Here is a 127,311-nt window from a genome sequence, read left to right as displayed (position 1 = left end):
TGTTAGTAGTATCTTCAGTTTACAATGAGGAAATTGAGGCACAGAGAGGTTAAATACTTTCTCCAAGATCATAAATCCAACAAGTGCTGGAGCTGGAATTTGATCCCAGACAGTCTTTCACCAGAGACTGTATCCTTCATTCCCATATTATACTCACAATTATTAAGGAAAATAGTTACAAACTCATAGAAACAATATCAATTTAAAAATTATTTAGTGAAAAAATGCATATGATACCATGCTAAAACATGGATGACTTAAAATTATTCTTTATACGTTATTTATTGTGAAAGCCACCTGCCAATATCAGATAATGTTCAAATAAAAAATTATTTCTGTGCTTCATTCAGGCCAATGCCAATACACTACCTTAATCATGTATTATTAGGCTAAGAGTGAAACCCTTATACTAAGGGTTTTTAATTTTGGAAGATATTGTAAATGGTATTTCATATATATTTTTTCATTTTTAGTTTTCTTTTGTTTTTTTTTCCCCAAATCCATGTTGAAATGTAAATGGTATTTTAAAAATATTTTGGTTTCTAATTATTCATTGTTGGTATATAGAAATATGATTAATTTGTACGCATCCATGTATCTATAACTACTAAACCCACCTATTATGTTAGTTCTAGGAATTTAAAAAATAGATTTCTTAGGCTTTACTATGTCAACGATCATGTTGCCTGAAAACAGGACAGTTTTATTTCTTCATTTCCAATCTGTATGCCTCTTATTTATTTTTATTGCCTTACCGCACAGGCTGGTATACTTCCAAGAATGATGTTGAGCAAGAGTGATGAGAACAGGTATGCTTTTTAAAATAAAGGTGTCCTCTATTAGGCTGAGGAGGTTTCTTTCTATTTCAAGTTTCCTCACAATTTTAGTTGTGAATGGAATTTTATTAAATGATTTTTTTCTTCCATCAATTGCACCCCTAGAATAAAGCCTACTTGTTTATGGTGTATTATTCTTTATGTCTGTTGCTGGACTTATTTTCTAATATTTTGTTGAAGATTTTTGCAGTCATGTTCATGAGGTATATTGGTCTGTAGTTTTTTTTTTCTTGTACTGTCTTTGTCTGGATTTGGTATCACAGTAATGCTGGCCTCATAGAATGAATTGGGAACTGTTTATCTCCTCTTCTATTTTCTGGACGAGATTGTGTAGAATTGGTGCTGTTTAAAAAAAATATTTGATTGAATTCACTAGTGAAACTACCTGGACTTGAAGATTACTTTTTGGGAAATATTTTAACTATAAATTCAATTTTCTTAATAGCTAGGACTATTAGATTATCATTTAATCTTTGATGAGTTTTGGTAGTTTTGTGGTTTTTGAGGAATTGGTCCATTTAATTTACTTCATCAAATTTATGTACATAGCGTAGTTTGCAGTAGTTCCTTATTATCCTTTTAATGTCTGCATACTCTATAGTGTTATCCTCTCTTTATTTCATGATATTGGTAATTTGTATATTCTCTCTTTCCTCTTTGTCAGTCTTTCTAGAGGTTTATCAAATCTACTGAGCTTTTCAAAGAACCAGGTTTTTGGCTTCATTGATTTGCTCTATTGTTTTTCTGTTTTTAATTTTATTAATTTCTGCTCTTTATTATCTCTTTCCCTCTGCTTGCTTTTGGTTTATTTTACTCTTCTTTTTTTCTAGGTGATAGGTTATATTATTTATTGGAAAACTTTCTTCTTTTGCAATATGCACATTTAATGCTGTGAATGTTCCTTTAAAGAAGTACTTTAGCTGCACTCTCCAAATTTTGATATCTTGTATTTTGTTCATTTCAAAATATTCTCTAATTTCCCTTGAGACTTTCTCTTTGACATATGGTTTATTTAGCCATGTGTTGTTTAACTTCCACCTGTTTGGAGATTTCCTTGTTATTATTCTGTCATTGCTTTTTGGTCTAATTCCATTATGGTTATAGGACATTCTTAGTATCATTTCAATTTTTAAAAATTTGTTCAGGTTTGGTTTATAACACAGGATATTGTCTGCCTTGGTAAGTGTTCCATGTGCACTTAAAATGAATGTTTATTCTCCTGTTTTGGGGTGAAGTATTCTATGAATGTAAATTAGATCCAGTTAGTTGATGATGTTGTTCTGTTCTTCTATAGGAGTGGTTCTTAACTGGTGGTGGTTTTGTCCCCTTCCCTCAGGGGACATTTGTCAATGTCTGGAGACATTTTTGATTGTCAGAAGTTGGGGGAGGATGTTGCTGGCATCTGGTAGGTTAGAGGCCAGGGATACTGCTAAACATTTTACAATGCACAGGCCAGCTTCTTATCCAGTCCAAAATGTTAATAGTTCTGAAACTGAAAAGCCCTGTTCTATATTCTTGCTGATTTTCTGGTTTTTCCATCAATCAATTAATGAGAAAGATATATTGAAATCTCCAACTCTAATTGTGGTTTTGCCTATTTCTCTTCTGGTTATGTCAACTTTTGCTTCATATACTTTAAAGCTTTGTTATTAGGTTCATACACATTTAGGATTTTTACATCTTCTTAGTGGATTGACTCTTTTATCATATGTAATGTTCCTCTTTATTGTTGGTAATTCTCTTTGCTCTGGAGTCTACTTTGCCTGGTATGAATATAGCTACTCCAGCTTTCTTTTGGTCAGTGATATCATGATGTATCTTTTTTTATCCCTTTGCTGTTTTTTTCTTTTTTTTTTAGTTGCCAGATGATCCTTTATTGAAAAGAATGGTCCATTTCACTGTAATCCTTAGGGCTTTCCAGTCACCATTTTTCTTGGCAATATCATCACCAGCAGTTTTTGGAGACAGATCCTGGCAGCTGATCTTAGAAGCCAGGGCAGACATGACACTGACTTCCCCACCAGTGCACCTCAGGTGCACAACTTTGATCGTGTTGTGGTTGAATTCGGACAGCATGGACAAGGTGGCTGGTGTTGGATAAAACCCAATGTAGGATGACAGAAGACAGTTGCACCTTGGCTTCCTCTGAGCTGAAACCTGAGAGCTCATCCCCTTACTTTGAACCTATATATATTTTTATATTTGAAGTGAGTTTTTTGTTGACAGCATATATTTGGTTCATATTTTTCCTCCATTTTGACAAACTTTGTTTTTAATTGGTTTGTTTAGACCATTTATATTTAATGTGATTACTGATATGTTTACATTTGAGTTTACTATCTCATGATTTGTTTTCTTCTGTGTCTTCAATTGTTTTTTTCCTCTGTTTTCTTTTTTCTGCCTTCTTTTGGTGATTTGAACGTTTTCTGTATCCTATTTAAATTATCTATTGCATTTTGACTATTGCATTTGACCATACTTTGTATATTTTTGGTGCCCTGGAGATTACAATAGCCATACTTACCCTTACAGTTTAGTTGTAATCAATACTTTTACTACTTCAAGTGGAATGTGGAAACATTGCCACCATACTGGTCCCTTTGGCCTGCACTCTGTGTTACAGTTGTCTTATATTTACATACACCTGCATCAAAAACCTCATCAGAAGATACCATAATTTTTTTTAACTATCAAAACTATAGTTTACAATAATCTGTTATATGTTTCAAAATAGCTAGACACTAGAAAAGAAAAAAAAAGAACCTCTTTATCAAGGAAGAAATCTCCCACATCAATGTAGCCCTGTTTTCTCCTGCACGTTCTCTCCTGGTTTCACGTATCAGGAAACCCGGATTTCCTATTGCCGTGAGACAGCCCTTCTCGTGGACCTTACTAATCTCTCAGGACCTCTGGATTTCAGTCTTTTTTATGGTTCAATAGTATTCCATTGTGTATATATGCCGCATTTTATTTATCCATTTATTTGCTGATGAACACAGGTTGATTCCATATCTTGGCTATTGCAGATAGTACTGCCATAAACATGAGAGTACAGATATCTCTTTGACATATTGATTTTGTTTCCTTTGGATATATGCCTGCATCAAAAATCTCATCAGAAGATGTTATAATTTTTTTCAACTATCAAAACTATAGTTTACAATAATCTGTTGTATATTTCAAAATAGCTAGAAGCTAGAAAAGAAAAATAGAACCTCTTTATCAAGGAAGAAATCTCCCACATCACTCCAGCCCCGTTTTTTCCTGCAGGTTTTCTGTCCTGCCTTCACATATCAGGAAACCTGCATTTCCTATTGCCATGAGACAGCCCTTCTCTTGGTAGTGGGATTGCTATATCACATGGTAATTCCATTTTGGATTTTTTGAGGACTCTCCACACTGTTTTCCATAATGGCTACCTTCATGTACATTTCTACCAACAGTATATAATAAGAGTTCCCCTTTCTCCACATCCATGCCAGCATTTGTTATTGTTTGGTCTTTTTTTTATAATAGCCATTCTAATAAGGGTGAGCTGATATTTCATTGTGATTTTGATTTGAATTTCTCTGATGATTAATGATGTCGAGCACTTTTTCATATAAATGTTAGCCAGTTGTATGTCTTCTTTAGAGAAATGTCTGTTCAGGTATTTTGTCCATTTTTAAATTGTATTATTTGGGTTTTTTTTTTTTTTTTTTTTAGCTATTGAGTTGTTTACATTCCTTACATATTCTGGTATTAACCTCTTGTCAAATGCATAGTTTGCAAGTATTTTATCCCATTCTGTAGGTTATCTCTTCATTCTCTTGATTGCTTCCTTTCCTGTGCAGAAGCTCAGCTTGGAATTACTAAAGGTGTGATTTCTGGGTGTGAATCAATCATGAGACACATCAAAGGAAATTTTCTTTTGGAAGCAGCAATAACAGGATGGAACACAAATGTTCACAATTTCATCACAATGTGGTTGTCTACGTTGTGCTGTCCTTAGACAATGCCTACATCTGAAAATCATCCAGGTCTTTGGAAAGGAAGGAGCAGGGGACTAGCATTTATTGGAACACCTCCTTCTCATATATATGCATACTTCTATTAACATTGCCCTGTGCAGCTCTGGTGTGTTATAGCTTTTATTATCTCAGAAATCTCTCTCTCGTTTGCACATGCTCTCTCTCTCTCTCTCTCTCATACACACACACAAACACGCACACACAATTTCCTTGCTGAATAATACAGATACTATGTAAGTTTTCTTCTGGCCTTTTAGCTAATAGAGCGTATGCTCAGGACATGAGCACTAAGGGGAAGAAACAATTTATCATGCAAACCAGATACTTTTGAAAGTGAAAGGGAATGCTATTAATACAAATGCTAAGACAACTGGCCCCATGAAGTGCATCATAAACAGCACTACAGTTGGGGATAAACACTCAACAGTGATTTGAACCATAGCTAGGAGAAACTTGTGGCAACAGTCCTGACCTCAGTGGGTTTGAAGAGAGTGTAAGAGTAAACTCCAGGGATGAAATAATTCAACCATTCGGAACCTTGTCTCCGAGTTAAAAGGGGTTTCCTTGAGCACAATCTCTTCTCATATTCACAATCACTTTGGAACAGATGTGTTATTATTCTCACATCAGAGATAAGGAAATAGAAGCTTAGAGAGTGAATACAAAATGTCCAAAATCCATATGGCCAGAATTTGGTAAAGCTAACACTAGAACTTTGCCCTCTCTGATTCCAAACACCAATCTGGAAGCCATGTCACGTCCTGGGCTAGATACAGACTTTGGTTGCAATGGATCATGGTTCAAATCCCAGCTCTGGTGCTATGCCAGCTCTGTTACCTTGGGTGACCTGCATGATCGGAGTGCAGTGGTGAGAGCTTATGTTTATGCAGTGCTTGCCATGTCCCCTGCTCTGTACTGAATACTTTCCATACACCTCATTCATGCCTCACACTAACCCCATCTTGGAGATACTCTTAGAAAGCACATTTTGCAAATGAGGGAAATAGTCTGAAAGAGGCTGGAAAAGTGCTCACTGCATGGGAGATACACAGTAAACACTAGCTTCCCTTCTCTCCTGGCCACAGGTCGTAGCACATTGTAGGTCTTGAACCATTCTGTGTTTCATAATCCTGTTCTGGAAGGTCTTAGGAAGTGATCCCTTCTCCTAATGAATGTGTCTGCTTGTCTACTTTTTGTAAAGGCTCAAGGATGACTGGTTATATGATGCTTTTTTCTTTTTCTTGGTGTGGCCAGAATCCCTTCCAGTTTCTTGCAAGCATTTTGTCCCATGCAGTGGTTGTGGCCATGCATAGGAAACAGCAGGTGGTGCCAGATGACAGATGGTGTGGGAGCCCGTTCCCCAGTGGGAGGGGGCGCGAGCGAGCAGGCAGGCAGGCAGCTGCCAGGAGCCCTTCCCCGCTCGCTCCCGCCTCGCTCTCAGAAGCTCGGATCCAGACGCACGCGAGGCGCTGTCCTTTCAGCACCGCAAGCTCAGGCTGAGGAGGGAGGACTCCCGGCCGTCCTCCTCCTCTTCAAATTGGCTTGAATCTGCTCTGATCCCCAAGAGTGCAGCACAGTAAGTAGGCATTCGTTTTTGCTACAACCACTCCCCAATATCCTCCAACCCCTTACCAGCCCTTTCACCCCCGTGACAGCCCTGTTTTGTCTAATAACGTTCCATCAGCAGGATTGATGAGAGAAATTCAGTTGTGTTAAGCTTTCAGGGGTGGGAAGGGAGCACCATTTGACTTCCAAGGGATCTGGAGATGAATAAATGTGATTTGTTTATTTAGTTGGCAATCTTGCAATGTGGGGGCTGCTAACTTTCCATGGAACCAAAAAAAAAAAAAAAAAAATGGCCCTTCGCTATTGAGGAAATGGAGGCATTCCATGGCTGAATAACAGGATTGGGCCAAGCCAGCCTGTTTTGTTTAGGAAATTGAAGCTCATGCACAATCTACATATGATGTAAAAGGGTGACCGTAGAGACATCAAATTTATTCATTGTGTTTTAGGGGTACTACTGAAGAAAAGCCAATATAATAAAATAGCAGCCAGAGTGGGGAGGTGAAATTCATCATACTGCAGGGGGACCCTGAATAATGGATTCATTTTGCACTACGAATGAGCTTTTCACTGGGATTGTATGAACACTTTAGCTGTAGTGTCTCGGGTGTTTGTTTTAAGCTTGTATTTTTTTGTGTATAGGTCTGGGATTTTCCTTGAGTCCCCCAAATTTGAGGGCTGTTGAACCCCGAGGGCAGGTGACATATTTTGATGATTAAAGAAGTTTTAATGGACAATGGGAATCATGTCAGAAAATCTAGTGGAAGATCAATCACTGATCACTAGATTGAAAGCCACCCGAGTGGAGCTGTTGAGGACAGCGCTATTTTCTCTGCCGTCAGTCCTCTCTTTCCCTGCCTCACCTCCTGCTGTAACCAGAACCCCACTGCTTGCCTTAGGTCTGGGAAGAAAGGCGTAAGGATGGTGAAGCTGAACAGTACCCCCAGCGAGAAGGTAACCAAGCCGCCTTCAGTTGAGGATGGCTTCCAGACCGTCCCTCTCATCACGCCCTTGGAGGTTAATCACTTGCAGCTGCCTGCTCCAGAAAAGGTAAAGCAGGTGCTCTTTCTCCCATCAGCTCCCCCATTTCAGGAAATAAAGCAGCAAAAAATCCCATCCCCAAGCCCTTTCATTCCCTCATCTGCCAAATACGCTCCCTTTCTTATAAAACGTAGTTATTCCTTCCAAAGACAAGACATCTCTTGTGCTATTTCAGATTTATGGTAAGTGTTTATTCATTTTTTTGGTTCATATCTACATACACAGGCAAGCAAATTAATCTTTCCTTGTTAAAGTTTTATCACAGCAGATGAATACTAATAAGCTTCTAGATGGTGACAGAGAAAATCCATCTCGATTATTTTGGGGAGGTGTTTCAAAAATTGACTGGTGTAGATGTGAGGACAGAGAATTGGATTCACTCCAACAAGCATTCAATTTGCACCTGCTAAGGCCCTGTCCCTGTACTAGGAGTTGGTTACAAAAAGGCAAAATTACAAAATCTGTTTCCACTATGACAAATTAATCTAATGCTTCCTGGTAAATGCTATAACCGAGCATGACAAAGATTATGAGAGTGCATGGGTGGAAACAACTAAATTCTGTCGGGGTGGGGAGACGGTGGGGAGGGTTTGGGGCTGGAACAGGGAGGACAGGTTAGGTAAACTGCAGAGGAGAACATTTGAATTGAGCTTCTAAAGGTAAGTAACGCTTGGATCCAGATAGAACATAGCAGGAAAAGACATTTTCAAGGCACAGGGCACACTTGCGCAAAGCATGGAGCGCTTTTAGGGAACAGCATAACTGCAGGAGAGTCTTTGGGGGAGGCGTGGCTGGAAATGAGTGACTGGCTGATGGCACATCTCCTGACATGGGAGTAGTCCACGAAGAATGGAGGTGGGCATTCATACAAAGGTGGAGTGCAGGGGGTTTATGGACACATGGACACAGGTGGGAGAAACCGTATCATTTAAGATCCACCTAGGGCAACTTGGGGTTTTATTATGTAAGATTTTGCATGCCATAAGGGAGAGATTTGGAAGCCAGTGATGAAGTTCCCTGGCTGAAGAATGAACAATGGATCATTCCATCTGTTTAACTCTCTCATTGGCACCTGCAGGAGGGCATTGTGTGTCTTAACCAATTGGCTCTGTCCAATCAACAGGAGAGAAGCCAAAGCTAGATAAAGGGCCTGCCGGTTGGCTGGGGGTCGAGTAATTTGTTTTGAAAGTGCAGAGGTTGTCAACGTGAGAATGTGCAGGGGTGGGGTGGCAGAAATAGAGAATTCTTGAGCCATCCTGAGAAACTGATGAAGTCTTTAAAAATAAATTCTGAACAGGCAATTAACACTAAAGAAACGAGCGGGGATAATATTAATAGAGTGCCTGCTACATGTATATCAGAGGTTCTTGGGTTTTGACTGCATATTAGAATCAGCTGGGGAGCTTTTAAAATTACTGCTTTCTAGGCTACACCCCAGAACAATTCTATCAGTGTCTCTGGGGGTGAGACCCAGGCATCAGTATTAATAAAATCTCCTCAGGTGGCTCCTGTGTGCAGCTGAAGTTGAGAACCACTGTTTAGGTGTGCATTGCCCCTGGAAGTCAGGGACTATGCATTCACATTTAGAGATGGAAATCTGGTGAGTTATCCAAGCTCACAGAAGGAGTAAGTGGAAATGCTGGAATTTGAACCCAGATATAAGTGGAAGTTAAAGAAGAGAATGCAAGATATTCTCTTGAGTTGTTGTGAAGCCAGCAGCTACAGCCTTGCATATCTGCATGTCTGTGCCTGAGAGGTGTGCAAAGAAAAGGCATTGTGGTAAGGTCCCCTCTCCCCCTAACCTTCCATAGTCCTGAAGATCAGCCAGAGATTACTATGGCCTCTGTCTCCCCTTTCCTCTCCTCATCCTCCCAGGACTTTATTTTTTTCTTGAGAGGGGAGACAGGCCCAATAACCCCTGAGCATCCAGTTCAGATGTCCCAGAAAACTGTCCCCAGACCTGAAGGATAAATCCATTGTCTGTCATGGTAGACCTGCACTCATGGAAGGGGAAACCAATGTATCCTGGAAGATGCAGTGAGTCCCAGTTTGACCACAAATCCCTAATGGGGGCACATCAAAGACTTCCTCTGTTGCTCATGGCAAAGTCTTTCACCAGGTGGACCTCAGTTTCCTCCTCTGTGAAGTGGGGAGAATCACACCTACCTCACAATGATCACAACAAAGTTAGATGTGGCCTCATACATAAAGTGCCTGGCGCAAAACTATAAGAGAATAACAGTTACCATTTTCAAGTGCTTCCTAAATGCTAGATGCTGTCCTAAGCTATATGTACGCCACACACACACACACAATTTTCTTTCATCCTTTCAATAGTTAATAGGACCCAGTGAGGGATTTGTTACTTTCATCCATATTTAAAACATACTCAGACACAGAGTGGTAAAGTAACGTCCAAAAACAAATAGCTAGTAAAGTATCCTGGGTGCAGGACCCAGGTGGTGTTGTTCCAGAACCTTCCATCTCAGCAGAAACAAGGAGCAAGCTTGCCCCAGACTTGGTCAGTAGCTCGAGCTCAGTTTCTGATTCACAGTGTGACTTGATTCTCCTCCCTTGGGTCTCTGCCTTCTCTAAGTGGGGAATTGTATTAGCAGTTTTCTGTGCTAATATTTAGCTTTGTAATCATTCCAAGAGTAAACATGTTTTTCCCCCTGATGTTAGAACAGATGTGTTAAAAGTAAATTCTACTCAAGAAGGCAAAGCTCCTCTAAATGCTTGGAAGAGTGTGGCAGCTATGGGCACGGACGCAAGCCGCCTCATAAGGCGGGTGCACATCCCTGCTTCCGCTTCTACCAGCCTGCTTGGTTGAGAGCTTGGTGCAAGTTCTGAAGCTGCTCAGCCTCCGCCTCCTCTTGTGCAAAATGGGCACGATAATTTTGGGACCCCCCTCCCAGGGCTATTGCAGAGGAGGTGAAGGGAGCCTGACACAGTCCCAGCCCTCTGATTAGGGTCAGTCAGATAGTGAGTGGTGGACACTAAGGGGGTTATCAGAAAGAAGTATATTCGACCCCAGTGCGAAGTCATGGCTTTCCCTTTTGAAGATGTAACCTACAGAGTGTGCTTGGTGTGTAGTGCTGGAAACCATCTTTAGAGTCATTCGTACTAAACGCCCTTTAGCAGCATGGAGTCTGAAAATCGGGAGAAAGCGTTTGGAGGCTAACTGGAGAGGGTGGCCATGTCTGGAGTACTTGCTCTGGGCTGGAGAGGGGGCTGTGCTGGGCATTCATGTCTGTTACTTCAGTTAATCTTCCCAACAGCCCTGTGAGGCAGGTTTTAGTGCACCCATTTCACTGATGAGGAAACTGAGGCTCAGATGAATGGAAGTGGCCTGCCCAAGCCTCACAGATGAAGGGTGGAAGGGCTCTGGTTAGAACCCCACTGTACCCAATGCCCCAGCTTTCCCCCCTGCACTGTGCTGCCTTAAGTGGCGAGAAGCCCCTGGCCTGGGAAGGTCTCCCAAACTCTACAGTCCCTCGTGTGTGGCCGTAGCTGCTCCTTGGCTCTCCCCCAGCCAGACGCCTGGACCTGCAGGGGGCCTGGTGCTTCTCCAGCGAGAACACCACAGCCCCCAGTGCCCCCTACCCTGCCCAAGCTGGAGAGACTGGTGCCTGCCTCGAGAGGGAGGCTCCGCTGGCCTCCTGCCTCTTCTCCCTGTCACTGTGCTCCACTCTCCATGCTGCTCCTGAGCTTCCTCAGGGCTGTGACCAGGTCTCTCTTCCACGGAACCCTTTCCAGCCCCACATCCCACAGGGTACCCTCCCCCAAACCTTCCCTCTGCTTTCCAGTGCTTTGTTATCTGGCCTGCATGCATCCCCTCCCCTGGCACAGGGCCTGCAGTACCTGCAGGAGCACTGTTCTCAGTGGGGGCTGTTTTGCTTGCCCGGGGGGACATTTAACAATGTCCGGAGACATTTTTGTCGCAACTGGAGGGAGGATCCTACTGCCATCTTATGAGTAGAGGCCAGGAATGCTGCTAAATATCATACAGCACACAGGACGGCCCCACCCCTGTCCCCTCAAAGAATTATCCTGCCCCAAATGTCAACAGTGCCGAGGCTGAGAAGCCCTAGAGTTTCCCACACTCTCCAGCTGTTCTGTGCCTCCTCCTGAACAAGCCATTCCTTCTGTCCAAAATGTCCTTCTCACCCCTTTTGCTCGTCTGATAAGCCAATAGTCATCTTCCCAGACCCAGTTCTGACAGGGGCTCTCCTGGACCCCTTCCCTGGCCATGCATAAGTACGGCAGTGGTTGTGCTTGTCACACTGGCAGGTATTCTCCCACATCTCTCCCTGCCTCCCTCCAGCCAGTCTCCTCGGGTACCAGGTAGGCACCAGGCACTGTGCTGGGCTATGATACACAGCCATGAAGAGACAGCACGGCCACTGCTTTTGTGGAGCTTCCAGTCCAGTGGGGAAGAGGGACTTCAAGCAAGCCAGCAAACAAACGAAAGCGTGCAGATGCACATTGAGAGAGGGTCTGTAAACGAAAGAATAAGGTGCTGTAATGTAAGGAAAGATCAAATTTAGGGGACCTAATTATGGTGGGAGGATGGCCAGGAAGCAGCGCTGGCTGAGAGCTGGGGGTGGGCTGGCGAGGGCAGCAGGGAGCAGAGGGCCGGCCTGCAGGCAGGCGCTGAGGAGGGCAGAGGAGCAGTCAGGGCCCCAGGTGGGCGGCCACATGCCTGGCGAAGGGGAGACTTAGGGGAGGAGGTGGGGTGGGTACCAGTTCATGTGGGGCCTGGTGTCTTCTTTGGGAAGGTGTTTGAAGCTGGAGAGAAACAGGATCAGAGTTGGATTTTGAGAGATTGCTCTGGCTGCTGTGGGCCACTGTAGGGACAAAAGACAGGCTCGGCCTCAGGCCCGGTCTTTGGGGCTCCTCTGCCTCTTTCCTTCCTATCAGTCCTCCATGCAGCGCTGGAGTAGTTTCCCCCCAAGTAGGGGGGCCTGGGTGTCCTGCAGCACCCCCACCGTGAATGATGGAAGAAAAACATGGAAGGCACGAGGCCAGCGAGAAGGCCACTGCCATATCCAGGAAGGAGGGTGGGGGCTGGGACAGGGGTGGTGGCAGCAGGAACGGGAAGGTGGGTGGTATGTGGACGCAGAGCCAGGAGGGCTGGGAGGAGAATTCGCTTTCTGCTCTGTTTGTGCACTAGGCCTGGGGCTCCGGCTCTGTGTCACCTGGGTAGCATTAGGTCTGGCACGCAGTGGGCAGTGAGGAGCACTGGCTGAACAAGGCCCCCTCTCTCTTGCTTAGCTTGACACCGGGCTCAATTTCTCTGCTTGACAGGTGAGGAAATCGCTCGAATCTGAGCAGTTAGGTGGCTTCCTCCAGGCCATAGGAGTGAAATCTTGAGAAGCTGGAACATTAATCTGCAGACATCAAATTCCAAGACATGCCTTTGGGGCCTTGCTGCCTTTGGTTTACTGAAGTGACTACAATAACCCACATGTCCCCTCAGCCCCTTTGTGAGGCGGCTGCTGTTCTCCCCATTTTACAGAGGCAGAAACAGTCTTGGACAGGCAGAATGCTGTCCTAGGACCCACCGCGGGGAAGCAGTGCCGCAAGATCTGCACACAGATGTGCCGAGACATGCCAGCTGCCAGGTGGCAGGTCTGCAGCAAGCAAACCTCCGGCAGACACACCTCCACCTGGGCAAAGCCCCAGGGGAGCATTGTCCTCTCCTGCCAGGCTCTGGGTGAACACACCTTTCTTTCCTGTTGACGATGAAGTCTTTGTGCATCCAGAAGGAGGCGGGTTCACCTGCTTGTGGGAGGAAAGGACAGCAGACGTTTAGAGACCCATGACTGGTGTTTGGCAGGCCTCAAATTTTGCGTGGTAGACCACATGCACCCTGCAGTCCAGGAGACCTGGGTTCGAATCTCAGCTAAGCTATTTACTTAATGCGTGACTTCAGGCAAATTGCTTAGCATCTGTGGGCTTCATGTTTTTTTTGTTTGTTTGTTTGTTTTCAACTCTAATGTAGCCATATTTGCCTAACAAGGTCACTGTGAAGGAAACAATGTGACCATTGTCTAAGGGGCCCAGCTCAGTGCATGGCACATGGAGGGCTCTCACTGACAGTTTCCTTTCTGTCACTGCACATGCAGAACATGTCTCTTGAAGATGATAGCTCTGGAAGAAGACTGGGCAAGGGGCCCATGCCAAGAAGGGTGGGGCTTCTGGGGGGGGGCATGGGGAGGTGTGGGCCTGACGGGGGAGACCTGGGAGGATGCTGGGCAGAGGGAATGCCACTGCTGTGACCGAGGCCTGCTACCTTCCTGGCCTCTCCTTTGGCTTCCTGCAAGGTTTCCTTTTCTCCCCAAGACACAGGATCAGACGGCGTCAGCCTCGCCCCAGGGAGCAGCGGAAACGCACATCTCTGCAGGCCGCAGGCCCTCCGGCCCCCGTGCCTCAGAGACTCCCAAGAGACAGATTAGAAATCACCCCAAATTGGGGCCAGGGCTCTGACTAGGCAGTTTCAGCAACTAGACAGAAAATGACCAATAAACATTAAAAATAATTCTCTATAATTTAAAAACATAATTTTAAACACAATACAATTTTTTTAGCTATCAGATCAGCAAAAAAAATAAATTTGGTAATGCCTAGTGTTGATAACGCTGGGGACAAACAAATCCGTCCTCAGTTCACTCTCGTTGGTTACATAACATGATGCAATGTGCAGTGTTTTCCAGAGGCTATTTTGATACTGTCTATAAAATGTAAACTATAGACACCATTTGACTGGTCTGCTTCTTACTGGTGGGAAGTTACCCAGTGGGCATATTTTTTTAAGCATGCAAAGCCCTGTCTGTATTTAAGAAAACTGGGAACAGCTTGGACTGTTCATGAGAAGGCCCTGGTTGAGCAAGCTCTAGTGGGCAATTGTTACGAGAACCAGGCGGATCTGCATGTGCTAACGTGGAGAGAAGCAGCAGACCCGGTGCTCAGTAAAAACAATTTTAAAGAGAGTGGTATGGAATGATCCCATTTGTGGAAACACACAGAGTGTGTGTATGTTTTATTTTTATAATTCATAAAACAGTTTTGGAAGGACACACAGAAACCGTTAAATGTTTGGGGAGTAGGGGTGGGATAGGCCAGGCCTGTTGGAAGAAATTTATTTTATAATTTTCATCTTTTTTTTTTTTTACCATAAGCATGTATCAAATTTTCTACTTAAAAAATCACCCCCATTTCACAGATGGTGAAACAGTCTCAGGGAGCTGATATAAGGTGCTCACTTTCACATGTGGAGAGAGCAAGGTGGTGTGAGCCAGTGTCCCTGCACGTACAGTGTGGTGTTACCGTGGCCCAGTTTGAATTCAAATCCTAACTCCACCACCTACTTGCTGTGTGAACCTGGGCAAGTTTATTAACTGCTCTGATCGTCCGTTTCCTCATGGCAATAACATCTTCCTCTAAGAATTGTTGTAAGGATGAAATGGGAAAAACACATTTCAAATGTTTATCACAGTGCTCAGCGCATAGTAAATGCTAATTAGAAAGCTGTTACTATTATTGTTGTTGTTATTAACATTATTATCGTCATCAATTCAGTCCCAGAATGAGGTCCTCTGTTCAGAGCACACACGGGCTATAGACAGCAAGGAGAGCTGAGCAGTGCTTTGGGGTGGCCCGGGTCTCTGGACCACGGAGGGCCCAGGTGGCAGAGCTGTGGGCCTCCACGCTGATGGTTCAGCCAAAGCAGCTGACCTCTGCTCAGAGCAGAAAGAGCTGGAAGCCCCTGTAGAGTACCCCGCGGGGAGCACCTCATCCTGCCCCTACGACGCCTTGTCATTGAACTGAGGAATCATGGACTTTTTGTGCTAGATGGTTCATTTGAGGCCATATTGGCCAAACTTTCATTCTGCCTCTGAGAAAACAAAGGCCCGACAAAGAAAAGAAACTTCATTCCACGGCAGGAGCTCTGGACTAGTAGTTGTCAGCTTCATACTAGAGACCTGCTTCTGACTCTGTTTTTGTGTGTCCTATAGCAAACCCCTTCCCTCTCTGGGCCCCAACTCCCCATCTGTGAAGTGATGGGGTCAGACAACACTGCTGCTGAAGTCCTTTGAGCTCTGACCTTTTACCTTGTGTTCTGGGCCTAATACCAAGTTTAAGGGCCCAGGGAAAGACTCAAACCCAAAGAGCGCGTGTGGCGTGAGGTGTATGGGGCGCAAATGGAGAAGAGTTCCCAGCCAAGGCCTCAGGCTCCATCTGGGCACCTTCACCTTCTCTCTTTAGAAACAGAATTTATTTGTTCCCTCATTTAACGTTATTTATGGATCCCCCACTATGTCCTGGGTTCCATAGGCTCAGAGATTGAGTGTTAAGTTTAAGTCTTGGCTCTGCTTCCCAGTGGCTAAGTGAGGTTGTGATGTCATTTCTGTTGTCTGAGACTCAGGTTTCTCATATGTAAAATGGGTATAATCCTTTACCTCATAGAATGATTGAAAGGATTTGCTGAAATATAGGATGCAAAGTTGTTGGCATAATGCCAGGCACATAGTGGGTACCTTTTTTTCAAAAAAAAAAGAAAACCATGATGGATAGGAAAGAGCTTGATAATCTTGAGTGTGAATAGTAGCTCAAGCACTTACAGTCATTTGATCAAGGGCAAGTAATTGAACTCTCTGAGGCTAGATTTCCTCATCTGAAAAATGGGAATAATAATCATGATTTCAAAGAAGAGTACCGGGGGTTGGAGAGAATGCAGTCAGGAGAACTGTGAGAACTGAGTGAATGCCCATCAGTAGAGCACCAGCACGTGTCTGGCACACAGTAGGCGCTCAGGGGCCAGCCATTCATTGTCCTGGCTCTGACCCTCTCTCTCCCCTGCAGAGATGAGCTGGGGGGTGCACTTGCATCTATTTTTGGCCTGTGCAAGTCCAGCTCATAAAAATACAGCCTTGCTCCTTGTCAGCATTTCCATGCTTTGATTTATCGTTCCTGCCAATCCTGGGGCCTCTCCATGTGGGAACCCCTTCATTATTGATAATCCCGGGAAGTAGTATTTTAAATTTTTATGATCTGTACTTTGCACCATCTGAACCACCATGTATTATCTGGCCTTGCCAGCAAAATGGGAATTATATCCCGACGAGGGGTCCTTTAGGGATGAATAATTTATCCCATTTTCACAATGCCAATTATGTTAAATTATGTTCTTTCTATTAGCAGCTGACAGGACAATGGGGGACCAATGTGTAAATATGAAAAGAAAACAAAGTTATTACTTTGCCCACATCCACAACGATATTTTAAAAACCTGGAGTGTCATTTGTCCCAATATCTATAAATCCCACTTTTAATAATAAAAAAGTAGGAAGAATGTTTCCTTTCCCCTCTCCACTTTTCCCGTTTCTACTATTAATCAAGGCTCTCAGGCTCTGTTTTGTTCCATTTTTTTTAACTGTGGGGAAAAAGAAGAGTGTCCAAAATAGAGTCTTTCTTTGCACATTTATTTCTCTCTCTTCTCTTTGCTTATGCAAGCTGTTTCTCCAAGGTAAAATTAGTAATGATTGGCTGACATTTCTTATGTTTTTCCCTTCATAGTACCAAAAAAAAAGTAACTGTTACTGTATCTTTTATAGAAGGGAAATGGTCCTGGTTGTGCTCCACAGGAACAAAGCACCAGGCCCCATGACACTCCCATAGCTGGTTGGTGTCAGTGACCATGTAGCTGTGTTTCCCGCTCCCTGCGCCTGTCCACACTGTATATCTCCACGATGGCCAGAGGCTTCTCCACTGCCTGCCATGCACATCTGGAAAGCCATTCTCGTGCTTATTACCCTTCCGCAGCTCCTCACTGCCCTCACATTGACCTTCAAGGCACTCAGCTCGGCATTCAGAGCCTCTGTGCGCCCCTCCAGCTCCACCTCTGTCACCTCCTCACCTCCCCAGCCCCATCCTCTGGCTACTCAGAACCTCCTCTTTGTAGCTGCCCAGGTGTCTGCTGGTATATGCCTCTTCCTCTGTCTAGAAAGATCTTTTCTCTGGGGTTGGGGAGGCAAGAACAGAAACAAGGAAGCTGGCCAGAGCAGAAGTCCCCAGAGAGATGATGATGTCCTGGACTAGGGTGGAGGCCGTGTGATTGGACAAATGGGTCTATTTGGGAGACATTTTTGAGGAAGCTGGAGGTGGAATAGATGGAATGATGGAATGAATTTGGGGACCGAAGGGGAGGGATCATAAGAGATTCCTTTATGTGACTTGTCATAAACAGTGGTGTGGATAGTGCTGCTATTTTCTGAGCTGGGGATTGCATGGGATGCAAATGCCGAGGGTGCCGCGGTCAGGGCAGGAGGGAGAGGACCCAGGAGCTTTGCTGTGGGTGTCATAAACGTAGCTGTGCCGGCCCGAGGGCAGATGTCCAGTGGGGGAGTCTGGGTGTTAGTTGAGGTCTGCGTGGAGGTGAAAATTTGAGAGTCATGAGAACAAAAGATGGACTTGGAAGTGATGGGAGTAAGTGAGATTACCCAGAGGGGGCTCATGGAACAGAAGGAAAGAAGAGTGGTGGTGACCTGGCCTTGAGAACTCCCAACACTGAGAGCTCGGGCAGGAGGAGCCGAGGCGGGCCGGCCAGTGTGGCAGGAAGGCAGCCACGGGGGAGGCTGCCACTGACCCCGGGGAGGGGAGCATTTCCCGGAGGAGCGAGAGATGGAGCCTGTGAGAGCTGACCGGGAGGTCAGAGCACTGTCCGTCTGTTCCCGGCAAACGGGCCAAGGCCCTTTGAAATGGGGCTGGGAGTCTAACGAGCTAACATGTCCTCAGCGGTGAAGGTAAAATAGCAAGTAGCAGCCAGGGCTGCTTTTGGAGAAAATGCGGCTGAGCTGGAGACAGGAGCAGAAGACTGAGGACTCACATGGTGTCAGGCACCTGCCTGTCCCGTGGCCTGTGTTTGAGCCCTGGGGTTTGAGAGGTAAGGCATCGAAGCCAAAAGAACTGTTTTCATTAGAAAGTCACTCAGCCTAAGCAGCATTTCAGGGGAGTTTAGAACAAAGCAGGGCATGGATTTGAAGAGAGGCCTGTGGTCCTAGCTCTGTCTAAATTCAGAACCCCCTAACCCCATTACTGCAAATGGTGAATGGTGTATGTTTGAAATAAATATATTACATACAAATTATATGTAAATTATTATACATATATTTGAAGCTGATGTAAATGAAATCACACTGTATATAGAAAAACTTTTTGGTGTCTGATTTCTTTTGTTCAATGTAACATCCATGAGATTCATCCATGTATACGTAGTAATTGCTGTGAGGCATTTCATTTATGCATAAACCACAATTTTCCATTCTCCTCTTAGTGGACATTTGAGATGTTCTTAGATTTGAGCTATTATGAACAAAGCTGCTATGAATGCTCTTGTGTGTATCTTCTGGTGGACCCATTATATTTTTGAGCTGACTTTTTGCTGACACCAAGGAAAGCTATTAATTTTTGTTATGCTTATATAGTATTTGGCTATCTTATTAAATTCTAATAGCTTTTTCAGTTCATTTTCTTGGGTTTTCTTGGAACACATTTGTATCAGATAGAAAGCTTTTAGTTTCAAGTAACAGAAAACTCAACCCAAATTGGATTAAGGCCCAAAGAGTATGTATTTTCCCCCATAACTGATTGCAGAGCCCAGCGTGGGTCTAGTTTCAGGAAAGGTGTGATTTAGGGGATAGGATGTCATCAGGGCCCATCTCCATTTCTCTGGGTTCCTCTTGGCTCTACCATCCTTGGGTACTGCCTGTCTTCCTGGCTCCCCCTCGGAGTGGCAACAATTGCTACAGCAGTTCTAGAATTCAAGTTCTCACCAAACCATCCAGAGGAACAGCATGCTCTGAGGATACCCGTGAAGACCAAGGAAGCTTCTTTCCTCAAGACCCTAGTCAATACTGCCTCATAGCTCATTGGTCTACATTGAGTGATATGCTCATGTCTGAGCCAATGAAATTGTGCGATCAATAGGATACTATGCCCTGATTGGCTCAACTCCATGAGGGACCAGCCCACTCATTAAGGGAGGAGTCAATCCCACCAAACCTCATGGCTGCCACACACTGGGGCAGGGGTGGGGTCCTGAAAGGAATATCAGGGAACTTTTGAGTGGAGAAGAAAATGGATGCTAGAGAAGCAATCTCAAAATGTATATTATTATGAGAATAAAAATGATATTGCCTGTAATGATTATTCATGATCTCATTCTGGCAGGAATATTTTTTAATTCTGTCTCTTGCCTCAACATGTTGGCTAGAACACAGGGTCTTTTAAGTTTACACGGAGTGGAAGTGGTTTTGAGCTCTTTCAGAAGCTCTGGGAAGGGTGTGTATAAAAATAGGCAGAGGAAAAGACTAAGAAGCAAATGCTTCTTCACATTTGCCTGTGAGTGGAGATGCTCACGGCTAGTCCGATGGCTGTGGACTGGGAAGGAAGGCATCTGGCCGAGAGATTGTTGGGCTAGTTTCCTATTGCTGTGTAACAAATTACCGAACGTTTAGTGGCTTAAAAAAACCACAAATTTATTATCTCAATGTTTTTTTTAGGTCAGAAGTCCAGGCATAGGTTAGCTGAGTTCTCTGCTCTGGGTCTCACAGGCTAAAATCAAGGTGTTTGCTAGGCTGCTTTCTCATCTGGCACTTGGGGTCCTCTTCCAGGCTCATTCAGGTTGTTGGCAGAATTCAGCTGCTTGTGGGTGTAGGACTGAGGTCCCCCTTTTCTTACTGGCTGTTGGCAGAGTGTTGTCCTCAGATACCAACTGTGTGGCCCTCTCTTGACCTGTCAGTTTACTTCTTCAAGGTCAGTGTAGAATCTCTTCCAGGCGGCTACCTCAGAGTTTTATATAGCGTAGTGTGAGCATGGGAGGGACCATGCTATCATAGTCACAGGTCCTGCCCACACTCTTGAGGGAGGAAATTACACAGCACATGTACACCAGGGGCCAGGAATCTTCAGAGCTGTCTTAGAATGCTGTCTATCACAAAAGGCAATTATTACCCTAAGGCTCCCACTGACCAGGAAATAGATGTATTATTATGCATATAACAATAGATGTATCATATGTATATTATATGTAATATGTATACATTCGTGCATGGGGAGATGAAATTATAAATCCAAGTTTGTTAATATTTATAAAAATGTGGATTCAGAGAAATGATCAGACATCTAATTTTTCTACACCAGTTCATAATCTGACAGTTGATCTAGTGCTATCCAAAATATTTCTAATAACTAGAATTTGTAGAATATTCTTTCCGTTCACAAAGCACCTAAAATGAAATGTTATTTCATTTAGTCCACTCTATGAGCTGTGCTTTAGCATTTGCTCTTTTGTTTCCATTAGCTCTTGACTCTCACATTCCCATTGCAGTTCCTATGCCAGCAAAACAGGTACTTGTAGATCACACGCTGTTTCACACTTTTATTTTTTTTGCCATGTGGTTCACTTTGCAGAAAATGTCTTCCCTTGCCTTGTCCACACAGAAAACTTCTATTCATCCTTCAAAACCCTTTTTGTTTCAGACAGGGCAGTCAGGGGCATGCTTGAACAGCACTGTTCTTTAGAAGTCCTTGTGTTGCTCTTGATGGTCAGAGTAGGGTGTATCTGTAGGCTGACAGGTATAAGCCAGGCTCAGCTCCACATCTGCCTCAGACGTCTGCAGAAGCAAATGTGACAGCACCCTGAGGCAGTGTTCAAATAAACGTTTGTTATTGAATGGTCTGAGTGTCTAATGTGCATTAACTCACTTATCTCTCACAACCATCCAGCGAGATGTTTTTGCTCACTTCTCCATTTTATAGATGAGAAAACCAGGATGCAGGTTTAAATGACTCACCCAAGGCCACCACCTAGTAAGTGGTGGAGCCAGGATTTGAACCCAGCACACACTTGTGCCCACCCCCTACGATATTGACAATATTGCTGTCTGCCTCATAGCGTAGAATTAAGTGAGCTAATATATGTCAGTGCCTGCTATATAGTAAATGTACAACGTATGAGAATTATTTTTCTTACCTGTGGCACAGAGGCTTCTGTTTTCCTATTCTTTGAGATAAGAGGTAGGAAGAAAATAAAAATATCAGAACATCCTTCTGCCCTGCCCTCTCCCTCAAGTCCTCCTCTGTGTTTGGCTGCACCACTCCCCTATTTAAAGGGGCTCTCTTTTTGTTGTTTGGAAGAGCAGACTGCAAAGAAGAGGGTCACAACAGCAGAATTTCCATCTGGAAATGGGTTCTCGAGGTGAGGGAGGGAGGGGTGTTGATGGGCTGGGGCCCAAGGCCTCCTTAACCAACATGTTTAAGTGCCATGTGGTAGATGTTAATATACGGTAGTGCTTTGCCCAGCCTTGCCTTTCAGAGCTGCACTGAGTCGATGGAATGCATGAGGGACTTTAAAGAACATTCTTCAGAGAAGAATTCTTGCTCTAGTCAATACACTTGACTTGTCTCCAGGGAAAGTTCGTTTGAGTTGTCAATGAAAATTCTATTAATTTAAGCTATAATGGTAAGTAAGACTGATCGTGGTTAGGAGATTGCTTCCTTGTTGCTGTGTGACCTTGGACAAGTGCTTAGCATCTCTGAGCTTCAGTTTCCTTGTCAGAGAAATGGAAATAGTAGTGGTACTAGGTGAGGTATGTGAAATGTTTGATCTGGTTCTGGCACATGATAAATGATTGGAAAAAATTGCTCATTATTATTTTATTTAACTCTCAAAGCAGCCTTATTGAGTAGGTGTATGATTACAATGATTGTCTATAATTTTACAGGTGAGACCGTGAGGCTCAGATAGCTTCTGTGTGCTTCCTGGCACTGCAGCAGTACCATGTGGATGGTAACTAGGCAATAGTTATTGGTTATTTGTCAGGTGTCTTTTTCTTTCACTTTGCCTGTGCAGTGGGATGGAGTTCCATAATGTCTTGCCAGGTTGACAGCAAATCTTGTTAAGATATTAACCACCTCTGCAAAAAATCCAGACTTTAGAAAAACAGGATGATACAATAGATCCAACAGACTTTTATATTTTCTTTTGCACAAGTCCCCAAATCAAATTGGAATTAAGTATGTGCACAAAGGCTTAGATATAGGATCTGCATCGTAACTTGTTTATGTAACAAAAACTGTGGAAACAACTCAAACGTTCAACAATTAAAGATGGATTAGATCAATTGTAGTATACACATAAAGTGGGATGTTACAGTACATCAAAAGGCAAAATGAAATCATATATTTGTCTGCGTTGGAAAATTGGAAAGAAGGTATGGTGTTGGGTAATAAAAGCAGGTTATAAACTACTTCATAAAGTATGAGTTCATTTCATGAAAAGAAAAATATGTTTTCATAAATATTAAATATATATATAACATGCACACATATAAGTCTATAAAAACATCTGGGAAGGCATAACCAAAATCGTCACCTGTGGTTGTCTCTGTTGGAATGGGGAGGTGCTAGGAATAATTTGAATTTTTTTCTAGTATGTGTTTGGGAAGGGGGATTCTTTATTTTCCGATCTTTAGGCCATGTATAATAAATTCTGGTTACTAGAAATAAAGAAAGGGAAAGAATAATGCTTCAGGTCTCCATGTGTGCTGACACTGATCCAACCTTTCAGGTGATTGTGAAGACAAGAACGGAGTATCAGCCGGAGCAGAAGAACAAAGGGAAGTTCCGAGTGCCGAAAATCGCTGAATTTACGGTCAGTTTCTTGATGGTGTAACAGAAAGCGTAAAGGTGAGGCTGGCCGCAGCCAACTCAGCACATCTCATGCCCGTGGAGCAGGTGCTGCTTGCTGGGGACTGGGAAGATGACGCAGGCTGTTTCTAGAGAGTTTCTCGAAGCCGCATGGTCTGGGTCACTGAGCTTAATCAAGTAACAAGAGCTCTGCCTCTGAGGTCTGTCAAGCCTCTCGTGCTCCGGGATGCTCTGATAAACTTGATCCCTGATAAATGCCCCTCTTATTCCCTCCCCTTTCTCCTGGTCCATTCTTCCTGCTTTTCCATCACAATCTCCAGGAAGTATGATTGGAAATGCAGGAAGAAACTCAAGTTTTTGTCTTTGGATATGGTTGCAACAAATAAAAAAAAGACAAAGGAAAGTAAAACTGGCTTCCCGGTGGTAAAAGCCCGATGGTTGACTTTCTATTTCTGGGTGGGGAGTGTGCCTGGGAGCACTGATCAATGTGTATCACTAGTCGTGATGAGTCGCATGAAGGAGCCAGAGCATGCTGAGGGTGAAAGGAAGTGCCCTGGGGAAGTCACTTCGGAGCTGAGATAGAAGTGGGGAGTGGGCACAAGGGTGCTGGTGGCTGAGAGGAGCACAGCAAAGGCCATGTGGCTGGAGGGAGGCTTGCCCCAGCACTGAACAGGAATGAGAACAGCGAGGCTGGGCTCTGCCAGCAGGGCAGGGGGCAGACAGGGATGAGGCAGGAGAAGTGGGCAAAGGGCAGACAGTTCCGGCCTTGCAGGCTGTATAGAGGGTTTTAGGTTTTAATACCAAAAGCAACAGGAAGTCTCTGCAGGACTTCAAGAAGAGGAGGGACGTGATGGAACTTGGGTTTTAGAAAAACCATGCTGGCTTTTGTGTGGCTAATGGAGTGTAGTGGGCAAAAGGGAGACTATTAGGCTACTGCAGTCGTCCAAGTATAAAAACGATAGTGGCTCAGACAAGGATGGTTGGCAGAGGAGAGATGCAGACAGACCTAAAAGATATTTAGGAGGCAGAATCAGCCATGGAGGCAGTAGAACAGGTGGTTCTGTGGATGGACATTGCAGTAGTCTGGCTGGGCTTGAGCCTTGTTTCTGCTGGCCGTGTGGACACAAGGAAGCCGCTAAACCTCATTTATCAAATGCAGGGAGTAGTAGGGTTACTGTGAAGATGAAGTGCAGAATTCATGCAAAGCACTTGGGTGTGTACAGGATAAGTACACAATGACTGGTAGCTATTTTGTGTCAACTGTAACTGAGGGCTTTGAAAGTGAACGCAACCCTTGGTTGGTTGTCTGGGAATTGGTGTGTGTGGATATTGGTCTGTCTCTGTCCCTTTCTCCCTGCTCAATCTACGTCGGAGCAGCTGGATGTGGCCCCTGAGGGGGAGTGTGGCACCTCTGTGTGCCTCCCCCGGATGCCAACTCCTTCTTTGAGGGTACGGGCTGCTCTTATTTATTACTGTATTTCAGTGTCTTGCCCACTGCGTGGGCCCGGCAGACATGGGCCTGGCTACACACAAGGACCTGCAAGAGCAGCACATACCTGCAGGAATGAGCATACAGCTTTGGGGGGAGGCCTGGGCTGTCTTGGAGCACCAGGCCAGGGTGTCAAGTTGACCTCGTGCATCATGAGAAATATGCCCAGATTCACACACGAGCATGTCTATTGCTGTGCTATTTATAAAATCAAAGTATGGGAAATAATACTAGGCTTTTGACAACTTTCTTGTGATTCCATAATGAGACCACATCCATATGATGAACTATGTTACAGTTTCTTACGATTGCTTTTTGCTGAAGAGTAGTTTCTTCTGAATTATGAGCTTAGGAGATACTTACCTCTTCTTTTTGCTTTTCGGTGCTTTCCAAATTTTGTACAATGAACACGCATTGTTTCAATAATCAGACAAAAATAAGAATTATTTTTAAAAATTTGCTCTTATTTCCAAATAGAGAGTTTTGAATGAAATTATTCCTTGTCCAGTAGTCATTTAAAATGATGGCTATGAAGACACGCAATAATTTGGGCAAATACTGAAGAGAGAATGTTGAGTGAAAAAAGCAAAGATTAAAATTGTATGCTTTCTAGGATTAGAACTACGAAAACCCCACAAATACAGAGGGAAAATGACATAGAAAGAAATGTATTAAGATGCTATCCGTGGCTGTGTGGGGGTGGTGCTGGGCCATTTTTTTTCTCTGCTTTGATAACTTTTGGTGATGTGTCTGTTTTATCATATTCAAATACGGGAGACAGGTACAACCCCCTACTTCTGAAAGGGGGCATGTGGCTCAGAGAAATGATGTCACCTGCTCACCCAGACACCAAGTGGCAGAGACAGTGTGCAAAGCCGGGGCCTGGCGGCCTTCCTGTTCAGCCGCGGGCACCTGCCTGCGGCAGCACCTGCTGGGCAGAACAGAAACAAGTCAGCGCAGAGAAAAAGAGCCTCTGGGTCTGGGCCCAGGGCCTGCGGAAGCCCCCACGTAGTTTCACTCAATTAGTCCTGGGGGCGGGGAAGGAAAGGCTTCGTGGTGCAAGGGCAGCCCTTTGTGGGCCCTGTCAGGCGTGGGCAGAGCAGGGGCCCTGCCACTGGGAACAAAATGGAAGGAATGAAGCAAATTCTCTCGTACTTATGTAAAGCCTGGAGCATTAATGAGCCTGGTTTTTCGCTTTCTTAAAGAGAGCTCCCTCCAGGCCCTGTGGAGGATGCAAGTGCGGGGCGAAGGATGCGGTGGTGGTGATTAAGCAGAGGCTGAAGGTCTGAGCGGAGTCAGCTCAGGGGGCCTCAGGGGCTGTCATGGAGGTGGAGTTTACAGGACTTGTGCTTGGTTGGAGAAAGGGGGTTTGTGGCACTCCGTGGTGTTTGGCTGGTCTACACCAGGCAGCGGTTGTGGGAGATGCGCTGAGTGTGAGGTTCCTGGGGGCCATAAGTGGGCTGGGGGAGGTGGTCTGGCCGCCCTTACATGGAACAGGTCTGGAGCTCAGGATGGAGATTTGCACTGGAGCACCAGGGCTGGAAGTCAGGGGCTTTACAGTTAGTCTGAGCGAGCCTGGTGGTGGTAAACAGGGGCCAGGATGCCCCGTCACACACGCTGCCCAGGGCTGAGGTAACCTTAGGAACTGCAGAGGTGCAACCTTCTCCTTCCAATCCCTTCAGAGGTGCAACGACCTGTGACTTTAAATTTCAAAATTAACCTGGAGAGAGCAGTTCATAGCATATACTGTGAGAGAGAAAGGGAGAAGAGAGCAAGGTGGAGAGAGATGAATAGGGAAAGATTGGCTGAAATAATTGCCTGGAATTGCTGTCATTTCTGAAACCAAGGAGGCTCTTGTAGCCATCGTAAAGGGCCACAGAACTGAAAGATTTTCATCAGGATCATGTGAGAAGGTGGGAGCATGCAGAGAAGAAACCCCTCCTTCTTTCTTAATCCTGAGAGCCTAGGGTCTTCTAAAGCTGCTTTTGCTATGCAGGGTGCTGGGCCAAAAGAGGGTGCTAGTTCTGTGGAGGGTGCTAGTGCCATGGAGGGTCCTGGTTTCTATGGAGGGTACTGTTGCCATGGAGAGTGCTGTTGCCATGGAGGATGCTGGTTCTATGGAGGGTGCTGTTGCCATGGAGGGTGCTGTTGCCATGGAGGGCGCTGTTGCCATGGAGGGCACTGGGCTATGGAGGGTGCTGGGGCTTTGGAAGGTGCTATTGTCATGGAGGATGCTGGTGCCATGGAGGGTACTGGAGCCGTGGAAGGTGCTGGAGCCATGGAGGGTACTGGAGCCATGGAGGGCGCTGGGCTATGGAGGGTGCTGGTGCTATGGAAGGTGCTGTTGCCATGGAGGGTGCTGTTGCCATGGAGGGTGCTGGTGCTATGGAGGATGCTGTTGCCATGGGGGGTGCTGGAGTCATGGAGGGTACTGGGCTTTGGAGGGTGCTGGTATGGAAGGTGCTGTTGTCATGGAGGGTGCTGGTGCTATGGAAGGTGCTGTTGCCATGGAGGGTGCTGGTGCTATGGAGGGTGCTGGTGCTATGGAGGGTGCTGCTGGTATGGAAGGTGCTGGTGCATCTAGCCACGCTGCCAGACCTGGTTAACCCTGGGCTATTCTGTGCGTAGAACTGAGTTAGTATCTGGAGGTCATGAGTGCTAGGTGGTAAGGCATTCTGGGGGGACACCTGGGCATCTCAGATCTTGGCCTTGCCACATTGTAGCTTCATGACCTTGGCAAAGTCTCTTCACCCCAAGCTCCTGCTTCTTCATCAATAAAACTGGACACAATCACAACAAATTGTATAAGTCCTTGTTGCATTTGATGGAATTAATAAATGATCATTTTATTTACTTCCTATTCAGATCTTTTTTCTTCCTCTTGTGTTCTTAGCTTCCTGCCTAATTAGCTGGATTTTGTCTATTGGTTGGGCTCTGGGCCTGTCTTTCCTGGCTTTTCCCCATTGGGAACGTGATTGGGAAAACCTGGAGAAACTCTTGGAGGGGCCGCCAGTCCAATGTCAGGATCCCTGGGTGGTCTCTGGTTCCCGCAGTGAGCCCTGGAGCCATGTCTTTGCCAACTGGTAAATGCAGGCCATTTTTTGGTGGGTGCTTTTCAATATGTCAGTTATAAGATAAATAATCATAATGTCTTAAATATGCTTTTCCATCTACTCTTCAGCTTAGCAACGTACTTGTGAAATAGGACTCTTGTTATCTCCATTTTACAGATGAGGAACTGGTGCTTAGAGAAGTGAGGTGGCTTTCCCAAGGTGGCTTGGCCAGGAGGTATCAGAACAAAATAACCAGTTCTACAGCTCCCTTCCCATGCTGTCTGCCACACCTGATGTCACCCTGCTATTGTCCTTGTCCAGCTGTGGCCTTCCTGCCTCCTTTCTTTTCTTCTTGGTCTCCCTCCCTTTTCTTTTCTGTTGTTATTAATAACAACAGTTATGAGCTCAGTGCTTGTTGCTGGATGGCACAAAGATGGACAAGACAAAACCCCTGCTCTCGAGGAGCTTGCAAACGTGTGGATTAGCCAAGAAACATTCTGGCCGGCTTCTCAGCTGTACTTTTCCTTGGAGTCACCTCCTCTTGGACCACTCTCTGGTCCTCTTAGCCTGGCTTTGGGCCTCCTCTGGGCTCTGCAGGGTCATAGGGGCCCCATCACAACTGTACTGGCTGATTCTGCAGCAGCAGCCCCCACTAGCCTCTGCTCCTGGGGGCAGGGAGATGTCCGGAGCACCCCTGCATTCCCAGCTCCCAGCACAGGGCCTGGTGTAGAATGGGTGTGGGGTGTGTTGCAACGTGGGCCTTGGTCTTTGGGGATGGTCCCAGTATTCATCGCTGACCACACATCCTGATTCGGCGTTCAGAAAATCTGGCTTCTTAGGCTACGGCCTGGGTGAGCTCAGACTGGAGGGTGTTCAGGCACCTGGGGGAAGATGTGGGGACACCTGCAGACCGGCCGCAGAGCACAGGCCAGTGGGGAGAAGCCACAATGGGAGGGACTCGTTAGTCCAAAGGGACCTGAGCTCACCATTCTCCCAGGCAACTGGACACATTAAAAAATAGGAGGGTGGAGTGTGAGCTGAAAGTGAGAGCACTAGCCGTTTGTAAAGAACCGGTATCAGTGGACAATTATGAAAAACAAACAAAACAAAAATAAAACAGAACCCCAGTTGAAGTTTCAGGCCTGACATCAGAGGGTGTTGATTTTTGACTGTTTCATCCAATCACTGATTCATTCAACTCTTTGGGCTCCTACCCTGCTCCCAACTTGTGATTGGCACCTCATGTTTGCTGTTCTGCTGAATGACCCCGGCAAGCCAGGCTGGTGAGATTACTCCCTCACCTGCAGAGGAGAAAGCAGGCAGAGGAGCGGGCTGATTTCCCTGAGGTCCACACCCAGGCGGCTGTGGAGCTGGGCTGTACTCCCAGGCCCTAAGCTTGGGGCACTTGCCCGGGTGCAGGTGTAGGGCAAAGCTGCTCATCCGAGGCCGCAACTGAAGGGAAAGGGCTCCCTGGCTGCATGTGAACGGCTCCCCAGGGGCGCTGCTGAGCCACCTTCCCCACCAGCTGTTCCTTCTCTTTTTCTTCTATGATATCAAACGGAGACATGGAGGCCTTGGCGCCTGTCTCCGGCCTCAGCCCTGCTCACGTTCCCTCCAATACCAACAGGGGGGAGGCATGGAGAAAAACCAGAACCAGCCTACTCGGTGCCAATGCTTTCTTCTCTGTTCTCACTTTGCCACTCTGGTGCACCCCACATGCCCTCCCCTCTGAGCCCCCTCCCGCCCTTCTCCTCACTGCCCCTGGGGAGGCCCTTTCTAAGGCACAAGCCCCACAGTGGCATCCCCATGCTTCAAACCCTTCCGTGGCCTCCACTGCTCACCTGGCCCCTCCCATAGGTGCCCCGACCTCCCCAAAGCACTGGCCCTTCCCTCAGGATACTGCCCAGTTTATGCCTCCCTGCTTTTGTCCGTGCTGTCCCTTCCAGCAGGGATGCAGTCCCTGCCTTCGCTATGGGACCGTCTCCCAGTTCACCCCTCTGCACCCAACTCACATGGCTCCTGCATTCTTGCCTGCACCCCACGAGAGCCTGTCCAACCTCCTCTGGATTCCTGCACCTCCTAAGGCCACCTCCTAAGGCTAGCAGCAATCACACGGAGTCGGCATCAGCGAGGACCTGCCATGTCTCCCGCTGGCTGGGCCCTGAGCTCCGTGTGGCAGGAATGCTGTCTGCCTCATCTCTGCACCCCAAGTGCCTCACCAGCACCTTGCCAGGCTAGGCACCAAAAGGTCTTAATAAATGGATAAGGAGGTGAATGAACACACACAAAATCCCTGCAGTGGACTGAGAAACTCCACGCTGATAACACCACCATCTGGCTGCCTCATTGCCAATATCGTTATTTAAAATCGGGGCCCTGTCTTTCCTCCTAAGCTTCTTGCTGATGACACATTCTCATAACTGTCCTCTTCATGGTGTCACATTCCTAGGGAGGTGAGACCCCATTTCTAGAAGCCATTTGCTTCTACCAATTTTTCATCGAAACTCCAGGGACTGCCTTCCACTGGTGGGATTCTAATATTTGCTGACAGCAGCAAATGGAGAAAGAGATTTTGCTTTATTATCTGTTGTCTTGGTTTTTATTGCTCTCCTTTTTTTTTTAATTTTGAGGAACATTTTTAGGCAAGTTATTAAAAACGTTGCCTGCTGGGTTAGGAGCAGAGTCATTATCTGGCACGGAAAGAATTTGCACACGAGGACTCGGTGGAGCAAGGCTGCCAGAGTATTTAATGTTTATTATTCCTCTCCTGGCTAGGGTTTTACTGAAAATCAGAATAAAGATGTTGGCCTGTGTTTTTGGCTGGGTGCTTTCTTCTGGCCCGATGGGTGTATTATTAGAGTGACCTTCAAAATATGTATATTGTTATTAATTGATAGTTGAAAAGCAATTGTAGCTTAATTTTTTTTTTTAAACAAAACCTTCCCCTGGGAGGGAAAACACACACGGTGCTGTCTTAGGAGGAACGTGCTTAGGGTTTGGATGAGGGGCTAGGAGATTCAATGACCACCCCACCACCAAGTGTCTGGGCTGCTTTGATTATGGCTTCTCATGTTCATTGATTCAAACCAATACTGATAAATAAATGCTGCAATAATACAAGTCACTGATTAAGTAAACTTAGTCTAGAAGAAGACTTCTATATTCTAGTGAGTATTCTTGTTTCTTATGGGCCTCCTGCAGGGGTGGGCTGAAGGTGGCTCACACTCACTCCTGAGAGCTGGCTGTCCAGAGTTTGCAAGCCAGTGGTTAAACTGCTGGAAGCTTGAAACCAGTCGTGGTGGGAGTATTTGCATCATGAAAACCAGCAAGCACTGCAGATCTCTTTCTCTCCCTGCTAAGAGCAGGTTTATCAGCAAACCATTGTTTGAAAGGTAACACAGAAGAGGGGGGCATACGAGGGTTGGGGATTTGATTCCATGGCTTTGTGTGACTAAAACACATCATTTTGCCTCCCTGAACCTGTGTTTCCCAATCTGTAAAATGGGCTAATGATGTCTACATCCCAGGCCTGGGGTGAGGCCTCAGTGAGATAATACAAGTTAACGCTATTGTTCCAGAGCGGCTCAATAAATGTGAGCTTTCTCTTGCCATTGCACGACAGGTTCATTTCTGGGGAGTGGGTCATCTCACTGGATGGAATGCTGCCACCGTGTTTGAATCTCCAGTGGGAAGGCACGCCTGGTACCTGTGGGACATCCACCCAAGTGGCACCGCCCTGGCTCGGTTGTTCCTCCCTTTCAACTGTGCCAGCTTCTGACTCTTCACCTCCATCCCACCCCTGTCACCCATTATGAGCGAAATCAGATAGGACACCAGATTGCTCTCTTGCTTGAGAAATCCCTGGTGGCTCCCTGTTTCCTCTGGACAGCACTGGGAAGTCAAGCATGGCATTGCAGGCTCTTCCAAAGGTGGTCCTCTGCCACTGGCTTCCTGCACTCCCAGCATTCCGGGCTCTCAGAGTTCTGCAGAACTGCTGTGCCTTTTCACACGTCCAGGTCTTTCCCATGCAGTGTCCTCCGCCTCTCTTGCCGTCCGTGTTTTCTGCCCCGAGACCCAGTGCAGATCTCACCTTCTCCTGGAGCCTGTCCTTGATTCCCCGGGTCAGTTTCTCCCTGGGAAGCGCACGGGTCCCAGCATTTCCCTCGGGTCCTGCACGGCTCACTGTGGAGACGGCACATTGGCTTCCCTAGAGTTCTCCTGCGGCCCGGCTGGGTGGCTGATGGTGGCACCGCGGGAGGAGCTTCATAGAGTTTTCCCAAATCCTAGGTTGGGGTAATAAAAGGGAGCTAGCTGCTCACTGAAAGTAAAACAACATCTTAAAAATTATCACTTGTAATTAATAAATATTATAACAACTTTCATTTTATTAAGCTCTTATTATGTGCCAGGTAGTTCATGAGTCATTTTCCATTTTATTTTTATTAAAACTCATGATGTGGGCATATTTTTGATATGCAGACAGATCAGAATGGTTAATTAAGGTACTCAGGGTCAGACAGACAATAAGGGGCAGAGTCTGGGCAGAGTCTGACCCAGAGGGGTGTGCGTGATTGTGTGTGTGTGTGTGTGTGTGTACGCATGTGTGCATGCATACACGTGTACCCTTTTGTCTATACCATCTTATCAATTGCGAAACCCTGCACCTTTGGGGAATTGTCTAAATTAAACTAAACTGAAAAGTGGTCACTAGAATACTAAAATATTGCTGCAGATCCCTGTTATTTGCCAAGATTAGGTTAATTTTGCTCTGGCTCTCTTTTCTTCTTTTTTTCTCTATGAATACACTGTTTGCCGAGTCAGGAAATGCACTGCTCTCAAAGGAAAAGAGAGATGCAAGCACTGCCCCAGGAGAGATGCCATTTTCCTCAAGGGCTGTCGTGTGCCTCGCTTCACAGCCCCTGTCACAGGAGGGAGGGGTCATCTTTTGACTTCCTTGATCTCCGGGCCTCCATTACTGCAATGCATGATTATCTTAAATGTGATTTTTAAAATAAATTTTATGATGTTTAAGCTCCTGGAACTGTCAGAGGAAGAAAGACCGTAACAAAGTAACTGTGTGCAGCTTGTCATGTCACCACTGTGTTCTATAATTATAAGAAAACTAGTTGTCATAGCAACTGCCATATTGGCCTAGCTTCCTCCTGGAGATGCTAACAAGCTACTCAGCTCTGTGATCTGAGCAATTGGGAGGGAATTTGGTCCTCTAAGGGGATTTAACTCTCACTTGAGTGATCATGATTAAATCACTCTCACTCTCCACAATCTGGACTCAGTTTTACTCTGCAGTTGGCAGACCTGGGTTTGAATGTTGGTTCTGTAACTTCACTGGCTATGTGACCTTGGGCAAGTCACCTTGCTTCCATGAACCTCAGTTTCCCTGTTTGTGAAATGGGGATACTGATGCCCACTTCAGAGGACTGTTGTGCTAATTACGTGTGTGATTGCCTAGCACAGTGCCTGGCACACAGTAGCCCCGGGCCTGTATTGGACATATTCCCCTTCCCCTTAACCTCTTTCACTGGGAACAAATTAAAAATGAAGATGCTAACAGTAGAGACGGTAGAAGTTTTCATGATCTTTAAAAAAAATCATTGTCATATATATGGGTAGTATTTGTGGCTAGAAAACCAGGTTACTAAACAGATTTTAGGCTGAATCATGTATAAGAGACAGGGGATAAAAGAAAGAGAGAGAGAGAAGAGAAAGAAAATATAAATGAATATTCAGGTAGATGAAAACTGACTTGAATGAAAATTCCTCCAACTTTTTTTAAATTTTGAGACAGGGTGTTGGTATGTTGCCCAGGCTGGAGTATAGTGGCGCAATCACAGCTCACTGTAACCTCAAACTTCTGGGCTTGAGTGATCCTCCTGCCTCAGACTCCCGAGTAGCTGGGATCACAAGCATGCACTACCACGCTCAGCTAATTTTTAAATATTTTAGTAGAGACAGGGTCTTGCTATGTCGACCAAGCTGGTCTCAAACTCCTGACCTCAAGCAATTCTGTCTCGGTCTCCCAGAATCCTGGGATTAGAGGAGTGAGCCATTGCACCCAGCCTCTCCAACTCTTACTGCACTTCTCTGAGGGTAAGAAAAAAATTTCTGATCTCTAAAAAAATCTCTAAACTAAGTCAGAAAACCTGGTTTCTGGCCTCAGTTTCCCCATCTGTAAATAAGGAAGTTGGGTGAGATGACACCCAAGGCCCCAAAACAGAAGTTTTTCACTCAGAGGTCATTTGTTTCTCAGGGAACGTTTGTCTAGTAGATAGAGGCCAGGGATGCAGTTAAGCATGCCATGGTCCCCAACCTTTTTGGTACCAGGGACCAGTTTCATGGAAGACAATGATTCCACGGTCCAGGGGTGGTGCAGAGCTCAGGCGGTGATGTGCGGCCCATTTCCTAACAGGCCACGGACCAGTACTGGGCCACGGCCCAAGGGTTGGGGACTGCAGAGTGAAGCATGGCTTTTTACAACCAAGCGTTTTCCAGCCTGAAACGCCAATAGTGCCGAGACTGAGAAACCTTGGTCTGGGATTTACCAGCATGTTTGTTGGGTCTGAAACCAGAAATCACAGCACACTCATGCCACCAAGACAAGTCATATTTGTCCATTAGTTTAGTTTCTTATCCTAGCCATCTCCCAGAGATTTGGAGCCTTAGAAAAATTAGTGAAGGTAAAGACAAAAAGACTTCTCAGAGCTGTAGGGAGATTAATCAAAATGGGATGGCTGCAGGAAGTGCACTACTGCATCACTCTGAACAGACCAAATGTGATTGTGTCATGTGCAAGGCAAAATGGCTTTATTTTAGGTCCATAAATAGCTTTATTATTTTTTTCCATAGAGGAGATTAAAAATAAGTCTTGCATATATTTCAACTGCTCTCCTCATTTCCAGCTCCTGTGTTTGGTTTTGACATTTCAAGCCATAGCTGGAGTATCTCTCCTAAAACTCGCCTGTGATCCCTTCCTTGCCCTGCTTCAAACCATTCTGAGGTTTCCTGGCCTTTAGGGTAAAAGTGGAACTCCTGAGGCTGAATCTTCGGAGCCTGTCTCCTGCTCAGCTCTTCAATCTCCTCCCATCAAGCTAAATAAATTACCTAGGGAGCCCTAAACGCACAGCACCCTATCTCACTGACACTCCTCTGCAGAGCTGTTCTCTCCACCACAATGGCTTTCCCTCCCCCCATGGGAGAGGCCTGGCCATTTCCTCATAGACCTACTCACTGGGCAGGATTCGTCCTCTTTACCTCCTCCGTGCAGTTAGTCCCTTAGATGCGGGCTCTTGAGCACAGAAACCGACCCTGATTCAGTTGTGTAGCCCCCACGCCCATATGCTCTGGGGCCTTGAGTGCAATAGGCGGTCAGTGACTTTTGCTTTTAAACAGAGTAATACATACACACGTACAAAATTCCACCAGTACAGAAAGGTGTAAGCTGAAAAATAAAAGTCTCCCTTTCTCTCCCTTCATAATCCTTCTCCCACAAAATATCCATTGTCTATGTCTGCGATGCCCCTAGCCACATGTGGCTACATATTAATACATTTAAGTTAATCAAAATGAAATAAAATTTAAAATTTAATTCCTCAGTCTCATTAGACACATTTCAAGTACTTAGCAGCCACATGAGCCTAGTGACTATCTCACTGGACAGCTCAGATTTACAGAACATTTCCACCATTGCAGAAAGTTCTGCCAGACAGCCCAGGAATAGTTTCCTCTGTCCCATACAAGGGCATTTTCTAAGTGTCTTTATATATACAGCGTGTGCACACATATATGTATTATATATGTACATGTATATGTATATACATTTGATATTCTCTTTCATTTTCTTAAATGGGACCATTTTATATGCAATATTCTATACCTTGCTGTTTTTCCCTTGATAATATATATCAGGGATTTTTCCACAGCAGCACATTCACATTCTCGTTGTTCTTGTTAATGGCTGTAGACAGGATATTTCATAATCTTTCTCAATTAGTTTACTGTTGTTATTCTAGCTTTCAGCTTTCTGTTGCTAAAATGATGCTGCAGTGAATTTCCTTGTATGTGTATCTTTACACACACACATACACACACTCTGCTATGGTTTGAATATTTGTGTTTTCTCCAAATTAATATGTTGAAATACTAATTCCTAAGGTGATGGCATTCAGAGGTGGGGCCTTTTGGGACATGATTAGGTCATATGGATGGAGCTCTCATTAATGGGATTAGTGCCCTTATAAAAGAGACCCAGGGGAGCTTGTTTCATCCTTCTACCATGTGAGGACACAGCTAGAAGGTGCCATCTATGAACCAGAAAGTGGACCCTCAGTAGATAAGACACTGAATCTGCCGTTGCCTTGATCTTACACATCTCAGCTTCCAGAACTGTCAGAAATAAATTTCTGTTGTTTATATGCCTCCCAGTCTATGGTGTTTTGTTATAGCAGCCCAAATGGACTAAGACACACATATACACTTTCCATATATTTTACAAGTATATTTGTAGGGTGTGAGAATCTACAACTTTAAAAATCTTGCCAGAGAGTATGTAAATCCTCAATTTTAATATATAGATTTTGCCAAATTATCTTCCAGAATTTTCCACCAATCTATACTTCTTCCACAGTGCCCTAAGATTGTGTTCCTCCCCACATGCCAGCACCAGGTTTTAACAAACTCTAAAAGTTGCGATAGTCAGAAAATGGCACCTCATCCTTGTTTCCGCCTTTGCATGTCTTCTGTTGTCAGTGAGCATGAGCTTCCTTCCCTGTTCTTATTGCCTATTTGATCTCTGGTTCCTTTCTGGAAAAAATCCTATTTGATTGAACCACTTGTTGTTCCTTTCTACTGATTTGTGTGGTCACTTCCCAAAGCTACAAACTTAGTCTTTCTGACTTGTTTGGTATTTTCTCAGTTGTCCTTTGTCTTTTGGTTTTGTTTTTGGTTCAACTTCTTTTTTCATCCTGCAAAATTTCTTACTTTTGCTTTAACTCAAGTTAATCACCAACTCCAGAAGGCATAAAGGAAAATATTGATACATTTGACTCTGTGAAAATTAAGGCCTTCTCCCACCCTAAACTCATATTTTCTTCTGGTAGTTTTATGATTTTATTTTTTATGTTTGAATTTTTATTATTTGGAATTTGTCTCTGTGTAAAGAGTGAGGTGGGAACCAAACTTTCTTTTTGAATGGCAGTTTGTCAGTTGTTCTAAGATCATTAATTAATCCTTCCTTCTCTGACCTGACATGCAACCTTTTTTAGAGACTGCATTTTCATATATATTGGAGGCTACTTCTGTTCTCTCTTGTCTTCCATTGATCTGATCATTATTTAGAATTGTATACCAAATTGTTTCAGTCACATAGTTTTATTATACATCTTAATATCTGTATAAACTGTTCTGCCCTTATTCCTTTTACTTTTTAGAAACTCCTTATCTATTCTTGCACATTTGCTTCTTTGGATAAATATATATCTATATGTATACATATTTTTTAGGTTCCAAAAGACTACTGTTACTTTTTAATTTGGACTACATGAATTTATAGATTAATCTGAGCAGAAATTACATCTTTAAAATATTGAGATTTTCTATCTAGAAACAAGGTTTAACTTTGCATTTGTTGAAGATTTTTATGACTCTCAGTTAAAAGGGACCTTTTCTTCCATTATATTTTCTAACTAGTTATTATGTATACTTTTGAATTTTGTATATTTCTTTCCCACCAGGCAGTTATTGACTTTTCTTATTGTTTCTAATAATTTGTTTAAAAATTTGATTCTTTGGATTTTCTAGATATGTAATTGTTTCATCTGCCCATAATGCTAATACTGCTTCTCCTTTTCTGATATTTGTTTTCTTATGCTATTTCCTCTTCCCAATTCCTAATGTCATTTTCCTGTCTAATTGTCTTGGTCAGTACCTTCGAATCTGCTGTTTCTAGTGTTTTATTTCAATGTTGATGGATTCCCCTCCCCCAAATGCCCTTTCTACATTCATGAAGATGATGATATGGTTTGTCTTCTTTAACTCAGCATTACGATAAATTATACTAATAGATTTTCAAATATTAAGCTATTCTTCTGTGTCCTCATTTGGTCATTGTGTACCATGGAGTTCTGTTTGCTAATATATTCCTGTATTTAAAATTTTTGCTTTAACAATATTGAAGTTGTGTTGAGTTTTCTTTTTTTATGCTATCTTTGTCAGGTCAGGTATTAGTGTTATGCTGCCTCTGTAAAAAAAAATGTACCTGCCTTTTTATTTCTCCGTGCCCTAGAAAATTTGAAAGAATAGAGAAATAATCTGTTTCTTTAAGTTTTTTTGAAAAACAGAATTAACCCATAAAATCATCTGACTTATTATTGGGAGGATGTGAGTATTTTCAGTAAATATGTGAAGAAATAATATACAGATAAATTCCATTTGTACCCGGCCACTTCTCTAAAGCTTTGAAACATTACATTTAGAAACGCACCCATTGTCATTCTCTTAATTGTAACTCCCTTCAGCAATTTTTCTCGGAGTGGCCCCATTCAGTCAATAAGTATTTACAGAGTAGCTGCCGTCCCAAGCCTTTGGGTAGGTGGTGGCGGTGATTCATGGCAGTACAAGACACCACCCACAATTTAATGTTCCCAGGATGCTGACATACAGCTGCAACTTCCATTTATGTGAATTTGATTGTAAAGCAGTATCATTTAACATTGAATATTAATAGAGCTCGGGGCTGAGTATTTACAGATCACCCCTTAGGCTTACATCAGTCATCCTGGGATTTAGGGTGCAATCTCTCACTCCAGGCTGTACACGCTGACGCAACAAATTGCCTTTCCTTTCGTGTTTGCATCTGGCTTTGGCTCCTAGTGCGAGCCTGCACAGTGGAGCCACACTGGTCTGTGGGGCAGAACCCACCAGACCTGCCACTGGCTTCCAGTATGACTCACTTCCGGTTACCTCCCTGAGCTGTAGGCGTTTTGTCTGTAAGATGGAGATGGTGATCTTATTTTGTGATACTTAGATAACATATGTAAAGCATCAAAATCAGTTGGCACCCAGAAAATGTAAGTTCACCTCCTAGTTTTGATATCTCCCAAAATACCTCGCTCAGTCCTGGGCTATTAGTATTGTGGGCGAGGGGATACTTGCTTAGGTCTAGATTATTGCTTAGAGCCCTTGACTGTTCGTCGTTCCTCCCAAATGCACTCCTTCCAATTCAGTTTCTGTCCAAAGTAATTTTAAAATCTCAAAGGGAAGCACATGAATGGACACCGGGTGTTAAACGGCTGTTAGCTCTCCAGTGCTCCCGACGAACTCCTTAGGCTGGTGCTGACGCTGCCTCCCCGGGCCTCCTCTGCACCCCGTTCAAGCCTCATCTTCCGTCATCATGTGCGACCCACTGCACACCTTGGCGCAGGCTGTTCTCTCTGCCTGGACCACTCTGCCCTCCCCTCCTTCCGGGCTGGCTCAGGAGCCCCACTCCTCAGTGCCACCTCATCACATTGCTTCTCCCCTTGCCTTCCAAAGGTCTCTCCTGAGAGCAGAGATGACGTGTATGTCGTCCCTGCATCCCATGTGCCTGGCCCTGGGCCAGCTAGGGACTAGGTGTTCAGCCTGTACTTGTTCTCCGGTGAATGATTAGGCTTTGCGTTACATGGTAAAATATGAATGAGATTTTCTCCATTTTAGTTCTCTGGGCATCCCTGGGGAAATTGTTCTTTAAAGCACAGAAAAGAGGCCAGGAAAACCGATTGCATTTCTTGGCTTCAGGAGATGATGGAGCAGCGTGACTGTCCTGAGCATCGCAGGGCACCACACTGCACCGAGGGGCTGGAGGCATCTTTCATTCCAACATAAATTTCAAGGGGGCCCAGGCCAGACCTTGCCATTCAGCTGCCCTCTGCTCACGGAATTCAGGAGCAGGCACGCTGGCAAGGCGCTGAGCCTGCTTGCACGGTCCTGTCTTCTTTTTAGGTAATAATGAGCTGGTTGGGCAGCCTTGCCAACAATTTTACAGTCAAACACCCACGCTCCAAGATGCCGCCTTTAGTAAGTGGAGGGGGAACAGAGGGCCAGAAGTGTGGCAGAGGGTGGGGACTGATGGAGCATCTCTGTTCCAGGCCTGTCGCCCACATTGGCCACTCCCTTGACCAGCATAGCTGTCCCGGGATGGAGTCCTTACGCAGTTACTCTCTTTGCACAGAGCGGGAGACAGAGGGTGAGAGAGAAGTGACTTGCTCATGGCCACACAGGTTAGACAGGAGCCGTTTGTGCATCTTCTGAGCAATCAGTTCGTTTTATCTTCTGGACTCTGTGAACATTATGAACCGGTCAGGTTCCTATCTTTCTGAGGTTTCCAGAAACCTTGAGCCAATGTATTACCCACCTGCTGCAAGCAGGGGCACTGTCACCACACCTGCCTCCCACGTGTGCCCATCCCGTCCCCTCCGTTTACTTCATGACTGTTTCCCTCATCTGTGAAATGGGGACAAACCCGATACAACCCACCGCTGAGGACTGCGCGCAGCCATGGGGGAGAAACGCCGCCAAGCGCCCAGGGCGGACCCCGCGCACTGTGAGCGCTCAGCGAGTGTGGACGGTGCTAGGTCGCGCAGCCTGTAGGTTGCCTTAAATCTTTCCTGGAAGAAGATGGGGATGTAATAAAAGATGAATGACAGGAGTTGGGTGGCATGTATTTACTTAGCACAGGTTGTGGAGCACCTGCCACAGCCAAGCCCTGGCCAGGAGCAGGGCCGCCGAGACGCGCCCTCGAGGCCTGGGCTCTCACGGAGCAAACGGTCCAGCCAGGACCCGGGTCTGCAAAGGGGGTCAACGGCTTCCGCGGCCTGCTTGCTGGGGTTCCCCCACAGCGCCCGTCCCGCTCCCTTCTCTGTGCCCAGGAAGCGGCCCCGAGCTGGACCTCACCTCCAACCCTGCCGTTCGTCCGCAGGCCTGCGGAGAGGAGGGACAGGAGCTGTGCATGGAGGAAAAGATGCCAACGCCACCCCCTCTCCGGGCTCTGATGCCCTGCTCTCCCTGCCTGGGCTGCGGGGCTCACGGTTGAGAAGCCCACAGACTGGGGACCCCAACTGCAGGCCATTTCATCCCAGGCGCTGGCTGTGACCTCTCTCTGCGCCCTGCGGGCTGGCCGTGCGCGCGATCCCGTGTCTGCTGGATGATTTCCTGTCTCTGTGGAGTCGGAACAGTGTGTCAGGACACGCGCTTCCATTATTGGGAGCCGGGAATAGTGGGCGAAAGCAAGGGTCTGATTTCTGCCCTAATAAAACCAGGAACAAGGTAATTAGGGCTGTGACTCACCAGACCATCTTGATGAAATTAAGCAGTCCAGCCGGGCATCCGGCTATTTTAGTGGCAGGAAGTGAAGCAGTTGGCTCTATTGGTGCCTGCTTACCGTGTGTATTTAAATAATTTTTAAACATTACTGGAGATTTACGGGATTTATGGGAGCTTTACAGTCAGTGTCTCTGGAAGTCCTGCCAAGGTACCTGGTGGGAGGGTGTTACGATTGATACCACTTTTGCAGATAAGGAGACTGAGACTCAGAGAGGTGGCATCATTTACTTAAAGTCACACAGCCAATAAATGGTGGAACAGAGACTGGGGACCCCAGGTCAGTCTGATGCCGGGGACTGGCTGCACCTCCCACCCACATTGCTTGCCTGTTAAACTGCTGCATCCCAGCCTCTGAAGATCCTAAACTGAACCGTACCCTGGACCTTGGGTAGCCTTTCGTTTTCTTAATAATGATCATCACCATGGCAGCAGTAAATAAACTTCACGAGCTCAATGCTCAAAGCCCATGTGCCTGAGTGTTGGGGCAGATCTGCAGCAAACATCGTTACCTGTGACCACGGCAAGGCGGTGTGGCATCTTCATTTGCTGTTTCGATTTGTGCACAAGGACCCCGGCCAGACTTGTGATCACTTTCTTGCCTGGACCATTTTCCCCAGATGCTGGTGATCGACAAGGTTGCGGTGAAAGCTCAGCAGTCCAGGCAAGAGGAAGGCCCAGGGGTACTGAGCAAAGCTCAGCCAGCAGAGGCTTGCCCGGCCCGGCTGTGTGATCCCGGGAAGCCCTCTCCCCTCGCTCGCCACAGTAAGATGGAGCCCAATGACATCTTCACCCAAGCGTCGTTGCTGAGGATTTTAACTAGAGAAAAGTGTGGAAAGCCCAGAGCCTGGCTTGTAGTAGACACTTAATAAACATTAGGTCCTTCTTCTCCACATCTCCAAGTCCCTCCACTGTGGACACACACTCCAGCCCCTTTAACTCCCACCCTGCCCTGCACAGTAACTGGCCACAGGTGCCCACGGGGCCACCAGGGAGCTGGCTGTCCTGCCTCACCCTGGACCTTGTCAAACAGGTTGTGGGTAAGCACTGGCTATCTGACCCTGGACCAACCACTTTTTGGAACCTTATTTCCTACAAAGTAGGGACAAAAGCTTGACTTAGCAGGGTTGTCTAAAGGCTTAAAATGAGTAATGGAAGAAAGTCACGAAAGCATCTTTTTGGATCCACCATCCCCAATTTAAAAATTGGGATATATCACATCCAGGTCATTATCTCTGTCTTTTCCTGACAAATCAGAAGCTGAGACATTTTAGAACCTCATTCCCATCCTGGACGACAATTGTCTGGAGCTGTGCTGCTGCTGTCCCCTGTAGCTGGGGCATATTCCCTCCCGGTCCTGTCCGTCCCCACACGCCCACTGCCTCACCCCGACCTCTTCACTCACCTGTGCTGCCCGCCTGCTCCACGCTCACACAGAGAAGGTGAGCGGGGAAGGTCGGCTCCTTCCGTCTCCACAGGTTGGTTAGGTCTAGGGAGACAGGTTCAGATCTGCTTTGCATTTGGCTTTGCTTTGTCACCTTAGAAAGGGCCAACTGTGTGAATTAAGGCCTCAGCTTCTCCATCCTGTAAGAGATTCACTGTCAAAGGTCTTAACATCCTCTGGCCCCGATGGAAGGATAGTTTGAACTTTTAAAATGAAAAATGCTTCAGGAGCCCAGAGATTTATCTCCGACATGAGCAGAGCCCCTGGACCTTGCTCTTCTTTCTAATGATTATGCCAATAGCACATTAATTCGGGAAATGAGTTATTGCTTTGGAACGTTCCAATTCAAATTGTGCTTTTTCTCTCTCAAGGATTCCACTAACATTAATGAGCTCCTGGCTCTCCACCCAGGGATCACACTTCTATACTGTTCCTCCTTCCCGTGGGGCATTTTCCTCTCTGGGCTCTGAAAGAGACTCTTGAATTATTGCTCCTATAAAGTTTGAGACCACAGATGTTTCATTTTTCCTTTTACTTTCAAAAGGCAATTTACTTATCAGGATTCATTAGAGCCCTAGAGAATGGGATTCTTTAATGGTTTTTTGGGGGCTTCCACAGGGAGCTGACCAAACATTATGGTAATGCAATCTTTTTGGTTTGGGGGTAGAGAGACCTGTGTATTCCAGGCAACCACATCACTAGCAGCCACTCCAGAGGCCATGGCGTGAGCCTTCGGGCCCACCTGAATCCAAATCCTGGCTGTGCCATTCCTCATTGGAGTTTCCCTAGGCAAGTGACTTAAACGTCTCTGGGTTTCACTTTCTTCATTTGTAAAATAGGAAAAATGATAGGACCTACCTTATAGGGTTGGTCTGAAAAATTATTAATGAGAAATAAAGTTAAAGAAGCTACATCATGTTTAATAAATCCTAATGTTCATCTTAAGTCTTTCCAGTGACATCATGTTGGACACAACCACACTGCCCATAGACAAAGTCAACGCCCTCTTTAGGGATTGACCCCGACCAAGGGATTAGACAGAATAATGGCAGTAGATGAGGCCATCGACAGTTGCTCCCTCCCAGACCTGTCTTGCCACTTTAGGGTTTGCATTTCTACCCAAGAGGGGACCTTTGCTGAAATTGCTCTGATGTATTCACTTAGATGCCATTTACCAAACATGCATTGTTTTATACCAAAGCCAGACAGGTGATCTCTATGATCTAATTCTACCTTTCAGTGGTTTTTGGATGTGAGAGAGCATTATAATTCGCATTTTATGGATGGAGAAGCTGAGGCTTAGCAATGTCACAAAGCATGTATGAAGTTGCACAGATGATAGAGGGAGGGAAGGTGCAAGTGGACAGTGCGTCTGTTCCCAGAGTCTGCATGGGCTCCAGACCGGTTCTGGCCAGTAGCAAAGGTCAAGTTCAGCCTCATCCCAGTATTTCATACAACCCAAAGGAAACTATTTCTTTTTTTCTGACTAAGCCAAACAGATCAACAGAAACATCATGGTTCCTCTGGTTGTCTCCTATTCACAGATATGTGAGTGAGTCTGATGAATCCAAAATAGGAGAATGAATTCAGTAGTATTGAATGCAGTCTGTGTGACATGAAAAATTATTCAAAACATAGGAACCATGGGACAGGAAGAGAGAACAAGATTTTAGATCCTAAGGTGTGTTCGTTCTTCCCAGATCCTTGATCTCCGGGCACCTGCTCTGTGCCAGGTGCTGTGCATTTCCACACTGCGATCTCATTTCCCCCTTATGCTGGTGCTTCAGGGTAGTTATTATGATTCCAGTTTCCAGATGAGACAGGTGAGACCCAGGACATGTGATAAGAGAACCATGAAGGGATGGAGTTAAAATGCCAAGCACAGATGTTTTTGGTTTCAATGCCAAGTCTCTGGTCACTGCCCTGATTTTTTCTCTTATTGGGACAAAACAGACTGATGGAAAGTTGTTCCACCTGAAGTCACAGTGAAACATACACAGCAACCTGGGTGCATTTGGGCTTTAAGGGCAGACTCAGCATCTAGGAGTCATTTAAAGGTGAAATTGGTGAGCACCTCGACTGGGCCAAGTGGATGTCAGCAATTCCTTACCCATAGTGTGGACTGATAGTGATTGGGAAGAGGCTGTGGGTGCTAGAGTGCTACCACTCTATCCTTCTGCGGTTCCCTGCCAAGGAGGTCTGTGTATAAGGACAGACCCCAAATGGCAGGCAAAGAACTACTCTGTTCACCTGGTAAGTATCTGAGAATCCCAAGGGACAGCTTCTCCTGTGAGCAAAGCTGGGGCACCAGGCTCAGGAAGGGAGCCCTGAGGGAATCTCTAGCCTCCTGTCCTATTGTGCCCTCCCTTGCCCCGGGGGGCGGATCTCATCCTGCAAGGTAAGAAGGCAGCACAGAGCAAACTCACCACTCCCAGAGGGGAAAAAACTTGAGGTAGAAGGCAGGAGAGTGTGTTTGTTCCCAATTTCTAAGTGTCAGGCTCATAGAAAGATAACTTAGGTCAGGATGCCACAGGGGATCAGATGCAGAAAGAGATGGCCCAGGCTGCTCTGTCATGCTTGTCCTGCCTGGTGAGTCCTGCCCGGTGAGGTAAGAAGGAGTGGAAGAGATGTTGGTGGGGCCTGGGTTCTGGGAGGCAGAAAGCAGAAGGTACAGGGCTGCAACTGCTGCCTGCCTTTAAGGCACGGGGTCCTAGGGAAGCTTAGCTCATCGCATGCTGGGCTCTGACTGATAAGATACCTGACGCCTTCTCCTGCAGGGGACCAGGAGGGGAGACAAAGACAGCCAAGACCAACCCCAGGTTCGGTGAGCCTTCAGGAGGACTCGCAGGCCTCAGCACGTGGCTGTAGGCATGGCTGTGATTTATCAGGGCACGGTAGACACAGCCGACTCAGCAAAGAAAAGGTGCACGCGGCAGAGTCCAGAGGAAACCAGGCACGAGCTTCTGAGAGGCCTCTCCCAGTGGATTCCCCAGGGGCGCTTAATTTCCCCAGCAATGAGTTGGTTTTTTTTTAATTTAAAAATTTTAGTTATATGAATGTATAATTTATATAATAGCTGTACATATTTATAGGGTATACATGATGTTTTGATACAGGCATATAATATATAATAATCAAATCAGGATAATTGGGGTATCCATCACCTCAAGGCATTTATCATTTCTTTAGGTTATGAACATTCCAATTCTACTCTTTTAGTTATTTTAAAGCAACCCTCACTTATTGTTGAGTATAGTGACCTTTTTGTGCCAGCAACCAGTTTTAACAACATTTGTGAAATGTCCGCCAGGGCCGCTTGTTAGAGACTCAGTGCCCAGGGCTTTCACTGGGGGCTGGTCACATGGGCCCGTCTGCTTAGCACCTACCCAAGTTCCAGACTCCGGCGGGAAGGCAGGCTTTCAGCACAGGCCAAGTTGTTGGTGCAGTTTAGGCACAAGGAGCCACTTGTATCGGTTCTGGGAATGGCAGGAAACCTCCGAAAATCCACGTTCCCAGACCCCAACCCACAACCAGCCTTGCAAGCAGGCCTTTCCAAGGGCAGCGATCTCAGGCCTGGTGTGTGAAGTCTTTTCTGCGTTTGTCCTCCAAGACCCGTCCCAGGTGGAGTGTGTCTGTGTGTATTTGTCTAGGGTAGGAGGGGTGAGGAGGTAGAAGATTAGGTAGAGATTCCTTCCTCCTCACAGGCAAAGGTAGCAAACTGCATACAGGGACAGAAATGCCACCTCCCCCAACATGGCTGACTTGCATCCAGAGGAGACGCTGCAGCGCGTGCTGGATTACCGTATTGGCAGGCGTGTTTCTTCCCCTGGCAGGAAGTATAAAAAGATGTGCAGTAGTTTATCTGGCACGGGAACCTTCCCTGGCGTGCCTAGCAGTGCCACACATTGGAATTTGGAGACGGTTTCTAATTTTCCAAACCAACTTTGCTGACCTGATTCTTTCTTTTTCTTTTTTTTTCTTCTTATCAATTCTTCTGCCAAGAAAGAGGATTGAGGAATGAAAGGAGCTTAATGGAATGAGCTATTTGGGCTGCAGGGCTCGTGTCTCCGTGGAGATGGCAGGGCAGGCTATGTCTAGACTAGAGGGTACCCTGGGAGGCAGTGAGGCAGTGTGGGCCTCTGCCCGGTCACACTGACGGCCCTCCGGGCACAGGAGGTGGCCTGGCCCTGCCCTGGGGCCTGCCTCTTTGGGTTGGCTGAAGCCACTGGATGGGAGTCCTTCTAAGTTCACTCATGTGCTCTTTGTGCAGACCCAGGCAAGAGCAGGCAGGAGGTCACTGAGGCACAGTCCCGGCTCTCAAGAAGCTCTTGGACTGGTGGGGCAGGCCGATGTGCCAAGGGGCCATGACGACACAGAGTGATATGTGACTGTGGCCAGGACTGATGGCCGTGGGAGCCCCAGGGGAATGGCCTGGGAAGGCTTCCTCGTGTGTGGGACACTCTATAAGGGGAAGGTTGTGAAGGGCATCCCAGTAGCAGACAGCCTAGAACTTTCAGGAACTAGGACTGTAGAGTGTGCGTGTGTCTCTGTGTGTGTGAGGGTTCCTGGGACAGTAGCAGTTGGTGACATGGGACAGTTAGGCAAGGGCCAGATGATTGCAACAGCACAGTGCTGAGGAAAGAACATGTGTTTTGGATCCAGAAAGATCTGGGTTTGAGGTCTTTCTCCATTACTAATGGGCTGGATAATCCTAATGATTCACCCGACCTCTCCAATCCTCAGTTTCGCCGTTTGAAAACCAGGAATACCAACAGTACGCTCTTTTCATAGTCCTGGGTACGATCTAGTGAGATGATGTATGTCAAGCGCTGAGTAGCCGACAATTAAAGGATTGAGATCCTTGCCCTCCTCTCTTTAGACGCCAGACACAGGGTTTTGATCTAGTGACAGGCTCCAGGTTACCTGCATCCAAACCTCCTGGACTTGTGTAGGAAACGCCGATTTCTGAGTGTCAGGGCAAGGACAAGGCAATCAGGAGCTGTGGGTGCAGGACTCAGGACTCTGCATCATGTCAGTCTCCTTAGGCGGTTCTGATGCTCGGTAGAGCCGAAGACTCGCATGCCAGGAGACAGGAAGTCAGGGGAGATTTATTCCCTGAACGCCCTGCAATGTTCAGAAGAGTAATTTAGGAAGTCCCTTTGGTGGGAGGGAGGACGGACAGGGAGAGGGAGGCGGCAGGGACCAGAGGGGAGGTGTCCTCCCCAGAGTGCGTTTCTGCCCCACCAACATGGGTCACTAGCAAACCTTTGACAGGGCAGGACCCTCAGGCCCCGGGAAGCCCAGAGACAGAGGGCGTGGTCCCGCCTCCAGGGCTGTCCACTGGTTGTGGAGGACAGATCACTGGTGATGGCCACACAGTGTGGCACCCAGTGGCCCTCGTGCTAAGGAGGTAACTGAACCAAATTCAGCCCTAATGATGCATCATTCTGACAATGACAACGATGGCAACAAGAAGCATTAGTTTGTCACATTAGCATTTACATGGCTCTCTTTCCTTTTGCACTATTCATGTGGGTTGTGCCTTGTGACAGTTCTGTGTAGATTCATGTAATGACTTAGAACCATTTTATAGATGATGAAATTGAGGTCTATCTTGGTTCAGGGGTGGCCCAGACTTGGTATGTGACTGTAGAGAGTTGGAGGGGCTGCAAGTGTGTAACGTGGGGTGGAACAGGAGGAATCAAGGTTTAGGCTGGAAAGCGTGTGGACACGAACAGGAAGTAAGCATGGAAAAACGGATGGGGGACGGCAGTGGGATTATAATGGGTGTTTTCCTCTTGATTTTTCAATATTGTTCTTATAATAATTGTACATTTTAAATAAACATAGAGTCTACTGTTGTCATAAGTTTATAGGCAGTCTAACATACGGCTAGCGGGCTGGACTTCTAAGTTAGACAGATCTAAGTTCAGCTCCTCACTCTGCCCCTTACGTATGTAAAGTGATTCCATCTGCCTCTGACACAACGTCTGCACAGTGGGCACAGTGGTGGTGCTACCTCCTAGAGTTGCAAGGACAGGAACTGTTGTGACACACGTGTGCACTCCACAGGTGCGAGCTAAGGTCATTCCCGGCACAGGTGGAGCTGGGCCTATCCTGAAGGCTGTCGTGTGCTACCACGTGCAGCCTTACCACAGCCAGTGCGAGGCAGCAGTTGGCACCACCTCCGTCTCAGAGAGAAGTGAGTCAGGACTCCCAGGGTAAACAGCTTGCCCAGGTTGTGCTGTGAGCAAGCGGTGGAGCTGGACTTTCAGTCTGGACCTTGGGCTTCAAAGGCTCCGCTCCATTTACTACTTGGTGCTAGGGGACGGGCTGGGAAACCGGGTGTCATTTGGGTGGAATTTACGGAGCTGCCATCCCCTTGCACTTTCCATGAAGCCCTATTGTCCGGATCTTTGGCGCCCGAAGGCCTAATTTTGTCTCTGGAGGTTCCAGCCACCATTGCAGAAGATGAATGTCTGTCGGGCAGCTCTGTTTTTATCTCTCAACAAAGTTTAATTTCCCTGATGTGAGCGGTTCTATTGCTTTGAGGGTTCCAGGGTTTGTATTCTTCATAAAAAAGGGCAGTTTACTGTACATTGCAGTGCCGAGATGCTGCAGTACCTGAATGCTAATGAAGATCATGTTTCCTGGTGTAATCAAGGCCCTAGATCAGCATCCTGGCTTGACAGTGGGAGGGTTTTTGTTTTTTCTCCGCTGTCTTCCTGACTCCTGGGGTTTCCACATCTGTGGTGATGTAGCCTTCTAGAATCAGTTTACAGTATGCATTGTGCACAGCACCTTGCTTCATTGCACGACTGCAAGCCAGTGCAGCTGCAGGACAGAGAAATAGTTATCTGAAGGCCAGTTAGTTAACATAGTGGTTGAGGTTGAGGGCTTCAGAATTAGATGTTCCAGAGTTCCAATCAGGCTTTACTCCTTTATTTTAAATTTTAAATTAAATTAATTTATTTACTGAGACAGAATCTCACTCTGTTGCCCTGGGTAGAGTGCAGTGGCATCATCACAGCTCACTGCAACCTCAAACTCCTGGGCTCAAGCCATCCTCCTGCCTCAGCCTCCTGAGTAGCTGGGACTACAGGAACATGCCACCATTCCTGGCTAATTTTTCTATTTGTAGCAGAGACGGGGTCTTGCTCTTGCTCAGGCTGGTCTTGAACTCCCGAGCTCGAGCGATCCTCCTGTCTTGACCTCCCAGAGTGCTAGGATGACAGGCACGAGCCACCACGCCCAGCCTTATTCCTTTAATAACTATGTCACCTCAGAAAAACTACTAAACTCCTCTGTGCCTCAGTTTCCACAGCTGTAAAATGGAGGTAATGATCGAGCTATAGGCCTACCGTGCAGTTTGAAGGAATAATACATAAAAATCACTTGCCACAGTTCCCAGTCAGTAAGCCGTCGCTGTCATTAGTTAAACCCATAGGGACGGACAACGCTATGCAGTTTATAGGCTTCCTCTCATTTGTTCTTCACACTAATCCTGTAGGGTGGGATCGTTTGGTCCCCATTTAACAGATGAGGAAACAGGGGCTCAGAGAGATGAAGCATGTTGCCCAAGGTCACACAGAGGCAGAAGGTCTTGCCCAAGGTCACACAGCTCGTCAGGGGCAGAAATGAGATGGGAACCCGTTGGGATGCAGCCACAGCTGCAGAGAACCGCACGGATATTCTCCAGAATGGAGGGTCCAGCTGTCCTAGCCATCAGAGAGGAGCTCCTCACCTTTCAGGGCCACGGCAGGCAGACGAGGGGATCATTTCAGGGGGGACTAATAATTCTTCCCGCATCAAACTGTACTTCAGACAACCTTATGCAGTGATGGTTTCCAGCTGGGCTCTTCCTCTGCCTCGGGGCCCTGCCAGGCTGTGGAACAGTTCCAGAAGGTTCCTGGACACTTGCTGCAGGCCGTGCTTTGTGCCAAAGAGCAGGGAAGGGGTGTGGGCCAGGGAGGGTGGGGTACGCACTCGCCTCTCCCCTACCCTGCGCAAGGTCGTGAGCTGGACACTGGGACTGCAGAGACAAACAAGTTGTGGTCCCGGCCCACACAACATACACCATAGAATGGACAACTGTGAAACAGGGGGCTGAGGGCCGAGCGGTGGAGGGATGCACAAAATGTAGTGGGGGCACAAATAGGCAAGGGAAGGCTTCCTGGAGGAGGTGACCTGTGGTGAGTTGGGTTTTTAAGCATGATAGGAGTTCACCAAGGGGAAAGGAGCTGAAAAGGTACGTAGGGCAACACATGCTGCAAATGCAGCAGTCTTTCTGAGAGGCTGGAGCTTCCGAAGTACGTGCAGAGGAGCGTGGCACGTTGGCAGCACGTATACCTGGAGCGGCCATGACAAATTACTGTAGACCATGTAGCTGAACGCAACAGAACCTTGTTCTCTCATAGTTCAGGAGGACAGAAATCCAAAATCAAGGTGCTGGTAGGGTCACGCTCCCTCTGAAGTCCCAGGGAAGGAGCTTTCCTCGTCTCTTTCAGCTTCCGGTGACTCCGGTGTTCCTTGGTTTGTAGATGCCTCCATCCGACCTCTGCCTCCTCCTTCAGATGGCTTCTCGCCTTCTCCCTGTGGGTCTGTCTCCCGCTGTATGTCTCCGAGGAGGATACTTCTTGGATTTAGATTGTGTATTATGCTCACCTGCATATCCCATAATCCAAGATGATGTCATCCCAAGATCCCTGGCTTTGTTACATCTGCGAAGGCCTCCTTCCCAGACGTGGTCACATGCACAGGTTCGGGACAGTAGGGTAGGAACATACATTTTGGGGACCACCCTCACATGCATTATCTGATTTAATCCTCAGAACTCTGAGAGGCAGATAAATTCCTCCCCTTTGACAGCGAGGAGCACTGCTGAAGGGGATTAAAGGTCGACTTTATGAGATCAGGGCCGCCCCGTCCTCTGGAGCTCTGTATGCGCGGTGTGTGCGATCTTCCCTGACACTGTGGTGCTCAGTTAATACTTGGTGAGTAACTAAATATCTCAGCCCATGCTTTACGAGGAGCATAGCACAGGCTGAGCACCCGGGCCACACCTCGTGGAGCATTGCTGACTGTATTACTTAACGAGCTGTGTGACCTTGAGAAAGTTATACAACCTCTCTGTGCCTTAGTCATCTCATCTGAAAAATGAAGATATGGTATTACCTACCTCATAGGGCAGCTGTGAGGTTTACAAGAGTGAATCTGTGTACAACGCTGAGAACAGCGCCTGGCCGGTAATCAGTGCTTACTAAATGGACGTGGGCAGTATTGCCCCACACTGCCTCTCCAGGGCGGGCAGACAGGTGAGGGCAGTCACTGGGAGAAGTGTCTCAGAGAGCTGTAAGCAGACAGGGCAGGGGCTAAATATTGCCTGAGAGCTTTGGGGAAGACTTATGGGAGGAAAAGATAGTTGGGCTGAGCCTAGGATGAGCAGGGACTCAGGCTGGGGGGTGGAAGCTGGCATTCTAGGCAGGGGACCGGCAGCAACATGTGCATAGGGCTGGGGAAAACTAGGGTGCCTGGAGCCTGGAGGGAAGGGGTTGAGGAGGTCAGACTTGGTCCTGTGGGTGTGGCAACTCCTTTGTCAGGGAAGCAGCATGACCAGGCTGGCTTGTTGGAAAGTCTGGGGCAGCCTGGAAGCTGAGAGGCCAGAGGCCAGGGCGCAGTGAGGAGGCTCCTGCACCCAGGGGTGAGGCCATGGTGGTCTGGCCGGGGGCTTGTGACAAAGACAGCAGGGAGAGCTGAGTAAGCGGAAGCTGCCGGGGCTGGTGGCAGACTGGGAACAGCTCTGGGGGAGAAGCGGAGGCAGAGGTGGCTGCAGAGCCAGGCCCTGGACGTGGTGGGCAGTGCTGCCTCCATTGTGACTCAGGGGGAGACACAAGGCTGGCTGTGGGCATGCTGGTGTCAAGGTGCCTATGAGATACCTCGGTGCCTTGTCTGGACTTATCTTTACCAACTGGGGGACCTTAGGCAGTCACGTAATCTCTCAGAGCCTCAGTTTCCCTACCAGCAAAATGGGGGTAATAATTTTACTTATTGTATATGATCGTCATGACAGTATATAGTAAGTTCCAGTAACTCCGAGCATCTGTTATTGTTGTTACTGCTATTACTGCTACTACTCACCGTACCATTGTTACTCTGTGGTGGGGTGGGACCTGGGGAGGCGCTCACTGTGCCTCCAGTGTCAGCACATCTTTGCCGGAGTTGCCAACTCCATGCTTTAAGCTCTTCCTCTGTCCTCTCTCTGACCTCAAACCGTAAAGCGAAATCTTGGGAATGTCTCAGTGGATGCTGACCCAAATGCTGATTTCTTTCAAGGTTAAGGTGCTTCTGTTTGAGCATGTGTGTAGGATTGGTGGCAGAGGGGATGGAAGAGGACAGAAGGCGACATGCAGATATTTCAGGGCTCCATCCCAGCTCACACAGTGTGGTTTGCACGTCTGTCTGCTTGGGTACGTGCGTGTGTGTGTGTGTGTGGGGGGGTATTCATTCAGTTCAACATTGCAGCTCAGGAGACGTTTCTGGTCCCCACTTTGCAGGAGTCACTATGCTGGGCACAGAGAAAAGGTGAGATTTCGCTCTGCCCGAGGCTCCCCAGCGAAAGCAAGGCTCAGAGGGCGAGGTGGTGATGGTGGCGCCGTGTGCTGTCCGCGGAGGCCGGTGGAGCAGGCCCCGGCTACGCAGCGGGAGCGGATCGGGGGTCAGGGCTGGCCCCGGAGGCTGAGGAGAGGTTCTCCAGATGCGGAAGAACATGAGGCCCAGAGAAGCATAACCAGGACTCTCCGCGGGCTGGGGAGGCTGTGGGGGGAAGTGTGAGCCGGGGCTGAGGCCCGTGAGGCTGGAGCCGAGGGGGCCAGGCTGAGTGGAGATGTCATCCTGACAGCACGGGGGACGAGGGTGATGTTGGCCTCCGAAGCCCTGCAGGGCTCGTCCCTGCCCCCTCCCAGCCTCACTGCAGCACTGTCTCCTCTTTGTCCCCTCCTTGTGCCCTCTGTCACAGCCACACTGCTCCTTCCAGGCCCTCTGGGGCCTTGAGCTCCTCCCCTTTGCGGGGTCTCTGGGTGGGCCTGGGACATGCTGGTGCTCTGGCCACCTCGGACCTGGCCCCTCCTCCCTGCCCCGACCACCCGTCAGAGTCCCTCCCTGTGCTCTGTTCTGGATCCTGCTTGGCTCCTGTTTTGAAATTCTTTGCTTGGTTATTGGCACTTTTGATGTCAGACTCCCTCCCTCCTGCCAGCTCCTCCTGACAGCGTCCGGCTCACAGTAGGCCCTTTAACACAGGCACTGAGTGGCAGGGGCAGGTGGGGGACGGGAGGACTGTCACGTGGTGAGGATCGCCCCAGAGAGCTAATGAGCTGTTTATTGCTAGGCCCGGCTTGTTAAACTCAAGAGGTGAAACCAAGGGCTTTAGAACATCTCTAAGGAATGAGGTTGTATAAACCGAGTCAATAAATATTGATGTGGCGTCGGGCTTTCATGTTCAGAGGTGCTTTGTGGGGAAGCGGGAGTTTCTCTCCCTGGCAAGGATCGAGCACATGGGGCCTCTGAATTCCATGAATCTTCCAGAAAGGGAGAGGCCGGCTCAGGGCTGCCACACTGAAATCCACCAGCAGGAGGTCTCACCCTGGAACCCAGTCCAAACTCTGCCGCTCCCCTGCCACCCCAGCAACCCATGCTGACTCAGTCCAGCCGTCCTCCCCTGAGCTGGCTGCCTCCCCCGTCTCCCTGCACTGAGCTCACCTCCTAGACCTTCCGGGGCCACTGACTCTCCACCCCACCACCCAGGTCTGTCCCAGCACTTGCGGGGTGCCCTGATGCATCAGCCTCCGCACTGGGCCCCCCACCTCCAGGCTCACCCCTGCAAACTGCCTCCTGTTGCCCTAGAGTCATGATTCCAAAACAGCATTCTCATCCTGTCCCTTCCCTGCTTAAATCTTCAGGGACTCCCTGTCACCCTCGAGGTACAGTCCAAGTTCAGTCTGTTTTCTTCCCACCTACCCAGCCCCTCGGGCTGCTCCCTCACCTGCACCCTCTGGGCTGCCTTACCGGACTGTGATGCTTCCAGAACAGCGGGTTTTCTCCAGCGTCTGTTCCCCGGCAGCTGCCGTTCCCTCTGCTTACAGCCTTCTTCTCCTCCCGTCCTAGTGTTCTTCCCTGAAGTCACTTCTGGTGTCTCGTTCCCGACCCCCTGCCCCAGGCTGGTCACGTCCAGCAGCCCCCTGTGCTAAGGGCCTCTGTCAGGGTGTCACCTCTGTGTTGCAAGTGCCTGTGTCCATCGGTCCATCTCCCCGTCCCCCTGGGGGCCTGTGCCCGATTCACCAGCATGTACTGTCTGACCTCCTAGACTCTTAGGCAGTGATTGGCCTTGAGTTGCAGAACTTGCCGAAGGTCAGGACATAGAGGCCAACTCTTTTTCAGCTAAAGCGACCACCATCCAGCCAGATTCTGGGGTTATGGCCCATGGTGCAGCCTGACAGGAGCGGCCTTTGCTTAGGCAGGTTCCCGTGGTGCAGGCTGGACCCCTGGCCTCCACTTAGACCCTTGGCCCTCACAGCCACAGAGGCCCCCCGTGCAGTGTTTGCACACGGGGACCCCGCCCCCAGAGATTCTGATGTGACGGCTCTGGGCCGGGGCCAGAGCGTCAGGAGTGTTTAACACACACCCAGGTGGCTCTAACGGCGTGCAGCCAGCTTGAGAGCCACTCACACGCAGTCGCACTGGTTGCACGTTGCAGTCATGCGGACAGCCCCGTCCAGCACTCATTGAATTAGAATCCACGGGGGTGGCGGTAACCCAGGCACCAGCACTCAAAAGCTCCTCAGCCGCCTCTGATGTGAAGCGGGAGTTGAAACCACTGTATGGTGGGGACTCCCCTCCCCCCTCCCCTCCTCCCTCCCGTTTCTGTTTCCAGAAACACTTGCTGAAGGCCTACTCTGCTTGTGCTTCAAGCTCTGGTGATGCTTTGGTGACTCAGACCCTGCTTCTCCTAGGTGGGGGTTGTTAATGCAGGGACTGTTCGGAGTGGAAAAGCCCAACCCACAAGGGGAGCCTGTCTCAGGGACGGGCATGCTGGGCCCTGCGCCAGCTCCCAGCGCCTCTCACTAACCTGCTGCTGAGCAGGGGAGGTGTCCAGCCCTGTCTGGGAATGCTCATGCCCGTATTGGAGACCCTGTCCTGCTCCCGGGTCTGCCAAGAGGCCCGGGGCTTTGCCTATCGGGCTGGGGTGGCATGTGGTTATTGGGATGGGAGGCTTGCTGGGGGCTCCCCCAGACCCTGGATCAGCTGACAGCAGTGGCACGCAGGGCTGCAGCTCTCTGCTCTCTCCTGTGCATTGCTGGCCATGGACCAGCCCTGCCTGGGGACCAGCTGTGTCCCCAGTGTCCCAGACTCCTAGGCAGCTCTCTTGGCCGGGCCTAGGCACTGTTCTCTGTGAGGCGAGGAGATGCTGGCAGGATTTTAAGGTCCTTTTGACAGAAGTAGTCCCCACTTAGGAAAATGGCTCCCTGCCCCTGGGACAGAGCTATGGTCCCAGGCTGCTGCCTGGGCTTTGGCATTTATTTTAAAAAATTGTGGTAAAACTCACATAACATAAAATTAACCACTTTAAAGTGAACAATTCAGTGGCATTTAGCACATTGACAACGTGGTGCAGCCATCATCTCTGTTTAGTTCCAAAACATTTCCATCATCCCCAGAGGAGACCCCACACCCGCCAGCAGTTAACTTGCATCCCCTGCCCCGGCCGTGGCAACCACCCGTCTGCATCTGCCTCTGTGGCTTTACCTGTTCTGGGTATTTCGTGTTAATAGAATCACATAGTGCGTGGCCTTTGGGCTCTGGCTTCTTTCATTTAGCATAATGTTTTGGAGACCCATCGGGCTTGAGCATGTACTTCATCCCCATTTACGGATGGATTCCAATGTATCGACAGACACCGTTTGTTTATCCATTCATCGGTTGATGGGCGTTTGAGCTGTTTCTACCTTTTGGCTATTGGGAAATATGGGCAGTTACGATTTCTTTACAGCTGTCCCCCAGACATCTACTGACTGGGTGTTTCTAGGTCCCCAGCATGGGCAGGTGGTGGTCTTGGGCAGCCCCCTTTCCCTTACTATTCAAATGCTATCGTTGGGGCTTCCTGGGCATGGGGGAGAATATGTCTCCCGTATCTCTCACTCCAGGTCCAGCCCCCACTGACTTCTCTGACTCAGCCCCACACCTTGCCTGGTGCTTCCTGCACCCCACACTGTTATCACCCCAATCCTGGGCAGGAGGCTCCTACTATGGGCCTGGGGTGATGGAGGGGTGGACATTGTGTCAAACAACAGTTTAAAACTGAAGTTTGTGTATCACCGTCCTGATACTTCAAACACGCACACGCGTGAGGCATTTCCTGTAGACAGACTCCCCTCACATCCACCTTTCTCTTTTCCTTTTCTAATTCCTCCCATCCAGTACTAAAGCTGCCAAGAGACAGCTCCGTTCGTTTGGAGCCACGTGGACTCCCATCTCCTCCTGTCCTTATAAACATGCCCTGGGTGGGAAGGGGATGGGATGGGCACCCCCAACCTTGATTTTGTTTTTCTTCTGAATCAAAAAGAGCCTTCTCTCTGTGACAGGAATTCTGCCATATTGCTAGGCCAACTGACGCAAAGGGCCACTAGCTTTTAACAATAACACCCACAAAAAGTCTGCTGATAACACCAGAAGCCCCAGTGTCACAGGGCTACCCCGCGCCTTTGCACATAGGCAGTGAGATGGGCCAGTGCAGGCCTTGGAGGTGCCTCTGGAATTAGCCAATGACTCCTGTCTGATAGATCCCGATGGCAGTCCCAGTTTGTTTGGTGTTGTGTCATTTGGTTAAAGGTGCTTGCTGATCATGGATAAGAGCTGGGTTTGTACCCCGGATGAGTTGGAAACTGTGTGTGTTTTGAGCAGAAGAGGCCGTGGCTTGCCCAGGCTTTGCGAGGCTCTCTCTGGTTGCCGCGTGTTGCACACGCCAGAGGGCGAGAACAGCACTGGCCAGAAGGCTGTTCGATGCTCAGGTGACAGGTAATGATGGCTTGGGCCAGGGTGGACGTGACTGAGGTGGAAAGAAGAGGTCAGATTGTGGATGTGTTTCAAGGCAGGAGCAATGGCTCCTGCTGGCCGACTGGATGTGGAGCGTGAGAAAAAGAGAGTCAAGGGTGACTTCAGGAGGTTTGGCCTGAGGGACTGCCAAGTGCAGCTGACGCTTCCCGAGGTGAGGAAGAGTGCGGGTGGAGCAGGTCTGCGTGGGAGGAGAGCAGGAGTTCTGTTTGGGCGTGCGTTTCAGGTACGCATCAGATGTCCACGTGCAGGGGAAAGGGGCAGCTGACACGTGAGGTCGGAGTTCAGTGGTGGTGCTGGGGTGGTGGTGGGGGATGGCAGGAAACACCAGAAGTGACGGCTTAATGACCAACCCCCACTCCCTACACAGTCGGCAGGACAAGTGAAATGAGGGGAAAGTCACATGTTGGGTCAAAAAAGAGATTACCCCACAGAACGGGGAAACTGAGTCCCAGAGCATGCAGGTGGTTTGCCTAAGGCTGCAAGTTAGTGACAAAGCCAGGATACAGGGGGTTCCTTGGGCCCTGGGCCCCCTACTCCTTCTAACATACCACTCTGCCTGCCAGTTCTAGGGTTTGCACGTGTGGCTGAAGGTGGGCAAGCTGTGGCTGGGTGACTCTCAATTTTGTCTTCCTGCAGGTCACCATCCTTGTCAGCCTGGCCCTTGCTTTCCTCGCTTGCATCGTGTTCCTGGTGGTTTACAAAGCCTTCACCTATGACCACAGCTGCCCAGAGGGATTTGTCTACAAGGTAAGGGGCTCATGGCAGTGGGTAGGTCACTGTCAGGTTCAGTTAGAGGGTTTAGCAATGTCTTCTCTTCATTGGTGCCCAAATTCTGGGTGTGGCAACCTCCCTACCAACTGTGTAAAATGTAATCTGTGTCTGGCAAGGAGTTCCCAAGTCTTCACTAGGGCCTCGATTTCCAGTAGGCAGTAGAATTCCTCCCCCGAGACGGTGCTCTCTAGGGCCGGGAGGTGGTCCAGCTTTGGGCTGCACATCAGCAGTGGGGACCCACTACCACTTCATGTTGACTGCTCCATCTTCGGAAACCTCCACGTGGTACGGTCTTCCTGGCTTGAGGGCTGGTTGCTTCCCTCCACAGTGGCCTTGTAGAAGTGTGACGACAGCGAGCTGGTGCTTCTGAGGTTCTCTGAGGTTCTGTCCTCAAGTTTACAGCTGGTGCCTTTCCCCAACTCTCCCTCTGATTGCACTCCTTCCTTAACGAACTGCACCAGCTCAGGACTTTAGGGAGTCTCCCGGCCCCTCTGAGCCTCAGTTTCCTTGCCTGCAGGACAGGGGCTTGATAATGCCTGCACACAGGATTTTTAAGGAGACAATTTAAGTAAAATCCATTAACAAAGGACCTGCTAGATAATGGGCTTTCAACAAATGTCAGTTGTAATAAAGACAGAATCTGTTTTAGAGCTAAAACAGGTGACAATATTACTATTTATAGTTACCGTTTACTGAGTGTGCCTATCCTGTCAGGCCCTTGGCTAGCCATTTTCATAAACATTGTCCCAGTTGGGTCGTACAACCTTCCTGCAAAATAGGTTTTATTGCTCCCATTTTGCATACGAGGAAGTTGATGTTAAGCATGTTTAGTTAAAAGGGTTCTCCAAGACATCACAGCTATTACGTTTCAGTGGGGGGCGGGGGTCAAATGGGAAAAGTTCCAATTTGAAAACACATGTCTTTGTTTCCGCTTGTGACTACCTAGGACTACACAGTCTTAGTGGTCAGCAGCTGAGGTCCTGAGAGATTGGAAACACCCAACACCAGGGGACAGTGGAATAGACTGTGATATATCCACACAATGCAGTTGCACACATCTGCGAAAATAAGTGAGGAAGCCTCTGTCCATGGACATAGAGTATCCCCTGAGATAATAGGACAAATGAAGGAAGAAAGGTTCTATCTTTGTGTGAGAAAAGGGGAGGTAAAGATATTTGCTTTTTTTTTTTTTTTTCGGAAAGAAACTCTGGAAGGATAAATTTAAAAAATTAATAAAAATCATTTCTCAGAAGGAAGAGAGGGAGCAGAGTGGAGGGACAGAATGACAGGGATGGAAGTGAGGCTTCTCTGGATAGATCTTGCTATATATTTGCCCTTGAAATATGTAAATGTCTGACATATTTAAAAAATAAATAAATAAGAAAAAACATGGTAAACCAAGAACCTAATTCTATATCATGTCGAGGACATAAACTTGCAAAGAAAACAAATATTTCTAATGGCCATAGAGTGTAGTATATTGACTTTACCTCCTTGGTGGAATATATTCTAAGGACACACAGAGCTGCAGAGAAATCCCCAAGTTTATTCAGTGGTCTAAGTCTTAGTAATGACATTGGTGTTATTTTGTGACTGTTATTTTGTGACAATTCCATTAATGTTGTTAGGAGCTAAGACTTTTGATATAAGAGAAAAGAGATACGAATAAAACATCAAGGAAATAAAATAAACAGTCAGTGGCTGTGAGCAATGGCCCAGAGAGGCGACCGGAGGACGGATGAATCAGCCAGGTAGAGGGGCCGGGGTGGGGTACCTACGGTGTTCACCATAGCTGCACAGTCTGTAAGCAGAGGAGGCTGACCTTGAATCAATACCAAGGTCAGGTTCAGGTCTTCCAGCTTCATTTGAGAAGCAGCTTTGGTGACGGTGGTGATGGTGCTGGGCAGGCCCTCTGTGTGCCTGGCTCAGGTCGGAAGCTGTCACCTGCTCTGTGGCTGAGAGCCTGATGTAGCAGTGGCTCCCAGACGGGGTGGCTGTGTCTCTGGGTGGGCTGGAAGCAGCTTCCTGAACGACCCCTGACTTTGTCTCTTTCTTCCGCAGCACAAGCGCTGCATCCCGGCCTCCCTGGATGCTTACTACTCATCCCAGGACCCCAGCTCCAGAAGCCGCTTCTACACAGTCATCAGCCACTACAGCGTGGCCAAGCAGAGCACCGCCCGGGCCATCGGGCCATGGCTGTCGGCTGCCGCTGTTATCCATGAGCCCAAGCCACCCAAGACCCAGGGCCATTAGAGGCCTCCCCCAGCCAGGATGGGGGTGGGGTGGAGGGGGGACCCCATGGGCTAAGCCAAGCTCCAGTTACAAGACAACACTGTACTCCTGGGATTTTGGGGTGGGGGCGGGACGGGGTGGGGTGGGGGAGGAACTCACCGAAAATATTGTGCACTGGAGTTGTCTGAATCAATATTTCTTTTTGTCCCTTGGTATTGTTGATTTGTCCCTGAGTCAGGCTCATGTACAAAGGCATGTTTCGTGTTGATTGTCCCCATGTAAGATATTTTCAAAGCCACTGCTTATTCTTTGTTAGGAAAATGTAAACACAGAAAAGGAAAGAAACAAAGAAAATGAACAAAAAGCATCAAACTGGCTCCATCGGGAAGATGTTGAAGGGAAAGAGCGCAGAGTCTGTGGGCTTCTTGGATGAGACGAGACACTGCAGCTCCAGTGGGGGCTTGGGGGGGTGCAGGATACATGAGTGGCAGACGGGGCTGTCTGGTCTACAGGATAGGAACCTGGGAAGTTAGGGACAGCCAAGTCGGAGAGAAGGACTGATTTTGGCATTACCAAGCCCAGAGTGCACAGTGACATGCACTGACCTCTGGTACATTTTGCGAGATGAACACAGACTTTGCGGGCTCCGGGCTCGGCCCGGGCAGACCCACGCGGCCGGGCTCTGCAAGCTCACCCTGCGGTGACAGGTTTTGCATCAGCGAACGTGGAGGAGTGGGCAGATTTTCTTTGTCTTTTTTTTTTTTTTTCTAGACTTGCCTGGATCCTGCCCATGTTCATGAGACAGACGGCAGGGGCAGAGAGGGGAAGAAGGAAGGAGAGGCTTTGATGAGAAGGAAGGCAGGATAGACATGTGACACTTGGCCAGGCGATAAGCACAGTCTCCCAGTTTTTAAATTTTTGTTTGTTTGTTGTTTCCCGAAGTGCTAATCCCAACAGCAACAACAATAGGATTGTAACCAGGAACCTCAAGTGACAGCCAGGAAGAGACTTTGAGGTTGGGGCTGCAGCAATGCCAGATCGTTTCTAAAGGAAGCTGAGAAATGTGACTGTCTTTTGCCCACTCCGTTGTGTTGACAGGGGATTTTCGTCCAAACTCCCCAACTGGGTTCTAGAAGCTCCTGACGAGGAGGCAGCACCCAGACTTGACCAGGCCTCCCCCTGCCCTGGACCGCAGCAGGCCCTCCCCTGCCTCCCCCAGAATGCTTCAGGGAGGCCGGTTTTGCAGGGTGTCGGCCCCAGGGCCGAGAGGGCCAGAGCCAGCTGTGGGAGTTGGTTATTTGAGACGTGCTGCCCTTCGTTCCCCCCGAGTCTCCGGCAGGCCGTGTAGAGGGGACTTTTTGTGGCTTGCTCCATTGCTGCCGTCATCGTGCACAACAGCTGGGTGATAGGACTAGCGTAGCTCAACCCTCCTGCCAAACGCTCTCATCTGGTGTTTCCTCCCCTCGCCTCCACCCTCCCATCACCTTGAGTCACCTGTAAATTCATTTGTCATCCAAAGCGGAATAACAAATCGTCCCTCGCAAAACCGCTGAGCGCTTTATAATTTCGTGGTGTATTTTTGTCAGTAGGTAGCAGAGGCTGAAGTATTTTTTGGTGTAATTCTTGCAATTTTCTGACAGGAAACAAATAAAGGTAGATGTGTCCGAGAGTCTTGACTTTCCTTCACAACTTGTAAAACCTTCTGCTCGGTGAGCCTAAGGGGAGGGACACAGGGGACAGCGCGCCTGCGGGCGGGAGCTGGAGTCGGGCTGCGAGGGACCTGCGTGCTCAGCTGGGGCCTGTAAGGACACCGGGGTCCCGAGTAAGGACCAAGAGATCCTCCTGGCTACTTGTCTTGCAGCCCGATACCCGCCTTCCTGTGGGCATCTCCTGGGCGCCTTCTGAGCTCCAGGCTGTGCCGGGCGCGGGACCTACAGCCACGCAGGACTCCGAGTCACTGCTCTCAAGTCTGGAGATGGAGTCGGATGTAGAAACAGGCAGCAGCGAAAGAAGGGTCTGGTGATGCCCTTGACACAGGGAAGCTGGGGCTTAGCCAGCCGCCACAGAGGGGGGTGACAAGCCACGAGTGGGGTCTTTGCAATCAGCTCCTTTAAGGCTTGTTCTGACCTTGGCAGGGAGGGGTTGCTGACCCATCAGACAGATGGACAGACTGGGCCCGGAGGACGGAGAGACTGCCTCAGGGCCATAGCAGAGGAGCGGGGATCCAGACCCGGGTTTGTGGGACTGCTGTGCTCCCATAGACAGCAACACTGTCAAGGTTATAGTTCACGCCTCCGAAGGTCAAATCGCAGTTATCATAACCACGAACCAGCCTAGTCAGTACTGATGGTTAACGTTAAGAACAGCAAACACGTCAATGCCCCTTGCTCCATGCCAAGTTCTAAGCGCTTCACGTGTCTTAGTTCACACGGCCTCCCACCAACTCTGTGAGGTGGGTGCCCCACCTTGGACACCTCTGCTGGCTGCGTCATCATCACCATCCCTGTTTAAAGATGAAGAAATGGAGGCTGAGAGCAGGGGGGCAGCTTGCTCAAGGTCATGTGCCCAAAAAGTGGCAGAGCTGTGATTTCAACCTACCCCTTTTGGTAGCAGTGTCTTAACCACCTGCTGTTCAGCAGTGCCCACACCTCTGTGTCTTGCTTTGTAGCTTATAGTTTGTCTTTATACGTCTTCCCTAACCTGTTGGCAGGCCACGTGAGGAAGAGACCAGGATTGGTGGGGGAGCTGGAAGCAAAGGCCCCAAGCAGGTGGCTATGCCGGGGGCTGTGGCCAAGCACGTGTGGTGAGCAGTGGAGAGGAGGGTTCCCAGAGGGCATTCGACAACCCTACGCACAGCCACACAGCCTTGCACTTCCGGGCTGACCTTAGGGGACAGTGAGCTGGAGAGCACAGGGCTCTGAGCTGGCAGCCCACTCACGAAGGCCGGCTGATCCATATGGCCATCATGGAAATGCCCAATATTTTTTTTAAGGACACAAAGTCAACTGAAGGCTTAATGAACACATGTTCCAACATTGTGTCATGGATGGAGTCGCCACTCCATTGCCTCAAAAAATAAACCAAAGCTATCTCTTCTCCGGAATGAACAGGCTGTGGGTGTACAGCTGGAAACAAGGGAGAATGGGACCTATGGGAGACGGGTGGCAGATATTTCTATTTTTAGGAGTGACCCTAGGGCCATGTGCTATTCCTGGCAGAGTTAGAATTTTCTCATCAAAATAAAGGAGGAAACCTACCTTCTTCCACAAACATACCCAGGGGGTGGGACATCAGCTGGAAGAATTCAACCGAAGGGGGTTTGGGGAGGGGGAAGAGCCCTGCTGCGGGACAGAGTTGGGGGAGCCACGCAGTGATCATAAAAACAGCACCTTGGTCTGTAGAACAAGCTCCGTTTGCAGGCTTTTTTTTTTTTGCCCATTTTAAAACCTATTCACCAATGTTGGGAACTTCTCTTGAGAGTCTCCCAGGTAAGACGGGGGCGAAGCTGTGCGGAGAAGTCACAGGGCAGGGCGGAGCTTCTGCGGAGGGGAGGGGCGTCCGTGCAGGTGTCAGCCCGGCCGCTGGGAAGAACTGGCCTTGGCACTTGGCCTAGGAGGACGGGTTGCACTATGACAGGAAGGACTGAGGAGGGTGGCGGAAACACACCACAGAGCTGTCCTCCCGGGTAGTGCAGCGGCATCGCAAAGCTGCGGAGGAGGGAGGGCCCAGGGCTTCTCTCCCAGACGCCCCTGGGTGGCTCTGCGGTGCCAGTGCTGGGGGCCGGGATGGAACAGGCACAGCAGCTGCCTCTGCCGGCCTGGGGCCCGCGGTCCGACCCATGGGCGCACAGCCGCTGCGGACTGGGGGGGCAGTGACGGCGCCGGGGTAACCCTAGCGGTCGGTCAGGTCCAGGGATATTTAGGGAGACGTACGTTTTTTCTGGAAGACCGAAAGACCACGGTCAGAGCTGCTGTTGGCTGATTCATCTCCCCGCTACTCCCGTGGTGTGCGCTAATCTCATCGGGGAGTTGTGTGGAAGAAGAAGAAGAAACAGATCCCCCGTAATTTTCCCAAGAAGTACAAAATACCGTCTCTTTTAAAAACAGCACTGCTGAACAGTTGAGGGAAAAGGACTGGTTTCCACGGCGACGTCAATGCCATTTCCCATAGATCAGACTCAGTGTAGCTCAGCAGGGTGTTTATCTGACTGTCCTTTTGTCAGAAATGATCTGTTTCTGGGAACACAGACGTAGAGTTCAATTAGTCAGAGTTGCCCTCAAAGATGGCCCTCCAGACACCCCGCCTCTCTCTGCTCTCTGTCCCCTCTCTCTGAATCTGTCTTTGTCTTTTGCTGTCTTGGCCTCCCTGTCTCCTTCCAAGGGAACAGTGTCCAGGGGCTGTGGACAGAGTTGCTGTGGTTTGTTTTCCAGGTCGAGGCCCTTGGTGAGCGCCATGCCGGTCTGGGGGATGTGGGCTGTGTGGGGAAGACCCTGGGAGGGGGCGGCCAGCCCTGGGGACAGCCGGCCTCCCAGCTCTGCTCCCCTGCACCTGGCCTCGGCCAGTTCCCTTCCCCTCTTTTCACTGCCGCTTCCTCATCTTTAAAATTGGGAAAATAATTGTTCCTATCTCATTTTGTGAGAATTCGATGAAGTAGTGTCTAAAGACTCACCTATAGCAGTCACTCAACACCCTGTAGCTACTGTGGATAAGTCTCTCACGCAGTCTCAGTTTACTCATTTGTCAGTTGGAATTATTTATAAATATCTCTCCGCCCCCTAATAGGGTCGCTGAGGGTTAAAATAAGGTCATGGCCTTGAAGTGACTGTAAGACACGGTTCCCTCCTGTCTGTCCCAGGCCCCATCCCTTCCTCGCAGGTCCCCCTGACATCTTGTGTCACGTGCGCCCCAACATAAAGCCACCGGCTGCCCCGTGTTCCCTATGTCTACCAACAGTTTTAAATTACTAAATTTAGTTACACAAATCTATCATTTTTAAAGATAAAATTAACTTACAGTATTGCTTTGGGGTCTCTGCCACATTTTCCAAAACAATTTTGACCAAATTCTTTATGTGCATTTAAAAAAACAAAACAAAACACAGACTTTATTCAGATCTCACCAGTTTTTCCACTAAAATCCTTTTTCTGTTGCAGGATCTGATCCAAGCTTCCATGCTGCATTTCGTTATTTCCTTCGTCTCTCGGGATTTATGACAATTCCTTAGTCTTACCTTGTCTTTCATGACCTTGGCACTTTTGAAGTGCTGATCAGGTATTTTGTGGACTGTCCCTCAGTTTTGTCTGATGTTTCCATGATTACACTGAAGATATGGGTTTTGGGGGAAGAACTACACGGAGGCAATGTGCCCTTCTCAGAGTGTCATATCAATGGGTATGTGACATAGGTAAGTCCTATTACTGGTGCCGTTAACTTTGATCCCTTGATTTAGGTGGTGTTGGCCAGGTTTCCCCATTACAATGTTGCCATTTTTTTCCCTTTGTAGTTAGTAAAAATTGGAGGCAAGTTACTTTGAGGATAATGCAGACATCCTGTTTGTCCTCTCACACACGAGCTTGGGCGTTATTCAGTGGATCTTGCCTGAGCAATCACTGTTAGTGTTCTAATAGCAATTTCCCACTTCCCCCGTTTCTTCACAGTCATTAACTAGAATTCTCCTCTCTGGAAGAGTGTCCCTTCTCCACATTTATTTATTTATCCAATCATTTATTTATATTAGTATAGACTCATGAATGTTTATTCTTTAGGTTATAATTCAATACTATATTTTCTTGCTCAAATTGTTTCAGCTTTTGTCATTGGGAGCTCTTTAAGATTGGCTCCTGTGTCTTTTTGACACATGTCATTTTTTTTTTAAAATACTTCTTTATCTTCTGGCATCACAGGATACTGTGGGCTTATAGTGTATTTGTGTTTTCCAAGTCCTGGAAGCAACTGTGTCTCCAAGGAGCCCTGGTTCCTTTTATGAGAGAATGATATTTAGAATCCAAGATCTGGATGTTAGATGTGCTCATGGCTAAGGGGTGTAATAGCTCCTAGGCTCTCTTGGTACATAAATCCAGGAAATTACGGATGTATACTAACCCATGTATACAGCCGTCATCTATCTATCTGTCTATCTATCTAAATCAAACAAACATGAGTTTATGGTGGTCCTTCTTACTCTAATGCAAAACCACAGGCTTATTCTAGCATTCTGTTTGCTTGCTTATAATGTTTTCACTTGTTTCTCTGACAGTGGGAAATATGACTGTATTATCTACAATATATTTTCTTATTCATTCATGTCTAGTATACATGTAAAGTCATTTCAGATACATGTTTTTTTTCAGCATTTAGAATTTCTGACACCACTAGAGACACTTTCTGAGTCATTGACATTGTGTTGGAGAGCATACCGTCTTCCTTTGTGTTTAATTGTGAGGACTTATATATAAAGCCACTTATTTTCTGAAGGCTAACATTTTTGGAGGGGCAACGTATTGCATTATATTTAAGCTGAGTTTCCCAAGACCTCACCACTAAGAACAGAGATGGGGCCTTATCAACAGTAATACCTTAAATGTCACAGATACCTACCCCCATCTGCTGCTGTAGATTCTGACTCCCTTGTGAAGACCTCCCTTCCCAGCCCAATCCAAGTATTTCTGAGAGCTCCCAGGTGGAGTCTCACATATGCTCAAGAGCAGATGTGCACCTGTGGGCTTTGCTGCTCTGCCGAGCTCCATGGATGCCCCAGATGTTCTCAGACTCTGATGGACAGCTCCACAGATGCCCTGGAGAGCTTGCAGTTCCCAGTGCCTCAGGCCCTGGTAGAGTAAGTGAAAAAGGCATTCTTTCTCCTTTGATCTTCATTCTACTATCTGGGGCCCACTGCAGAACTGCTTGTGCCTCCTGTGCTCTACAGAATTTCAACCAAAACAGTTGTCTTTGCTCTTTTTGTTTTATCCACAGCACCCCACCTCTGCCCTGCTCTACACAGGACTAATGCATGAATCCACGGAGGCTGTATTGAAAGACAAATTTGAGTCACAGCTGTGGGGATGCTTGAGCTATCGGTAAATGGCTCACACGCCCTAACTGTTCCTATCTGCACCCATAGCAGACTCTGCAAATCAGTCTCATCGCTCTTTCCTGCTGAGCCCTGTTGCAGCCAAAGAATTTCCCTACACAGTTCTCTGTGCTCCCTTTCTTACTCAATTTGATGCTGATAGTGACAGAGATTGGTGACTCTCTAGAAAGCTTCACGACCCCTGTTCACAGCATGGAGTTGTACCAGGAGGACCTTGACTGGTGGGGGATTATCTCTCCCAGCCCCTCTTGCTTCCACCTTGTCTACATACAAGTAATCACCATTCAAATGTGAGTGGAAGTGACGAGTGTCACTTGTAGGGCGGCACTTATGCAAGTGGTAGGTGCCTCTCTCTTCTCTTCCTCACCAATGCTCGTGACTCTGCAATGACTGGAAGCCGAGGACTCCCAGGCCTCAGGGGATGACGGGGCCATGAGATGGAAGGAGCCTGGATCCCTGAAGATCCACGTGGAGGAGACCCACCTGCCCACACTGGGCTGTCACTTATGTGAAAAACAACTTTCACGGTGTTATTAGTGAAATTTTCGGTTTCATTTGTTATAGTAGAAAGAATCACCTTGACCAGTACACACATGAAGTCCATTTTCCATGTGGACATCGTACCTGGTTTAAGATCGGTTGTAACAAGGGCGAGGCTTGTGATGCCGACTCCCCTCTCCCTGAGGTGAGCCCTCTCCAGAAAGCTCCCCAGCCTCCGAGCTTTCTCATCCGTCCGGCACATTCTGGTCCGTACTTCAGGGCTCAGTCCAGGGGTCACTTTTCATGAAGTCTTCTCTGATCTCTCCGAACTAGGTAGGGTCCTCCACTGTGGCTTCCCCAAATCCTGTGTATCCCTCTGTCACAGAATTACCACAATCAATTTTATTATCAGATTACTTGTCTGTGAGCTCCTGGATGGGTGTCTGAACCGATGGATAAAAAAATCATCTCTGTGCCGATAACTCTAAAATGTCTGTCTCCAGCCCAGATTTTTCTCCTGAGAGTCACTGCCATAGACACAACCTCTTCCTGCCGGTTATTTCTAACTGAATATCCTTTCAGGCACTTTATACTCAACATGTCCCCCCAAACCTTTGTCATATTTCTCTCAATCTGCTTTATTTTCTTTGTTCCTTAGATTGGGTGATGACTTCATTAACTACTTCATCCAGACTAGAGCTGAGTGTCGTTATTACTTCTTTGTACAGGTGGAGAAATAGAGGCTCAGAGAGGTTGCTTGCTGGGGGCTGACCCTGTGCTGCTGCCCAGTGCCTGGCACGTGCCTGCACCCCTGCTGTGGGGTCCCTGGTGCTGCTCCACCCTCCTGCAGGCCCCCTGTGGCCCTCCCCTGGCCCTATTCTCCTGCAGGACTGACAGCAGCCCCTGGCATCTTCACTGGGCTGCCTCTCCCCCCTGCAGCTTTAAATAAACACATTTGATGAGGAGGATGTGCCTTTTATATGTTGGTAATTTATTCCCTTCTATGCAAATTGTCCAACTAATTAAAAAAGAAAAAAACAACACAATTGAGACCAGTGAGCTCTTGAAAGAGAAAATGAAGACGCTATCAGCAAATTGATAGCATACAACAACTCCTGAGCTTAAAGTCAGACAGACCTGGGTCTGAATCCAGCCCCACTGCTCTCTGGCTATGGGGCCTTGGACAGGCCATGTCACCAGTCCAAGCCTCACTTTCCTCATCTGTGAAGTGAGGATATTAATCCCTGCTCACAGGGTGGCTGTGAGCATCATTTGAGAAAGTGTGTAAATGTTTTGGGAACTCCAAAATGCTCTGGAAGTAGGGGAGAAATATTCCTTTACATTCAATTGCACAAAAGCAAACTAGTGGCCCATGTACCCTGTCAAGGATGCTAGAGCATGTGTTCACACTGTGGAAGCTCATGGAGTCACAACTTGACTCAGGTCCATCAAACTCAATAGTGGGTTGAATTGTGCCCTCTCCCAAAGATATACTCAAGTCCTAACCCCACAGTACCTCAGAATGTGACTTTATTTAGAGATGGAGTCTTTACAGAGATAATCAAGTTAAAAGGAGGCCATTAGGGTGGGCTCTGATCCAATCTGACTGGTGTCCTTATGACAAGGGGAACTTGGACACAGACGAAGACCCAGGGCCCTGTGGAGGCAGAGGATAGGGCAACCCATCGACAGGCCCAGGCATAGCAGGGGTTGCCAGGAATCCCCCAGGAGCCGGCGGAGAGGATGGAACAGATTCTCCCTTGCAACTCTTGGAAGGGACCAACCCTGCTGACAGCTGGAGTTTGCACTTGCTATAGCAGCCCTAGGAAACTAATATAGACTCCAAATGCTGTGCCCTTCCTCTAAACTGCATATTGTGTAGTCAATATAATAAATAAATACAAGGTTGAATGAATCTACCCAATTTAGTGTTCTCTGACCTCCAGCCACATGTGGGTTCTCTGCTAGGAGCCGGGAAGCCAGTGATGGCTAAAATGCGGACCCCCACCTTCAAGGCAGTAGTGACAGATCCAAGCACTTACAGCTCCAAAGCGATGCTCTTTCCTTCTTATGTGTCCCACAGTCATTCGGGCAGTGCCAACTCGGCCTGGATCAACTGGTGGAGTCTTAAAGAGGGGAGGGCCTGGCCCTGCCCCTGTGAAACTCCCAGACGGAAGCTTGTGGGGCAGGCCAGAGGGTTACACAAAGCTCAGAGAGGATCATATAAAGGGAGTGTCCCACAGCCTCTGTTGCCAGGGTTTCGCAGTGAAACGGGAGTGGGAGGACGAGCCACAGACAATAACATCATCACACCGACAGTCCCAACAGCCCAACCATCAGCCCAACCACCAGCCAGCCAGGAGAAAAACAAAGAAGGAGGAGAACTTCGTTTGGACCAGGGAAGCCGGGAAAGAAACTCTTTCTCACATACTTGCTGTTAGGTCTCAGAATCCTCTTTTGTAATCATGAGAGTTAGATAAAATAGCAGCAGCAATTTGGGCTTGAAATCAGCAAAGGTAGTTGGCATTTAATTGTATCTGGCACAAAAACAGAGGGACATCTTTTTAAGTCGTTATTGTATTTCCTCCAGCGTGAAAAGTGGTGCATTTAATTAGCTGTTCTTTGACCCTTTCCTCAGCGACTCAGATGCAAGCTGGTTGAGCTGGGCTCAAGCCAACCTGAAACCCACTTCCATCCTCCCTGCCACACTTTCTAAACAAGTGGAGGGGGCAGCTGCTGGTGTAGACGCCTCCTCACTGCAGAGAGCGCTGCCCTCCAGGTAAGCTGGGAAAGGGGCCTCAGACTCTGCGTTGTCGAAAAGCAACCAGCAGTACTTCTCACCAGGGCTTTGGCCGGCAGCCCTTCCTGCAGCCGTGGGAAGAAGCTTCTTTCAGCTGAGGCCTGCAGAATGGGGTTCTCTTGCACCCCGATACATCCAGCTTTCACCCAGCTGATCACACGGCTTTATTGTGGCTGATCGAATTCTTTGCAAATGAATTTCCTTTCCTGAAAGCAAAGGGGCAGCTTTATCACCCACCTCCCTCTTCAGTGAGGGGAGAATCCGATTCACAAGACCTCCTCCTTAGGAAAAACTGTATTTATTTGGAAGAAATGCCTTGAGAAGCCAGTTGGATAAATGGTGATAACCTCAGGCAGGGGTCTTCAAAAAATTTTACTCAAAGTCCCCCAAAACAACAATAATTTAAAAAATTATGTTTTCCCTTAACACATTCAGGATAATGTGGAAATTTTTTAAAACACAAATTTAATTTAAAAAATTTTTTAATCACACGAGCCACTGCCACGTGTCAGGACTCGGATGGTTCTCACAAATGTTACTCTGAGGGAAAGGAACCTTACCCCAAAGAGTACATACTGTCTGATTCCATTGCCATAAAGTTTTGCATCAGTCAAACTTGTCTCTAATGACAGAAACCAGAACAACAGTCGCCTGCCGGGGTGGGTGGGTGTGGGAAATGAACTGGGAAGGAAGGAAGCGCAGGGAAGGTTTTCAGGCCCTGGAAACGTTCTGTACTTTGAGAGCTGTTTGCGTTTCCCCGGGGGTATCATTTGTCAAAACCTATCAACAGGTACTTTTAAGATTTGTACGTTTCACTGTATTAAATTTTACCTCAAAATAAAAAAGAACTGTAAACAAATATTGAACACTGGTTAATGATTGCATGCTGAAATGTTTAGGAGGAAGGGTACCAATGCCTGCAACTTCCTTTGAAATGTCTAAAAATTAGAATGGAGTAATGGATGGACAGCGTGGATGGATTGTTAGAGAGGTATATGGTAAAGGAAATGCACCAAGTGTTAATTACATGTAGGTGGTAGGTGCATGGCTGTTTCTGCACAGCTTTTTAAGGCAGGCCTGTCTTAAACACCACTCTAGAGTACCATGAGTTTAGCACTATGCCTGCTGCGACCTGCTTCTCAGGCATGTTGTTTGTTGAGTTGTCATAATAATTGTATGAGGTATGCATCATCTTAGGTTACAGATGAGAAAACAGAGGTCCAGAGGGGCTAGAATAACACGTGCAACTTCACATAGTTGTTTAGACTTACATCCAGTTAGAACCTAGGCAGCCCACCTCTAACACCCACACTTTAATCATCTTACCAAGCTCAAAGTCCACCCTGTTGGAGGTTAGTAGCTATTTGAAGTCCTGGGAAATAAGGTTGGAGAAACCAAAAAGTATGTCCTGTTTTCTAGGTATACATTTGACAGAGGCTGGTTGACTTTGGCACAGTGCATTTTGTTCTCTTACATGGCCCCTACTGTTTCTCCTTTGAACATTTTTATTTTGAGGCAATGACTGTTTTGGGTTGATTTGTGTCCTCCCCAAATGCCTATGTTGAAGTCCTAACCCCCAGTACTGTGAATGTGACCTTATTTGGAGATAGGGTCTTTACAAATGAGGAAGTTAAGGTCTTTAGGGTGGGCCCTAATCCAATCTGACTGGCGTGGGAAATTTGGACTCAGAGACAGACAGGCACATAGGGATAATGCCATGTAAACATGAGGGCAGACATGGGGTGATGCATCTACAAGTCAAGGGGTTTGGAAGATTGACAGCAAACCCACAGAAGCTAGAACACAGGCATGGAACAGATTCTTTCTTATAGCGAACAGAGGAAACCAATCCCATTAACGTCTTGATCATGAACTTCTAGCCTCCAGAACTATCAGGTAACACACTTCTGTTGTTTAAGCCATCCAGTTTGTGGCACTTTGTGACAACAGCCTTAGGAAATTAACACAACATACAAGTAATTCTTAGTCCTAGGGCATTTTATTTTGTGACTTGTTTTGAGAACTCTCTCACATACATACGCACCCACCCACACACACATTTTGTATGTTTAGCTAATACAATATGGCTTACAAATGTGTTCCCAGAGAAACTTGACTTTGATAGCATAATTAAGGCCAGGGGAAGACAGGATTTAATTTATATAAATCTATTTTCTAGATGACCTTTCAGGAATTATCTATATATGATATACTCCCATAGAGATTCTGGGAGTGAAAATGAGACTACTTAATAAAACCATTACATTTTCACTGAGTTTTACTATCAATATGTCTATGGAAAAAGTAGTTCATGCTCATTTAAAAGAGTGAGAGATTCAGGTGGACAGAATTTTTTCTTACTTAAAGAAAAAGAACAGGGCATTTTCTCTTCCTCTGTCTCCCTTTCTTCCTTCCTTCTCTCCCTCACCTCAGCTCCTATAACATGTCCAATCCCATGTTGGCTGCTGGTGACAGTGTGTCGCAGACACAGTCCACAAGGGATTCCTGCATCCCTTCTACAGAGTAGAGTTATTGCAGGAAGCAGCAACTGAGCTTTGGACTACATTTCCCAGACTCCTTTGCATCTAGGATGGGCTCATGTGACTAATTCTGGCCAATGGAGCTTGGGAGGAAGCATCTGCCATTTTGCCATCAGCCTGATTCTTTATAAATTAGAAAATTTGGTCGACTTAACTGAAGATACCTCACTTTATTGTGGTGTTTTTGGTTGCCATGATCAGAAACATTTTAGTTAATGTTAATGAGAAGGAAAATATAAAGGCTGTCAGGAAAGTGGACACCAAAACTGGGATCCAGCATTCAGGGCAAGTGGTTTCGTGGCTTCCCACAGGATAGAATTCAAGAGCAACAGAGAGTAGCACTTTGTGAGTTTCCAGGGTCTTGTTTTATACCTTCTATTTAATTTCATGGTAAGTGGAGGGAGGATTATTCATAAGATTTCTGGGAAAGAGGTGAAGAGTTCCTGGAACTGGGGATCACTCCCCTTTCTAAACCCTATAGGGTAACTTCTGGGAGTTGTCATGGCATTTGTAAACTGTCATGGCAAGGGTGGGAGTTTCTTTTAGCATGATAATGCATTATAACTAGCATATAATGAGCTAGTAATCTGAGGTCATTTTTCATGGCCATCTTAGTTCTAGCTGGTTTGGGCCGGCTTCTCTGCCACCTTTTGTTTTATCAGAGACCTTGGTTTGGGTCTTATGACTCTTTATCAAGCAGGTCTGCTATTACCCTATTTCAAAAGGAGAAGCTTATTCAAACACTAGCTTTTAAAGGTACCCCTGAGACAGGGGAGTGCTTTTAGGCAGTTGGGGAAAAAGCATTAATGACATTGAATTGCACCAAGAGAAGGTGCAATTCGTTCTCTTTCTAAATCTTTATAAATCTTGATACATTAAAGAGAAAGTATCAATTTAGGTCTGTTTTGCCTTAGTTCATTTCTATGTGTCTCCACCTTCAGTGTGAGATGGTACTTAGCTAGTATTTACATTGTTTTAAGTGTGTATACTTTCATCACTACTTCTAGGTATAGCAGATGGTACTAATTTTCTATTTATAGTCTTGATATGAAGTTCCCTCTTTAAATAAAAAGTTTTAAGCAAACATATCTAGTCAATTTAAAGAAAAATATTAAGTAAATGATAGTAGATGTGGTACAAGGATATGGCTAAGATAAAGGTAGTATCTGAATGCCCAAATATTACCCCTCCTGGAGAGGTAGCTGGTAAATACAGTCAGGAAGATGCTGGGCTGTTCCAGGGAATATGGCCTTAGGAACCAGAGAATGGAAATGGAACTCATGAAGCCCTCCAATCCTGTCCTACAGCTGTTTGTTTCTCTTTACACAGCTGTTACATTTTGGTGTCTTCCTGCAGAACAGCTTTGTCACAGTAGACAATGGCCATGAGTAGCTCCCAAATTTTATAGCCACTGGGAGAGTGATTGATTGACTGGCTCCTGGTCCCAGCTTCACATTCCTTAGAAATGGGATCATTGCCCTAGTGGAGTCAGGTGCCCATTTGTGCATCAATCAGTCGTGTCCGTGGAGCAAGATGACATTGGAGGCACATGGCTGTCTGTGCTGTAGTCATCAGGAATAAGTTGGGAGAGAAATAGTGATCTTGACATGCCAGAGAGCAAAAAAATGAGTGAATTTGACGTTAAAGTGGAAGATTCTCTCTCAGTGAAGAATCAGAAAAGTTAGACACATGGCAGGCTGAGTAAAAATATTTACAATATTCTATATCAACAGATTATTGATACCTGTGATATATATAAAACTCCTACAAATCAATTAAAAAACAAAAGAACTCAATAGGAAATTGGGCAAAGAAGATGCACAGTTCTTTCCCAGAAGGGGAAATCCAAATGGCTGAGCAATACATGAAGAGAGGCTCATGCTCACTGGTAATGACAGAAACGAAAATGAGAACAGCAATGAGATAACCCATTTACATCTATTAGCTTGACAAACATTAGTAAGTGAATACTTCCAACTGCTGGTGGGGATGTGGGGAGACCAGAGCTCTCCTGCTCTGAAGCGGGAACATAAATTGGCAGAGTCCTCCTGGAAAGCGATCGGCAGCACTTAGCAAAATTAAGCATGCCCGTGCCATATGTCCCAGTTAGCACATTCCTAGTTATACAGCCCTGATAAATTCTTTCCAAGGTCTGCAAAGGAATACTGCTAGGGTAGTCTTTGCTAGGCTTTGTGTGGAAGAGAAGGGAACATTCAAGGCAGCCTGGGTGCCCATCTTTAGGGACAAGAACAAGCAAAATGTGGTGGCTGCACACTATGTGGGATATTATGTAGGAGCCAGAAACCACAAATCAGGTGTGCACAGAGTTGCATGGAAAGATCTCCATGGGAGAGAAGTGGGAAGCCAAATGAAATTAATTGCCTGATACAATTTATTTAAATTAAAATGCATTCCACACAAAGCAACCTTACTGATTTGATTAGAATCAATGCATAGTTAAGACCGTATATGAGACACAGTAGACTGGGTACCCAGGGATGAAATGCTAATAAAGAATCAGGGGGGAAGGAGAGAAATTTAAAATAAAGGAAAAGGGCATCTAGGCAACACTCAGAGGATTTCTAATCACTAGCCTACGCAGCATATACACTGGGGACAGAAAAGGCTGGGACAGAGAGCCAAGTTAGAGGCTGTTAGAATCATCGGGATGAAAGGAGACAAGACTTGAACTGTCAGTAGCAGTGGAGATGGAGTGATGCCAGCAGATTTAAGGAACATGCAGGAGGAGGCAGAAATGATGGGGCGAGTGCAGGGTTGAGTGTGGGAGTGAGGGAGAAGGAAGCTTCTGGAAGACTTTTTGTGTTTCTGCCCCCTAAGTGGACTGTGCTGGCATTACCAGCACAGGGAACCCAGAAGGAACACCAAATTCAGGGTGAAAATAATGAGTTCCCATTTGATTATCAATATAGGATAAAACTACTGGTGTGTCCACGACAAAATGTGTGAATGTTTTATTGCAAATAAACATTTGGGCAACACATTTGAGCAGATTCCCTGCCTAATATTACACATGCTGCCATGCTAAATTAGCCTTCAAAAATTATTAGGATGGCTTAATGAAATGATTTTCTGGACATAAGAAGAAAGCAAATAATATTTATATCTCAGTGAAGGTCAGAATTTGGGCAGATCCAGATTGAACAGAAGGTTTTCATTTGAAGTTTGAACAGAAATACTGGAGTTCACTTTTTAAAATCTCTATGTTATCAACTGGAATTTGTGCAAACATTTTATTCCCCATTGACTCCAAATCATGATGAATATTAATACTTTAGGGCTTTTGTAACACAATGCCAGAGTTTATTGAAGAAAATAAATACTCATGACAGTGACAATAATTTCATTTCCCAAACTCTCAATTCATGTAGTGCTTGGCAACTGCAAGGACTGAGGGCTGGGGGAATATCGACTGGACCATATACCAAGACTCAAAGATGAGTAAGACTCATCTTCAGATGTTATACTGACCTCCACAAGCGTCTTGCCAGATGTTAGGGATAGAAGAACATGAAAATTAAGCAAGAGCCAGGGAAGGACACTGAACTCAGCATGGAGATCATGAAGTCAGCATCCCTGGCCTGCACCCTCCAAACCACTGCTGTAGCTCTTTCTGTCAAGAGGGTAGGTTGGGGGTAAGGCTCTGGCTCAGTGCACATCTACGCTTTTAAAGAAGCACTACCTCTCAGGGTGCTCAGGGAGGGATGCACAGCTCTCTTGCACCCAGTTGTCCAAAATTTGCTAAATCCCAAGGTCTCATCAAAAATACCTATTTACTTGTCACTTCATCCATCCATCCATCCATCCACCCATTATTTAGACTCCTTACTATGTACCAACCATTATGCAGAGGACTTCACAGACCTCATCTCATTCAATCCTCACAGCAGTCATTCAAATATTGTTACCTCCATTTTCAGGTGCAGAAATGCAGGCTCAGTGGCTTGGCAGCCTGTCCACAGCAGTAGGGCTAGGGTTCCCATCAAGGTCTGTCCACTGCTCACTCATTGGGGAACTGCTCTTTGCTCTCCAATTCTCTCGTCTCTCACTGGACCCAATATTCCCACACGTGGGGAGTTGTAGCTGTAAAGCACTTAGAGACAGGGCTTGGCATATGGTAGTGGCTCCCTAATATTATTATTGCTGTTATTGTCATTAGGGAAAGCATCGCTCTCTTGGCAAAGTTTTCAGTGGGCACAGCAGCTAAGCTTCTGGTGGCAGATGCTGGGGACACCTGCTTGGAGAGGGGATCGGCCCCTTGATTTTGGTCTTACTTGGAGTCTTCAGAAATGAAAAAGAAACTGTTTATAATAAATAATAGCAAAAAATGAAACTTAATATTTACTGGGTGTTGAGTATGGACCAGGCACCGTGCGTATTACCAGGAACTTCCTAATTATTAATTCCTTTCATCTTTTCAGCACCACTATACACATGTTCTTAACCCCATTTTACGGATAAGGAAGTAGAGGCACAGCGAGGTTAGGCGATCTGCTCTAGGACACTGCTGAGTCACCTGCTGCTGGGTAGCACATTGCCCCACAGCTTAGCAGCCTGCCACAGCAAACGCTTGTCGTCTCCCACTTCCTGCAGGGCGGGAATCTGCATGTGGATTCGCTGGCTGGTTCTGGACCAGGGTCTCTCGTGAGGCTGCAGTGGGGATGTTGGCTGGTGCTGCAGGCATTGGAATGCTTGGTGGGCTGGGATCCCCTTCTGGGACAGCTCAGTCCCGTGGCTGCTGGCAAAGGGCCTCGGGTCTCTCCACGGGGCTTCCCCTCGGGCTGATTCGGCACCCTCCTTGCGTGGCAGCTGTCCTTCTCCAGAGCCAGTGACCCAAGGCAGAGAGTAGAGCCAGAGCCAGAATGCCTCTGACAACCTAGTCTCCGAAGTCACATGCTGTCATGTCCACATTATTCTGTTGGTTGGGAGCAAGTCACCAAGTCCAGCCTACACTCAAGGACAAGAGAATTAAATTCCAACTTTTGAAGGGAGTGTCAAAGAGCCCGTGGCCATATTTCAAAACTGCTGTAGTCATGGAACCAGTAAGCTGTCTCCCTGGGATTCAGACCTAAGTCATCCCGTTGCAGAAGACTGGGGTCCCCCTGCTGCCTTTACAGGCCACCTCACACTCTCAGGACTGACATGACACTGCGGGTCAGTCTCCCAGTGCAGCGAGACATCCTCTCAGGGTGACTGGAGTGTCCAGAATCAAGGACGAGCTATACGTGGCTGGAACTTAGGGCATGTTTTTATTGGAAAACTGGCAGGTCAGAGAGGGGCTCAGTTGCTAAGGTTACCAGCTGTCCTCAGTGGCTGGCACCGTGCACATTGTCAGGGAGCAGCGTGGAGCTCAGGCTCTCAGAGTGTTAGGAGTGAAGGGTGTGGGTCCGGGTGTGTGTGTGTGTGTGTTGGGGGCAGCAGGCGTGGGGACTGGGTTCGCCTGGGAGGCCTGGTGAAGAGTTCAGGCTTCAGACTCTGGGGTGGCGCCATGACAGGCATTCAAGCACAGGAGGGCCAAGGTCAGACGGAACCTTTGGGAGAGCTGGGGGGTGGGGGGGATGGGGACTGAGCGCCAGGTGGGGAGTGCGCAGTGCGGAGGGCCCATGGGCCAGGCTGCTCCTGATGATGGGGAGGAGGTGTGCAAAGGGGACCGTGGTTGGGACTTGGGGACCGATTCGCTGTGAGGCTGATGAGGAAGGAAATCGTCCAGGATGACACCTACATTATTAGGCGTGGGCGATGGGTGCTGGTGTCCTCACTGGGAAGAGGGCCTAGAAGGAAGAGGAGCAGGCTGGGGCGGATGAAGAGCCCAGCTCTGCCCACCGTGAGTGAGCTGCCCGGGCTGGGGGTGCTGGGCTGCTTGTCCCAGGGCTGGGCGTGGGGTCTGGGAGGTACAGTGAGATGAGCAAGGTCTTTGAAGGCAGGTGGACTTAAACTTTGAAACTTAATCCCCTCCAAGCCTCCTTGTCCTCGGCCATAAGCTGGGGATAAGCACTGTGCTGGACACTACGAACGTATAATGTATGCATTCAGTGGGCATACAGCTGGCAGCCACATCAGCTCTAAGTCCTGCTTATACCAAATGGCCCAGGGAATTGTGAGGGATGTGGGCCCCACTGGGGAAGCAGAGGAAGCTAGAATTGGAGAGCTGCCCCCACAAGCTAGATTCTGGGTGTATCCGATCCCTGCCAAAAACAAGGCCCTGCTCCCACCAGTTTCCGGAGGCTGGCTGTGACTCATTTCTGCTGCCTTTGTTGTGACTGGTGCTTGATGCAGCCTGGCCCTGCAACGATGCTGATGCTGATTCTGTTGCTAAGCAACCAAGCTCCAGCACAAACCCTCTGAGGCCTCCATTGCACTCACCCCTCAAGCCAGAGCTGCTGGCAGTGGTTGGCTTGGAGCTGGCTGTAAAAATGGGGAGGGGCTCTTGTGCAAGCCCAGGGTATGCCAGGCAAGGGGTGCATATGCATGTGCTGGGGAGAAAAAGGCATAATACCAGCTTCCATTCGCTGAGCACTTGTTCCGTGCCAGCCACTGTACATGCATTAACTCATTTCATTTTTTATAGCAACCCCAAGGTGCATGTTCTGAAACACTCCCATTTTAATGAGAAGCTCAGGACTAAGAGAGGAACAGGGCTCAGCCAGGTCCACCTAGGTAGGAAGCGATGGTGCTGGGGTGAGACCTGGGTCTGTCCATTTCCAGGGCTCCAGAGAGGAAGGAGCTCAGCTTTCATCTCCTCCCGGCTTCATCTGTGGTCCGCTGCCTTCTCTGCGAAGCAACCAGAGGGTGTCTGAAAACCATGGGTGAGATCGTGCTGTGCTCCCGCCACCTCCCACCACGGCTGCGCAGAGCCCTCAGGACAAAGTGCACACGCCTTCAGGGAAGCAGTCCCGCCCGTGTGGCCTGGTGCTGCCGGGCCCTCCAGGAGCATCGAGTGCCCCCCCTCCATGTTTCTCGCCCCTTGTTTTCCTGTCTTCTCCCTTTCTCCAAGTCTCATGCTCTTGCTCACCTCAAAGCAGGTGACTCGGTCACCTTGACCTTGGTAGCTCCTCCCTCTCTGTCAGGTTTCAGCTCAGACACCCCTCCTCCCGACAGGCTTCCCTGAGGCACAGTGTGGGGCCTTTCTGCTCCCAGGTCACCTCATCCACACCCCCGCCACTTCTCATGGCTCTGCTTTATCAGGCGTGGAGATTCCACGTCCTGGTCACCATTTTATCTACCCCAACACCTGGCCCAGGGCCTGGCACACAGAAGGGGCCCAATACATGCTTTTCAAATGAATGAGCATCTGGAAGCGGATGCTGGGATTTGTGAGGTGAGCCTCCTACGGTCTTTGGTCTCACGTTGACCTGGGAGAATGCAGTGCGTTAATATTTAATCTGTCTCTGCTTGTAGCCAGACATGAGCTGCGGACTGGTGCATGCCAGCCCGTAAGCACTCGCGCCTCACAAACAGCCCATTCTGCAGGCGAGGGGCCTGAGGCTCAGAGACGGGAAGTGACTTGCCCAAGGTGGCACAGCTTGTGATTCTTGGTGCCAGGATCCAAGCCCAGGAGTCTCTCTGGTTCCATGGCTCTGCTACAAAGCCCCAGGTCTCTCTGAAGGGCACGTAAAATGAAACCGCAGAGAAATAAGAGCCCTGACATTTTCATGTTTCCACAGTGTTCGTGGACACCTTCAGTTTGGAGACAACACCTGCCAGAGAATGAAAAGGCCAAATGAGGGGTGGGGGCGGGGGCATGTGGAGAAAAGCAGGGAAGGAATCCGAGAGTCAGCTGCAGCCCTGCCCAGGGTCCGTCCGTCCCCTGCCCAGGACACCAGGAACGTCCTCCTCTCCCCACCGCGCTCAGCAGGACCACTGACCCCAAACCCCAGCTGAAATGTGTCACTCGTTATGGATCAAGGGCTGGCACTGCTCCCTTTGCCTCTGGGCCCTCAGCAGCCCAGCGCCCCTGACCCTGCACCCCCAGGCCAAGCACTGGCCACCCCTGGGCTGTAGCAGCGCTTTTCAGAAAGTGGGCAGGAGACATCTTCACCCCATGTGCTTCCCACGTGCACACAATAGCCAAGGCCTGTTAATTCTGTCCTCGGTAAACCCCAGCCCTGTGCACGGCCCGCGGTCCCCCAGCTCTGTCTACTGCCAAGGTACTTTCCAGCGCATGCTGCAGGAAAGGAGCTGGGGGTGTGCGGAGGGGAGGACCACTAGTTCTTTCTGGGCTGGGACAAGAGGGCTGGCCAAGGAGTTGTCACCAGGTCATAAAGGAGCTGCTGACCAAGGGCCCCAGGAAGTTCTGGAAGTTTATTTCCCAATTGTATATCTTCTTTGGTAAAATGTCTGTTCAAATCTTTTGCCTATTTTTTCTTGGATTTTTTATTTTCTTATTATTGAGTTTTTGAAGTTCTTTATGTATTTGGATACAAGTCCTTTATCATATATGTAATTTGCAAATAATTTCTTTCAGTCTGTGGCTTATCTTTTAATTTTTTTAACAGGGTTTTTCAAAGAGCAAAAGTATATATCTTTAAATATTATATTGCTCAATATTACATTCTTGCAGTGAAAGGAACATACAATGGTGTACTGCCAGTTCTTCTCTCCTATCTTTTGTGCTACTGTTGCCATACATTTTACTTTTGTACATACTGTGCACATACACTATCTTGTTACTCTTGCTTCTATAGTCAGTTATCATTTGATGTAGTTAAAAATATGAAAAATGATTTTAATATTTAATTTTTTTCTACTTTCAGTGTTCATTTTGTTTTCTTTTGTTGTAGCTTTAAGTTTCTGCCTGGTATCATATTCCTTCTGTCTGATTAAGTTATTTTAACAATTTTTGTAGTGCAGGTCACCTGGCAGTGAGTTCTCCCAGCTTCTGTTTATCTGAAAAACTTTATTTCTCTTTCATTTTTGAAAAATATCCTTGCTGGGTATAAAATTCTGTGGTGGCACCATTTCCCCAGCACTTTAAACATGTGACTCCATTGTCTTATGGATTGCGTAGTTTCTAGTGAGAAGTCTGCAGTATACTTATTTTTTTCATTTGTATATAATGTGTCCTTTTCTCCATCTTCAAGATATTGTCTTTATCTTAAGTTTTTAGCAGTTTGAATGATATGCCCAATGTCTGTAAGTGATGAGTTCAAGAAAAGTTTTTATTTCTTTCAGATTGCCTAGTATTTTGTTATTTTTGTAAAGGTGAGAGTAATGTTCTTTCCAGCTTTATATATCCTAAGCTAAAGCTGGAAATCCACCATTATCCAGCTAGTGTATTTTAAATTTCAGATTTTGTATTTTTCAGGCTTGGATTTTCCATTTGGTAGAGACAAACACACACACACACATACACACACACACACACCCCCACACACACATTGCATTTCTCTGATGATATTTTCTATCTTTTTATTTATTAGCATGTTTTCTTTTACCTCATTAAACACAATTAGAATTTTTTTCTAGTAGTTCTGACCTCAGACTCATCTTGTGGTTTACTGCTGTTGATTTTTATTTCTCCTATCAGGCTAACATTTTTCACATGTTGAGTTATTTTGATTTTATCCTAAACATTTCGATTATTATGTTGTGGAAACTCTGGGTTTCTCTTATATTCCTCCCCAAAATGTTGATGTTTTTGTTTTAGCAGACAGTTAGTTAGATTCCCGCTGTTACCTCTGCCTTGCCTGTGGTTGGTGTTAGTTCATGTCTCAGGTCAGCATTTAATACTTATTTGGGCTACATTGAGTCTGTACCACGCATGCATGGTTTGAGGGTGGCCCAGATACTTGGAAAAAGTTTATACAACTATGATCTGGGGCAGCCCTTCTTTAGGCTGCTGCCTGTCTGGATCCTGTCCCCCTCACTTTCTAGTGGCTGTGGCCACCCTAGGCTCTGTACTCTTCTTTCTCAGAAAGATGGTGGGTTTCTGCTAGAGCTTCAGTTACCTCACACCACTCTAGAGCTCAGCCTACACTCAGAATAAAGCTGCAAAACTGGGGAACTCACCCAGTGCTAGTTCTTTCAACACTTGACTCCCTTCCAAAATTTGCCTGCTTTAAATCACTCTCCAAAATTTTTAGTATAGTTGCTTTTTGTACTGTGTCCATAGTTTATAGTTTTTATTTCTGGGAGGATTGATGTCTGCTAGGAGTTAACTCACCATACTCTAAGCAGGATTCCAAGCTGGATTTTAAAGGAAAGCTGGACATTCCTTTCAAGGACACCCAAGGCAAAAGGATCAGCATGTACAAAGCCATGAAGGTAGGAAACAATGTGACCAGCTCAGGTTGCCCTTATGATAGCTTTCCTTTAATTGTATATTTATACAAGAGCAAAGGCTCACAAACAGATACAGCTACAGTTTTTGGCATCTCTACAGCCTGCTTGTTCCCTTTGAGAGAAGAATTGGGATAATGAGTGTTTTAAATTCATCTTTCTGAATATAGACTAGATCCTACCACATGCATTCTCTTCTACACAGTCCCTCAGATAGTAGCCCTGTAGGCTAATGACACACTTTAGGCCCATTGCTTGAGACAAGGTCCAGAAACTTATTTCTGGCATCCAGATATTGTCAAAAGGAATATATGATTTCCTGTCTCTTTAAAATTCCTTGCAGATTTCTGTGACATACACATGAATTTATCCAGGAACAGATTGTCAGCAAGCTCAATGTCAATGATTTAAAATGTGTCTCTCTTTGGACCCCTCTCTGCCTCATCTTTTCACCCATCTCAGTGTGGCACATGCTTCAGGAAAGCAATCTGCACAGTAATCAATGCTGTGGGCTGGAACTCTTTAAGATGTGATCAATGGCTGTGACATTTCTTTCCTAGGAAGCTCACAAAGGTGCCATTGTACAGTGAAAAGCAGAAATAAAAGATAATTTATTCCATCTGACCCATACATTTTTTTCTGACCTTAGTTAAAGTAATTTTTGAAAACTAAATTTTTAATGTACAAAAAATTTGACTACTGTTTATGCTCACTTAAAAAAATAAAAGAATAAGTAAACCTAGATGGTTATTCTACTTTACACACATCTACCTGCAGTATTGGGAAAGAGTGAAATCAGAATGGATTCACAAAAGACGAACATGATGTTTTATTTATGGAAGTGTTGGCTGATGTTGCAAGCAGTTAGGATTTACTACAAAATGAATGTTCCTATGTGGGTTTGTTTTTCTTTTCTTTTCTTTTAAGGAAGCTCTTTCCTCTCTTTACCCTCTTTCTGTGACAGCTGGTGTTCAGGCCGCAGGGACCTGTGCAGTTTAGAAGCCCTGCTCCTGCCCCTTCTCCTTCAGTGGGAGTGAGGCTGTGGTCTCCAGCCCTGAGGGCAGGGCACGCAGACCTGCCTCTCCTCTGCCTTGGGCTGCCATGGTGATTGCTCCCTTCCCCACGCAGCTCACCCTGTGGGTGGTGGAGGGGTGGGCACGGAGGCTCTGGGGCCACTCTCCATTCCCTGCTGTACCCTGTGAGCCAGGGTGCCCTTGCACACATGGATCTATGGGCCAGGGGCAGCGCGAGCTATGGAAGGTCAGGCTCATCTCTAACCCTTCCTGCCTATTCAAAACCTCTTCATAAGCCCTCTAAGGACTTCTTATCTGAAAATAAAATCCAGGGTCTGCAGAATGGCCTACTAGGCCCTCCACAATCTGGCTTCCAGCTACCTCGTGCATCTCTTGCCCTATATTGCTCCTAGAGCACCCAAGCACACTACCACCTCAGGATCTTTGCACATGCTGCTTTTGCTGCCTGAACCATGTGTCTCACTCCCTCATTTCCTTCTGTCCAGCATCAGTTCCTCAGAGAGGCTTCTCTGACCACAATCTCTCTCATTCCCAGCTTTCTTTTCCTTCTGAACACTTGTCATTCTCTGACATATTTTTGTTTGTTCATTGTGTGCCTCTCCCCACAAAAATGTCAGCTCCCTGAGAGCGGGGACTTTGTTTTTTTCACTCCTGTGTCCCTGGCCCTTTGAACAGTGCCTGGGATTCAAAATAATTGAATGCTGAGCATTCAAAATAATTTGTTGCACAAATGAATGAATGAATGAAGTGTGATTTGTCAGGTGTCTTGATTACTCTCATTCTTAGTTTGCTCATCTTTAAAATGGGAATAGTGACACTTGCCTCACAAGTTGTAAAAATATGAGTTATGAGTTATTTATTTATTAGAGATAGGGTCTTGCTCTGTCTCCTAGGTTAGAGTGCAATGGCTTGATCATAGTTCATTGTAACTGCTCATTGTAACCTTAAACTCCTGGGCTCACAGGATCCTCCCATCTCAGCCTCCTGAGTAGCTAGGACTATGGGTGTATACCACCATGCCCACCTAATTTTTTTTATTTTGTATAGAGATGGGGTCTTGCTATGTTGCCCAGGCTGGTCTTGAACTTCTGGCCTCAAGTGATCCTGCCATCTCAGTCTCCTAAAATGTTGGGATTATAGGCATGTGCCACCATGCCCAGCCAGTTATGTTGTTATACAGAATGGGGAGAGTTCCATAAAGCAGGGAGCAGATGAGACATACCCTTTATTGTTGGAGGGATGATGCCGCAGGGAGAAGATGGCGAGCACTTATGTATGGCTCAGAACAATAGTGGTAACATGCCAAGCAAAGGCGTGATCACATGGGTTTTACATAGGAGGTGACATCATGATTACATAACCGTGCTGACTCATGCCTTACCGGAAGGCCAGTGGAAAACACGCCAGCAAGCATTTTAGTTTGGCCTAAGAAACCTGTTGTCTATACAAATGGATTTCCCTTACACCCACCCAAACCAAGCAGGTTCCTCCCTCCTTCAAGCCTCCAGAGAGAGGCAGCATTTATGAGCACGAGCTTTGGAGTCAGATGTGATTGTTCAAGTCTCAGCTCCACCACTGGTCACTACCATGTGGTCCAGGGAAGTCATGTCACCCCTCTGAGCCTCATTTTTCTCATCTATAAATGATGATAAAGAATATCACCTTCATAGGGTTGTTGGAAAAGGAAATGAAATAACTTAGGCAAAGTGTCTGGCATAGAGTAGGCACTCAATACATAATGAACTACTAAGTGTCATGATTATTAGGTAGGGACAAGGGTATGCAGGTGGCAGGGCAGGTGACAGGGGGATGTGGTCAAGGGCTGAGGGTCAAGACCAATAAAAAAAGAAAAGAAACCACAACAGCAAGAACTTGAGGTTAGAGACGTTTCCTGACCAGGAGCATGCGCAGAAGCTGGGAGCTTATGACCAAAGGTAACCTTTCCCTCATTAACATAATAAAGCTCACACCCCTAGTGCCATGACAGTTCTAGAGCCTGCCACACAAGGATAGAAAATGTGAGGTTACATGATTCTGGGAATCTCTACCCACCTCCCCCAAAAGACATAAATATTCCACCTCCAGATTAACATATTATTAGGAATTAACATAAAGGACAGACTCTAACCCTGGGATGATGCTGCTCCTTATTGGAGCAGTCTGCTCTCTACTGACCTTGAGATTGTACTATACTCTCTATACTCTGTCTTTAAATTCAGGGTCATCTCCACTCATGGGGACAGACCTGTTACTCTCTCTGAAACTTACTTTTGCTTTACAATAAAAGCTGCTTGGGTGGAAGTGCTTCGTGTTTGTCATCACTCCCTCGCACTGGCCCTGCTTGTGATTCTTCCAAGCACAGAGCCAAAGAAGCAGGACAGCTCTCCCTAACCACACCTGACAGTGATCACTGTGCCCTTTATCCTCCCTCTCATCACGGTGCACTCTGGTTGTCTGTCTTCATTTCCAGACTCTGACCTCCATGAAGAAGGTGCCTGGGTCCTGTTATCTTTTGTGTCCTGGTACCTAGAGAGGGGGTGAGGACAGTCCAGCCCACCTCCTGTTTTTGTAAATAAAGTTTTAGAGGGATGTAGCCACCCCAATTTGTTTATGAATTGTTTATGTCACAAGAGCAGCATTGAGTAGTTGCGACAGCAACCATATGGCTGGCAAAGCCTTAAATATTCACTATCTTGTCATTTACCTCTGGCCTAGAACAATCTAACACTGATAGATGTTCATAAATACTTGTTCTGAGAATGACAAACGAATGGCTTCTGTGTAACTGTGTCATGGGTTAGCCCAACTGGAATATTCCTCTTGTTAGTTTGGTGGTGGTGTTGAGTGGGTGGGTGAGGGACAGGTAGGTTCTCTCCCTTGAGCTGACTTGCATTGAAGTTCACACTCTGGGTATTAACTTCATCAGAATGTGCCTGGCTGTGCAGGTGGGTGATGAAGGCCAGGAGAAAAGAAAACAAGAGGGAGAAAAGGAGGGAAGAGGGAGGAGGGGACGGGGACAGAGGAGGCACAGAAGCTGCCTCCTTGTTGCCCTTCTCTGCTGCCACTGGCCTTGGTCAGTCGCACAGTCCCCGCCTGGCATGCGGGAAGCGCACAGCAGATTTTTGTGCAGTGAATGAGTGAGACAGCTGTGGAGCATTAGAAAGAGCACAGGCGTGGAGCCCAGAGACTCAGTACATTCCGGCTTTATCCAGCCGAGGGACCTCTCTGCCTCCAACAGGGACAGGATCCATGCCCTGCTTTCCTCACGGGAGGGTGGAGAGCAATGCGTGGCACCGTGAGCACCAAGAGGAAGACTGCTGTCATTTATGGGGCAGCAACTCTGTGCTGGGCACCAAGGAGGACACTTAATACACTTTAATCAATATTCACAACAAACCAGTGGGGCAGAGATCGGCCAATTTTGCAGATGAGAAACGGGGGCCCTGCAGGTTAAGCTGATGATCTTTTCACGTCTCTTTGAGCTTTATGACCTGGGCTTCTTTTAGGAAATAAGGGCGAGGGCAGGTGACTTCCTCATCTAAGACGTGAACTTCGTATCTGGGCAATGAGTAAGAACGTAAGGAGGGGTGTTTACAATCTACTAAGAGCATTCTCAATCCATTATCCCAATTCAATGAAATAATTTAAGGTTCTCAAGTAAAAATGGTGTTACCAGTTAGTTAGTGCTAATTTTGTGCCAGACATTCTGGGACTTGCTTTACATGCATTATTTTGCTCACCTCACATGGCAAAGTGAGGGAAATGATTTTAACCCCATTCTACAGACGAGGAAACTGAGACTCTGAAACATTAAGTGACTTGCCCAAGTCACACAGCTAGTCAGGGTAAAACTGGGATTGGAACTCTCATCTGTGTGACTCAAGCCACTAAATTAACCACCTCTCATGCTGCTACTTATTTGTCATTGAAAAAGGGTTCACTTTGTTTTCCTTCCAGAAAAAAAGGTCCCCATTTAGCACTGCGAGGGTAGCATGATTGATTACGGTAATTATAATATTGTGCAAGTAGAGTTTTCAGTGCTGTTAAGCCCAACACCACAAACACAGCCCAAGCAACCTCTTTTGAAAGGGCTGATGATTAGGTTCTTATAATTACACACCCTGTTTTTTCAAGATAGAAAGAAAAAATAGGTTTCATAGGTTGAGGAAGAGTTCCTTACCAATTGTCAGAAATGACTATTCTAACTGAACCGAGGAAGATTCAAAATGTGAAAACATGCCTTTGGGAGCTGGAGTACATGGAGTGGGTGGTCAATGACTTTGCATCTAGAAGGTTTTTTACCTTTTATGAATCTGTAACCGAAATGCAAAAGTATTTAGGCAAGGCTAGATTTTAGGTTGGATTTCATTGAATACAGCTGGTGCTAGAGGCGAACGTTTGATTACAGCGTGCCTGGAGATGCCCTGGGCAGTGGACTGGGTGTTGACCTCCCTGGCATCTACTCCCCTTTCTTCAGTGAACAGATTGACCTCACAGGATACACCCGTCTTAGACGGAATGAGGGGATCCCAGGGCACAACCAAGCAGCTTTGAGCTCTTCTATTGCCCAGCGATCTGGGCAAGTGAGCCTACCTCTCCAAGCTTCATCCTAATCTGTTCAGTAGGCACACTAGAGATCCCACCTATACAATAAGATTGCTGTGAACCTTAAAAAAAGTAAAACCCACCAATGTTTTATGGAAATAAAATGTTAGGAAACGTTAGCTGTCATCATGATTATTATTGCTTGTCATGGGTTATGAAATTATCCTCTCCAAAAGTGGAAAAACTCAGTTTTTCCTCTTCTCTCACACCACAGCAATCAACAACACAGAAGACTTCTCTGACCAAATGTGGGGGAAGGTTTCTCCCCACCACCAAGCAAGCAATCAGTTCCGGAGCGGATGCCAGCCAGGTGTTCTCTAATTCAATTTTGACACCGTCTACCTGGAGATAGCATCAGATCCCACAGGGTGAGGGCTCAGTCTCCAAAACTGCTGCCCCCCAGACACCAGTTGCAAGTTGGGGCCTCCAGAACTTCTGATGGACCTGCTTCAAGTTGGGGTTCCCACGACCCCTTCTTGGGTTCAGTTAGTTTGCTAAGGTGGCTCACAGAACTCAGGGAAACACTTAACCTTTACTGGTTTATTACAAAGAATGTTTTAAAGGATACAAACAAACAGCCAGGTACATAGGGCAAGTTCTCCCAATCGCAGGAGCTTCTGTCCCTGTGGAGTTGCACGTGGATGAGTTCTTGTTCAACTTCCTGTGAGCCCACATGTGTTCAGCTACCTGGAAGCTCCCCAGACCCAGTCTTTTGGGGTTTTATGGAGGTTTCATTACATAGGCATGATGGATTAAGCCATTGGCCACTGGTGATCAATTTAACATTCAGCCCCTCTCCCTTCCCCAGAGGATGAGGGTAGGGCTGAAAGTCCCAACCCTCTAATCCTGCCGTGGTCTCTCTGGTGACCAGCCCCCAACCTGGATCTACACAGGGGCTTCCAGCCATCAGTCAACTCATTAGCATATGCAAAGAAAACACTTTGGAGCTTCTAAGGATTTTAGGAGTTGTAAGCCAGGAAATGGGGTTGAAGCCCAAATATAAGTCACAGTATCACATGGTCACATTCATTAAACCATGAAGTTAAGCACATATAAGTTATTACGCATCCCTCTGAGGATTTCAGCCACCAGTCCTCCTTGCCTGGCAGCTGGGCACTGAGGACTGAAACCTGACCTCTTTTTTCTCTTGCCCAAATCATTTTTTAAGGGTCCTGGTAAATCATACCTACTGAGGACTAAACTCTGATCTTTTTCTCTTGCGCAAATTCCTTTCTAAGGGGTTCTGGTGAGTCATGCCTACAATTGATAAAATCTCGCTGAGAAGGTTTCATTAACCCAATATAATACGGCTTACTTCCCAGCCTCATTCCTGTATAACATCACCTGAAAGATGGAAGACCCTTCCCTTAACTCCTATCCGCTGACTCCTGGTCTTTTATTTTTATTTTATTTTATTTTTTTTGAGACAGAGTCTCACTCTGTTGCCCTGAGCAGAGCGCCGTGGCATCAGCCTAGCTCACAGCAAGCTTAAACTCCTGGGCTCAAGTGATCCTTCTGCCTCAGCCTCCCCAATAGCTGGGACTACAGGTGCACACCATGATGCCCAGCTAACTTTTCTATTTTCAGGAGAGACAAGGGTCTCACTCTTGCTCAGGCTGGTCTTGATCTCCTGAGCTCAAGTGATCTTCCCACCTCGGCCTCCCCGAGTGCTAGAATTACAGGCATGAGCCACTGCGCGCAGCTGACTCTTGGTCTTTTAGACAAAGCCTAACTCTTTCAGACAATTGTCAACTAAAGAATCTCTAAACCCACCTGTGACTTATAAGCCCCCACTTTGAGATGTCTCATCTTTTCAGGCCAAACTAATGTATGTCTTCCATGTATTGACTTAAGACTTTATCTGTAATTCCTGTCTCCCTGAAATGTATAAAACCAAACTGTGATCCAACCACAGCAAGTCCATTTGTCCAAGGTTTCTTGGGCATGACTCCAGGCTATGGTGCTCAAATTTGGCTCAGAATAAACCTCTTTAAATTATTTTACAGAGTTTGCCTTCTTTTACATTGATACTGCAAACAATCAAGTCTCACTAAAAAGGTTTATTCACCGGGTATAATGTGGCTTACTTTCCAACCTGAATCCAGTACGGATATATCCATGACAGACAGACCTCCTTACCTTAACTTAAGCATTCTAGCAAACCCACTATCTTAACTCAAGCATTCCTGTCTACTGACTCCAGGTCTTTAGACAAAGCTTAACTCTTTCAACCAATTGTCAACAACAACAAAAAAAATCCCTAAAACCCCCATATGACTCGTAAGGCCCCGCTTTGAGATGTCCAGCCTTTTCAGGCCAAACCAGTGTAAACCTTCCATGTGTTGATTTATGGTTACCAGGTTATAGGAAAATTCTGCAGAGAAAAGAAACAGTTATTGGGCTCCCTGTCCGTGCTGGGCACATTCACAATTATTGTCTCAGATAATAGGTCCAAAGCAGCAAGACTGAATGTGATTATACCCATTTCATAGATGAGGAGCCTGAAGCCCGGAGAAGTTTGCTCTCTTTCCCAAAGTCTCACACATTACAAAGTGGTTGCTTTTATTCTCCCTGCATAAGCTTTTCTGCTTTTCCGTGCTGCCAGCTGCCTCGCTCAGAGCTTTTGACTCGGGGCCAGGTGAGTCAGTCACCGAGTCACTTGTCAGCATCTCACCTGGGGGGGGGGCTGTGTTTGGCTGTGTCCTGTGACAAAGTCCTCCTGGATTCCTGCTGAGGCCCAGATGACGGTGGCTCGGCCGGCAGCCACTCTTCTCATTAAGGCCTCTACGAAGGCTGGATCGATTGTGGCTTTTTCCTCAAGGAATCAATATTTTTGGAAAAGCAAAACCCTGGGAAAGAAACCCACAGAGTACCGGGGCTGGGCAGAAGATTAGACATTCTCCTTGGGTTTGGTTGTGGAGAGGAGGTATAGGAAATCTTTAATCTGATGACTCTTCAGCCAGGGTGTACACGGGAAATTTATGAGATCAAACTTGTGCAGGCAGCCTGGCCCTGACTTGTCTTAACATGCGGAGTTGGAGATTGCATTATTCAGGGAGTGGAAACTATGGCTTAGAAGAGAAAAATGGCCCATGGCCCATAAGACAGGTGGTTCAAGATTGTTGAAAACTTCTGGGGAGAAGCAGCTCTCCAGGGCATACCAGGAATAAGAAGGGCATCCTTTGCCTGGCCCTGGGCAGTCAGAAATCAGAAAAGTGTGTTCACAATGACACTCTAAACATGAGGGTTTCAGCTTCTTTGGGGGTACAGTTACTTAGAATTGGGCTGGGCAGAGGAAGCTGGTTCTTTCCTATTTGCTTAGTGACCACATCCCAGAAGGGAGCGAAATTGACCACACTTGCCCTGTGACTTCCTGAAATCATCCTGTAACTATGCGTTGAGTGCCCACCAGAGGCCAGGCACACTTCTAGGTGTCAGGGATAGAACAAACAGAAAGCAAAAATCAAGTCCCTGTTTTTTCTCATTCTAGTGGCAAACAGACAGTTTGTTGTATAAAATAATTGTGACACCAAAGGCCAGAGAATATGAGGAAAGATGACAAAAGATGGTGGTGCTTTTTGGGAGAGACATGCTTGTTGCTCAGGGGCATGGATGCAGGGCCTTGGCATCCTCCTTCTGCGAAACTTTGGACAGGAGGGTCTGAATCCCCCCACTGGGCTGGATGAGTCAGCACCCAAGTGTGAGTGGGGAATGAAAGCTAAGGATGTGGGAAGAAGGAAATCCAGGACTAGAGGCTGTCTCAGGAACCAGACAGGCACCTGGGGCCACTTCAAGGGGGCCAGCCAGAGAGGCAGAGGGGCAAACCTGGCTCTAGAGAGGACAGCCTATGCTTGGGCACAGCAGGATGGCCAGGAGGCTGCAGAGGGTCAGCTCAGAGAGCTTCCTCAGCTGGCCATACCTTCAGACCTATTTTGTAGGTGCCAGGTTCTTTCTTACAGTATATAATGTCATAATTATTCCTTTTGTTCTTCTCCAGAACAATAATTATTGAATGCATAAAATCAAGAAATGCATGAATGAGTTAATTTTTAGCGTGGAAGATTAAAATAATCTAGAAGAATACAGAGCAAAGTGAGAAATTTTTTCATATTCCCTCTCCAGCCCAGTTTCCTCCCTGAAAGTAGCCGCTGTAAATAGTTTAGCATTTGTCTTCCAGACTCTTTTCCGAGAACTCACGTTCAAACTCTTACAAATGTGCTTGCCTCTTAAATCAGAAATGGAATTACACCATGTACTTTGCTCCAGGACGCACCTTGTTTTACTTTAAGGCCCGTGTTGGAAATCTTTCTCTATCAGTAAGCATGTAACTATCTCATTATTTTTCAATGACATATTTTGTACATGTTTTACTATCACCCTCATTTTCTTACTGAGAAAGAAATATCGTTTATTGAGTAGGCCACATTTTATCATAAAACAAATTGTCAGATTTATTTATCTGTTTCTATACTGTTTTGTACTATTAATCAATTGTATACTTCTGAGTCAATAAACACATTGTTTTAATTACTGTAGTTTTGTAATATGGTTTTATACTAGCTAGTTCTGTCATTGCTCTTTTTGAAAATTTCACTAGTAATTTTTATATATTTTTATGTTAAGTTTAGAATCTACTTATTAAGTTTTATTAAAAGTTATGCTCAAATTGTAATTGAAATTCTATTGAAAATAAAAATTATGCGGAGAGAATTTTGACATTTTTATAATTTTTCTTACCATCTAGATTGACACCATGAATCTCCGATATTTAAAGTTTTAAAAATTGTTGTTATTGTTCATTTCATAAATCTTAATAATTTTCTTCTTCTGCTCAACATCACTAATCATCAGGAAAATGCAAATTAAAATCACAATGAAATACCACCTTACTCTTGTCAGAATGGCCATTATTAAAAAGTCAAAAAACAATAGATGTTGGTGCAGATGTGGTAAGAAGCGAACACTTACACATTGTATAATTTACATTGGGAGTGTAAATTAGTACAACCTCTATGGAAAACAGTATGGAGATTCCTCAAACAACTAAAAGTAGACCTACCACTCAACCCAGCAATGCCACTACTGTGTATCTAACCAAAGGAAAAGAAATCATTATATAAAAAAGACACAGGCACTTTTATGTTGATCACAGCACAATTCACAGTTGCAAAGATATAGACTCAACCTAAGTGCCCATTAACAGATGAGTAGATAAAGAAAATGTGGTATTTAGGCACCGTGGAATACTACTCAGCCATAAAGAATAATGAAATAATGTCTTTTGCAGCAACTTGGGTAGAACTGGAAGCCATTATCCTAAGTGAAGTATCTCTCAAATCTGTTAAGCTGCTACTTACACTAATAGGGTTTTTTTTTAATATCAACTAGCAAAGTATCCTTGGCATTATTATTTTAACATATCAGAGGTTTGATTTGCTAATATTTTATTCAATATATTTATATCTATGATTCCAAGTGAATATGGCCCACTGTTTACTTTTTCAGTTTTGATGTCAGAGTTTTTCTCAGAAATGAAGGAGAAATTATTTAACCTTATTCTGTGTTCAGCTTATATATCATAAAGAATGTCTTTCTGGAGAGTTTGGTGTAACTTGCCATAAACCACCTGAGCTTATTTCCTTCTGAAGGAGTAGGAATAGGCCTTTTGTTACATATCTGATTTCTGCCATGTTTGTTGATCTATTTAGGTTTTCTACCTCTCCTGGAATCAATTTTAATAATTTAAATTTTCCTAAGAGTCATTCATTTTATCTAGAGGTTCACATTGATGGACATTAAATTGTACCAATCATTCTTACATACATCTTACACACATTCTTACATACATCTTACATACATTCTTACATACATCTTTAATACCACCCTTATCTATAGTTCCTTGCCTTCTCTTTTATAAAGTTATTTTTTAATATTGTTTCTTTGATTTTTTTGATAAGAGCTTGATAAAATCCAGAAATTTGTCAGCTATATTGGTCTCTTCAAAGAACCATCTCTGGTTGTATCCATCAAATCTGCTGATTTTATTTTGCTTGTATTCTATTTTATTAATTTCTCTTTTCATCTTTTTCAATTGTTTCCTTTAGCAAGTGGGTCACTTTGTTCTTTTCTGCCTTTTTTAGATGCATACTAAGTCCTTTTCTTGTCAACCTTTGTAGTTTTCTAGTAAGTGCGGGTAAGGCCTAGGATTTCCTGTGCGTGGGTGGACTGGCCGCAGGGGTCCACAGTGCTGAACAAGATGAGACGAGATGCTCTGGCCCTGGAACACGCCTAGATGACCATGCTATGAGCCTGGTCATTGGTTGGATATCAGACTGGACTTGTTTATGTTACACAAATCATGTTCCAACAACGCCAAACATATTTTTAAATTAAAAAGTAGCTCTTCCCAGTACCATCTCTTGTTGGCTTAGCTTAAAACAACTTTTAATCACATTTGCATGCTCTCTTCTTTTCACTGTCTGTCTGCAAGTGTGTGTGTGCGTGCGTGCGTGTGCCAGTGTGCACAGGGATTGGGGTGGGGCGATGGAAGTTGGGGAGACCGAGGCAGAGGAAGTTCAAGTCATCCACCTGGGTCCCTGGGCTCCTTCCAGCTTTGCCTCAGCACCACAGCCTGGGGTAGAGAGTGAAGAAGGCATTCGGGGTCCCTTTCCTTCTCCCTGCCTGGGTCCTAAATGCGGGTGCTTACGACGTGACCACCGTTTCCCGTAAATGCCATGTTGGTGGGTGCACCACGGTGCTGAGCAGGGCTCTGAGGATGGAACTCAGCCTCAGAGAGTGGTTCTGTGACCTTAGACAGGTTGCTGCGTCTCTCTCAAACTCAGCTTCCTCGTCCGGGAAGCAAGCTAAGTCCTTACTGTTGCTGCAGTGCTGTTTTTGTTGAAACGTGAACACGTATTTTCCAATTCTTTGACTGCCATTGAGGTAAATTTTATTAGTTTTGGGTTTTCTTCCCTTAGAAAATGAAAGCTTTAGTTGGTTTGTTGTACTGAAATGATTAGTGACATTTTATTTAAAAGAAAAGAAAAACAAAACAACCCTGCCACCAAAAGGGTTTCTGCCTCCCAGTGCTGCCTTCATGGATGTCTGCTGCAGCCTGACACATCCTCGCTTTGTTTTCTGCCTCCCCCTCACAGCCTAATGACATCCCCCAAGGTAGCAAAGGAGAGTTTCAGGTTGCCATGGAAACCAGGCGCCAGCCAGAATCCGGGAGAATTCTAGCTCTTGAAGGGTGAGTATTTATTCCCTGTTGCTCAGGGAGCAGAGCTGGCTGCATAAATTAGGGGGTGGGGATGGCAGAGATGTGGCTTTAGGTCTTGCCATGGGCCCTATCTGGAAGGTGCATGGTCCACAGGGCTGTTGTCTGGGAGGACCCAGGGTTCCATCTGGGCCACTCTCTGCTTCCCCTTCTTTTGAATCATGTCCAAAGCCAAATATGAGCAAACGATGGGAGGGGAGCAGGGAAGAGTGAAGGGAGGGAACTCTCTACAGCCACTGGCAGCCTGCATCTACGCCCAGCGTCCTGAGTGCTGTGGGCTCGCAGCTCTTTGCAGGGGCTTTGCCAGGGTCTTGCCTGAGATGCCAACATCCCCACAATCCCCCATTACCCTGAAACTACTCAAGCTTCTTTTCAGATGACAATGCCTTCCAAGTGGGCTAATTCTTCAGCAATTCACAACAGCCCTGCAAAGGGAGGCACGAGGTGTGTGGCCCTGCACGGAGCAGAGGTGGAGGCTCGGAGGGCCTGTGTCTGGAGCATAGATGGGAACTGTAGTTCCCAGTTCCACCGCTCAAGGGTCCATCGGTGGTCAGACAGAGAGAGGGCCACGGGGGAAAGAGAGGGAAGACTGCAAGGTGGTAAATGGCTAACGCGGCAGTCTCCCCGGTGAGGGGGCGTACAAGGAGGAGATCTTATCAAGTGTTGGACCCAGGGGCTCCAGTGGGAATAAGACCAAGCCCAGAATCTTCCTCCAGCTGAAATGGCTTCTAGGATGCTAGCCATGCACCAGAAACTCCACACCTTACCTTGCAGTGAAGGGATTGCTACACCCACTTTGCAGATGTGGAAACTGAAGCTCAGGAAGTGGTTCAAATCACACATAAGTATGCAGCAAGGTCAGGGGTTGAACGCAGGAGTCTGACTCCAAGGCCTCCTGTCACCTGCATGCTCACACTCGTGCATATACACACTCACACATCCACACTCACACACACACATTCCCTCTCACATACACACTTATGTACGCTCACATTCACACTCACACTCACACACTCTCACAGATGTACACAATCACACACAGACTCTCACTTGCACCCTCACACACATACAGACTCACACTCACACACACACACCCCCAGTCACACTGATGGGTGCTGAGACACCGGCCACTGCCAGGGCTGATGTGTTCACTCACACGCCATTCCCGGTGCCTCGCTTCCTGCCTGGTCCTAATTCCCAGCCTCTACGCAAACCCTCCCCTCCAAGGAAGCCAGCCAAGCATCCCTCAGCAGGCCTGGGATTCTCCCACAGTGCTCAGCCAGACCCTTAGAAGGAGAGTTTTTGCTACACTCGGGTTCCTGCAAATCCCGGCACACCCCCCCTGCTCACAGTATGTCACCCTGTGACCCGCCTTCTGTGACCACTGCCCTGTGCGGGGCTCAGCTCCCTTGGGCTGCCGCCCCTCCTGCTGGTCTCTCTGTGCCCCCTGCCCTCTGGGTCCAGCCTCTCTGCGGCTCCCTCCGTGGCTCAGAGTCCATCTAAAGGACGCTTTAGCCCTTCAGTCCTGTAGGACTCAGCTCCGTGACCAGCAGCAACGATTTCTAAATTCTGGGTCACAACCCATACTTATAGTTCAACCCATTTAGTGGAAGAGATCAGCATTTTAAAATATGTAGTGTGGAATAGAACAGAAAAGACCAGATTGAGGGCCGGGCACAGTGGCTCACACCTGCAGTCCCAGCACTTTGGGAGGCTGAGGTGGGAGGATTGCTTGAGGCCAGGAGTTTGAGACCAGCCTGGGCAACATAAAGCGAGACCTCGTTTCTACAAAAATACAAAAATTAGCCGGATGTTGTGGTTGTGCCTATAGTTCCAGCTACGCTGGAGATGGAAGCAGGAGGATCACTTGAGCCTGGGAGTTGGAGTTGGAGCTTGCAGTGAGCTGTGATCTTGCCGGTGCACTCCAGCCCGGCAACAGTGAGACCGTGCCTTAGAGAAGAAAAGAAAAGAACTTTAAAAAAATTTTTGAAATGATAGGGGCCAGTCCAGTCCTATACATTGAGACTATTGTTTCTATTATAGTAAGACATGGGGGGTGGGGTCTGGGGGTGTCCTGAATTGTGTTGTAAAATGTGTTTCTTTCTGGGGGGTGTGGTCTCAGAGGTTCCTTAATCAGTGGATTAAGTAAAAGTTCGTCTGAGCTTTCAAAGCCCTCAAGGTCAGGCACCTCCAACTTTCCCCAGTGGCACCACTTGGAGTGACCTCTCCCCACACATGACCATAAAACTGCCACTTGTTCTCAGAACACACAGGGTCCTCTGCTCCTCCACGCCCCCGTCTGAGCCATGCCCTCTGCCTGGAACGCGGCCCTACCCACACACAGTCACACACCCCCGCCCCCCTGTCCTGCCCAAACTCCAATTTCTCCTATAAACCCTGATCAGGGATCATCCCCTCTCTGAAGTTTTCCCACCTTTCATTCCTTCCCTCCAAGGACGTCAGTCCTCCAGACCCACTCACACCCTGGTCATTCTGTGTCACTGTGAGCAGCAGTTGTCTGCTTCCCTGCCCACCTCTCCCCGCAGTCAGACTATTCCGTGCAGACACAGGCTGCTCACTGGCCTGGCCACAGCTAACGACACGGATGTGGCCCCCCCACCGTGCCCCACCAAGTCCTTCCATCACTTACTGCTTAGAGGCAGAGGCAGAAAATAAGCACGCAGGCAAATCAAAAACATTATTATAAACTGTGATAAATGAATGTCATGAAGGAAAATAGGGGCTGCCCACTTTAAATAGGGCTGTCAGACGAACCCCCAGATCTCAGTGGCTTGATGAATACAAGTTTCGCTGTTGTCGCGATCCAGGCGGTATTGCGGTGCGTGGACCACACCGTTAGGCAGAGACCCAGGCTGACAGAGCCCGTGGCGTTTTCAATGCGTGGCTTCCACGTCATCCCGTGGGTCACACCAGGAGCCGACAGGGAAGACAGAGGCTGGAAGGGCCCAGATGGAAGGTTCCGGCAGGACAGGCCTGTCAATGGCAGACATTGCCTTCGATCGTGTTTCTTTGGTGACAGCTCAGTTGCGTGGTACATCGGTTTGCTAGGGCTGCGGGAGCAAGGTGAGCGGCACCTCAAAGTCAGCGGCTTAAACTGCAGAAATTTATTCTCTCACAGCTCTGCAGGCTAGAAGTCCAAGCTCAGGGTGTTGGCAGGGTTGGCTCCCCCTGAGGGTGGTGAGGGAGAATGTGTCCCGTGCCTCTCCCCAGCATTGGTGCTTTGCTCGCAATCTTGGGTATGCTTTGCTTCTAGAAGCATCACCCTGATCTCTGCCTGTGCGTGTGTGTCTCTAAACTTCCCTTTTTATAAGGACACTGGTCATGTTGGGTTAGGGGCCCACCCTTCTCTAGCTTGACACCATATTAGCTACTTATACCTGCAATGACTCTATTTCCAAACAAGGTCATATTCTGAGGCGCTGGGGGCGAAGACTTTAACTTGCGAGGTTTTGTGGGGCACAGTCCAGCCCTACGACACGTGGTGAGGCCCAATCGCAGAGGCGGCTCGGAAGTATTTCAGCCGTGTGCCGGGAAGGGCAGGAAACGCTCGGTGGGCAGCTCGTGTCTCCGTTCTACCACGGAAGGTCGGAAGCAGACACGAGTGGCCGGATGTGACCTGCGTGGGCCTGCACGCTCCTTAAGGGCAGGCGCTTGGCCAGAACCATCCCTGAATCTCCCTGCACAGACTCGAGGCCTGGGCTTGGATCCTTTCTCACTCGGTGAACATCTGCTGCACCGACTGGACTCGGAGTTTGCTCGTGGGTGGACAGGCAGCAGGGGCTGCGTGGTTAGAGCTCGGCGACTATAAGCTGCGTGGTTAAGACGGTTCAGAAACAAAGCCGTGTGTGTATGTTCATGTGTGATAACCGCCTTATGGGTCTGGCTGGAAACCCAAGGCGATTCTGCCAACTCTGACCGAAGCCAAAAAGCAACAGCTACATGATGAAAATGTGTGTCTTCCTTGCTAAGCCAGCCCCAGCTGAGGAGCAGGAGTTTGGGTGTGAAATTGGGGAGCATTTAGCTTCACTGTCCAGCATCTAACAGCCCCGCGCCTTGCCAGTCCCTAGCGCTCAAACCGGAGTCACGAGGAAGGAAAGGCTTTTCATGGCTGAGGGTCAAGGACCCGTCAGTACAGGGTAGATCTGTGTGATGGTCTCCCAAGGCTATGAAAGATCAGGGTGGGTGGTGGTGACATGGCTGGGCTGGCACCCAGCATGGGAACCCTGAGTTAGTCAGACAGGCGACTCTGAGGACCCTGGGGGCCTCCGGTGTCCAGCTCAAAGGCCACATTCAGTGCGTATAACAGCAGGAACAATAACTGCCGTTTTCTGAGGGCCTAGTGTGTGTCAGAAACCGGACTAACTGCACACGAACTAATTCTTTAAGGCAGTACACGGGGTCACTGGACTGTCTCCATTTCACAGGCAAGGAACCAGACATCAAAGAGGCACAGTGACGTGTTCAAGATCCCACACCAGGGATTCAAACCCAGACCCGGCAGACACCAAAGCCAGCACCGTCCCTGCGCTGCAGCGCCTCCACGCACCGCAGTCTCGCTGCCTCTGGCCCCGGGCGTTGGGAGACGTGGTGGCTGAGAGCGGGAGCTATGCAGTCTGACCCCACGACTGCGAATCCTGGCCCCTCGACTTCCTAGTGGGGTGGTTATGCTACCTCTTTAAGCCTTGTGGTAGTCAGTTTGGGCTGCTATAACACAACACCACGGACTGGGTGTCTTACAACAAACAGATTTATTTCTTACAGTTTTGGGGGCTGGGACGTCCAAGGTCAAGGGCTAGCAGATTTGGTGTCTGGTGAGGGCCCACCCTTTGGCTCACAGAGGGCCGTCTTCTTGCTGTGTCCTCAGGGGCGAGGGAGCTCTCTGGGGTTCTTTTATAAGGACACAACCTGTGTGTCAAAAGTTTTGCCAGCTGCCCTCTTTGTCTCTTTTTCCAGGTCTGCTTATTAACCAGGGATTCTTCAAGCAAGGACCCCACCAATAGCATCAGCAGCATTGGAGAACTTGCTGGAAGCACAAATTCTTGGGCCCCACCCCATCGTCACTGAATCAGATATTCTGGGCTGGGCCCAGTGATCTGTGTTTTAACACACTGACTGCCACACTAGAAAACAATATTTTTCTCCTTGAGGCCACAGTGTTTTATTACAAAAATAGAATAAAAACTTTGAAAGCAAAATGATCCTTTCTAATTTAATGAAAAATTTGTTTTTTTATTGTTTACTGTGTTGCTTCCAATGACAAGTAATATGTAAAAGCTTGAAAATTAGTTATGTAAAAAGTAATGTGAAAACTTAAAAATTATTCGTAAGGATAAAGTGTTTTTATTGATTTGTTAGGCTTCAGTGTAATTTAAAGGTAAACATAAATAGAAAAATGAAATTTATTGACTTCTATTCATTTAATCCGTGTTTCTAGAATTAAGTTGTCAAAATTAGTTGTAACAATAAGAACAGCAACAAGTAAGATTTTCAGGAACCAACTGCAGGGTTTTGCTTCAGGAGGCCCCGGGCTCAAAACTAGTGTGAGTTAAATACAACTCACATGACAGTTGATGTGCTAGCAGCCGTCCAGGTGACTCTGCCACGCATCAAGTTTGGGAACTTCTCCCTTCCTCTTCCCACCCCACAAAGAAGAACAAATGCATCAGTGATTATAAGACACACCATTATTTCATATACTGCTAAGACAGAAAGAGCATTGTCAACTAAATTATAATGCAGTCCTTTCTTAATCATGATGATTTGAAGACATTTTTATTTCAGAGATGTTAGGATGTGAAAAGAAAATTGCATCTCAGCATCGGTGAGATGTAGCATTAGGAATATTTAGAGGATGAGAAACTAAGTTGTTGCTCATCTCTTCTCTCCAGTGGTTTGCAGCCCTAACTGCACGTGAGCCCCTCACCCAGCTCGTGTTAGACTCTAAAAGTGCCCGTGTCCAGCCTGCACCGAGATTGAGCAGATCGGGATCTCTGGGGCTGGACCAGGCATTAGCAGTGCCTACAGCTCCCCAGGAGACTGCGATGTGCAGCTAGGCTTGAGAATCATGACTCTGGGTCAAATTTCTATCTTTACCTGCCTTAGGTGGAGATGAAATCGAGTTTCCTGGGCTCTGACTGATAAAACCCTGCCCGCAAGTCCCAATCAGCGTTCCTCACAGGCCTTTGGGATCTCATTAATGATGACGTGCAGGGGGTACTGAGGCTAGTTTCCTTCACTTTCTACCAGGAGCTGATGAACTTCCCCCACCCCCCAAGTGGCTTAGAGCAGCAGTCCCCAACCTTTTTGGCACCAGGGACCAGTTTCATGGAAGACAATTTTTCCCTGGATGTGGGGGCAGGCTGAGCGGGGCAGGCGGAGCTCAGGCGGTGATATGAGTGGTGGGGAGTAGCTGTATATACAGAAGAAGCTTCGATTGCTCGCCCACCGCTCACCTCCTGCTCTGCAGCCCGACAATTTTTCCACAAATCGGGGGAGGGTGGGGGGTGCGGAGCTCAGACGGTGATGTGCGGCCCAGTTCCTAACAGGCCACAGACTGGTACTGGGCCACAGCCCAGGGGGTCGGAACCACAGGCCTAGAGGACATAAGTCCCGATACTAACCTGGGAGCCTTTCTGGCTGAGGGGTATAAACGTCCTTCCCTGATGGTGCAGGCCTCCCACAGTGCTGGGATGACAGGCGTGAGCCACCGCACCTGGCTCGTGGGTTTAGTTTTAGACATTGTGTTTTGTAACAAGGAAAACGGTCTTTGTCCTAGTTTTTTCACCAAAAGGTCAAGATGATTGATGTAAAATTCCCTTAAAATCACTGAGGTTTTTTGGTAACCCTGGTGCTTGCATTTCCGGCCCCGTAGTGACCAAGTCCACACGAAACTGACTTCTCCCCAACCCGTGGTGCACTAGTGATTGGAGGAACAATCCCATCACATGCTTGGGCCCGCTGGGATGGGCATTTGCAACTTCACAGAAACCAAACCAAACCAGAATTAGACACACTGTGGGGACTCAGGGGTGTGGGCAGTGGCTCTGTGCAACCCTGGACCATTCTCAGAGCACTGATTGGGGCCCTTCTTAGCTGAGCTCCAAGCTTGGGTTGGTGGCAAGACAGGAGCTCTGTGGGACCCCCTTAGCTGGCAAAAGCCACTCTAAGCCCTGACCACCTGGTTTCTTCCTTCATGTATGGACAAGTCTCCTTTTATTTAAGCAACAAGTCCTTTCTTGTTAAAGTGGCAGGGGTTTGCAAGGGCCACTATTATTTTTAAGAGACTCATCAGCCTTGAGGTGGGGAACAGAGCTGGACCTGCTCCCTCCAGCAGATACTTGCTTTGAAGGCAGGGGCAGGGGCAGGGGCAGTTTGCTGGCTGGGGCTCTGTGCGTTTCCAGAGAACACCACTCAGGAGTTTGGAGTTTTAAAACTGAGGGCCGGGAGGAAGCCTGTAGGGAGGCCTTGCTGAGATGACGCCGTGGCTGGGACACTTTCCAGAATCATCTTTGGAGAAGGAGGCTGCCCCGAGGACGCCCACCCCTCCTGCCCGTCTTGCTGCCTGGTTGAGTTTGCAGCTTTGAGCTGCATGTGACCCAAGCCCGTGGACTTTAAATGAAACACAGAGAGACCCGAGCTCCGCAGGGCTCCCGCCATCAAGGGGCTCCCGCTGGCGGATGGCCTTTCAGTGTGGAGGGTGACAAGACAGCTTCCCGCGGTGCCCAGAGGGAAATGTCAGGAGTGATTTCCAGAGCAGAAGCTGTGGCAAGCCAGATCCAGACACACAATCCCCGCTTGTGCACTCATGCAATGGGGACCATAGGCTCCTCCGGGGACAATGATCATCGTAAGGGAATTCTGCGGCTATGGGGCACACCTGGGATCCAGGTAGCCATGCCATTAATTGGTCCCCCTCCCTACACATACACGCAGACTGCCCAAGCTGCTTTTGAAATCAACAGGATTCTGTGAAGCAGAGAGCTCTCTGTTCTGTTGAGCCTGTGATGGATTTGGGTTTGAAGTTCAGGCAACAGGACTGCAGGTGGGTAGCTGACTGTGTCTAATGGAGGGAGGAAAGTTAGGAATCCCTGAGGATTTGGGCAGGGAGGACATGGGAAACAGATGGTGGGGAAGGGGAGAAGAGAAAGGAGACCTGGAAACAGCAGGGGCTGTGTGGGGTTTGAGCTGACTCCTCTCTGTGACTACAAGTGGTCAGTGAAATCTACACAATGCACAACACAGGCGCCAACATTTCGGTTGGGACTGCCTGGGTCTGTTTTCCTCCTGTCAGGAGAAGGCTGGGGGAAGCAGTTGTTGGTGTTGGCTTGGAGGTTCCAGGATGGCAGGAGGTCTTTGCAGCTGAAAGGCTGCTGGGAACTGTAGTTTTTTAGCTGATGCTTTCCCAGACCCTGCAGCCTGGATTCTATTCCTGGAAGGAAGGGGACAGTGGAGGTGGGAGGAACCCAGAAGTCTCCAAAGGTTTCAGGTCTGGGGACACGTAGCAACATGTGGGAACCTGGAGCCCAGGAAGGGAAGAGGCCAAACAAGGGAGGCTCCAGGGAATTTTCAGAAATCTAGGGGAAGATTTTGGACTTTTGTTCAAGTCAGTTTTGCCCAGAGTTTGAGCAGCAAGAAGACCACCATGATGTTGTAACCAAGATGTGGCTTTGCACAAATCATTTTCTCCACTCTAAGCCTGTTTTCCCATCTCTCAAGTGGAGGTGACAGTGCTAACCCAACAAGACTGCTGCGAGGCTGAGATGGGAGAATGAATGCCAGTGCTTCGCCCAGTGCCCGGTGACTAGTAAACAGTGTTGCCCATCCCCAGACGTGGCTTTCCAGGCTGGATGCATATCGGTTGTTGCCTCCGCTTAACCTGGATGAGAGAAAGGGCTGTCATGGTGTGTCCTTCTGTAGTCTCCGGCTGCTCAGTTCATACAAAAGTCTAACTGAGACTCTGGTTGCTGTGAAATGCCTTCAAGAGCAACCAGTTGCTGCCTACAGTGGCTGCACTGTGGGGCCCTGCGGGTGCTGTGCCCCATGCCTGCAATGCCTTTCCCAAAGGCAACTTTCCAGATCCCAATAACATGTCACCTCCTCTGAGTAGCCTTTCTTGACCATGCCCTCTTTCCTTACAGGACTGATCAGATGTACCTCTTCCACCTTCTGTCTGCCCCTGCATTAGTGACCTTCAAACTGTGCTATAATTGTCTGCTATGTAGGAAACTTAGAACAGTCCTCTTCCCTCCAGCCTCCTCTGCTCTTTCAAAGAAGGAAGATGAACTTCAACAATTATAGCACATGTGCTGGGGTGTCTGTGTCCTGAATCAAGCCCTATTCTTCTCCCAACAGGTTGCACCAGTGATCTTCCCTATAAACTAATCCCAAACTCAGCAAGTCATTGGCAACAAGCCAGCGCACATTCAGAGAAACCCAGTGGATGTCTTCAGGGTCACTTCTATGACACCAGGAAGACTTAAAATGCCATTTGCAGATCAGGGAAGCCGTTCTTGGGACCCGGCTACACTCTGTCCTACAGGCTCTGAGACTCTTGTCTGGGCTCTATAGCCACATCTGAACCACCCTGAGCAAGTCCTGCCATTTCTCTGATACATCCCACACCTGTTCCTACAGGACTGTGAGGAGGGAAGTCCTTACCACTAACTCCACTGTGGAGCAGGCTGTCCCTGCTTCCTTCCAGGTCTGGGGTCCTTCCAGCCCCTCAAGAGTCAGATGGATCCTCCCTCACCCTGCCGTCACGCCCTGATGCCCAGAGATGGCCGAGTGGCTCCAACACGCTCCAGTTCACTCCCGTGAGGTACTGGGGGCACCAAGGCCAAATGTCCAGATGAACTTCCCCAAGGGGTATATGTCAGCACTTACTGTGTGCCAGGCAGTTATGTTAATAACCGCCATTTTGAGCGTTTATTATAGTTTTTTTAAAAATTACTCTATTTTTTATATGAAAAAACTGATAATGAATGATCCCACCAAATTCCCCCCCAAACCCAAAAATGTTAAGGGCGGGAACTTTGAGCCCAGGCTACTGGACTCCGCAATTCAGGAGCTAACCATCGTGCTGTGACACAGTCTCAACCTTGGTTCCTTTCAGTCTCTAACTTTTAACTTAAAGGTGGGAGGTAAGGTGGTCAGAGAGATAAATAGCTTGAAGAGAGTGGCAGCTAAGAAGCAGCGGAACAAGCTGTCAGGCCCAGCTGTGCCTGAGTCCAGGCCCACAGCTCTGCTCTGGCCCACCCGCCTGGGTCTCAGCGTCGGTCCTCTGCCGGCCAGCGGCGACAGGCTTCCTCATGAATGCATCCGCTCTTCTCCTGTGAGCAGCACGAACAGTTCACTGCCCCGAGACTGATCACTTTTGTCTAACATCCGGTGCTCAGTGAGCAGCACATCTGTCCCCTTGCAGGGCTACCTGCTCTGGGGATGACTATCAACTCTTCCTCAGCGCTGGTGGTATCAGAGTGGAGGAAGCTGGGACTTGGCTGGAAAGGGGCTTGGCCAAGAGGCCAGCTTCCATCCGGTACTCTTGCCTTGCACCGTCAAATGTCTTTGTTTGCTTACTTATTGACCTTGGCCACCAGATCAGACTAACCTGGAATCTAGAGCAGAGCATGCGACGTCGTAGCTGTGGAATATCTGTCAAATGAATGAATGAAACCAGCCTCCATCCATCAAACACTTACTCTGCATTTGACCTTGTGCAAGACATAGGAATACCGTGTGGTCCTTGCCCTCCAGAAACACTCAGGAGCTCACATTCCAGTAAAGAAATGCAAGTGGACACTTGTCACCCAGTGTAATGAATTAGTAGGTGTGATGCAAGTCAGTGTGGGACACCGTGAATTAATGAATGGTCCGAGGAACAGGCTGCATGCCTGGCCTGCCGAGTGGAAGGGAGGCTCATTAGCTACCCTGACTCTGCTCCCCTGCAGGCCTGAACTCTGCGTGGTCGCTGACCCTCTCACTTCACTGCCGGTAAGTAATGTGTTCTGAGAAAGAGTTCTCTTCCTGACTTCAGATGGAGAAACGCAACAGAGCACCGAGATCTGTCTCGGTTGTTCCCTTGCTAATTAGGGCCCTCCAAGTAAACCCGAGTAAGAAATTAATTAGACCTCACTAATGGGGACTGTGTTTTGGGCTGGGTCCTGGAATGCGCTGAGTGCTGTGGAAGCCACTTGGCTCCCCACGCAGCTGCACCCCCGATTTATCTGTAATGGGGCTTGAAGGAGAAAGTCTCAGCCATCTGCTCATCAGGCAGCAAATTTGTTTTATTTGGTAACCTTGACTGCAGACTGATGGGTTGATCTGGCACTTCCTGCCTCCAGTGACAGAGGCTGCTCTCGGGAAGCCGGTGCTGGGCTCTATGGCATGGGATGGAGACAGGGCTGAGCCTTTAGGGACAGGGACACACCCAGCCCATGTCACAGGATTCCTGGCTCCTCCAAACTCATCACAGCCCCTCCTTGCTATGGCATGGAGCCTTCGTCCAGTTCAGGACACTGTGCACCCACAGGCCAGCCTTGGGGTCTGGTAGACTTGGTTCACACATGTCTCTACCACTCCACCAGTCAGATGATCTTTGCCAAGTCCCTTCCGCTCTAGTCTAGCTGAAACCATTGACAACACGGGGGTGATAATAATGGCACCTTTTTTATAAAGCAAAATAGTGGGAGCTATCAACATTTTTTGATCAAAGAACCCCACACTCCAAAAGCAGAAAGGTACACACACACACACACACACACACACACACACACACAGGGAAACGTGAACACATAAGGACATTCACTGGAGCATTATCTTTTTTTTTTTTTTTTTTTTTGAGACAGAGTCTCACTTTGTTGCCCGGGCTACAGTGAGTGCTGTGGCGTCAGCCTAGCTCACAGCAACCTCAAACTCCTGGGCTTAAGTGATCCTACTGCCTCAGCCTCCCGAGTAGCTGGGACTACAGGCATGCGCCACCATACCCAGCTAATTTTTTCTGTATATATTTTTAGTTGTCCAAATAATTTTTTTTTATTTCTATTTTTAGTAGAGACGGGGTCTCGCTCAGGCTGGTCTCAAACTCCTGACCTCAAGCGATCCACCCACCTCGGCCTCCCAGAGGGCTAGGATTACAGGCGTGAGCCACCGCGCCCGGCCAGCATTATCTTTTAATGGTGGGAAATAGAAACAATGTCATGGTCACCAATAGAGGGTGATTAAAAATTTTGTTGTTTCCATGTTATGGATTCTTTTGCAGCTGTTAAAAAGTACAGGGTCATCCTGTATGTTCTGACATGGAAAGATCTCCAAGGTGTATCATGAACTTGGGAAAAGGAGGCCTCAGATCAATATCTGTATTTTGATGTTATTATAGAAACAAAACAAAAGGCCCCAAACTCAACAAGTCAGATATGTAATGACAGTGAAGGGGAGACCCTGGCTGTTCATGGCCAATCCCTCCTGTGCGTGCTGGCGGGACATTTGGTGTCTCCCACATCCTCCTCTGGTCTTCCATGGCCCACCTCACCTTGTCCTGGGCTCTCTCGGAGCCTCTTGAGACTGCATCCTTGCTTGTCACCTGTTTGTCCTTTCTTCTTCTCCCCCCCCTACACTCCCACTACTGCAGCAACTTCAGGAGAGGGAAACTAGGCTCTGATGACGCATCTTCATTCTTTATGTTTATGCAATTGGATGCTGGCTTTAGAAATTTGAAAGCCAAGATCTGGACACACTTTTCCGTGTTCTGTTGCAATAATCTGCCCCGGAGTTTCATGTTAAGCTGCGTGGATGGGGCTGGCCACCCCACAACATAAAGGGGAAGGGGCATACTCTGATTGCAAAAACAGAATTTGATTGTTTCTTGTTATCGAGATTTACCATCCACGGAGTGAAGTGCACACATCTGTTGCCCCCTCTCGGTGACCCCCACATAGTGACCCCTCCCCAGCCTCCTGCGTCTTTCATCTCACAGACGCTCGAGTTGCATGATCCATTCACGGTCATTATCCCGTATTGTCAGTTCCCAGCATTCAAACAGAGCTCTCAGCCCTGCTCTCACTAATTAAGACAAATTGCCTGGATATTTGACGTTATCAGAAAACGTGGCTCCCCGCTGCCTGTCTAGGAGAGGGAGGGGGAGACCAAACCTGTAGCCCAGCAGCCATGGCTTCTCCCTCTCCAACTCCCTTGTCCCTCTGTGTGCCCCCCCCCAGCACCCTGTTCCTGCATCCACACTCTGCCTCTCCTCGCCGCACCCCTCCCTTGTGTTTCTTCCCAGAGCAGCCGGAGACTTCTTCCAAAACAGGCACCACCTCATGTGACTCCCACGGAAAACCCTCCCGTAGCCCGGGCGGCTTCGGCTGCAGGTCAGCGTCTCCACCTGGATGGCCGGCTGCTGTCACCTGCACCACCCCGCCCTGCAGCCCTCCCCCGCAGCTTTCTCTGGGACGGCCAGGCGGTCTCCTACTCAGGGTTCCTCGGTAAGAGGGCCTAGGGACACCATCCCACTTTGGAACTGAGTGCTTCCGCTCCCCCAGGCAAATCCCACCTGAACACACAGGAGGGACAGGGCTGCCCGTGGCCTCCTGTGGGCATGGGCCAGCCCCTCAGCAGGTGGTGGCTTCTCCACTGAGCCCTCGGTTCCTCCCCCGGGGCCCTGGTGGTACACTCCATTTCTGTGAGCTCTGGTATCCTGGGATCCAAAATGGAAATGACGTTACTTTGGGGTAATAAAGGGCTGCTTTTAAAGCACTGGATACATTATGGGTCCTGAAAATGCAGGGTCCTTTGCTTGACCTTCAGCATGGCCACAATTTCTTCATATTAAAGCCTGCGTCGTTTTGGCCCAAACCTCTCAGTGTGGGCCTTTGTGCCCCGCAGCCCTCAGCCCACGTGGGTGACGCAGATTTGCTCAGCGCCCAAAGCCACCCCTTCCCCGGAGCCCGCCGAGCCCCCACGCGGCCTCAGCTTCTCAGTTCTGTCTTCTTTGTCTCGCAGGCATGTTCTGGCCTCAGATGTGGTGTTCCCCAGCCCACCCGAGCAGGCAGCTGTGATGGCAGAGGACAAGGGGCCTCCCAGAGTGCTCTGAACCCAGGGGCCCCTCGGGCTGCTGCCATGGGATGCCAACAGCCCGTCAACCTTCTAAGGACAACCTGCCCCGACAGGCCCCATCCCCTGCAGCCTCCTGCTGCTGCCACCCTGTGGCACTGGGCAGGGGAGCTAGCGGGGGTCTGACCTGCTTTCCCATTTTCCAGCCCCAAGAGCAGGTGTCTCGTGTGCTCCTCACCGCTATGTTCAGTGGGCTCTTCTCAGCGGGACCCTGTGGAGGCTCAGAGTGGGTGCCGGAAGCCCAGGCTAGTGCTGCAGGCATGGCCGGGGCAGAGCACTGTCCTTTGTCCAGCTCTTTCCACGTGTTAGCGGCTACGGTGTTACGAGACTAGAATGCACGCTCTGTGACAGCTGGGACTCACCTCATTCCCTGGTGTGTCCCGGGACCCTGCTCAGAGCCCTCCACGCTGTAGGTGCTCAGGAAATGTGGAGCCCTTGGGTAGAAATGGCACTGATGGAACACTTGGCTGGTGTCAGGCATTGTCCCAAGCCCTGCACTGCCCTGGTTTATCAAATCCACCTGACAACAACCATATGAAGCAAGTGGAGCCACAGAGAGGTTGTACCAGCTGCAGGGAACACACAGCCATGCATGGCAAGACCAGGATTCCAGGCCGTCCGTGTCTGACCCCGAAGCCTGTCTGCTGAGCCACACTCCCCTCCAGGCTCACTGACCGAGGCCTGTCACTGTCTGTGGCTTGAGCCATAGGCCGTAGGTGCAGGTCATGGTGGGAATGCAGGAGAGGGAAGGGTTAATTCCACCTGATACAGGAAGCAGCAGGGAAAAGAAAAGCCAGGAAGTGACATCTGCTCTGTGCTGCCTTTCTGAAGTTAGCTTCCTTCCTTGCTGGTCTTGGTTTAATTCGGATTCATTAAATGAGCATAAAAATTAATTGAATTTATTTGGGAAAGTATTAAAAGGCTCAAGTCTTGCCTGGAGGAATAAGCTACAGAATGGGCCTATAGCATGATGGTAAGAATTTCTTTGTAATTTAATTCCCGCCTATAGAAAAGACTTTAAAATATGCCTTTCTTGCCCCGTGTCTGTCCCTCATCCCTGCCCCTGGCCGTCCAGTTTTCTTCCCAGAACGCAACGCTGTCACTAGTTTATCTGTGGGACCGTCCCGAGATGCTCCACACGCTTGCAAGTGTATAAGTGTATATTAGGTTTTCAGACAAGTGACAGCGTATCTTATACTCTATTCTACGTTGTGCTTTTTTCCCCACTTCTTTCTTTGTTCACATTGGTTTGTAAATAATTTTCTTATTCTTTTTGAAAATTACATTCCACCGTACAGCTCTTATTTATTTAAGCAGTCTCCTATTAATGGGCACTTAGGTTGTGTTGATTCATTTGGGTGTCATGATCCTGTCACACACAGCTTTGCACCCACATCAGTTGGCACAAGCTTGGCAGCAGAGCTGTAAGATCAACACTCGGAAGTATCATTTCCAGGTACCGCTGGAGAGTGCATTTGTGACTGTGACAGGTGTAGCCACCTTGGGCTCTCTAGAGTGTGTCCCCTCTTACATTCTCACCAGCAATAGATGCCTGTGACTGTTCCCCCATAGCTTCGTCAGCACAGGCTGTTATCTAGCTTTTTGATTATCATCAATTTGATAGTTGACAAATACCTTTTCCAACCAGCTGTAATTTTCCTGTCTCTTACTGTAAGTGAGGTTTAGGCTGTCTTTACAAGTTTCAGAGCTATCTGGGCTCCTTCTTCTGTGGGTCTCTCTACTATTTGGTGATGAGACTTTGGAGAGGCTGCAGGAGGAGGAGCCCCGGTCTGCACGGTTTTGTTTCCGGGCTTCCGGGGGAAGAGGTTGGGTCCTGTTCGTGACTCACCCGTGAAAGTCACGGGGCACGAGCGCCTGGCCTTGACTTTGCCAGGGAGAGGAGAGCCAGGCTTTCACAGCTCACACCAGCCTCCAGTCTCAGCTTCTCCAATGTCACAGGCTGAACTGTGTCCCTCCAGATTCATACGTAGCACCTCGGAATGGGGTCTTATTTGGAGATAGGGTCTTAAAGTAGGTAACTGAGTTAAAGAAGGTGGCCTAGTCCAGTATGGCTGTGTCCTTACATGAAAGGGACACACACAGAGGAAAGACTGTGTCTAAGACACAAGGGACGGCCATCTACAAGCCCAGGAGAGGTGCCTGGAACAGATTTTCCTTCAAAACCTTGAAAAGGAGACAACCCAGAAACACCTTCATTTTGCACTTCTGGCCCCTGCAACTGTGAGGCAATGCGTTTCTGTTGTTTTAGGCTACCTCGTCTGTGGCACTTTGCTGGGACAGCCCTAGCCATCTAAGGCCTCCACTGAGGGGCTGGTGTCCTGGCCAAGGGGCTCCACTTCTTGGAGGCTGTTTCCTTACCTGCAAAACAGGAGTGGTGACACCTTCCTCACAGGTGACTGCAAGTGCCTGGCTCATGCCAGCTGCTTGGGGCTTCAAGTGTGAGGCGTGGCACCCACCTGCTCCCTGGTGGACCCAGAAGACCTCAGAAGATCCTCAGAAGGAACTGACTTTAGTCACCTAGAGAGGTTTGTCCAGGGTAGCACATAAGGCCAGGCCATGTCGCAGAGCACACGCTCTGACTCCTGGGCTCTCTCCCTTCTCCCATCAAATGAAGGTCTCTTAACCCTTCTGGCTCTCAGTTTTCTCATCCGTGCAGTGAGGAGAGGAGTGGATGCAATGATCTCTAAGGATGCTCTGACTCTACTACTCTATAATTTGCTTGGAGAAAGATAATCAGACAGGTATAATCATTCCCCACAAACAACGACAATAAATGAGCCCACAGACTTTTCTAACACTGTTGCTTCCTTGGAAGGAGATTCCCAGAAGAATGGAAGAAAGAGGGAAACTCACGAACCGATCTATCAGTAGATTAAACCACTCTGTCTGAAAGTATCCATTATCTACCTATAGCTGCTGCACTTACTAAAATTGTCCCTGAATTCTATTACCTGGTGATGGGTTAAGAAATGAAAATTATTTCTCTATTTCTCTTAAGCCTTTCATGGCCAAAAATGTTGAGTTCACTTCCATAAATGTGTGCCGAGCACCCTGCGGCTGTTGGGGTGGCGCCGGGTGTAGAGTCATTCTGACCCAGCCCAGCGTCCTCACCCTTGCCAGTGCCAACCACCAGGCTGTGGGTGAGTGGGTCCTCACTTCTCAGTCTCACCCTCTTCATGTGCTAAATGCTGTAATGACGATGTCTGTTGCATAGCACTGGGGGATTCCAGGTGAGAGTGCACATAAGCAATCTAGCACAGATAGCAGCTCACTAGTTGGTAACCGTGTCACTGACATGATGTTGCTTCTCTACTAGTGACCATCTTAAGACCAAGGCTGGAGCACATCCTTTGGGAAGTGAGAGGACCTGATTGGCGTCTGGTCCTGCCGCTTTCGTTTCTGGCTTGAGCTGAGTCACCACGGATTATGCAGCAGCCACGGGCTGGAGCAGGGGCTGGAGAGGCAGGACGGAGCACGCGAGGATGGGGACAACAATCTGCGACCTGGGCACCCTGTCACACCGCAGGGGGCAGGAGTAGAAAGAGCACAGGCCTGCATGAAATGTCTGTCCCCGTGGACAAGCCACGTCCCCTCTCTGGGCCTCAGGCTTCCCTTCTGGGATCAGGGGTGATTTCTACGGCCCCTGCCCGGGCTACCATTCTGGAACTCTAGCTAGCTTGTCTCCAGGAAAGGCTTAAAAATCAGATTTTTCTTTTTAAATGTAATTGTGATGAAATACACATAACAATGTACCTGCTAGACCGTTTTTAAGCAGACAGCACAGCGGCATTCGGTGCATTCCCGGTTGTGCCGCCATCACCCCCCTCTCCAGACTCCATCCTCACAAACCGACGCTCTGCACCCACGAAACGGCGACTTTGCTTTGCCCAGCCCCGCAGCCCCTGGCGACCACCATGCTACGTCCTGTCTCGGTTTCACTGCTCTAGGAACCTCCCACAAGTGGAACCATGTAATATTTGTTCTTTTGTGACTGACATTTCATGGGCGTAATGTCCTCGAGATTCATCCGTGTTGTAGCACGTGACAGCATTTCCCTCCCTTTCACGGCTGAACAGTGTTCTGTTGTGTATAGACCGCAGTTTGTCTATCCGTTCACAGTCAGTGGACGCCTCGGTTGTTGTCACTTTTTGGTCATTGTGCACAGTGCTGCTATTTACATTTGTGTACAAACATCTGTTCATGTGCCTACTTTAAATTCCTTTGGGTGTATACCCAGAAGTAGAATTTCTGGATCATATGGTAATTCTATTTTTAATTTTTTTGAGGAACTGCCATACTGTTTCCCGTAGTAGCTGCACCATTTTAAATTCCCACTAACAGTGTACAAAGGTTCCAAGTTCTCTGCATCCTTCCTGACATTTGCTGTTTTCTGCTCCTTCAGAGAAGTCCTTCTAAGGGTGTGGGGCGGAGATTTAGAAATCTTTTACTTTGCTTATTGTTTGTGAACAAGTATTTCTTTGGGGTATAAACCTCAGACCACTAACTCATGCACTAATAAGTGTAACTTTCTATTGTATTTAATATTTTTCTAAATATATTTCTACGTGTACTCTGAGTTACCACTCTGCTGAGTGGGGGAAAGGCAATTGCAGTTATTCAGCGTCCTTTTCTTGCACCGAAGTTGTCTCTAAGTTCCAGAGAGTTCATTGCGCCAACAGGTGGGATGAGGTGGATGACAAATGCTCATCTGGTCCTCACTGATGTCCTACCCTGGCTCTTGCTAAGACGTCCTCATTCCCACTGCTGAGTCACCGTGTTGGTCAGTGTTCTTAATTGGAGCTGATGGAATCCACTCTAGTGGTGTAAGCAGAAGGAGATTTATCGGAAGGTTGGCAGTTGCACGGCATCTCTGGGGAGGCCTGAGGATGGGGCGCAGGTGTCTCGCATCCAGGACCGACACAGCCGGGAGAGACGCCAGCCACCGCAGGACTGAGAGTGGAAACGCGGTACTGCTGGGGACGCTTGGCACGGCCATGCGAGGGTGGGTGCTGGTACCTTCACCGAGGCAGCAGCCGCCTGCCAGCCCTTTTCGCTGCAAGAGACTCGTTCCCCCACAGTCCTTCCCTTGTGCCCTGACACCCGAAAGTCAGCTTGCAGGACTAAGTCTCGTGAGGGTTCCCGGCTGAGAGGGACTCTGGGGAATGTCGGCTGCACTTTGCAACCTAGTTTGTAGCAAAGGTTGGGGAGCAGGGGGAGTCTGAGCAGGCAGGAGGGAGCAGCCTGCAGGCAACCACCCTCCAAGACTCCCGACAGAAGGCCCTTCATGCATCTTTGAGCCACTCCCAGGCACCTCCCCGGGGCCCAAGGGCCCTCCCCTCTGGGGGTTGTTCCCTCCCTGGGCTCTACCTGGAAAAGTGGGTAGGGATCCACTGCTGTTAGACCTGGGGTTTCCACCGTCTTCCCTACCTTGGGGTTAGAGGGGAGATGAAGGGCAGGGCACAGGAGCCTCTGAGGGACTCTCTGACGTTAACCTCCCCTCTCTTCTGCCCAGCTCCCATCCCCGGGGGACTCTTGATCTGGCTTTGGTGGTGGGGAACTAGTCCTTCTACATCAACAAACTCTCCAAATTTATTGTATTGTCTAGAATTTTGCATGCTTTTCCCTAGGCCATCAATTTTTGAAACCTAAATCCCTTGGGTACCATTTCTTCTTGGAGGTGACAAGCACAAGACATCTGTTCTGGCTGTCTGGGTGAGCAAGGGACCAGGGCTGTGAAGAATGCAAGGGCAAGAAAAATCTCAGTCCTTAACTGATTATTCTGCTGTGCCTCACTCTGTCCCCCCATGTGTCCTGTCGATCCCCAGCACAATCTTGTAGGCCAATTCTCTCAGAATAGGAAGGAAGGGGCAGGGAGACCCCCTAGGGAGCGCAGGCAGGACCCAGGTGGGTGCCTGCGTTATCTCCAATCCTCACAAAAGCCCTGCAGGGCAGGTGCTGCCACCTGACATCACAGATGGGGAAAAGGAGGCTTCGAGAGGCCAACTCATCTCGTGGAGATTATGTGGTGACAGGGAGGGACTGGAATTCTCTATCCCAAACCTGCCTAATTCCAAACCCAGAGCTTTTCCGAATTCCTTTGTCTTGAACTTTCTGTCATAAAGCAAGAATTCATCTTTTTGACCTGTATCTACCTTGTCGAAGCGGGAAGTCAGGAATGCTACTTATTCAGAGTCTGAAGGCTAAATTCCTCTTTGAATTCTTTAGATAATTCTGATTTTGTGCTCCTGCCCCTGGAAGGGGAAAGCAGGAGCATAATTAGAACTGTGACATCTGAAGATAGAGGAAAACTCCCTGTCCCCAGCTGGGCGGAGCTGTCCCGGGCAGTAACTGAGACTGTTAGGGGATCTGTGAGGGTGCCTGCGGGCAGGGCCTCAGAGAGCAGGAATCCCACAGAGGCCACACGCGCTCATTGACTTCTCACGCCTGGTTTGACATTTTTCAGATGAGCAAACAGAGGCTCAGATGGAGGGGGCAGGGGGGGCGGATAGTTTGAGGCCCTGAAACCGGGAAGGGTGGCAGAGCTGGGCTTGACCCAGAGGCATGTCACTCCCAAGCACAGGCTCTTCCCTCTGGCCTGGCACCTCATTAACAGGGAGGGGCAGAAAAGCAAAGCCCAGACCTGCCCTCCCGTGTCCCCAGCTGTGATGCTCTATGTTGTCCCTGTCCCCAGTCTGCCGGGCTGTGGCCTTCTGGAACTCGCCTCCCCACTCGATGGCCAGTCAGCAGCTGCTTTCCAGGCCGGCCAGCTGAGGCCGGGTCTGGGCTGAGTGTGGGGCTCTGCGTACTCAGGATCCTCTGCGCGACAGCCCCCATCCACCCTGGGGCTTGCCTGGTGCCTTAGTTTGTTTTCTGTTGCTATAACTAAATACCTGAGACTGGGAGATTTATAAAGAAAAACAAATTATTTCTTACAGTTCTGGAGGCTTGGAAGTCCAGGGTCCAGGGCCCCATTTGGTGCGGGCCTTCTTGCCGGTGGGGAATTTCTGCAGCCTCCGAGGCGGTGCAGGGCGCCACATGGCGGGGCCCGCAGGGGTGTTCTGAGAGCCGAACTGGCTTTTATAACAGACCCGCTCTCAGGATAACTAACCCACTACTGTGATAATTCATTAATCTATTAACTCATTAATCTGTGAATAGACGAATCCATCGTCCCTTCAAGGCCCCTCTCTTTACACTATTCCGTTGGGATGAAGTTACAACATGACTTTTGGGGGGAACACTCAAACCATAGCACCTGGTTTGCTGATGGCACCAAATTCCCCTGGAGCCAGGGCCGGCCTTAGAGCAGGACCAGTTAGTTGTCTGGGCTCTGACATCATCCCCGACCCCAGGCAGCCTGCCTTCCTCAGGGCCGGGCACAGGGCTTCATGTCTGCCCTGGCCGGGGTCCTGCTGGTAGCAGAGAGCCCACCTGGAGCCTTGGTGAGGACAGCGAGTGCCTGAGGTGCTCATCACCTGCATCTCCTCCTGCACCCCTCTTTTATAGCTAATCCACACCCACACCTTCCCGCTGGAGAACTCTTGCCCTCTGCTCCCCAGTTCCTGAGGAATTTCCTGGAGGCAGACAGCTGGCGGGGGCTGCGTGTTCACGACCCCACACCCACACAGGAAGAGTGGATTCCATCCCTCCTCCTTTTCAGGTCGAGTTAAACAGCTGAGAACTTCGGTGCTTTGGTTGCACAACCTGGCAGCGCCACAGACAAGAATAGAAAGCAGCCCCCTTGATCCGGGAGATGCCCCCGCAGCAATTTCTAGTTCTTTCTGCCTTGTGGAGGAAGCAGAGGCTTCCCTCCATAGCAGGCAGCCAGGGACACGCATGCAGGGCAGACCACTAATAACCTCAGAGCCTCTTCTGAACCATGGGGGAGAGCCAGGGGGGCTTTCATCAGGTTCTGCCTAAGGACGTGTGAGCCAGTTGGCCGGGACTTCTGGGGCCACACTTAATGGCCAAATAAATTGGCATGACTCTTCATCACCCACTTTGGGGATTCCTGAGACTTCCCAAGGGGTGCGTCTTACATTCTCCTGATGTCCCTTATGCCAATTTCTGCTCCCAGCTGGACCCTTCCTCCTCAGCCCCAGTGCCTCTCGTGGGCACCACCGTAGTGTGTGACAGATTTGTCCTGGAGCTTCCAGCCAGGGGTGGGGAGTTGCCACAAAGGCAGGGCCTTAGAACTCAGAGCAGGAAACTACTTGAAATCCAACCTCTTTGCTGTTCCAAAGGTATACACGTGACAGGAGGAATGTGACCTGGGGAGCTAACCTACAGCACAGGGGACTACGGTTAAAAATGCCGCATTGTGTACTTGAAATTTGCGAAGACAGCAGATCTTAAGTGCTCTTGCCACACACACAATAGTAATAGTGGGAGGTGATGGATGTGTTAATTAGCCTGATTGTGGTAATCATTTCACAGTGTATATGTAATATCAAATAATTGCATTGCATAGTTTAAATGTATACAGCAGGCCCTCAAGTAACGTCATTTCATTCGATGTCATTTCATTATAACGTTGATAAGAAAGAAAATATCGCTTCCAGCCTTGGCTGAGTTTGCACGTTTTCCTCACACCTGCCTGGTTTTCTCCGGTGCTCCCGTTGCCTCCTACATCCAAAGCTGTGCCCCTTAGGTGAATGGGTGTGTCTACATGGCCCCAGTGTGAGTGTGAGTGTGAGTGTGTGTGTGTGTGTGTGTGTGTGCACACCTTGCGTGGGATGGAGTCCTGGCCAGGGGCTCTGGCCATCTCCCACCCTGAACTGGAATAATTGGGCAAATTATTATCTTACTTGTTTTTATTAATCTTTCTTAAATGTATGTATAGCTGACATGAATTTCGATGTTCAATATTAGAAGTGTTCTGGTTTTTATTTAGACGTTTGGTGATGTTTTCTTGACCAGAAATATGCTGTAGGAACTTAGCTCTTCTTTCTGTCAATCAGCCGGTGGTCAAATTGGTGTCGTTACAGGCAGTTTTGCTTAAAGTAGCACTTTCCAAGAACCTGTCAATAAGGTAAGTGAGAACTTCCTGTACAATTTTTATTAGTCAAGCATATGGCAATAAAGCTGGAAAAAAACCCAAAACAAACACAGTCCAGTCACTGCTCTTACCCCTTCCTACTCTGCCACCACTCACTCAGAGTTCCCCCTCCGGCTACTTTTCTCCCTAAAGCCCAGCCTGCTCCCATGCGGTGGGGACCTTCTCTCTTCCCTGCTTTTCTCAATACCCAGACCCTGCTCCCCGCCTCCTGGCTGCGAGAGAAAGCTCCTCATCCCTGTTGCTTACTTAGGCAGGGAAATGTAGAGCTGTCTCCAGCTCACACTGGGCTCTGGGCTTCTTTTGCATTAAACCCAGAGGGACCCAGGAATGAATTTTCCTAAATAAATAGTCATCTGCCCTGGGCCTTTGTCAGGTAAAATATGTGGAACTAGAAGTCACTTGGAAAGCACAGTTTTTCTTTCATTTGTACCAGGTCAAATTCTTAGGTCGCCCTCCTCCACCAACCAGAGAAAATTTCCCAAAGGGGTGCTGATCTACGACCTCCATCCCAGAGAAGCAGGGCCCCAGGGCAGCCCTCCCTCGAGAGGGAGGCAGGGTTCCCAGGCAGAGACCCCAGGGCAGCAGCTGGAGGAGAGAAAGAAGAGTCAAAGTCGGGGATGGCAGAGCCTGGAGAAAGTCCCAGAAGAGGAGAAGCAGTGACCTGGGTTTTGCTGCAGAGCAGAATCGAGTGGGCCAGAACACAAAATCAGCTGGGCTGTATGTTTGGGGGCTGCTAAATCGAAAGGTCTGGTTCCTGAACTCGGAAGTAGTTCACCATGTGGACAAGGTCGGGGATGGAAGAGCAAAGGACAGGGTGCGTGGAGGGCAGGGCCTGGAAAATGTGCTTCAAAGGACGGATTGTGCAGGGCTCCGCACTGACTCAGCAGTTTGCTCTCCTGGAAAAATGAAAAAGATAAACTCTACAGTCAGGTTATAAAAGCCTTATCAAAACTGAAATCCCTTGAAATCAAGAGTCAGCCACGTGGGATCTGTCAGTGCCTGGGAAGGCAGTGGGGACGGTGTGTGGCACAGGCATTGTCTAAAGACATTCGAAGTAAAAAAAAAATGTGTAAAAACACTAATCCACACAAAGAAACACAGGTAGGACAAATTCGAGTGACCGGTCCCCTGTACAAGCTCTGTTTAAAGGCACATTTAGCTCGTGCTAATGATGGAAGTGCTGGAAGTGCTTGCTGCATAGAAATCATTGCTTCTGAAACTGCTGAGCTACAGAGAGCCCAGCTGCAATGTGGTTTTGCTCCAGGAGGGTGCTGAGCTATGTGTTGAGCAAGCACATACATTCTGATATGCGAGTTTGGATTTAAGAATTAATTGCTCAGGAGACTCTATTCGTGTGCACATTCATTCATCGTCAAGCCACCACCACCAGCCCGAACCTGCCACTGCTGGGCAGTCAGCAACAAGTATGCAGCCCCATCGAGGCTGGTCACTGGTTCTAATCCCTCCTGCTTCTTGGAGGGGACCACTGCAGTGGTGAGGAGCAGGAGTAGAGGAATGAAGAGATCGAGATCAGAGTGTGAATCCCAGATCTAGCACGCACCCTCTGTGTGATGGGACACAAGTTACTTCACCTCTTTGAATCTGCTTTTCTCACCTGTGCAGTGTGGAAGCAGTGATACCTACCTGCCCCCCAGGCTTTGGAGGCATTAGGTAAGATAAAAGGCGTAGGTAGCCTCCAGAAGGTCAAGGCTATTGCTTTCCATAAAAAGGCAAATGAAACAGGACTGAGACATGCTTCAGATACTAAGATTGAGCCCGAGTTAACATATTTGAAAGGATTTCAGTAAGTTACAGAATCCTGATGTTTCAGCTTCCTGGAAAAAAAGATGACATTTTCCCAGCCTTTTCTACATTGGAGCTAGGTTTAAGGTGTGAATGGCTATAAACTCAGCTAGGAGGGGTCTTCTTTGACTCTCATTTCCCCCCGTTACTGCTTCCTCCTACTGTCAACCCGGGATAACAGGCTACACCTCCAGCATCCATCTGACATCATGATGCAGTTTTGAGAGTATCTGCATGCAAATTCTTAATGACGCCATGGAACCATCACACCAGCTTTGTAATACCCACCCCCGTATTTCTTTTATGTAGAGAGAACTGTACTTTTAAAGCCTTTCTTGCTCTTCTCTTATAAGCAGCTGTACCTGATACTAATTGATGGAAACTGCACGAATGTGGTTTCCACTCCAGCACCCATTCACCCTTCCTGTAACCACCTCCCCACTTCCCTCCGCGATGCCACTTCCTGCTCCATGTTCAGCTTGTGGGTTTCTGGAAGAGCTGATTTGACCTAAGACTGAGTAACCAAAGGGCCAAATCCTCTGGGGACAGTGATGCATTGATTTGGGAGTGGGCACATGCCCTAAATTTTCCAATCAGAATAGATGGCAGGATTTTGCTGAGAATTCTGGCTTAATGAGGCTTATCTATTTTGCTAACTTTAACCCTAGGGACCTGAGCCCTGAGAGCTCAAGTTAGTCATTTATGGCCTCAAGGGGAGAGCCTGCAGAGACAGAATCCATACAGAAGAAAACAAGACAACTAAATGGAGAGAAAAGTCTATCCTGCTCACATGATTTTAGCCCTGGATCAAGCCTTGCCTGAAGCCAGTGGGTGATTTAGTTTCGTGAGCTGACAAATTCCCATTATTTAAATATGTCCAGGAAGGATTTTTCTGCCACTTACATCCACAAGAGCTCTAACAGAGGATACATTAGTTCAAAAACAAAATAGTTAGTGTTCTAGTAGGCTAAATATAGGACTTCCAAAGGGGGAAAAACCCACTGTGGCCCAGTAGGAAAAACACTTGGAAAAATGGAGCAGTTTGGCTTTTTTCAGGGCACCTGAGTTATCACACACAACCGCACACTTCTGAACCACAGCCGTGGTGTGCGTTCTTGCGCCTCCCCTGGGGGGTTGATAAGGCACGTGTCTCCCACCGTTTCAGTGTATGCGCGCATCAGCCTACCACACAGTAAGGACTTTTAAGATGGTGAGGAGACTGTTCGGCCCAGAGACAACAGTGAGACACTGGGAGGAAGGACGGAGAGGAGAAGGGTGGAGAATTGCCAGACCCTCCAAAGACCCACCCCTCTGTGTCAGGGGAAGTTCCCTCTTACACAGACAACATCACGGTCTTTCCCAAAGCTCACCTCACGTCACACCTTCCTGGCTAACAGGATGATTTCTACAGGTACATGAATTTTTTAAAAAAATATTTTAATAGCTAGCTTAGTGGTTTGGGGTTGCGTTATCAAAAAATCTTTTTTTCTACTTAAAGAATATAACCTTTACTCCTAAAATGTATTAAGTAAAGAAAATATTAAGTAATTAACAGCAAAAAAGTCACACTGGTTTGGTGAGATTGGGATAGTTGTGTGCAAGACACTGAATTTTAGGAAAACCACATTACCTCTTTTAACTTTGAGGGTAATCTTGCTCTGCAGAGAGCATCGTGCCCATTTCACAGAGGAGGAAAATGATGTCCAGTGAGGGGAATGGCAGAGCTTATTATACTAGACTTCAAAGCCCTTGAAGCTCTTTCTGTTAGGCCCTGGCCCAGGATTTGGGACCTCTGGCCTTCTCCCCCTCAACCAGCGTCTGGTCTCATCAGACCCCAGGGTGGTCCAGTGAAGGTTCCCTCTGCCTGTGGCAGAGCGCGGGTCTGCACAGAGGTGATAACTTGAAATGCTGCAGAAAAGAATGAAAAGGCCTGACCTTCCTAGAGAACTGCACAGTCCTTTGTTTGAACAGTTTCCAGGGAAGCCTAATTAATCCCATTGTTGATGCTAATGCACTGCTTTTTTAAGACTCAGAGTTGATGCTGCAAGCAAATTCCTCTTTGATTTAAGGCTTTGGAAAGAAGACAGAAGTTTTATCAGGCGTGCCTGCATTTTGCTCTGGGCTCCACGCACTGAGAAAACGAAGGCCCATTTAGCTGTGACAGGGCGGCCAGCCCTCCTGAAAACACCACTTCTTATTTTGGTCACCTTGCAAAGACCCTTTTATACTTGGAGCTTCACTGGTGAATTTTCTCTCTGTTGCTTCTCTCACAAACATGGATTAAGAGCCAGGCAACCACATACATTTTGTATACATGACAGCAAAATAATTATAATAATAGTAACTGCAGTGATAACAAAGTTACCATTTATTTAATTCTTACTACATGGAAACATTTAAATACCTGGAAACACAGTTCAAATACAAGAAACATTTTCTGACTTGATTGTGGACTGGGCACATAGAAATGAGTTAGGTCAGTGCTTAAGGAGGAATCAGTCAATTAGAGAGGTGGATACACATCACTCTGATAAAGTCAAGGGGCCCTTTGGGCTGGATATCGAGGGACGACTTGGGGTGTGCTACATGAAAAGTGAGGATAAGTGGCATTCCAGATCTGGGGAAAGCTTATGCTGAATATCACAAGAGTGCACGTGTAAGATCACATGCTAGTAGGGGGAAGAATGGGGATTTAAATTCATGTTTGGTTGACTCAAAAGTCCAGGCTGATGAGAAGTATGCTATTCTATTGAGGAGATAAAATTGATACAACTTGAGCAACTGAAAATGATTAAGTTTCCACTTTAGGCAACGGATGAGTGGAATGGCAGAAACGGAACGTGGTTACCCTAGTATCCATTCTCTCTCATTTTGTTTGTAATAAAACCTCTAGTTTTTCGCTGGGTACCTGGAATAGAGGCTGTGTTTCCTAGCATCACAGAAAGCAGGTATGACATGTACCTAAGTTTTACACAGTGGGATGTAAGCGGAAGCATCATGTGGCAGCTTTTGGAAAATGTCCTTAAAATACATCTGGGCCATGTCATTTGTCTCCCTTCTTGTCTTTCCTCATCCTCCTGTTTGGAGTGTGGATGAGATGGCTGGAACTCATCAACTCGAGGATGAGCCCAATTCCCAGGGGATGCTGGAGGAGAAAGCTGGAAACAGGCTGGGTCTAAGACCAAGGTGCACCCCCCACACAACCTTGGGTGGCTAATTCTGGACGTTCTGTATGTGAGAGAGAAATACAAGTTCTGTGTCAACCCCATCCACTGAGATGGAGTTGGCCGAGGGCTTCGTCCCTAAGGCTCTGGCCTCAAGCCTTGGGGTCATCCAGGACTCTCCACCCCGCATTCCTCATACAATCTTGGTGGCTCTGCTTTTTAAATATATCCAGAATCCCACCGCTGCTGTCCATCTCCACTGCCATCCATCCCCCAGGTCTGAGCCACCATCCCTCCCACCGCAGGAGCCCCCTGATGGGCTCCCTGCCACCACCCCTGCCCCTACAGTTGGTTCACATCAGAGCAGCCAGAGAGATTCTTTCTAAGTGTAGCTGGATCATGTCCTTCCTCTGCTCAGAACTCTGCATGGCTCAGGGGAAAAGCCAAAGTCCTCAAGAGGGTCTGCAGGGCCTTACATGAGATTTTACCTCTTTGATCCTTCTTCTGAAATATTCTTCTCCAAATTCTGCTCCAGCCACGCTGGTCCCGCCACTGCTCGAACTTAGCAGGCACATTCCTGCCTCACAGACCTTGCACCAGCTGTTTCCCCTGCCAGGCATGCTGCTGTCCCCAGTCATGTGGCAGCGCCCTGTCTCCAGCAAGTCTTTGCACAGAGGTCCCCAACACCCAGTTTAAAATCACACCCTCTCCCTCGCTGACTTCCAACCATTGTCATTCTGTTTGTGCTTATTTCTTACACTTATTATTCATAGCCTGTCTCCTCCGCCAAATGGAAGCTCCGTGAAGACAAACATCTTTGTCTGTTTTGTTGCTCATGTATTTCAGACACCTACAGAACACATAGTAGGTGCTGAAAAAATATTTGTTAATGAATCTTTTTAGAAACACTATTTTCAAAGTTTTTTTTTAAAAAATGGTATACTTTAAATATATACAAATTAATAAAGAGAACAGTATCTCCAACTCCTGTATATCTATCACCCAACTTCAACACCTGTCAACTGCAAACACCCTTGTGCCACCTACGTGCCTTCCATCTGCACCCTAGATGATTTTGAAGTAAATCCCAGACATCCTATCGTTTCATCTGATAATATTTTGGTATGTAATTCTAAAAGCAAAACTCCCCTTTTAAAATATAATTATAAATACTCAAAATCATCACAGCCCCAAGCAATCAATATTAATTTCTTACTATCATTAAACATCTAGTTTGTGTTTATTCTTCCCAATTGTCTTACAAATGTTTTTTTTTAAGTTTGTTTTTTTGATTGGGATCCAAATAAAATCCACCATATGATCAGTTAATGTGTCGCCTAAGACTTTTTAAAAATCTATAGGTTCTTTCTCCACCATCTTGTCGTTTGTTTGTGGTTGCTGAAGGAACTGAGTCATGTGTCATCTAACTTTCCTGCGTCTGGACTTTGCTAATTGCACTCCCTTGGTGGCATTTAACAAGTTCCTTTGTCTTCTGTATTTCCTGTAAGGTGGTTGTTGGCTCTAGAAGTGTACAGATCCGGGTTTGGTATTTTGCCAGCTCCACTGCATATGTGGTGCCGTGCACAGGACGCAGCTCAGACACTGTTGTTTTCCCCCTGATGTTAGCAGCCTTTGATCATTAATGCCAAAATCCATCATTTCATTAGGGGTTGCAAAATGGCGATCACCCAATTATACCTTCCCTCTTCACCAAGAGATTAATTGTAACTTCCCTTCACCAACTATTTGTCTACTCTGAGATGCAGTATATGCAGAACTTTCCAGGGTTCTTACTTGTGTCTAAGCCACATCTAGTCACTGCAGATGCTGATGGGAGTTGGGGTTGAGGGGAAAGGTGGTGAGTTCAGGGTTGTGTTGCATGAGTCAAAGTGGCTTTGTTTTGTAAGCCTAGGGACGTCTCGGTGTGGAGCTCAGTGAGGCCGGGGCGAGAGGCAACATATCTACATCGTCTAGTTGGTAGAAGTCAGGGATGTGCCTGGCCCTTCCTCAGAGCCCAGGGCACTGGGTGGCCCAGAGCAGGTGACTTCTGTTGGTGAGGGGTTGGGTGGATGGATGGACGGGTGTAACGAGGGATTGCAGTCAGACACAAGATGGTTCTAATCAAGAGACTGCCCAGGGAGAGTGGGAAATAGTCATCGTCACCGTCATACTCCAATTCTCTCTACAACAACTTGGTATAGTAAGAGCAATAACCTTTTTGGTTTGATATTTTTCCATTCAGAAACTTGATATCGATATCCTTTATATTATTTTTCCACTTGGAGATAAAACTTGCATTAAAGAGCCTTTAATAGGCTCTTTACAATCCTGAGGCCCGGAACGCTGCCTGGGCCTGCAGAAGGGCTCATGCTCTTGGCGGCAGCCACTGCC

The 127,311-nt window shown here is 47.7% G+C and overlaps 1 protein-coding gene across 1 annotated transcript; it reads left to right on the top strand.

Annotated features, from left to right (window-relative positions):
• Window positions 1-6,285: 6,285 nt before the first annotated feature.
• Window positions 6,286-62,295, top strand: NSG2 (neuronal vesicle trafficking associated 2). Its single transcript, XM_045551144.1, has 5 exons — window positions 6,286-6,422; window positions 7,312-7,462; window positions 23,085-23,168; window positions 58,260-58,370; window positions 60,456-62,295. The coding sequence occupies exons 2-5, from the start codon at window positions 7,334-7,336 to the stop codon at window positions 60,645-60,647; spliced, it is 516 nt and encodes a 171-aa protein (XP_045407100.1). The 5' UTR covers window positions 6,286-6,422; window positions 7,312-7,333; the 3' UTR covers window positions 60,648-62,295.
• The last annotated feature ends 65,016 nt before the right edge of the window (window positions 62,296-127,311 follow it).

The sequence above is a fragment of the Lemur catta genome, chromosome 5, assembly GCF_020740605.2.
Source record: "Lemur catta isolate mLemCat1 chromosome 5, mLemCat1.pri, whole genome shotgun sequence".
NCBI lineage: Eukaryota > Metazoa > Chordata > Mammalia > Primates > Lemuridae > Lemur > Lemur catta.
Note: the sequence above shows the minus strand (reverse complement) of the source record. Positions and strands in the feature narration are given on the sequence as shown.

What these genes read in the sequence shown, in the direction of transcription:
- NSG2 (XM_045551144.1), top strand. Translation starts at nt 7,334, where the DNA reads ATGGTGAAGCTGAACAGTACCCCCAGCGAGAAGGTAACCAAGCCGCCT. An exon ending in CGAAAATCGCTGAATTTACG is followed by an intron (nt 23,169 to 58,259) that starts GTCAGTTTCTTG and finishes GTCTTCCTGCAG; the next exon opens with GTCACCATCCTTGTCAGCCT. An exon ending in CAGAGGGATTTGTCTACAAG is followed by an intron (nt 58,371 to 60,455) that starts GTAAGGGGCTCA and finishes TTTCTTCCGCAG; the next exon opens with CACAAGCGCTGCATCCCGGC.